We start from the raw sequence: 138,806 nt of genomic DNA, 5'->3' as shown, positions 1-138,806 counted from the left end.
TGGATTTGCTTTCTTCAGCGGTGACCTTACATTATAAATAACATACTTGCAACAGAGTTCACACAGAGGACTGATTTCTACATGGCCCTTATACTCTCGAATTATCAAGCGTTTAATAGCCAGGCAAAGAATTTAATGAGAAACGGGAGCCAGCTTCCCTGAAAGATACTTCTTCCACACCAACTTGAAGTAATTCTTAAAAGAGAAGTATTCCCTTCTAATCAAAGCTGCAGTGCCTTCACATATTCCTTATCAACCCTTCCGCGGCGCAAAACTAATGTTAATCTATCCACACTGTAACCAACTGCATCAATTCACCATATGTTTGCCCTTCAAACACTTTTTCCCCACCAAAAAAAACCCACACTCTAGTTGAGCAGCCACGTGAGATCATAAAAAAAACTATTTATGCAGATTGTCTGAAGCACAGTTAGCCCTCTGTCCACAGCCTCCAGCAAAAACAAATAAAAGCAAAACAAACTGACGCTATGTTAAAATGTAAATGTATGTTGGAAATGTTGGTTAGGAGCTCTCAGAAGGTGGGAGGAACTCCCGTCTGGTGAAAAGATAACTCCCCCACCCCCACATCATGTAGCTGGCTTTGGAAAAGTATCAGAGCCCGCCGTGACTTCACAAAGGGTACATTTCCAGAACTTCATCTCACAGCACAAGTAGAAGCGTAAAGAATGGGCATTGACACGTCATCGCATCCCATTTCTGACCTGCCTGGAGACACTGAAAATATTAGCACAGGGAAAGCTGCATGTAATGTGTGGTGAACAGCAGGGGTGGTTTATTATTAATATCAACATTGGTGAAGACTTGCTGGTGTCTAAGTCATAGATATGGTGATAGCCCTTCATGTATAAGGTCACCCTTAAAATATAATAAATCCAAAAAAACTACAGTCTTGCAGTCATTTCCAGTATCCACTTATTTCCGCCCGTGCGTGAGTCGTGGCCACGCCAGGAGAAACTTTTCTGTCTCCGCAACAGCTCAGTATGTTAAATAGTAGTCTCCCCCCCTCTCCTACGTACATGTTGCTGTTTTGAAGTGAAGCCGAGGCACGGAGGCGCGCTGTCGCTTTAAAAGGCAACACCACCCAGCCAGCAGTGTGTGATCCTGGTCGAGTTTCACTGCAACAGCCTCCGCGGTGCGGTCGGTGCGCACTGGAGAGCAGAGCGGAGCGGAGCGGAGCGCGTACCGGTCCAACCGACCGAGCGACCCACCGCACAGGAAGGAGCGGCCGCCTGAGCTTCTTCCATTCACCGATGTGACAGCCGCGGAGTTGTGCGCGTTAGAAGCGGAACGGCAGGTGAGCTTCTTCTTCTTCCGTTGTAGCCTCGGGGGCGACTGAAAACAAAACAAACAAAAACTAAACACACTAAATACCGAGCGGGCAAATTCCAGCCACTGAACTACTAAACGTGCCAGCTGACGCTTCACCCAGCCGGCGTTTTAAAGCCTTCGAGTCGAAGCGGCTGTAGTTATTTTGGACGCGGATCGAGGCTGTGATCCAACAGGTGTGTCGGGTCGCACCTGTTAGGAACGTCAACTACTGACAGAACAAGGCGTCGCTCGGGATCAGCGCCCCTTCTCTAACACTGCTTTGTGTTTTTGTTGTTGCTCCCCACGCAGGTTGCTCACACCGGGCGAACAATTATTATTATTTTTTTATTTTTTGGGGGAGGATACAAACGCGCCGCTGGGCATGGATTACTGGTGCCCGTCTTCGCCGCTGTGGATTTAGTTGAGACGCCCACAGCTTCTTCCCTCCTCCCGCCAGGAACAGGTGGATCCTGTTCCTGAGCTTTCCAGCTCGCTCCCCCCCCCACAGACGCCCCTCACCTTTATGGGGAACCAGGTGGAGAAACTCACGCATCTGACTTACGCGGAGGTTCCCACTTCGGATCCGAATGGATTCGACCCGGACGACGACGGACCGCGGATCGGCGTCTCGTACATTTTCTCCAACGACGACGGCGACGACGAGGCGGACGATCGCCCGGACCGCTTCCCGTCGGCGGCCAACCACGAGGAGAAGCCTTTCGACCCCGAGGACGAGCTCGAGTGCGCCATCCACTACCGGGACGAGTGCGTGTACGAGCGGAGCCGCGGCGGCGCCACGCACTCGGCGGAGAGTCTCCTCAACAAGTGCGCGCCGGGGGACCTGCTGGAGTTCGTGGCCAGCGGCCAGTACCCGCACTGGGCCGTGTACGTGGGCGACTTTCAGGTGGTGCACCTGCAGCGGGCCGAGATCAAGAACAACTTCCTGACCGACGTCAGCCAGGGCAAGAAGGGCCGCATCGTCAACGGCCTCTACCGGTACCGCGCGCTGCCGCCGGAAGTGATCGTGCGCAACGCGCTGGACCACGTCGGCTCGCGGGACCGCGAGCTCTACTGGAGGAACTCGGAGAGTTTCGCCGCCTGGTGCCGCTTCGGCAAGCGGGAGTTTAAGATCGGCGGCGAGATCCGCATCGGGAAGCAGCCGTACCGGCTGAAGCTCGTCTTCTCCGAGAAGAAGAGCCACGTGTTGGAGTTCCAGAGCCTGGAGGACGTGATCATGGAGAAGAGGAGGAACGACCAGATCGGCCGGGACGCCGTGATGGAGGAGCTGGCCAACCACCTGAACACCACGCAGGAAATCAAACAGGAGCACTGTGTCAAATGATTCATCTGAGCCTGCAGCGTTCCCTGGAGAAAACAAACAAACAAAGAAAAAACACCAATTCGCCCACCTCAGTCTCAGTACTTGGTGTGGAGTGTCTGTGACATGTGATATACAGAAATTTGACACCATCGGGTGCGTGACGTGAGATTTGAGCTCAAATGCTGGCACATCGTGACGTCGTGCATCTCTAAATTGAGAGGAGACGCCTGGTTTTCATCCAAAGCAGAGCAGAGATCAAAGGTCACAAATTGCGCACCCTGGTTTTGTTTCCACAAACTGCCTCAAACCCCGTAAAGAACTATGAGGTATTTCACAGTTGTCGCTGCACCAGCAGTCAAATCGCACGAGGATGGACTGGGATTCAAATTGCCTATAATTATCTTTCTTATCCGACAAATCTTTGCACAGTGGAGCAAAACTCTCTCTGTCTCTGAGTGCTGAAAGCTTTGCTCCTGTGCAACTCAGGTGCCGGAGATCAATAATGGAGTGGAAGACAAAAGACTTGCGATCTTTGTGTTGTTGTGCGTCGACCTTGAGGGACACCCCCCCCACACACACTTCTTCTGCCGCTTCTGCATCCAATGATGGCGAGGCTCTGGCTGCTCTCTGACTCCTCGGCGGATGCTGGCAAACGGCCACAGTGTAATATTAATTCATCCCTTTCAACAGTTTTATTTTTTGAAGATGAGAGAGATGTTTGTATAAAAAAAGAAATATGAGAATTATCAGAATAAATCTATATTTGAACAGTAACGTTTTATTATTCTTTTTAGTTAGGATATGCTTCTGGTATTTTAAATGATTTTGATTTTAAGGCGATCTAATGTTTCCTGAGTTTTCTGCTTTTGTCTGCCGCGTCCATCTGGTCACAGAGCCCACAGAGAACGTTTGTGGAAGTGGGGAAGGTAACTGGCCGAAGGGTAGCGAAAGCCTCCAGCTCCTGCAGAGACCGAGCAGAAATTCTATTGGGAGCTGCCATGTGGTTAATTAAATTCCTGCCCGAGTCAGTGAGAGTTGGGCAAAAACACACTGTTATTCTCAAGAAAACACTTCAGTTGTTGTTTTTGTTGAAAGTAAAATTGCCATGCAGTCCTGACAGCAGCTACGCTAATCAGATTAGTGGCAACCAGGTTTAACACTTGCTTCCCCAATTACCTTGTTGTCTTCAGCTGTGGTCTGGCCGGCGTGCCGGCGTGCAGCAGTGGCTCCCTGATTATTGCCGCAACTGAAAAGCCTTAAAGGCCGATTTGAAACTAATACCGGATGCGCTTAATTGTGGAGGTTGTCGGGTTTCGACATTGCAGGATTAAAATCTTTATGTAAATCTGGATGTACCCGGTGTGGAGTTGATGAGAGGGGGTTCCTGTATCTTCTTGTGTCTCTGACGTGAACAAGTGTGCTGTATTTTTTTTTTTGCAAAACCCTGATATAATAACAGCTGCACCAGCAACGTCATCATGCGATCTGCCGATCTCCACCTGTTTGACTAATAACTAAATCTCTACTCTCAGCGTGTGGTTGTCTGATGAAGCGTCCCTGCAGCTAAAGCTGCTCACGCTGCCAGTCTTGATGTGAATATTTTAAGAGCAAAACATCAGCTCTGTTATCTCAAGTTACTCTCCGGTCGGGCTGGACATTTTTTTTTTTTTTTTTTGCTTTGTTTACACCTCTGTCGACTGGAGATAAGTGACTTTTGAAAGTTGAGCCTCGGGCTAAGAGTGCTCCCCGCTCATATTTGGAATTCATTAAACACTGTGTGCACCCACAAACTTGCCCAAAAGGAATTCTGCTAAAGCGCTTGTTTTGTTATCGTTATTATCATTATTACTATCATCATTATTTTAAGGAAACAAAGTGCAAGAGCATGGTGCACTTATTTCTCGCTCTCTCTCTCTCTTGCTTTGCTCAAAAGTGGGGTTTATTCAATTGAATAACCCCAAAAATGGAAATTGTGACGGGGGGGAAAAAAAACGATGAGGTAAATAACAAATCTGATGAGATGCAAACAGCGAGATACGGGGTGCACCGGCGCCGCCGACTTCAAACAACAAAAGCGGCTGAAGCACTTTACAGTGCGCTCACATCGAGAGGCTGCAGCGGAAATTGCAGCCGACTCTGGTTGTTTTGAACGGCGAGTCATCGTGTGCGTGTGTGTTTTTTTTTCTTCTTCTTCCTCCTCGGTGGAAGCTGATGACTCCCTCGCAGGCAGTCACTCGATGAGTTACTCCTGGCTGTTTGTTTTCCTCTGGTAATATTCACATAAGATAATGCCGTCGTCATTTCACTGCAGGTGAGGTCCCGCCGGAGCCGCAGCCGGATCACCTGTTATCAAATGCCGGGCGCATTAGCATTACTCCAATACTCTGCTGTGTAACACAGCGATGAAATATAAATTGTGTGCACGTGTGAGTGTGTGTGTGAGATGCATATTTATGATAATCAGTCATATTTTTTTCAGCAGCAGCAGATTGTGGCAAACGGCTTTAAAGCAGCCGTCGGTGGAATGCTACGTTTGGGAATATCAACTCGCATCTTTCATCATGTGTGACAAAGCTTAAATCATTTTTGTGATCCAAATATTTCATTTTAATACCCCTCCCCCTGCAGACCTGTGGCTTTCCCTGCGATTTACGCATGTGAATGCCGCGCTCTTTGAAATTGGATCAGGCTGCCAGTTGAATTGATGAGTTTGATCATTTTTGTCTTCGAAACAAAGGGCCTGTTTTCACTTGGCCATTTCATGCGTTTTTTGCTGATCAGATTACGAAAAACGCATGAAATGACCACGTGCAACAGAATGCGAGCTCAGTCCACATTAACGACCGCCTACTCCACTCACCTCTCCCGTGGACGTACTTGGTCGGCGCCCCACCTCCCGGTGTCGTCGTTATAAAGTTACAAACAAGAAGCAAAAACAAATCATTTTTGTTAGACTCGTTTATTAGCATGCTAATAAATTTCATTCCGGATTAGCGTATTTTGTCAGCAGAGCAGCGGTCGCAGTTTCCCCACATATGTGATTAAATGTGCGACAGCCACTGTTGATCTGAAAATAAAGTCGTCACCACTCTGTCCCACCAGTCGTTACTCCTCGTTCGGATCCATATGAGCTGCAGTAGAATTAAAACCAGTGACTTGATATAGTCCGCAAACAGGAAGTTGATTCTTATTCGCTGTCATGTAAAACTCGCCGTGGTTTTGCGCTTTACTGCCCCCAGTCGTTAAAAACGGAAATGACACATGTTGCATTTGCATAGGTTCGGCGGGGTGAGGGGGTGGGGGGTGGGGGGGTGATGCTATCACATATGGCATGCTCGAGACGCATTCGTTAATGCTACGTGCGAACAGATGCTGCGAGATCCGTTCTCGTGATCCAATCACCCAAAACGGTTACAAGTGACCAAGTGAAGACAGGGCCAAAGACGCACTTGTCGCTTGTGTTTTGTAACCATCCCTAAAACATAACAGTGCTTCTGAGTAAAGAGTGGGAGTCCCTGCTGTGAGTCACTCAACGCCAGCGAGCAAAAACGATCGCATAACTTGGAAAAACTAATTGTTACCGACGATATACGTGGAATGAAAATACTTGATTTTGATATCTATCTATCTATCTATCTATCTATCTATCTATCATCCTGACACGACAAAAGTGACTACAACCAGGTTTTATGAAATGCGAGACACGGTGCCGTTTACTTGTAATTGAATTCATCGCGGGGCGAATTGAATAAATTATTCAAACTATGACATGTAATTTAAGATGAGGCCACGTTGTGTCCAAGTGGTGTCACCGCGGCTCGCTGGAACAGACGGCCAACCTTCTGTGCACGTGCTCGCCTCACGCGGTTTACTGCCAGTCTCTGCGATGTCAACAAAACACATTCGATTCATTATTTTCTTTTATTGTCTCGTCATAAAAAGCGCTGCTCCGTAGGTCCTCTGACGGCTATAAACTCAACCTGCCGTCTCGGTCTCGGCCTGGCCGCTCAAACGATCGCTCCGGTCTCTCGCAGCCGAGCCGTTGTGCACCTTTGATGGAGCTCGAGTGGCTTCAGTGAAAGGCCACCGGTGCGATCGGCAACCAAAATAGATGCGGCGAGTAGTACGATTTTTTTTTTGAAGCCACAATAGCAGAAGTGCAAGCCCATGGGGAGGCTTCGGGTTTGACATATTGACTCATTCATGTCGTCCTTTTGGCTGGCGAGTCTGCCGCGCTTCCTACGGGAGAGTTGGCAGAGAGCCCGCAGCCCTCCGGCTAAACTGGCAGCGCTACAGGATTTAGGTTGGCGCCAAAGCATGAATCAAACCCGCAATTTGTCATTATGTTACTAAGTCAGACGCAAAAAAAAAGAGAAAACAAAACCAAAAAAAACATCCAACCTGCCCTCTCACTCACAAACACGTCTGAACTTCTGGGGATTGTGTCGATGAGAAGATTCTATCTGGCAGGCCAGCAGGAAGACGGAGGGGAGGTCTCGGACGTGACCCCCGGCTGCGGACAGATCGTTATCCCCAAGCCACAAAAAGTGGAACAAACACGGTGAAGAGTTAGGACAGAGAGTTTGAGGAGGTTTCATAATTCCAGGGTACTTTGTCATTCACAGCATGACTATTATTTCAGAAGGGGGTTGTTGGATGTGCATTTTTTTTTTTTTATTATTCTGAGGTTTCCAACACCATGAAAGTGACAAGGTTTTAGCAATAATAATAGAAAAATTCTTCAGTTATTGTTAAAACGACATTGTGGAATGGCTTGACTGTCCTTGTGGGATAAGATGTTAAAAGATTACTTTAGCCTTTCATCCGCACTGGTGATCGATTGAAATTTCCTCTGAATGAGTGTTGCTCGCGGTGGTGACAGGAATGCAGGATCCAATAAAACAGGGGCATCTTCACTTTAAAAGAGTGACGTGGATGTTTTGGAAGTGGCGGTCATCGGAAGTCCTTGTCATCTGTAAGTTTATTAGCTCTGGGTTGTATTTGTAACGTCTGACCCTGGATGGAGAAACAGCAGTAGTTTGCATGGTAAAAGGGCACAGTGATGAGCTGTGGAAACTGAGGAAACGTTGTCGACTCCGCCACTGTTTACAAGCTTGCATTCATTTCCTGTTTTTGTCTCAACTAAACCCTGCCTCTCCTGTTTCAACTTGAGGTTCTGGCTTGTCTTGCAATATTGGGTTCAGCTGAAAATTACTAAGATTAGACATTTTTCAAGATGGATTTGGAAGAAGTATGTCCTATCTTACCTGTGGTTGTGGCCAATATAATATCCTTCAGCAAGTACATCATAAAACTGAAAATGATATTTCTAGAATAGTTTTTTGTTTGCTCTTTTTTTGATGCCTTCATCTATCAGACCATCTACTCTGGACCAAGACAGAGACGTCATGAAGTAAGTCCTGGCCTCTGCATGAGTCAACTTGGAAAGGCTGATCAAAAGGTGTGAACCAATAACATGAACTTTAATGCATCCATTAACCCTTTGTAGAACACTTAGTGAAACAATTGGATTTTAAAAATGTAATTTCAAGAGCCACAGTAGGAGACATAAGGAGATATTTTTCATTCACGACTTTGAAAATGTGTTCAGTTCTAGGCTAAATCAGTTAGTTTCTATATACAGTCTCTTGCCCAATCAAGATTTTTCTTTTTGCATGTGTATGTAAAAACAAATTGTACATGAATAATGTCAAAATTGTGTCCTTTTGGACATTGAAATAGCAGTAATGAGGAACTTCACATTAATCATACAGGACATGATACAGTGTAAAACAAGCTTAGCAACTCACTGCATGGAACCAAGAAACAAAAAGTCTTAAAAGCTCCTCATGTAACCTGCAGCAAGAAAACAGTCCTCCATTATATTGTTATTATAATTCCTTGTTATGTAATTGTGAGTAATAATATATGTTTAGAGATGAACGGATATGGTCCCTCTTCCTAAAAATGAATCAATCAAAAGCCACTTGTTTTCCACCATAAATTCAGCTGCCTGCTGCCGGCACAGGGTTAATAATTCATATGGGACCTCCAGCGCTTTTTTTTTTTTTTTTTTTACAGGGATCGTGTTTACTGTTGGTCTCAGACTGGAGCCATGAGTCTTTCCTGTCCCGACGCTGCATGACACTTTGTTTTTTTTAGTCCAACAATGGCCCCGAGTCCCTTCCCACCCGGACTGGCAGAGCTCCTTTATGTGCACAGCAAAATCCCAGAGTCCAGCTTCACTCACTTTGTGCTCCTCTTGCTACTTTCCAGCCTTCCACAACTGAATGTAACCAATGTTCTCTTCTCTTCTATCGCTTCCTGCGACAAAATGCGCTTTGTTGTCGTCGGAACAGGAAGAGCTTGTTACGTCACAAAGCCAGAGGAAGGAATTCGCTGTACCGACGTTCAAGGGAACTATAATAACAAGCAAAACAAGAAAACTCTTGGATGATGGACCCCGATGGGGTGCTGTGTCATGTGTGGTCGGGGAGGATCTGTTTGGTTTGCGTAAGCCGAGTGACACAAAAACTTAAACAAACTGACCCTGACTGGCCTGGGCGGTGATGGAAGAGCGAATGAACGAAAGGATAAAAGTGGAGAAAGAAGAGGGTGGGTGTGGGTGGCGGAGGGGGAGGGGGGGGGGTGACTGGAGCCGCGGCCCTGGCTGACTGCGGTTATTAAATCCTCATACTTGACGAGAGATGTGACCGGGAATTGTTGCCTTCGAGCTCTCCGACCTCTTTGTCGCTTCAATTATTTATGGCGGTGTGATTCTAAAGCGATCAACAATAATCCGAGCTGGAGCCTTCACACTGAAGCCGTGCCCTGCGTCTTCAGCTGACATCGCGACCAGAGGCAGAGGATTGCAAAAAAACAAAATTTGAATCGTCCAGTTATGGCTGTTCCTAGACTTTTAAATCTTTTGCTTTTTTTTTTTATCCGCGTCCTTTACTAAGCAGTATTAAATGTTATCGTCTTTGAAATTGCTCTTTATATATGAGCAGTTTTTACTGCTCCAAAAAAAATGAGAACGAGAGCCCAGAGAGTCTTGGAAGAGAGTGGGTTTTTGAGTTTGGAGTGCGCTTCACCTGCCAGCAAGAGTCATAATCCCCCCAAGAGACTTTTTTTCTGGCCCACTTTGCCAACTGCCTTTTCAAACCTTCCTGAGGAATCGTATTAGCGCTAATCAGCGCCCTTGCGCTTCTTTAATTTTAATTCTGTGTTGCTGCTCCTCTGCCCTGCCTGTCTAATTGTCAGAAAGGGTGGCGGTTCTTTTTACATCCTTTACAGAAAAAAAAGAGGCAACCTAAAATGATGTACCTTTTTGTTTTGAAGAAAAAAAAAAGAATCCCTGCCTGTTTCTTGTTAGCTTTACAGCCTATTCTTGCTTATCTTTGACAGCTCTTATATTCAATAGTCTCAGAAGAGACGCAATTGTGTCCATGATTCCGACTTATTCACATCTGTCTTTTGTTTCCAGGCTGTATTCCTCCTCATGAATTGCAGATTTTCGGATGACTGGAGCTGCTCCTGTGCACAAACAAAATGCTGAGGGGTAAACACTGATACCACCAAGTTTAGCGTCTACGAGGCGGTGATCAAAAGCAAGTTCTCTTTGTGAGAAAAAGTTTGAAATTTTGTGGTGGGATTACAATAACGTAGCCATGCAGGCTAGGAGTCAATTAGCTTTGCATTAGAAAGCTGATCTGCTTAGAAACACGACTCCCGTGTCATCCAGAACTCATTTAGCAGCCACCCAAAACTCACCGTCACCTATCAGCTGTTTAATCTGCTCCAGCACAAGAGTGTGAACTCGTTCTTTTGCTCATTCTTACCTTTGTGCAGACTTCCTGCTGTCAGGTTTTCTGACTTTCACAACACCACAGATGACATGACCCAAATGCTAAGCATGCAGCCACAGCTACAGCTTGCTAGACAGTTGACTGAGTTAAGCATTTAGTCTTCCCAAAACATTTTCAATAGCAAATGTTCTAAATCTTAGTTCACACATTTGCAGATACTTTAAAAAAATGTTTTTTCCCCAAACCCACAATGCAGATTGAGCTAAAAGCAACATCCACGACGGCATGCCAAGGCTCTAGGTGGCGATAGCGTTATTGATCTGTCTCTTCAACCACTACAGAAGAACACTGTGAGTGTGAATATTGAGAGCCTTCTTGTAGAAGTGGCAAAACATGTTAAAAAACAAAAAACTAAAAAAAAACAACTAAAAATCGAAAAAGAGAGGATGGCTGATTCATGTGTTTGGATGGACAGCGGGGTAGAATCACTGGAGCGCCAGCTGAATATCAACTGGGAGTTGCGCCAACAAAAGTACAAAAATAGTTTTTAGGCACTTTATGAGTGAAATCCAGACGCAAAGTCGGAACCTGCCATGTTGCTACGCACAATGATGGACAGGTGAATATTGAGGTAATGACGCTGGCGATACCTAAAATGTCTTTTTTTTTTTTATATAACTTTCCACACTTGTACATGCAAATGCGTACAGTTTCTACACATCTACGTCTTAGAATGTGTTTTCCAAAACACCTATTTTCAGCGGCTGGAAATGTATTCGCTTGCAGATGGGAGGCCAAAAATACAGACAGAAAGAAAAATCAATGTTTTCAAAAAAATACCATGAGAGATGTAGATGTTCTCTCTTTTAGGTTTGTAAAAAAAACAAACAAACCCAAAAGCAAACCAAAAAAACCAAACCAAAACAATATTTAGTTACGTGTCAGGTAGTGGTGTGGTGCAGCGCTGTCGCCGGAGGAAGGTCCTGTGTTCGATTCTGGTCCTGGGGCCTTTCTGTGTGGAGTTTGCATGTTGTGTCTGCGCTGGCTTTCTCCAGATTCTCCAGCTTCCTCCCACAGTCTGTGAGGTGAATTTGGAACTCTAAATTGACCCATAGGTGTGAGTGTGAATGGCTCTATGTCTTTGTTTGTCTTTCCCGTGACAACTGGGATGGGTTCCGGCAGACCCCTGCGACCCTGAGTGGAGGAGGAAGTCTGAAAAGAAAATTGATGGATGGATGGATGGATGGATGGATGGATGGATGGATGGATGGATGGTGTTAATTAGCCAGAACATGTATCTGTTTTACCAATGCGTTTCAGTTGGATAAAAAGGATGCAGGATTGAGACGGACATGAAGAAACATTATTGGCATTGTTTGCGTGATGCTTTCTGACCAGCAGATGCAGCTAAATAGTGTAATCAAAGCTTTATAAAAGTGGTACAAAATACATAAAAAAGGACAGTCAATGTGACTATTTTACGTTTGGTAAATGGTTTTAAAAGTCAGAACGAATAGCCTTGAATCATTGATCTGTTATTTGTCCAAGAAATGACTCACAAGCCCTTCTACCTGCGACCGTCGAGGCTGAATGGAAGCAAAAAGAAAAGGCTCCACTCACAGCGACATTTTTCTGTATGTGTGACATCGAGTGCGCGTCGCTTGAACTGACGTAGCCTTTCACTCGGTGCTCGTGCGTACACAACCAACCAAGCACCTGGAGCGCATGGATGTTCTATACGGGGTCCTTATTGCTCCTCGGCTGCAAGCGTGAAGAGATGCAAATTTGCTCTACATTGAATCACTGTTATTTGCACTGTCATGTTTCCATCTCGGGCGCCAAACAAGCACTCTGCCAGCTGCCTGCCGGCGGGTAGAGCTGGGATTGGGTGGCTGACGGAGCGAGCCATTAGCCTTTGTGGGTGTCCTCTGTACGAAGGCAGGTGCACTCAGTAACAAGCTATCGCGCCCCTTCCGGCTTAATCAAAGATATGGAAATGGAGGCGTTAGAGTGTGCGCGTGGCAGACAGTTGCGAGTGATGGCCAGGTTTTCGCTGCTTTTTACGCGTTTGTGTGTAACAAAGAGGGCCGGCCAATTAGCAAGAGGTTTGCCGCCGATAATGAGGCGCCGCTTGGAGCGAACGCAAGCAGAGCCAGTTCGGAGTCACTCAGCCACCGTGTGATGTCACCTCATCAGACGGATCAAGGGATCAAACAGTTGACCGATCCCAGTCTTGGGATCGGTCAACTGTTCCAGAGGCGGTTGCTTCACTTGAATATTTCTTTCCCTGACGACTTTTTACTTTTACTGTTCTTTCCTTACGTTGGAAAAACACGCCCATTACTTTTGTGTTTGAAAATTGTTTAAAAGATACAAATTCTGTTAAAAGTAATTCCTTTATTATTATTACAGTTGGGATTGCTTGAAGTGGAGCCAATTGAACTGCAGCTGTGTAGTTAAATTTAAAAGTGGATCATATTTTAGCGTACCTCGTACCTTTAGAGTACCTCGGTTTATCAATAAATGTATTTTTTGATTAACTGCAAAAAAATATTTTTTACTTTTTGTTTAAGTACATTTAAGAACCTCTACTTTCTTAATTTTACTTGAGAAAATTAGTTGAATCAGTACTTTTACGTTTACCAGAGAATTATTCTTCTTATTAAGCCTATCTTATTTAATTTTTTCTTCTTCTTCTTCTTCTTTTTTTTTTTTTTTACAAGCATCCATACTTTTACTTAAGTACAGAAGGTTGTAAATATTTTTGCCACCTGTGGTCAGCTCAGGCCGCCTCAAGGCAAAGAAGAAGAAACAAACCGATACGATTTGATTCCCAGAACCTGTTTGACACCGAGCAGCAAGGCGAATAAAAGGCGCGTTGTCTTGGCTGTAGGCTTACTCGGCGTAAGCCTGTGTTCTGCATCTCGTCTAAAGTGGAACGGAGCCTCACTTTGCGGCGAAGGAATTTGTCACAGCAGCACATCTTTGCGGGGGTAATTGCGGCATTCCAGAGACGGATCAGCCTCCCATGTGTGTTGAGTTTATTGCTTTATAATTATAAGACTAATTACGAAGACGTATTACAAACCCCCCCCCCCCCCCAACGTGCGCAAGGGCGTGCGCGGGCGTGCGCACGCAAACTCACACCCATCAATCAGCAATATTGCTGCCGATGATTAAAATCTCAAAGTGAAAATTGGAGGCAGTAATGAGCGCAACGCCGCCTTCGCCGGCTGTTTGCTCCGAAGACGCTCTTGGATCGCCCAGATTTACTGTCAATGGGGCTCATCGTTCCATTTCCAACAGTTTGTTGACTTCCATTTGGCAATTTGTCCGTGCGCCTATTTCAAAACTCGCCAAAAAGCCTCTCCGGCGAGTCATCGCGCCGGCAATGGCACTATTTTAGCGGTGTCGCACCATTTCACATTCTCGATAGTTAATTCGATTTCAGCCAACTTGCTGTCTTTTAGAGTTTTTTTTTGCTCCTGTGCACCTGTCAGTAAGAACTGCAACAGGCATTGCAGCAAAAACCAGACTGCAGAGGCACAATAATTGCAACAGAACTTTCTTGTATAAAATTAAACGGTATACCACCAGCACGGTAAATTAAAACTACCTCAAGCGCTCCTCTGAGAGATATTAAAAAAAAAACAAAAACAAAAAACATCTCTCTATCTCGGGCACGCTATGAAAGGTTATACGCTCATTGTTTGTTCAGTGGCGAGGGGATGAAACGGCAAATAAACACACTGCCTTCCAACACGTCTCAGGGGATTTCTGAGGACAATGGCGGAGGTGTGGCCACCTCTAAGAAAAACAGGTCTCAGTGGTTGGCGGATTTAAGATTCCCAAAAAAACGGGGATGTGAGGGTTCCGGCCAGGAAAAGTGCGTGTGAGGAGGAAAATGAAAATGGAACAGTGCAACGAGTGCTGGGCTTTTATCTTCAGGTCTGGCAGAGCGGTCGACCTTGTGTCTTTAGCTCTGATGTTATGGCACACACACACACACACACACAAACACACACCACTATCTTCCATTTACAAAGCACCCCGTGACACTCCAGACCAGCTATTACAGGCGAAGGCCTCGCCGAGGACTCATTAAACTTTGGCCAAAGTTCATCAAAGAGCTTCGAGGACCTTCAGCAACATCCAGTTCCTCCATTTGATCCGTGGTGGCCAACCACCGATAAGTGGTTAACTCTTTTACGATAAAGGTTCCATTAACGCTGCTGCACGCACGCACATGCACGCACACACACACACACACACAGAACAAATAAACTCCATGTTCCCAAACAACAGGCGGACCCCATCGCTGCACGACTTCCTGTCTGGGATATCACCTGGCGATCCGAGGCGGCGTCGTTATCATGAAAGGGCTGCTTTTTCTCAGATCCTGCCGATATTCTGTGCACGGCTGAAATCACATCGGCTCCCGCGAGGCCGTCTCATCCATTGCCGCTGCTCATGGCTGCATAAACAAAGGTTATCCCGGTGCCAAATCTGCGCCCCGCTCCGTGTAGAGGGAGAGTGGTGGTGGTAGTGGTGGTGGTGGTGTGGAGGGGACCGGGGGGGGGGCTGCCAAGCGAGCGCATCCCGCTTGAGAAGGGAGGGGGGAAGAAAAACCCCTGCGGTTTCCCCATTACGAAAGAAGAAGAAGGAGCAGCAGCAGCCCGGTGGTCTCTCGCTCTCTCTCTCGCTCTCTCTCTCTCTCTCTCTCTCTCCCACTTTCTCAAATAGCCTCTGAATCCTGAATTTGCTACCTCGCGCCTTCATGCCGTTCCAGCGCGCTCGCACAAAAGGCGCGCGGATATTCAAAATACGTGTTTGGCATTTCGGCCGCGGCTCCCGCATGAATAATTCAGCCCTAAATCTTCAGAGGACGCCTTGAATTGAACGAGCGCCCCCCCCTCACCACCACACACCCATTCCCTGTCCAGATCCCTGCGCGTTATTTTGGCCTTTTTTTTTTTCGCCTCTCGTTGACTTTTAGATGCGTGTGCGTGGAATGTGTGATCGGTTAAGTACAGCTGAGCTGAGTGGTGGAGTGGAGGAAGCCGGGGTCGGGGAGGGGGAAGTGACGGGTCAGGGTGAATTAAAGCTGAAAGACGTCGGCCTCAAACCTTCTCCCTGCCTCTCGCTGCCTCCACCGGCCGGTCGTTAATTATATCTGTAGGCCGTTAAGCTCCTCATGAGTGTTGGTGGAGTGCCGCGAAGCCTGTTAATCCCAGTGTTACTCTTTATTCCGCCCGTGACGCCGCCCCCCCCCCCCTCCCTCGGTGTCAGATCGTGAAACCTGGCTGATCTCCCCCGTGGCTCTGCGCACAGCGGCGCCCCCAGTTGTCGGCTCCCCAGCTGCGGCTGCGTCTCGCTGGGCTAATTTGCGGCCCCTGTTTGGGATTCTATTTGCGCTGCCCCCTCTCGCACCAATATTCATCCCCCTCAAACTCTCAAAACAAAACTCTCATCCAGATTATTACATCAACTTCTGTAAACTTTCTCATTTTTGAAAGAAATAATCAATGAAAGTATAGTTTCATTAAAAAAAATAACTTTTACTTAATACTTTTTACACAGTGAGCAGTTGAATCAGTTCTTTTACTTTTATTGGAGTATTTTTTTTCTGTACTTTTACTTAAGTATTGAATGTGAATACTTTTGACGCCTCCATTAGAAATGTGCCAGCCAGTGGCCTGTTTTCCATTTCACCCCAAAGCTGAATGGACACGGCGCTGAAAGAGGAGGAGGAGACAAATACGACACGGAGGGCCGCTCAGACTTAAGCAGCTCAGAGAGCGCGTAGACTAAGCAATTGAATGATTGCACATCAAGAATCCTCAAGTTCAATTAAGAGCACTTAACAATGGATCAGTATGCAGGCTTTGCTTTCTCCAGACTCTTTCCAAGAGGGGAAGGAGGAAGGAGGGCGGGCCGAGGAAGGGGAAGGGCGTTGAGCGAGGCCGCGTGGAGTGATTAGCGCTGTTTCCTCTCTCTCCCCTAAGTCCCTCAGAAAGGCTCTGCGGAGCAGTGCACCACACAAAGATTCTGGGCACCTCAGCGTCGCCCACCCAGGCTACTGCCACCCGCCTGGCATCCCTCACCGAACCAATAAATCATTTGAAAGAAGCAAGTCAGGGGAGTTCTCGAATATTCTCAAATATTCCGGTAGCTGGAATTGCTTTCCTCCTGGTGGTAAGAGGATTAATAAGAAGATATCAACGCCGCAGATCTGAGCTTGTTAACCCAGCGTGTGCAGAAGCATTAACTGCCACGTTGACTAGGCTCAAAGTTCAATAATGTGCCCCGCAAACAACAAGCTAATCCGTCTTGAGCTGCACTCGCGGAACGTTTTGTGCGGGAGGTCATTTTACTCCAGCCGTCGTTTCCATCAGCTGCCCACCAGCACATGAGTTTGTTTTAGTGATTTATTGATGGGATGGATGCATACTCGAGTGTTGAGACAACAGTGAAAGATGAGGGGAAAATTCATCAGCACACTCGTCGCCTCACGGCATGCTCACGTGAAAGCAGCCTCCCGGCTGGAGCCGTCTGAATCAATTATTAAGCCATGACAGAGATGGGTGGTCGCTGGAGGCAGATAAAGCAGCTGCCAAATTAGTTTTTATTGTGCATTGGTGTGTTTCGGAGCCACTCCAAATAGCACTCTGTTGCTCTCCAATGCAATATAAGGCGCTGGAGGGGCCACTTTCTCTTTGGACCCAGTCTGCACACAGGCCTCAGTGCTACCACTCCATCTGTATCCAGGCCTCGGGCAATAACAGAGCTCACATTAGAAAAGGTGTCGGGGGGTGGGGGGGGCGGGGGCGGAGGGGGGGATCCAGATCGTCCAAATCGCTGAACTGATTGTGAATCCTCTGGATCTCACTCACTTAACAGAAAATAGTCAGTTGAGTCACATTGGTCAGTAATAACTGAGCATGAAGGTCCAACCCTGATGGAGGATTTTGAGCCATAAGATTCAACCCAGGTGCATGTGAATGAAGTTCATGGCAAGTACTTGGGCATTTGGTAAGACGGCACACTATCCTTTCCCAACCATATCTCAAACCTTCAATCCATAGTAAAGGCCAGACTGGGGTTCCTCTCTGCCACTCTGCTATCCGGATTGCCCCAAACGCTTCCTTCAGTACACTTCACTGCACTCTGTATTCTCTGGCCCTCACTCCACACATGTCAGAACATGCACTGGTTTGCCTTCATCTACAAAACCCTACATCAGACCTGGGCAAAGTACGACTCATATATAAGTATAAGCTCAGCGCGATACCCCCCCCGGTCAACAAAACTTCCGTGGCCCGCCGACACGATGCAGGTTTGTCATGTGGCCCGTTGCAAAAATAATTGCACGCCCCTGCCCTACATGGTCTTACACCCCACTATCTACATCACCTGTTGCACCCTTTGTCAGTCATACACAATACCTGGTCTTCACTCTACATCCAATAAAAAAAAAATGCAGAAACCTCCACCTACATTGGTCTTGCATCATTTCAGTCTGCTGCTGCCTGTGACTGGAATGCTCTGCAAAAAACTCTCAAACTGGACCAATTCATTCCTATCCCTGCCTTCAGAGCTGCTCTCTCAGACAATTTCACCCACTCCTGCAACTGTTTGTCTTCCATGTACTGCCTGTCCGTGTTGTTGTTGTGCTTTTATGATTTTTTTATTCATTTATTCTTTTTACTGTGTTTTACTCCCTAACCCACCCCCTTCCCTCAAGTGGCCCTTGTCACTTGTAAGACCATCATTGGAAATAAGAATCCGTTCTTAATTGACCTGCCTGATTAAATAAAGATGATGATGATGTTGATGATGACGATGACGATGATGATGATGATGATGATGATGATGATGTTGATGATGACGATGATGATGATGATGACGATGATGATGATGATGACGATGATGATGATGATGATGATGATGATGATGATGATGACGATGAAGTTTACGGTCCAGGTCTGAATCATAGAATTTGGCTTATTACCTAAACAAGTCCCTTGACTATTTTGAGTCTTGGATTAGATTAATAGCTTGTGGTGGCAACTACTGTGTATTTCACTGTCAGGTGTGTTATAATGAGGTCGTAACAGGTCTTGGTGATTGACATAATTGTTGCTCGATTTGGGATTTACCGGTCCAGAGTGGTCGCAGAGAGTCTGAGAGTAATGAGCAGTGCTTGCCACTGCGCAGGAGGCTGTTTGGTGCGACACCAGGGCCGTGAAAAGGCGTGTGTCTAAGAAAGTGACACTTCGATTTGTGCAGCTTGGATACATTTAAAAGGGGCCTGACTTAATTCCCTTTACTATGGAAAAGAAAATTGGGATTCGCAAGATATCCGAGTTGGAAAAAGTGAGCCGAGATGGTGCACTTGGACAGGTGTGACAGACGAGTATTGTCCCTTTGTCTGAGTGGCAGAGAGGAAGAGGGCTGAATATGACATACAGTATATATATAATATTAATACCGAAGAAGATTAGAGGACAAAAAGAGATGAATACAGCAGAATAAAAAGCAGATAAAATGTGAGTTAGCTCCTCCCAAGCAGAGATAGTGGGAGACGGGATGCGGAGCCGAGGCCGTCGGAGTCTTCTCCCGCCGTGGCCTCATCGATGTGACACGCATTACCATCGCAGCTCCCGTGTCTGGTCCTTCATGTCCCTTCCCTTCACCGTCATCTCTCCGCTGCCAGTCATGATCACAGCCTCCCTCTTACACGCTGCGCCAACACAGCTCAACACTGCTCCCCTCCTGCTCCCCCCTCCCTCCACCCCTGTCATCCTCGTCTCCGAGCGCTCTGTCACAAAGATAAATAAGAGGAAGGAGTCAGAGGGAATTTTCAAACAGCCACTCTTTCGGAGAGATGATTTTCATGCACTTTCTTTGCCCCTTCTGCGAGGCGGCGGGATTAACTCGGACGTCTGGTGGGCTATTCAAGGTTAGGGTGAGCAATTCCATTTCTGGTTCATGCGGTGACTCAGGAGTGGTGGATGGCACTATTGAAAAAGTGGCAGGAATCAAATGAGTGCTGTGAAGGGTGTACGCTGTGCCATTCCAGATTCTTTTGAGGAAAGAGCTCTAATAAGCTTGAGAACAATTCATTTTTGAAAAACGCAAAATGAGTCGCAGCCTGCGATGTCCCTGAGTCCACGCCACTGCACACACACAACATTTCCTCAAAGCCAATTCTTTCTAGGCTGCTTTGTTAACTTTGTTAGATGGCTGTCCTAAATTGTTGAGATTTTAGAATGTTTGTCCTGTGTTTGTTGATTTTTTTTTTTTGTCTCAGGTTTCAGAAATCCAGGTCCACATACCGTGACGGTCATCTCTGAAGCTCTCACAGCCTAACTAGCAGAGGTGGCAAAAAGTATTTGAATTCTGTGCTTAGGAAAAAGTACAGGGACCTGTGCAAAACAAATACGCAGGTAAAAAATAAGGAAGTACAGGTTCTAAAAAAAAACAAACTCAAGTAAAGCACAAATACCTGAAAAATCCACTCAATTAGAGTAACAAAGTATTTGTACTTGGTTACTTCTCACCTCTGCTGACTTGGAACCCAAACCAAAGATATCACAATATTTAGTCATCTTTGGTGCCCAGAATTAGGGTTGCCAACCGTCCCGTTTTGGCCGGGACGCCCCGTATTTGAGCCAAAAGAGGCGCGTCCCGTACGGGACGTTTTTTGTCCCGGCCTCCCGGGTAAAGGGAACATGCATATATTTTTTTGTTTGCAGACACACACCATGCAGTGTGTGTCTGTCTGCTTGCCTTGGTGTTTGTGTGCTGTATGCGAAGGACATTAGGACCGCGCAGTTGACAGGGAAGGCACAGCAGTACTAGCGTCCCGGTGCTGTGTGTGTTGCAAGGCTGTGGGCGGCGGCACGCATGTCGGTCTGTTTACTTTGTTTCCTCGTGTGGAAAAATGAGCGCTGCTGCTGGAAGTCACGAAAATGAAAGAGAAGATGATGAGGATGTGGTAATAATAATAAATAATAATAACAATAATAATAATGATAGCTCAGATTTATATTGCGCTTTTCTAAGTACCCAGTTGCTTTACAACTGGGTAGAACTGCTTTACAATTTGATAGGTATAACTGTGCCAAAATGCAGTTTTCCATGTGGTTTTGACCCAATTTTTTTCGATTTCTGGGAGTTGGCAACCCTACCCAGAATCCTAGAATGTAAACTCAATGACACAGAGATTGTTAACCCTGAAACTTGCTGTACTTTGGCAAAGTAAAGTAAATCCTTTTTAATATGTGGGAAGGCACAGAGGGCCTGGGTGGGCTTCGAACCCCAGACTCTCGGGTAATAGCAATGCGCGCTTAACCATTCGGCCAAAGGGATACCCCCTTGGCCAAGTGGCCACGGCGCATGATCAATTGGAGGCATAGTGACAGGACCGCCACTGTCACAAATATATTTAAAAAAAGATACACTGGCATTGCCAAATACAGGAATTAAACTGGCACATTTGAGGAGAACAGCCAAATCCCTGTGCAAACTACACAAGGGCGTATCTACAACAGTAAGGAGAGGAGGCTGTAAACAGCCTGGTTATTTTGTGTACAAGCGCGACAGAAGCGCTCATCTCTTTTTTTTTGTTTGTTTTTAATGATATTTAAGTGCGCTGCTGTTCTCTGTTGTAAACTGAGATGAAAACCACTCACGGTGCTCGACTGTAAAAAACTGACGGCTCCACCTTTCATCATGCTGCAGCGCTGTGATTCCAGCCGTCCGCCTGTGAAAGAAATGTTTGTTTCCTTCCACAGCCACACTGTCAGACACGGATAGATTCTAAACAGCCTTGAGTGGAAAATTGCACATAGTTTGCTTGTTTCTTGTCAAAGGCAAGTAATTTCTGACATGGGGTTTGTCTGAGTCTTCAGACAACCCAGTAGTCTGATATCGACACAATTGTTAGATATACGAATAGTGAGGTGGCCGTTAGACACTAATGACAAAAATGAGTAGAAAGACACAAGAAAGTGACAATCTTGTCACATCTAAAAATAGTCAAAAAACAAAAACGGGATTTAAACCGGCTTTAACTATATGTAAATGTCAGCAGAAAAGTCTCTGCATCTCACTGAGTGATCATATCTACTCTCTTTTTAGCCCAAAGCTGCAGTTACCTTTCACAGCAGTTGAATGACCGGACTTTCGCTTATCCTTCCTGCTAACTTCCAGTAGATTGAGCTTTCAGTTGCTTTTAGTCACTCATTACCAAGCAGTTCCCTTCAATTTATCTAATTTCATCATTTTTCATTTCATCAGGAAGCAATTACTGTTCGCTGTAATTCAGCAGCATGAACAAACAAATAAGGAGAAACAGGAAGAAACAAACTAGCCTCGATGCTGCACTCATGGCTGCTTGTAGAGTTCCAACAGGAACAAAAAACAGGCAATTTTTTCTCACTTTACTCTCTCCCTCTTTGGTAAAAAGTCAAACACAGAAGTACAGTGCAGTTCAACGTGAAGTCGTTGTCCCCTAGTGCTCCAACAGGAAGTAGCTAACTGGCTACACTCTGTCTGGTTTGCAAGAGATGAGATTTGTCCAATCACTGTCCGAGTATTGCCACCCATTTGAAGACCCTTTCTATGGGCTGTTTACCAGGTGGATAAATGAGATGAATCCAGGATGATGAGAGCTTTCATCAGGTGGCAAAGATAAGACTGGGAAAGACGTTTTACTCTTGTTTTTTCAGCGTGACTCAAAACCTACATTTTCAATATATTCTTCCTTGTGCCTGAATAAATGTAGTCCCAAGTTTTTTTTTCATGTATTTAATTTTTTTTCCATATTGTGTACTTTGCACACTCAAACATTAAAGCCCACACCCAGTCAATGCCAGTGTAAAGAAATTGGACATTAAATCCAAAGGTTTATTTACTGCTTTCTGTTCCAAAAAACATTTCAGAAACCCTGCTCAGCGCTATTGTTCCGCATGTGGTCCACTCCTGAATGAAGGTATTATGTGCTTCAGAGTTCATGGAAAGTTTGCAGTGGAGATTATGAAGGAGCCATGGAGCTGTGGCCGTGCACAAAGTTATAAACTAAATTCTTCAACATGGGCCAGGAAGATCAGCATTGTTAATGCCAAGAGGCAGCAGACGTCCAACGCGGACAGAGTCGAAAAGACACCGTGCGTCTGTCTGACGGTGGAGTGTGTGTTGTTTGTTGCCTACTGCTCACTCAGAGTCCCTCTTGTTTACCATTTCAGCAGCTGATACATGCCCCCATCCTGCAAGTCTAGATCAAACCGGCTTCCCAATGGTGACTGCCTGCAATCAAACCCCTGAAAACACAAAAGAAAAAAGATACTCACACCAGGGAGGGTGATAAACTAATGATTAGTTTGCCTGGGAACACAAAACCAAGATGTGTTTTACAAAACTTCTTCTTTCTTTTTTTTTTTTTCCTCCATCACTTGATTGACAGCAATTTTTCACGGTAACAACACACGGAGGTGTTGCACCATGACTGGGAGAAATGAACCTGAGGGCAGGCTTATGCCCTGGATTCCTACGTGGCTCTCCGTTGGGGCGCGGCGGGTGATTTGCATCAACCCCTCGAGGCACTCTCATCCTGACCCGGCAGCACTGTGCACGTGGCGGAACGGTAGCCAGCGCTGTTGCCCGGACAACTGAGCGCTGGATTACAGGTTGTGGGAATATGGAGAGGGTGAGAAAACAAAGAGAAAGGGAGTCATTGTTTGGACGCGCGGCCGTCTCATATCACAGATTTGTTTGAATTTTGGCCGGCTTAAAAAAAAAAATTGCTCAGATTACCCACCTGTCCAGGTGTCCTTGTGCAAGGCACTGCACCAGTGATCGCTCCCATGTAAACCTGGCAATGCCTTGCATGGCAACAGCCACCCAATGGTGTGTGAGTGGCTGAATAAGAGGCTTTGAAAAGCGCTTTTGCCACTGTTAAGGTGGAGAACTACACCTTGTAATGCCAGTCTGTTTACCATTTACCATTGTAGATACTTCAAAACTTTTCATCAAAACTTAGATTTGATGAATAGTAATATTTTTTGCAATGAATTAGCTGTAATTTGGTAAAGATGTGGTTAAAACACACACACACACACACACACACACACACACACATACAAATTAAAAAAAGAAAAAAAAATGATTTCCCCTCCAAATTGTTACTTCAACATTTGTGCTTTTGCCAACTATGTGATTTAAATTTATTGGATTCCTTTTTTGCAGCTTGTTCAATATTGGGAAAGGGTTTTTCTTTTAAAGCCTGGCATGGACACAACAGGCAGAGCAGATTTTCAACAATAAAAATCACAAAAGGGATTGGATGCTGAAGGAGCTGAGGGTCAAAACCAATGTATTAATTTGAAGATAAAATAACTCATAATTTAAATAAAAAATTATATTTATGTTTGTGATATTCAGGTCTACAGCAAAGGCCGAAGCGATAGCAAAACAAGTAAACGAGCACATAAATGAATTTGTGTTTTGATGAATAGAGAACAACAAAGCATACAAAGTAGCATGCACAAACATACAGCTAGTAGGTGTAAAGAACACATGAGCTTCAATAGACAAGTCAGGGCAGTGTTAGGGCTAGGGTTAAGGAAATCCTTTCAAAGTAGAACAGGAAACAGCAGACCTGGAGCCCGCAGCCACGTCACAAGAAGTTTATACAGCAAAAGTCATCTGAGGATAAGAAAAAAAAAACCATGACAACAACAATCACATCCGGACTGCGCCGGTTTGGTTCGGCTAAAAATAACAATGGCAATCGAGATGATTAATCTGAAGACCACCGTCATCATTTCAAATCAACCCAGTTTCCCTCAGTCTAGACCTGTGGCAATGCAGGTGAGTGGTGGCGTCCAATCTCCATAATTTTACACGACTTGAGTAGATAAGATGCTAATCACACGTGTGTCTAAAGTCAAGAGTTGCACTCACCGTGCATGCGTGACAATGACACTACAACTCTAGGAGAAAATAATAAAATACACTTGAATGGGCCACAATGATAAGTTGGCCCATTTCATGTGTGATAAGGTCCAAAATTGATGCTACATTCAATTGATTTCAGACACAAGTCGATGCCATGTGAATAAAACCACCTTTATTAGCAAGTAGGAAATGGTAAAAACATCTGGAATATCTCCCCCGAGAATCCAATGTGGGCGAGTTCAGTCTTTTCATTTTCATACAACCAACCAAAATCAGCTCTGCTGAAAATCTGTCCCGGTGGGATGCTCAAAGAGTGGGCCGGGCCATTACCAGGAGCGCTGACTGTTCAGTGGAAACCGTTTCATAAGATGTGATTCTCCCCTCAAATGTGTGTATGAGGGTGTATCAGTATCTATATATCTAGACATATTTTTTTGTTTATACAGTTGATAATGTTTCAAATGGCCCGATAAGCCCCAATTATTTACATCAAAGCTGTGATCATTTAAAATGAGACACAGATTTGAGTATTGTCAGATATGTGCCTACATGATGGGGCAGTCACGTCTCATATTTCAGATACTAATCGTTTTACACAGTCACTGTGACAGACTGTGAAATGATTTGTTTCGCCACCAGTATTTCCCCTGCTTGGAAACTGCAACAATGAACGACCGTAGATTTTGCCCTTTCATTTAATTCTTCTGGCTGATGATATATTTTCCTGTAGCTTGTGAAATGAGAAACTCCGCCTGGAACACTGAAAGCTACAGACTTGTACGTGTTGGTCGGGGTCCTAAAAAAATAACCTCTGTTTTATGTACACGCGCTAGTAATTTGATAACGCTGGATTCACTTAGTGAGCAGACAACCTGACTGCCTCACGTGATTCATGATGTCAGGTTAAGATGCTGGTCTACTGGAACATGTTCATTCGGAGTTGAAAAATGCAGCCAACTGAAAGCTCTCCGCGGACGAACTGGATAAATCGGAGGGTAAATTTCCAAATAAAGTTTTTGTTTGAGTTCAGATTTTGTAAAATGCTGTGAAGTGAACTGTAAACTCTGTCAGTCTTGTGTGTATGAATGACACTTTACAAGTGCACGTTACACAAGGTTCAAGATAAAACTTCATGATGATGATTATGATGATTGTCTTGTTTTGTTGTTCTACAAGATGATTTGTCCGCCATCTTGATCTATAGCACACTGACTTTACGCTTGTCATTTGAAATGTGCTATGATATATAAACGTGAACTGACTTGACGCGACAGGGGACTGGTTGCCAAGTAGGAGCCGGCGGTGAAAAAGCACCCGTGGTCAGCTTACATCTCTACCACAGATCTCTTATCGTGCCTGTTTACATGCAGACCAGGCTGCTGAACTGCGGGACGCACAAATAAGACGCTGCGAGAGGATGGAGAGCCTTGTTCGGCGGCCGCATATTACGGCGTTGGCTGCGAGGGAGGCGCGTCTTTATTCAACATTAGGAGCCCCACTGAATCAGGCTGAGCTTCGGGCTGCCACCAATCTGACTGACGGATAGTTTTTAATAACACTCACCCCCGCGCATGCTCACATTTGCTCGTATTTAATGGGTGGTGGTGGTAGAGATGAGAGATGCGGCTCCGTTCATCTGTTAACCTGAAATGAGGGTGCAGATCTCTATTTGTGGCATAGAGACAGCGGAGGGGAGGTGGAACCACATGGTGTGGACATGCCGAGAACCAAATGTGTTGCATTTACACCTGATATAGACCATATGAACCCACATCACTCTCACAATGTGACGTATATGCATCAAACCAGCATACAAAACTATACAAGCTCTGAATTGCTCAGAAAAACTTAGTGTGCCCATTACATTTCAGTATTTTAAAAGTGGCAAGGACCAAATTGTTGCAGTCGTAACCATAAATAGAGACCCTTTATGTTGCACATTTACTGGAAAACAACTGTCATAAAAGATTCATGGCTCTCTTTTAAATTTGGTCGGTCACTTTGTGCCTAAAGAGAAGTTAACCAACAAGTTTTTCATTTCAGTTTTATGAATTGAAGAAATCCGGACATTGCAAGGAGTCGCCAGAATCAAACTCTCAAAGGTCACGACGCCACACTCACAGATTTCTGATAGTGTCGCTCACTTCAGTGCAGAATGTGGGTGAAAGGTCTTTATTCAGTTGAAGAGCCTATGGCAACGTGGCTGTTAACCACACTCTCGTCAACAAATGGCCTTTTTCCCACAGGGCACCAAGGACGCTGTGCGGATGGAGCAGGTGACAGTTATAGTGTTGTGTAGTGCTGAGTGCAAAAGGAAGAGAAAGAAGAAAAACTCATTTGGCCTTTTCGCTGCAATGAAGTGAGAAAAATAAGGTCTAGGTATCGTGATTATGTGAGCTGCTCTTTTCCCCTGAAATCCATTTTGTAATTATACACTTCAGTGTCAGTCCCAGCGGCGCAGTTCACACCAGTTGCACTCAATAAAACAAACCATCGCACGGCTCCTGCACTCAACATGGCAGACGCTATAACATGGGGAGATCTATAGGTGGGCCTGGACAGGCACGGCTGGAAAAAAAATATTGCATATGAATGAAGGAGCAAGTTTGAAATCAATGATAAATAAAGGGTTCAATCCAGACGGCGCTCTGTGGTATCCAAAGGTTTAAAGCAGCCGCGGATTAAACAACAACAACAACAACAACAACAACAACTCCAGAAAAAAAAAGATTGTTGATGTTGAGAATCTACAGCCAACACTCCCCACTGTTACTTCAAAAGACGCCCACATTTTTTAAAAGCACAGCCAAAACACACCACTACCCTCCCTCCGACACTCACAACTGGGCTGACCAGGGGAGAAAGATGGTAGAATGTAGAGCGTCTGCTGCCCGAGGGTGCGATAGCCTCAGCAAAGAAAACCAGAACCATCCAAAGACGTGCGAGTCCAAGAGAGAGAGAGGATGTGGGCGTCGCCGATGGAATGAAATTCCTCAGAATGCTCCATTAGGAAATGTCGTGTTTTACTCTGTATTGTCTCTGTATTGTGCAACCAAAAATCCAGAGGTGGTAACTAATTAAGTACAAATACTTTGTTACTGTACTTAAGTAGAGTATTTCTTTTTCTGGCGACTTTTTACTTTTACTCCCTACATTTGTCTACAAATATCTGTACTTTCTACTTCTTACATTGGAAAAACATGCGCGTTACTTTCGTGTTTGAATGTCTTTAAAATATTCACTTATTTTTTTTCTTTATTATTGGTGTTGCTGGAATATTTGAACTCGGCTGTTGTGTCGTTAAACATAGAAGTGGATATTTTAGAGGGAGTGCATTTGGCTTTGAGGTCACTGTTCAGCATGTTTTCAGTACTGAGAAAAACATCTAGCAAATAATATGATTTTATTGTCATTAAAAGTGTAAAAAAACATGTATTTTCTGTACTTTTATTTCAGTACAGAATGTGAGTGTACTTTTGCCTCCTCAGTTCAGATCTCAGACGTCAACCTGATTGGTCTGCCTTAAATGTGACAAAAAGGTACATCTAATCACCGTATAAGATAAGTTTTTAAAGCAGCCTTTCAGAATGTTCTCTCTGTACTCGTCCCCAGATAGCGACAAGAATTGACAGACTTGTATTCCGGAAAACAGTCCATTGACTTTTAAACTCCTTTGGTGTCGGGACTGCAAACAAATATAAAGAATGAGTCACCAAGAAACAAAGATGAAGCTGCGTGTAGATTAGATTCAGGTCCAAAGTGTTCTTTCACCAGAGGAGAGGAGCCGATGCCTTCTCCATCAGAATGACAGTTTTGTATCTGCGTTTGGGAGATCAGTACCCGATGTTCCTCTCAGGATTTTCAACACGAGCACAAGTGTGGTCTGACAAAACGTGGCAGCGTGGGACGAGGTCACATCCCCGGCCCCGCGTTATCTGCCGCTAGATTACATCCTGCCAAAGTGGACGCCAGGGAAGACGATGAGGGGGAGGAGAGAGCGCGGAATGTCAGACGAGGGAGGCTCGGGGCGGTGCTGCAACAGGTTTCCAGGAGGAGACGGGACGGGGAGGAGGCCGGGGATGGAGAGGAGGCTGCGAAAAAGGGCGGTAAGAGTGAGATGGATGGAGGGGGAGGCCAGATGAAAGTGAGATGGCAAAAAAAAGTGTGAGTCATCTCACACGGACGCCAGTGAAAAGTTTTCTTTCAGCTCTAAACAAAAGTTCTCTACCACCGAGATATCAATATTTCTCATTATTACCGAGACGAACCCTTAATCCCCACCTCTGCTCAGAGGACCGCAGATTAGATTGGTTTCAAACCTGGTGGCCCTTCTGGTGTCAATATCAGCGACCACAACAGAGAAAATAGCTCTCGGTGGTGGTAGGACAGCATAAAAAAAGATGTTTCGGACCTGGTGGCCAACCACAGGAACCGGTGTATTCATGCATTTAGCAGCTATGTTGTTGCTCACTGAGTCACAGTTGTTCAACATGTGAAGGAACTGGAAGCTGTGGCAAAAAGAAATACAACAGAAAAATATATACACTTCATTGTGTTTACATTACATATAATCAGAACACAATGCTGTTGTTGTTTTAGCAACAGGTGGAAAGTTTCCATTTAGAATCAGCATGAAGTAGCAAGTGGCCAGCTGCCACCTATGGAGTTTCGAGTGGTTACAGAATTAATGGTGTTACACACGTCACTGTTATTACAAGCTGTAACATTTGCCTCCAATTTTGGCCTGAAGGTCCAAATTCAAGCAAAATTCACTGCGTTGCCTCAGGTTTGTCTCGTCATGTTCAGGTTGTCAAGTTTTGTGTGTTAGTTTACTTTCTGTTTCTTGTCTTGTGACTTCCTGTTTTATTTTGAAACCCTATTTCCTCATGTGTCAGTCAGCTTGTCCTTCCCCTGGGTGTTTCCAGTCTTGACTGATTAGTGGATTACCTTGTGTAAATAGTCTGCGTCTCCCTTTGCCTTGTGCCTTTTCATATTGTTGATTGCACCAGAGAGCCAGTCACTCCAGTCTGGTTTATTTGCTACTTTGAGCTTGTTTGCATTTTTCCTCTTTAGGGTGAGTTAGTGTAAAGTACTTTTACAATGTTTATCCTCATTGGAGCTATCTTGTGTTTTGTTTGAACTTTATACACTTTTTTTGTATTATTCCTCGCAAGAGTGATTTAAATTTTTTGGGTTTTTTTTTTTGAAAATTTAGACTGCTTAATTTGATATTCTTGTTTGATTTGTGCATGTGGGTTCCGTTCCTTAAATCCAGTCCTGACAAGGTCAATGAACTCCCAAGACATAGACATAGATTTGCTTCTTTTGCTTGCTCCACTGTTTAGAAAGCTAAAAAATAAAATTAAAAACCCATCGCTTTATGCTGTCACAAGGACATATACCTCTCCAAAGTTAACTGCATCTCCCTCATTTTGCCTGCCCTCTGAGACTGTCTCACACCCACCTTGTTTTTGTCCCCTGTCAAAATTGCCCAACAAAGTCAGAAATAAAGGCGCCGTTTGAAACCTTGTGAAACATTTGGCTGAACAGGATATAATGTGGGACTTTAAATGGCCACCTGAGTGTTCTTTCTTCTCGGCAAACGCTTCTTTTTTGCACCAGGAGTGGCCCTCATTGAAACGTTGACATTTCCACTGCTTTGTCTGCTTTGGTCTGTCTGTCTGTCTTTCTGTCTGTCCGCCAAATAAAAAGGGGCCAAAGGTGCAAACGACCTTCATTTCCCCCTCCCTTCTCTACCTGCTATTTTGTCCTCTCTTCCTCTTTCTGACTGCAGAGCGTTCCCATCTCTATCTCCTCTACCTTTTTTATTTTCATCGTTTTCATGGCATGTTTTTTTTTTTTTTTTCTTACCTCTCCTCCTCCTCCCTGCTTTGTTCCCGTGCTCCTCTTTCCCTCATTCGCCCTCTGTGTCCTGCACCCCAGGTACACCTGGATGGCTGCTGAGGGCCCGACACTTTAAAGACATTGGCTTCAGCAGGTGCTGCGCCCGGAATGTCAATACCTGCTGCACGTACACGCAGACGCGCACACTCACACACACACACACACACACACACACACACACACACACACACACACACACACACACACACTACCCTTATCCCATCCTCCCACACAACGTGAAGCAACAGAAGACCCAACGTGAAGATGCACACGGATCTCCTCCTCCATCCACTCTCTAACCTACTCACTCCCCTTATTAAAGCAGTATGGGCTGGTGTGTGTGTGTGTGCGCGTGCGTGGCAGAGGCGTCTGTGCCTGCTGCCATGTTGCAATGACCGAATGACCGCTACTCTAACAGCAAAACCTCCAGAGTCCCACAGCAGAGGGCACAGTGAGCACGCACGCGCCTCTCCTCCGTCTCGACACTCTTTCTTTCTCTGCTACAACTACCTCCCCCTCCCCCCACCCACCTCTCCAACCTCCCCACAATAACATGGCCTGCATGTGTTGGATGCCGGCGGAGAATTTTAAGCAGCTGACTGTAAGCCCTTTAAGACCTGGCCGCTGCCCGAGTACGGCTGCATGTATAAAGACACACAAAAAGCCGGCCCCCTTTCTCCACGTTTTTTCTCCATCGTACCCGGCAACCCCTCCCGGCCTCCCCCCCGTGTCTCTGCAGGCTACCACTCAAACCCCTCTCGATCCCTCTCACTCTCCGTCGATTTACACACCGACGTCTCCGCCATCAAAGCTAGATTACTGCTCTCAAGAGTTGTCTCCCGTGGATCTTACTCTCTCTTCCTCCGCAACTTTTTTTTCCTTGCGTCTGGAAGTGCTATTCCGCAGTGGTTTGGCTCAAGGGGGCCGCCACAAGATTCTCACCGTCTGCTTCATGTGTTCCCCCCCACACCCCACCCTCCCCTTTGTCTTGACACTTTCTGTGCATGTTTGCAAGCAGCGTAAAATAGCTTCCCGCCCTCGCTTTTTGTAAAAGATGTTCTTGATTAAAAGAAGCTGGAGCAACAGGCTAATTCATGAAATCTCATGCGATCGCACAATACAGATTGTGTTTGAGTCTAAATAGAGTCTGGAGAGTCACAGGGGAGGAAGCGAGCTTTTCATCAGCTTGAAATTTGCCATTGGCCTGACACCTAGTGGATACAACAATGTCAGTGTACACGGGGGCACGCAGAAAATTATTTTCTCATCTCCATCTGTTTTATTAAAACTAACAGTCTCCAAACTTTATTCACTGTTGTTTTTGAAAATGGGAAATTACTTTGTAAAGAGCCATCTGTGTGAGCCACGACGTTGTCTGCAAATGATGCACTCCCACTGATGAATGATTCAGCCGAATAATTATTTGTGGTTGAATTTATTTCAATTTGTTTGGTTGTTCTTGCTCTGGGATGTTGAACATCTGGTGTATAAAAATGCAGGTCAGCAAAAACAAGCAAACAAAGACACAGCAGAGAGACAGCAGTTCAAAGACTTACACTTGAGGCGTATTGGGGACTCTACATTACATATGAGGTCTTTTTGAGTGTGAGTGTGAATGGTTGTTATCTTTTGTCTTTTTTATGATGTCCTGAAATAAAATGGTCACTTGACCAGGGTGTAACCCCGCCTTCGGCCAAAGACACTTCCAATGGACCCCAGCTCGCCTGCAACCTTCAGGAGAAGGAGTTGTGGAAAATGAAACGAAATCACAGGGACAAAGGCAAATTTACTCAGAGAGAATGAGAAAAAAAACAACAACAAAGCTGTGGAAGAGAAATCAAAGCAAATATCTGATCTTCATATATACAACACACGTTTTCACTGACATATTATTTGTTCTTTAAACAGACGGAAGAAAACTCTTGAAATGATATGATTTGTGTAGCTCTGCTATCTGAAATAGAACAGAACATTCTAGTGATTCTTAAAAGTGTTTGCTTTCTGTTCCCTTTTTATATGAGATCCCCATGAAGTTGTTTGGGTATCAATTCCCTTTTTTGAACTGAAGTCTTCACCTTAACCATTCAATATTAAACCTGTTGAATTCCCAAAGATCTCCTTGCCTGCGGTTTGCTAGAACTCGGCCTTTTGAGACCATCTCACTCCAAAGGATAATGCAGCATCGTTCTTCTTTTTTTTCTTTCTTTCTAAAAGTCAGTGGCACAAATTACAAGCCCTGCCCAGTCATCTGTGACTCTGCTGTGAAAGCAGGCCTCGTTTTGGCTGCAGGCTCACCGAAGCGTGAAATCAGTGCCCCGGCATCGGGGCGAGCTTTCTAAACGGACTTGAAACAATAAGTGGCAGACCACTGTCCTGCTGAATGAATCCTAGATTTATAATCGCCCCACAAAACCTACCAATATCTAAATGTGTGGCTCACGCAAACAGCTCTGAAAAGATAGCTGAGAGGGTTTTTTTTTCAATCATAGTTAGTTCCGGTGGTCACGCTATTTAAACAAAAACCTGCCCATCTGCTCAATAGTCCTAAACTCTTCCCCAATGGGCCTTAAGGCAGCACTGACCAGCTCATGGCCTCATTTCCTTTCACCATAATTTCATACAAAATAGCCTTAATCGAGCAAACAAAGATGAAAGGGTGTCATTATCTGTGTTTGTGCTGAGATGAGAGCTCCCCTTTGTTTGCTTTGGCCCGTGTACATCTGAACCTTTGAGATAATTTTAATAGGACTTGTATTTTAAGGTCAGACACTTCTTTAAAAAAGGGGGATGTTGCACTTCAAGTAGCAATCAGATGTCCATATTAAGGTGAAATTGGAAGACACACAAACACACTCTCACACAAACACACAGACACACACATGAACGCACGAGGGCTGCATTAATCAGTGCGATCTCAATCCCCTGGGTATAGAGTCTATTAGGCCATATGTTTATGAGAAGATAATCATTTGGTGATATGAAGATGCAGTAGCAGGCGGTGGGCGGTGACAGTGACACTTGCGGCTGCATTAAAATGCCAAAATCTCAACTTTTAATATGAGCTGTTGCCCGAAGGCAGACGAAAAATGAGTCCTCTTTTGTCAAGGTGACGGAGCAGAGAAAGCAGACAATGGGCCTAACGTTAAAGGATGCAATCACGCCTGTGAATATATTGAGGTTTAATAAATAACGACGCAGTCGTCTGGGCTAAAGAGCGTTTGCCCTTGACTAACACAGGACAGTTTTCAATGTGCCACAAAAAAAGAAATGTTGTCAACTTCAAAGTGAAGAAACCTGCGACTAGAATAAAATGATATTATTGTAATTTGTTTGTCATCGTGGCCTTATATAAAGCATTTACTCCAATTGGTGTCATTTTTTTTTTTAAGATCCAGTAGGGGCAGGTACATGCTGCACAGACCAGCACGTACCTGCCAGCATTGGTTTGTTATTATTTTATGGAAAATAAGCAAAAGCAATTCTACGCTCATTAGAAAAAAGACAACAAGCAAATACAAATTTGCTCAATTTGATTAAATAGTGCTGCAGCAGCACTAAATGAGTAAATTCTAACTGACATAATGTCAAACTCTAGGTGCACCTACTGTCACCTTGCAACGAGAAAGTTGTGAGTTTCATTTCTAGAACCTGGAGCCTCAGTCCTGTTCTGTCTGTGGGTTCTGGGTTCTCTAGGTTCTCCTGAATCCTCCCACAGTCCAAAGACATGGACAGGAGTAGCAGCACGTTGGTTCTTCATCTCTCTACATGACAAACCACAGGGAAATTGGTGTTGCAGGGTGAAGAACCCGCCTTCACCCCAAAACACGTGGAAAATGGCTCCTGAACCGCAGCAACCGTGAACGCAGCAGCGATAGAATACAAATATGAAATATGAAAAAATGTACAATGACTCAGTCTTTCAAAAGAAAGTGTTCAGCAAATATTTAGTATAACTGCTCATTATAAACAGCTTATTTGGGGGATAATTATATATCTTTTAATCTGTTTCAAAATGTTGCTAAATCCACTATTAAAGTGTTGCACATGCAGATAATGTAAAACGTGTCCTAAATAAGTAAATCTGCTAATATAATAATAATAATAATAATAATAATAATAATAATAATAATAATAATAATAAATTGCTTTTTAAACAAACGTGCATATGAAAAAAAAACAAAAAAAAAAAACAGGGATTAATACAAATCAGGGGTAACGACTCCTTGTAGACACCAACGCTAGATGGTGCTGTTTAGTTTGCGTCGTGTGTCAAAGTTTTTAAACTCAAACTTCAAATTTGTTTCTCGCCTGCTTTTCCCCTTCGAAACGGAAGCTGCACATGCGTGCCTTTTATTTTTCATTGCAGTCGAATCCCAGATGGCTGAGGGCACAAACGCTCTGCTCTTGTGATCTCGGCGAGCCCGCCTGTACCAGTTCACAGGGAACACTTGCTCCCGTGAATCTTATTCACCCGTGCAGCTCTTTGTGTCTGATGTGCAACGAGAACAAGCGGAAAGCCTGTCACGTCTCAATCCGTGACAAATGAAAATACATTCTATTTGCCGTCGCCTTCGTACACCCACGCTTCTTTTTTTTTTTTCCTTCCTTTTTTTGTTTGTTGCATCAACAGCCTCTCGGAGCTGCGATCCTTTGATTTCGCTCCAGCTTGAAGGAGCGGACTAAACAATCACGCTGACACCTTATGGGACGCACTCCACGGGAAGCTGGTGCTACAGTGAATAAGCTTAATCTTCCTTGGCTAGCGGGAAACAAATGAGATGGAAATGAGCTCAAAAAGAAGGAAAACAAACAAACACCGACATGTGGTAAACACACGGGCATCTGCTGCTAATTTGCTGTTAAGGTAGCGTGCGCGCGCGCGCCCAGGGGATGAATCTGGCAATCAACAACTGCCCCCAGTAGAGCGTCTCGACTACCGATGTGCCGATCGATACTAAAATATCGACACTTCTGATACTGTGTCTTTATGCTCTAAACTCGACAAAGTAGACAAACTAGATGGAAATAATTTAACATTCAAAATGGATTACATACAATGTGTCATTAAGTTATACAGAGTTACTGCAATAAAACAGCAATGGGGAAATTTGAATATTATTGAGTATAATATATAAAATATTCATATATATTATATATTGCTTATGATAAATTATATATCATAATATATTGTGTTTGCATTCCTTTAGTGACGGCTATATGGAGAGACTATACATAGTTGAATCTATGCACTGCACTATGCCGTGCAGCGTAGCCCCATCATTTGTTTGTCCCTGTGGTTTTATTCACATTAGCTGTCAGGCACAAAGAATCGGTATCAGATCGGTATGGCCAATACTAGCCTAAATTTTACTCAATATCGGATCTGAAAGAAAATCGGCGGTATCAAACGTCACTGCACATCACGTCTTTTTTGTTATGCTCTGCAATAAACTTATTAAAGGGGCAGACAGTTTGTTTGGCCTTTTTGCACATGTGCCTGCTGCATCTCATCATGCCTCCATGTGCCTCCAGAGTAACCTAATCCTGCTGTATCTCTGTTTTCAACCAGCCAGCCAGCCACTGATTAGAGGGAGCAGCCAACGAAATGAATGTTATCACGTATCGCTGCTGTTTTTTTTCACTGCAGCATTCATTCAAGCCATCATAAAGAAATAAGAGATCACAAAAACAAAGTGGGAGGCCCCAAAAGTGAGAATGTGATCGCACACCGAGAGTGACAGAAGGCGGGCGGAGGAGACGGAGGGAAAGAAGATTAGGTGAGGGAGTCACACGCTCGCTGCGAAATCGCTCTGGTGTGTCACATGCACGTCTGCGGCGGTGTTGCCAAAGAGAGTCTCTATTTTTAGGGGGGCGGGAGGAATGTACACAAAGGCCTTGTGGAGAGTGGGGGGTATCACAACAACAAACCGTGCGCAACACGCTCCTACAAAGAGGCGGCCCTCCTCCTCCGGAGCACACACAGTCACACGCCACCGACACGAGCGAAAAGAGGAACAGAGTACAGGAACATGTGGAGGCATCACATTTTCTGCTGAGATCTTGCTTTCTTCCAACACAGAGCGGGACCCCCCCAAGACATCATATAAGACGGGGAGAGAAGAAGAGGACCACACAAAGAAAAGTAAGCTTCCACGAGGTGCCAAGTGTTCCCTTTAGGCGGCTGCCGTGGCTTTGGATGCAGTTCCATGTGCATAATATTCAAATGCAGCTTTGTTTATGTTAATCAGAGGGATGGATCATTTTAAAGTTAAATCACGTTGCTTTACATATAGACCGGCATGCTTATTTGTGCTAGTTTGCCCGCCGTGCCTCAGAACCCCATGCAACAGCAGCAGCAGCAGTCACTGTAATTCAATTTATAAGCCTGATAAAACAACAAACATTTGGCACCGTGAGAACACAAAAGCGCCGCATGCCACGGCAGTGAACCCTAATCTGCAGGAGAAACAATTGCGCAGGTGTTTCTCTCTGGCAGCCAATTAAAACGGTCCGTATTTACCTTAAATGGCTGTTCAACAATACTGAATCAGGCCGATGTGCTCACAGGCAATCAGCTGAATCCCTGTAATGGAGTTGAATAGCAATGTTTGCATGTACAGATGTAAATAAGACTTTTTACTTGTGTGCTTTGCAAAGCTAGATGTGCTGTTTATTTGTTCCCCCGTTTTTATTCAAGATGGGATTCAGTGGAATCCTAAATGATTTTAGTTGTAAGAATAATTCTTGAATTTCCCAGAAACTTTCAATTGTTGAATTAAAGTCTGAATCCATTGTTAGTAAAGAAGATACCATCCTTTCCCTCTAACCTTTTGGAAATTTGCGGCAAGGGATCTCTAGTGGGCGCTATGGGATCAACTATTAAGCTTTCACAGTATCACAGATTCAGATACAATGTTTAATCCTGAGCATTAACAAAACAAAATTGTGAAACAATAAAATAAATACTGACAAAAAATATACCATGTCAAAGTCAATAATAGTAATGTCTTTCTTTCAAGCATGGACTGCCCTGCAGTTACAGTCCTTCACTACCAAGATAAGGAGCTATTCTCCGATCTGCTCCTGCAGCTGAATGCACTGAGGCAGGAGAAGATTTTGACAGATGTGATGCTGTGTTCGGGCAGCACTGAGATCTCCTGCCATCGGAACGTCCTGGTCTCCAGCAGCCCTTACTTCAGAGCCATGTTTTGCAACAACTTCCTGGAAAGCCAGCAGACCAAGATCCACTTGAGGGACCTCACGTCAGCCACACTGAGCGCCATTGTCGACTATGTTTACACAGGACTCGTCAGCATTACCATGGACAATGTGCTGCCTCTGATGCAGGCAGCATCCATGTTGCAGTATGGCCGCCTGTTTGAGGCCTGCTCCACCTTCCTGCAGGAGCAGCTGTGCCCTGACAACTGTCTAAGTATGATAAGACTCTCCGAGATCATGAACTGCAACAGCCTAAGAGACAAAGCCAAGGAGATGGCCATGAAGAGCTTCTCCGATGTGTCCGTGTCTGAAGACCTGTGCGAGCTCTCCTTGCGGGAGCTCATGGGATACCTGGAGGATGATGACCTCTGTGCCGAAGAAGAGCAGGTCTTTGAGACTCTCGTGGCTTGGATCCACCATGATCCTTTGTCCAGACGGGGCGCCATCAGTGACCTTTTCAAGAAGGTGCGCCTGCGCTACATCCACCCCACCTACCTCTTTCAGTTCATTGCCAACGACCCTCTGATCCAGTCCTCCACCCTGTGCACTGAGCTCATAGAGTCCATTAGGCGTCTGATGTTTGCAGTCAACGCAAACTGTGCCGATGACGCCACTGTGGAGTTGAAACCTCTCTGGGTGGCGCCAAGGCGCTACTCCTGCCGTGAAATGCTGGTGGTGGTGGGCGGGAGGAAGAACAATGAACAAAGTTCACGCGAGGCCCTTGTCTTTGACGAGAAGACCAGGGATTGGCAGCGGCTTGCCAAGCTGCCTGTTCGCCTCTACAAACCCTCATATGTTGCACTCCACAGCGTCCTGTATGTCATTGGTGGACTGACCACAAATACAAAGTACAGCCACGTCAGCACAACTGTCTACACCCTCTCGCTCAAGACCAACCAATGGCGCGTGACAGAGCCCATGTTGGAACCCCGCTTTGCCCATCAGAGCGTCTCCCACCTGCACTATATCTTTGTCCTTGGTGGCCTGGGGCCTGACAGACAGCTTATGGATAGCGTCGAGAGGTAAGACGTACCCAGAGTTGATTCAAAATATAATGTGTTACTCACCCAGAGGGTAAACAGTGAACATGACTCATCCCATCCCAATGTAACCAGGTACAACAGCATGTTCAATCAGTGGGAGTTGATGTCGCCCATGCCAGAGGCTGTGTTGCACCCTGCAGTGGCTGCCACCAACCAAAGAATCTATGTGTTCGGAGGAGAGAATGCAATGCAGAATCCTGTCAGAATAATACAGGTACAACATGCCCTGTTTTTGATCATCTCTCTGCGGTATGGTCGTGTGGTAGTGTCACCTCAGAGCAAGAGAGTTGTGGGTTCCATTTCAACTTGGAATCTCGCCCTTTCTGTCTGGAGTTTGCATGTTCACAATGTCTCTGCGTTGGTGCTGCCTGGAAACTCCATCAACCCTCCTACCAAGCTAAAGACAAGCATATTAGGCTGTTTGGCAATTGTGTATATGGTTGTTTGTCTCTCTGAGAAACTCTGCAAAAAACTGGCAACTTGTCCTGGATCGACTCCTCCTTCTCCTCACGATAGCTTGATGATGGATGCATGGATGTTCTTTTTGGGTAATTCACCTGCTGTTTTCAATCTTCTGCCTGCAGGTGTATCACATCGCCAGGAACATGTGGTCCAAGATGGAGAACAGAACAGTCAAGAATGTGTCTGCACCAGCTGCTGTCATAGATGAAAAAATCTACATCATTGGAGGTATGTTAGCAAAGGTTAAAGATCACCACCTCCATGGAGTTTGATCTTGACATAACATATCCCCACTTGACAGGGTACACCAGGAGAGTGATCGCGTATGACACCAAGGGCAACGGGTTTGTCAAGTGTGCCAACCTGAAGGAGAGGAGGATGCACCACTCTGCCACAGTCGTGAACAACAAACTCTACATCATCGGTGGTCGTTCAATCAACGGTCACAACGTTGTTGAAGATCTGAACAACTTTGAGTGCTATGACCCAAAGACTGACACGTGGACGTCGAAGGGGAATCTGCCGTATAAAGTGTTTGACCATGGCTCCCTTACTCTGACACATGTCTCACAGACATGGGCGAAATCATAGCTCTGGAGTCAGTGCTACTCACTGAAAGACTGTTAAACACAATGCAGACATGCTTATAGCTTAAGAAGCAAAGTTTTCAATTTCTCATTTGTATTGGTGTGCCTCCCACACATTCTCATCACTTCCTGTCCTCCTGTCTGACTTCACAAATGAAACAAAGTTCTTTTCTTGGCCTACTCTCTATCATGAGATTGCACTGGTCATAATTTAAAAATGCTTACATGTGTAATTAAAAGTTAGGCATGCTGTGTTTGAATAGAATTACCTATTTTATTTACTATTTTCCAAGACCTAGGCTTTGGGAGCCGATTGGAATGCTATGCTGTTTTGCAGAATGCCAGATTTGTTTCCTAATTAAAACAATAGTTGTTTTTTTTAATAGTGACAAAAAGACTAAGCTCTTTTTTCAAGTGTCAGTGGATTTTAATAATGTGTTCTCAAGTGTTTTGTACTTCTGTATATACTGTTCAACTTTTTTTTGATGATAAGCTTTTTGATAATAAAATTCAGATCCTTTCTTAGCATCACTCTTAATTCTCTACAATGCAGTTTGAGAATCACGTGTCTTGAACGTATCTTCATGAATCTGTTTGACCCTCTTCACACCCCTGTCAACACAGAACAACAAGCATAGACAGGGTGCAGCTCACACACACACACACACACACACACACACACACACACACACAAACTTAAATGCAGCGGACAAGGTCACCCAGTGGAAACATCCAGAAATGATCCCGCTCCACCTGTTACAGGTGAAACTCGCTTAAGGACTCCACAAAGGCTCAGCTGGTCTGACTTTCAAACGCTGGTGGTGTTTGGGTCTTTTCCTGTCAAGCAGTCCCAGTCATCAACGATTTCCTTTCCTTTGTTATTATACAACACTCATATCAGCACTGAGACATTTTACAGCAAGCATCTCTCCCCTTCATACGTATAACGATCACTCATCAAACCAACTGTTAGTCACATATTATGACAAACTATAACCGTCAAGGCCTAAACTATTTACTAAACTATTTATGGCTGAGCCAAATTAATTTACCTCAAAACAAAAACCTTGTCTTTCGTTGTGTCATTTCTGCTGTACAATGACAAGACATTCTAGTCTGTTCAATTCAACACTATGGTAAAACACTGCTTGACAGGCTTACACAATAACACAGCATTGCTCCCTCTCGTGTGATGTTGCTTAATGAGTTTCAGAGACCAGTCATTTAATCTGGAACATAACATGACCAGGAGCGGTCTCACGTGAGTCCACGCATTTTTCCGACGTATTAAAAATCATTGAGCCAAATGTTTTACCCTCTACCTTTCAGCGAATAGAGTCTTAGAGAGAGTGGGCGGAGGGTTTCAGGGAAAGAAAAACTTGAGTAGGGGACTGGGAGGAAAAAAAAACTACAGGTGATCTGGTGTTATTTTGAGAAACAAACAAGAGAGCAAATGTTTCACCACGTGAGGCATGGGGACCTTTGGGTTGCCACGCAAGCCGGCAGATGTGACAAACTGATGAGCTGGGTTTCACAACCGAGCGGGCGAGTGATGAAACTCCAGCTGGGGGAGGAGCAGCGACAGGTGTGCATGTGTGTGAGTGTCGCCGTGTGCATGTGCGACAGTGTTTGTGTGTTAGTGTCTGAGATTAAGTTCTTCAGAGGGTGGGGACGGGCCGAGCAGCTGTCCCCTCTGGTCATAACATCACAACAAAAACAGGAATGACTACAGGGAGGGGGAGAGGTGATTCTCAGACGACCTTTTGGTCTCTTTAATTTGGTCCATCAAGTCTGAACAACTCTGCAAAGTCTGTAAATGTGGCTGGAGTTTAGCTCTATACCTGAACTTGATCGGATGATGTGTCAAATACAATGGAAATAGAATCTGCTGTCGCTCATTTCCGAGCAACAGTGGGGAATGTTTGCAGGGGCATCAACAGTCAATGTTATTAGGTTTGTCAAAGAAAGGCGTGATAAATCACGGGGCCCTGAGTCAAAAGGCTTCACTGCTCCTCGGTTTATTATTCCTCACCTGCCCCCATCACTTCTCTCTGTAGGTCTGCGCAGAGCATATCAAAGAACAGCCGAAATGATTCCTGGAAACTACATTATTGAGATGGATATTTTAAACTTTTAAACTTCATATTTAAGAATTCAGAAGTCTACCAGGCCTGACCTCTTGAGGTGCCCCTCCATCCACACAACTCGATTAGGATTCTATTTGTTAACTCGGGGGCTCTTCTGCGGTCCACTTTTATTTCCCCTACAAGCTGCACAAAAACTAAACCCAGTTCATCTCAGATTAATCATTGTTGAGCATGAGGACATAGCTCTCCCTCTGAGTCAGTCACCAACTGACCCGAGCACTTGCTGGGACTTTCCCTGTCATCCTGTCCACGTAGTGTGGCCCACTCTGGAAATAGAAATGAACTCTCCTATGACTCTGTGCAATTAAATATACTGTGTAACTACCACTGTTTTGGTCCTTAACACACTTCTAATTGTCCAATAAAATCAGCATATCTTATCAGACTATATTAATTCAGAGTATTTAACTTTGTTTCAAATACATATGCAGCTCTGTGACCTTTGACCTGAATATGTATTGTCAGCATAACTGGGATGGTAATTTTCAACTTAATTTGATTTAGGTTTTAACAAAAATGAGTGTGGAAAGCCCTCTTATGAGTGTAATTAAAATAAGCCTGCCCTGGTTCTTTTAAAATTTGACCAAAATAATTGGCTACAAGTGCCAGAGGTTGGTTTGCTATGTCTGAAGTGCAAACCACACCAGCCAAACAGGATGTGTGCCTGGACGTAAGGCGTGGTATCTCAAATCTGCCGCCGTTTCTAGGAAAACGGCTGCGCTCATTGCGCACCATGTGCCATCGCTGCCGCTGACATGTTTTGCAGCTTCTATAGCATGGCATGAATTATGAGCCCCCGCCACTCAGTCACTCACTCAAGACTTGGTGCCCTCAAAGACCTCTTCAGTCACATGAGCACAGGGGTACCAACCGTGGTAAAATGAAGGCTTTGGCCGCCCCTAAATATACGTGAAAGGAACAGCTGTGGACTCGCACACTGACACACGCACGTGTGCAGCCAAACTCCTTTTGTCTTCTTTGTCGTGTCTTCCTTTGAACGGTTGCGTCTCAGAACTGAGGGGGTGACCTTTGATAATCACATGAGCCGTCACATGACGAACAGGTCTTCAAGGTGATACACCATCAACACCTACCTCTGACTGATGTTCAATCATTCTCACGTTCCACAATTGATAATAGATCCAGTAGGCTGACACTTCCTGGTTGTTTCCCATCATTGACACTGAGAGATTCCATAAGACAATAAATCACAGGTAAACAAGCACAATGTAAACTATGAGCAAATGTTGGTTCCCAATCGCTCACGGATGAGTATGTAAATATGTCATTTGTTGTGTGAAGCTGATAAGAGCCTGACCCAGTGGCCTGGACAGACTTAGTTACACATTATGTCTGATGGCATGGGCCAAAATAAACAAAGTGCCCCCAGTCTGTTAGAGCTCTTTTAGTAGATTTTAAATACAATTGTAACTCCCCCCACCCAGCACCACACACACACACACACACACACACACACACACACACACACACACACAAATACTCCCATGCAATCAACAATGCAACCCAATACTTTGAAGGAATTTAGAGGGCAACATGATCTATTTATAATACTGAGAGTGACTGGGAATCAGGGGACTTTGCTTCCACAATATTGTGTTGCTTTTCTAGACATAGGAAAACAGATATTGCAGTGCCATGAGACTTCTGACAGCCAGTGGAAAGCACAAGCAAAACAACTAAACTGAAGAAAAGCAGCAACAGGCCATGAAAATGCCTCCAAGAAATACAATGAGACGAAGAGTCTCGTGACGATATGCTTCAGGCTGTTTTTATACCTACTTAAATGCACATTTGGTGATATTTAACATGGTGATACAGGCGTATGTACACGTGGGTTTTGTTAAGGTAAAGTCACTAAAAATTAAGAACCGTTCTCCTTTCATACATCAGCCAACTTTGATCTGCTCAAGTATTTCTAATTTTACGGTGAAATCACAGCTTATGGAAGAGAAATTGTGAAATCAGGTGGAGCATGAGAAAACAGGGATTAACATGACCCTGGGTGTACGTTCCGGACATCTTGAGGCCCTGCAGGGTTGTTTCCTCCTCATCAGAACTATTAGCTCCAATGCTCTGAGGTCTGTGATGTTTCTTTTATGGTCTGGCTCAAAACTTGAACTTCCCCTCCCTTTACTCTCTCTCTGCCAGCACCACAGCTAGGCTCGGAGCCATGTCTCAACCGGATTTGTCCCTAATGTTAGTTGTTGTTTGGGACTTAATGACTGCTGGCACACAAAAGTATTTATTTTCCTCCTTTTTCAGTGCAACAGCTATTACCCTCTTTCTTTCTTCTCTTGAACTTCACATGTCCAACTGCCTTCTTCTCTCTTCTCTTGCCTTTAACTTCGTATTTTCTCTTATCAGTTTCTCTTTTTTCCTCTTCTTCTGGTCCTCACCATTCTTCTCTCCTCTGCTAGAGCCAGGACCCGAAAGTCCCCTGTGCCTTAAAGTATAATGAGTTCTCCTTTAATGTAGATCCTTTAATCTATTCCTAGAAAAAGAAACACATCTCTGAACATGTAATTCTTTTTCTGCCCAGACAGAAAATAAACCATGACAACAGCTAGAAGAGACCCAGGACCCTAACATCTGGAAAGTGGCAACTTTTTCAGTTGGCTCAGAAAACTTTTCCTGAGCAAACTGAGGAGGCAATGGATAGCCACAATGTCACATGACTAACCAGGAGCTAGTAAGCTTCAGCAGTGAGTCTGACATTGGCTGAAAGAGACAGGAGAAGGTAGATGTCCTTAAATATGTTCTGAGTGTTGTTAAGGGAAAGTTAATTTATGGTTTAAGTTTATGGAGGAACAGTGTCTTGAATCTGACGGTATCTTTCTGCATTTAGAATAGGAGAAACTGACCAAATTACTTTGGTTGTCAAATGAAAGTTTGATCATGAGTGATTATTAGTGGGGCGACACAGTGCCGTAGTGGTTAGCGCTGCCGCCTCACAGCAAGAAGGCCGTGGGTTCGATTCCGGGCCTGGGCTCTTTTTGTGTGGAGTTTGCATGTTCTCCCCGTGTCTGCTTGGGTTCTCTCTGGGTTGGTTCTATGTGGCCCTGCGATGAACTGGCGACAGGGTACACCCTGGACATAGTGATGTGTGACACTGAATGTGCTCTTTCTGCAGGAATGTGGGACTGACAGCCTGGAAGTGATCGCTGACAGATCATAACAATACTACTTGTGTGTGTTCAACGTCCCTGCGGTGACATCACAAAGCGTACAGGACATGGTTCTGGTACATCTGGTCACAACTAGTCGATTATATAACAGTGAAGACTGTTTAAACATTTTCGAAAAGCCTCCCCGAGACGGACTCCTCCGGTCGGTCTGTCCAACCAACCCAGAATGTCTCCTGTTGATTCACCGCCTCTCTGAGCACCATCGTCGCCTCTCGCTCTCTCCCCCTCTCTCTCTTTCTCCGAGACATTTTGCAACCACCACAGTAAACAAAGCCACGTGTTGCAGGGAAGTTTCCAAAGTGGGCGGGGCCTCGCCGTTTCCGGGTTCGGAGCAGGAGGATATAAAAGAAGCTGCGCGATGGCAACAGTAGAGCCGTGACACAAGACAAAGAGAAAGCTTTTGAGAAGACGCATAGCTTGACTTAAAGCGGGGGGAATACTCGCTTCTGTGTCCATTTTTAAGTTTAATTCGAAGCGAGTCGTCGAAGCGGAATGCCTTTCCTCGGCCAGGACTGGAGGTCACCGGGTCAGAGTTGGGTTAAAACGGAGGAAGGATGGAAAAAGACGACGGCGGACGACAAAAACAACAACGTCTCCTTGCAAAGGTTGGTCATTTTAAAAGTCACTTCCGGGACGTGACACTTCCTCTAGACGAGGTTTGTGACTGTAATCTTCCGCTTTGAAAAGTTGCCTTCGCTTAGAAAGACAAAGGGAGTCTGAAGTAGCTTGAGAAAGAACGACGCGGACGTTGCACGTTGTAGGATGTTTTGCGGTGCCATGTTCCTTGTCGAGGTTAATCACCCGGAGGTGGGAGGGGGCTATTAATAACATCACAACAAGTGAGCGGATTAACCCAACGTGCGATGCCATCTTTGCCAACACGAACATTCTGACTTCTAGCGGTTCGGAGGCAAAAAAAAACAAAACAAAAAAAACAAAAAAAACACATGGCCACGATTGGGCTTTACACGTGCGGTGTTGTTTTTGTTTTGCTGCCCAGAGTGAGTGCTCGCCCTGAAGGAGGGGGAGGGGCGTGGAAAGAATCACGCTCGCAAAAGCACTTAAAAACAAGCACTGCCGTGTGCTTGGATGTGATGAAGTGCGATGAAATATAGCTCTCTTTATCTCTCGCTGTCTGTGTGTTTTTTGCTCCAGCTTCTGCAAGGCCGAGAAGGAAGAGTGCTTCATCAAGGAGAACCTGCTGTTCTCCCTCAGCTATGACATGGCTGCCAAGAAGAGGAAGAAGGACCTGATGAACAACAACACCAAGGTTCCATGTGAGTCACCGGCAGAGAGCTGCACAGTCAGGTGTCAGGTTTTGTTGAGCACGGAAATGTCACTGTGTGATTAGTACTAAAAGAAAACACACACACACACACACACACACACACACACACACACACACACACACACACACACACCAGAGTTTGGTTTACATCAAAAGTCACTCGCTGAGGTAAACACAAGGATGTTATGTAACTGATCTTTGAAAATATCACTTCTCTAACTATTTTTATTGCTCCCTCTACTTGGAGGTCCTGTTACATTTGTGCCCGTGTCTCCACCACAATGCTTATTATGAGCTGCAAAATGAGGCCAAGCCACTAATTGTAAACACAGTTCCCCCTTCCCACCCCCACAGATTTCCACAGGGAAAAGTGGATTTATGTTCACAAAGGGAGCACCAAAGAGGTAACCGTCCCACTCGCTCACTTCCTCACCGCCTTCCAATATCATCATTGCAAATGTAAACACGCACTGGCCGTGCTCCCGCCATGGGTCGCCATCTAATACCCCCGTAATTAAATTCTCACAGCGCCACGGATATTGCACGCTGGGAGAGGCCTTCAACCGCCTGGACTTCTGCAGCGCCATCAAGGACATGAGGAGGTTCAACTACATCGTCCGAGTGAGTGCACGTTCCCCCCTGTCTTTGTTTTCTTCTTCCCTTTTTGTCTGTCTGCTTCTTCGGTGGATGTCTGAGCTGCAGCAGGGCAGGGGTTAAAAGACGGAGAGGGTGTGAGAGGCTCCTGCCAGCCTCTTATCAATGCTCTGCAGACAAGGGCCTGTCCGTGGAGGAGTGATATCATGGGATGTTCTGCTGTTAAGTGATTGCTTTGTTGATGGCACGTCCACTTCATTTTTGATGTCAGTCATATTGCAAGAGCGGAACCGACAGTACCTGTAAATGGTTTTACAGCCAAAAAAAACTCTAAAAGTGTGCGCGTGTGTGTTATCGCAGAGGTTCTGACTTCATTTGGATTTTTTTTGTTCCCTCTGCCTCCACAAAGCATCTCAAAAAGCAGCTCCACCACGTGTGCTACCACGTGAGCCCAGGGCTACATGTGGCCGTGTTCTGGGGAGAGCTGGGGGGGGGCAGGGAAGGGGGGAGGAGGAGGAAGACAGCTGTGCAGTGAGGCGCAACCGCTGACTGGTTTTTATGAAACCAGACCCGGTGGTTGTCAGGTGATCCAGACGTCGGATCCGATTCATCCTGCGCCACAGTTCGCCCCTGAACTCCTCTTTCTCCCGCCCGTCGCACTGCTGCTCTTAAATCCTAATGATTGTGATGGGATTTAGCGAGTCATCTGCCAATTTCCTGCTGCGATGGTGAAGGGAGATTACCGGCTGCGATGGCGTTTTATGGGTATTTCCCCCACATGGTAATAAAAAAAAATATTGGTTTTCCTGAGATACGGAGCGCAAAATAACTTTGCCTTCTTCAAGCAGTTGTTTTTAATTTTCTAACACCTCTCCTGAATGCGTGAGCAAAGAAAAAAAAAACTTTCTCCTCAAAAGTTTGGTGTGACCTTTTAACGGAGGCCTCAGGTAACAAGTGCGGTGTAGTGTGGTAACCCTCGCTGGACAATACAGTTGTGTAACCGGAGCGCACGTCTGGACAAACTGTCCCAGGTCACCGCTCTTCGCCACTTGTGTCTGGTGGCATTTGTGGGTTCGCTTGACTGTCTCAGTTTCACGGATCAGGTTAATCCACAGAGAGACGTCGAAAGGAGGTTTCTTCAGCGACACGGGAAGCCTAAAAATAACGGTCCGGTTAGTCGTCAGAGTCGTGGCTAGAGTTTGGAAACTGTTGGGACTCTTTGCGTGTGGAAAGGAACAGCAAAAAAACAATAACCGACTGCAACCCCGAGCTGCACGCAAAGGTATGAAGTGCAGTTTAGCGAAGAGCATAGGGCTAAAAGTAGATCCGGAAACGCACATTGTTCTGCTCGGCCGCTCTGCAAGGAGAGGAACACATGATAAGCTGCTAAAAGAAGGAGGGCATGGGATAAGGTTTTCGTGCTGTCAGTGGAAACAGCTAGGAAGGAGGGAGAAAGCGAAAAAAGTGAAGAAAAAGGGTGAGGGGAGGAAAGCTATTCAGTTCTATGAAGGTTACTGATAAGATTCTGCACTGAAACCTGTCTTGCTCATAAATGATCTGAGAACTTTTGATCAGTTTGTTTTCCTTTTTTTGACTGAATTTTCCCAAAAGTTACCCATCAGCATGCTGTTGTCCCCCCTCAACCCCACCCTCACTCCGGGTTTACCAGAAAGTTCCCCTCAATATGTTGATACGATGACCAAGGTCTCATGCCTGTGGCAGGATTAAGCAATGGAGGTGGTGGGAGGGGAGGCGATTTAAGTTTCTCCATGATGTCACAGTGTCGGTCAGATGCCAAACATGCCACACTGGGAGCCGCCGCCTGTCCGCTCGCCAAGGGCAACAACCTCATGCACGCACGTAAACCCGCTTGGGCGCCTGAAGCGCGCGTGCACGCACGCACGCACGCACACTGTCAAATGATTCAGCTAATTCAAGATCGGGAGCGGACAGATTAAAGGCTCGCTGGCGGAGGTCAGAGGCGTTGACACCCTGGGCCGACGTCCAGCACCCTTTTTGAGATCTGATTGGCTATATTACCTGACTGTGGTGCGTTCACTTAAAGCAGACGGGGGCCTGCAGCGTTGATTCTGAAAGCCTCAGGCAGATTTCAAACAACCTGACAACGCAAGCTAGCTGAATTAGGATTGGATGAAAACTGTACCGTAATATACAACAATGGACGCATCACAACCAAGTGGATAATGGGAAGAAAACAGACTATTGAGAGTAACTTGATGGGTAAAAAGTAATTTTTTGAGTGTGTCTAGGCCAGCAAAGAAGGCCTTGCTGGCCCTGCGTGCGATAAACGTGAAGCATGTGAGAGTGATGAGTTGTGTGTCTCTCTAACCGACTCTTTCTTTTTGCTTCAGCTCCTGGAGCTCATCGCCAAGTCGCAGCTCCCGGCACTCAGCGGAGTGGCGCAGAAAAACTACATGAATATCCTGGAGAGAGTGGTACAGAAAGGTGAGCGCGCCTTGTTTATCTCTCTGTTGTGTCCAATAGGTGTCATCAGCCCGCTGCGACCTGCTCTTACTCACGCTGTACTTCTTTAAAGTAGCATATAACACCCGTAAGGTCGACAAGATGATTAAATTGAACCATAGCCGAGGCCTTTCTGCTCTCCTGTTTGCGCCTGTAGGTGTGGAAATGATCCCTTATCGCTCCCATAGCGGGGAAGTTAAAGTCAGGGGCTGTAATCACTGCTGGAAAACACTGACAGTCACCAGACTCCTCTGCGGGCCACAGTGTAAACTGAATGTTCCCGCTGCTAAACAAAGATTCACGGTGTTTTGGCCGCGTTATGAAACTCGCCTGCCCTTTATTACGAGCGCTGCGGCGGGAGAACGCGGCCACTTCAAAACATTTGCGCGCTCGGATGATTCACAGGTTGTTCGACACGAAACCCGGGCGGCTACTGAACTCTCTCAAAACAACCGCGGCGAGTAAATACACTTTAATAGGTTTTTGTCTCTTTCATGTGTTTGCGCCACGCTTCAGTCCTGGACGATCAACAGAACGTCCGCCCCATCAAGGAGCTGCTCCAGATGCTCTACATCTCCCTGTGCGCGCTGGTCCAGGACATGGGCAAGTCGGTGCTGGTGGGGAACATCAACGTCTGGGTGCACCGCATGGAGAACATCATGCAGTGGCAGCAGCAGCTGGACAACATCCAGATCAACAGGGTGAGCACCCCGACAAAAACAGTCAGCACAATATCAAAACAGTTGGGACAAAAAGTCAAATAACCTAGATATTCTTGATTTTATTCTTAATTTATTTGTTGGTATATTTTTAGGTATTTCAACTGCAAAATTTATTCTGATGTGTTTTAACCTTTTCTTTTTTGTAAGTATTGTAAGTCTTTGAGGACTTCGAAGCGAAAATAAATTGTATTATTTTTTTGGGGGGGAAAAAAAATCTATAATTCTTTCTTTCTTTCTTTCTTTCTTTCTTTCAGCCTTCAGCTACTGGCATGATGCTGACCGACTTGCCGGCCAGCCTGCAGCTCAACATCATGCAGCACCTGTCGGACGGCAGGGACCTGGTCAGCCTGGGCCAAGTGTCCCCCGAGCTGGGGCTTCTCACCGAGGACCGGCTGCTCTGGAAAAAGCTCTGCCAGTACCACTTCACAGACAGACAGGCATGGAGAAACTGTTTATTCCTGCTTGCTTTTTAAGAAGCGCCCGCTCGCTTCTCGTCGTCCCGGTTGTTGTTGCCGTGCTGTAATACGTGCACCCGCTGACCGGCAGTTTGTATACCTGAGTCAGATAGCAGAGCTGTAATCACGACGTACATGTCATCAAGGCGAACGTAAAGGAGGTCAAGTGTGTCTGATAAACAGGGCCCTGCTGCACAGTGAACATACAGTACCAGTCAAACATTTGGGCACACCCTCTGAATTTAAAGTCTTTATCATTCTCATGACTATTGACATTGCAGTTGGTCACTGAAGGCATCAAAACTACGTATGAACACACATGGAATTATGTAGGAAACAATAAAAGTATAAAATAACTCAAACACTTTTTATATGAAATAGCCACCTTTCATAAAAAGCATATTATTTGAACGTGTTTTCCTTTGCTGCATAAGTACATATATCTTTGTATCTCATATAATTGATGTCTTCAGTATCTGTCTGCAGTGTAGAAAGTTGTAAAGATAAAAAAGAAAATTCATGAGAAGGTGTGTCCACTTTTGACTGGTAGTGTAACAAAATACTGTAGCACTGTGTGAGAGTGAGGCAGCCTTTCAGCTTTGGGTTAAAAGTAGGTTACAGTACTGCTTTTCCACAGGTAAGAGTGGCTTAGATTCCGTTTATGTCTGGGAGGGAGGACGCAAGCCTCTAATGCTAGTAAAACCTCCCACACTCTCGCTCACTGCCCTCTTTGAATTAAGAGCGGAGGACATCTTTCGCCGGCAAAGTTGGGCGGAATTACCGCAGGAGCCGTTTCAAGGTGTTTTTTATTTTTTTTATCTTTTCCTGTTCCCTGGGTCGAGTCTTAAACTGTGCATTTCCTGCTCTGCAGATCCGAAAGCGCCTGATGGTGTCGGATAAAGGTCACCTGGAGTGGAAGAAGATGTACTTCAAGCTGAGCCGGTGTTACCCGCACAGGGAGCAATACAGCGACACCCTGCACTTCTGCACACACTGCCACATCTTGTTCTGGAAGGTAGTGTTTCATTTTCTCTTTTTTCTCTTCACACTGGCTTGAAGCGAGTGTGAAACTAGCAATTTAAAGCTGCATTTCATAGTCCAACGTGTGAGCTTCAAATCTTCTGTTTTCAATTGTGACTCCAAAACTCTACAGAATAGATCTTGGTCAGAAAACAGCCTGGTTTGCCCCCTGTTTAGTCTTCCACAAAATGCTCGCTTTTTACCTTCCTGCTAAAGCTGACGCTTTGTTGTGCTATTTCCACGTGGGAACAAACCAAATCGGAAGGTGGAGCAAACATCCAGCTGTGGAGGAGGTCTTGATTCCCCTTGTGACATCACAAAGGGTGGATAACTGCCTCCTTTAGCACATTGGCTAAAGTGGAGCAAGTAACAGAATTAAAGGATGGAATTCTCATCGTTAGACAACATTGATGCAGTGTTTTTTGCCACACCAGAGGCCTCTAATGTCACAACCAAGTATTATGTTTTTTTAACCCTTGTGTTTGTTTCTTCTTTGCAGGACACAAACCATCCGTGCACAGCCAACAACACCGACAGCTGCACCGTGCCGCTCTACCCTCAAGACTTTATCAACCTTTTCAACTTCTGACACTGTTGACTCTCAACAAAAAAAAAAAAAGTCTGAACTGATTCCATTGTGTACATACTGTACATATAAATGTACAATAGTCTTTTTTTGTTTTGTTGTTGTTGTAAATAGCACAAACAATTCCTGGATATCTATCTAGTTGAGGAGGTATGACTGGAGGGTGCTCAGGCAGCGGGACAATTATGCAATCGTGTGTCTTTTTTTTTTTTTTTTTTTTAGTCCAGAGGCTCAGAAAAAGTTCAAACCGAAGTTGATCGAATGTGGCCGACAATAGTCGGGGACAAAAGAAGAAGAGGGATGTTGTACAAGGTGGCCTGCGTGCGGGTGGAGTAGCAGCGGATGAAAGAACCACAGAATTTATTCTGAATTTAGTTGTTGTTTTATGCATTTTGTGAATGTACACCTCCAAAGAGAACTTAAGATTTGTTCACATTTTTTGGGATGAGTTTGAATGGTTTCTTTTCAAGAAAATAGATTTTCCCAATGCTGTCTGCTAATGTTAAACCTGTGATTTGTTATGCTGCAATATAAATACAAGTCTTTGCTTATGTGGGATGATGCGTCGAGTCAGGAAGTTTGCAGAAGTCTTTTTTTTTTTTTTCTCGGTACTGAGACTGGTCGAGGAAAATCTTTCCCCAGTCCATGAGGGGTAATGAGGGGTAATGCATGTCAGAAAGGGAGTCAGTGATTGTTTACCAGACTGGGTAGTTTGTCTTGAATGCGTTGACGCTCCGCAGTTTGTTTCCTTTACATCTTTTTTTCCACTTTTGTAAAGATTTGATATGACTTTTTCCTTTTTTTAATGTTTATGTTGTAACAGCACCCGAGTGCAGTATTAACCAAATATCTTAGAATCAGTGTAGTATTGGTGTGTGCCTTATCATAAACCCTGACCCAGGTGTAGTTTGATTCAACATGAGATCTCCGGTAAGAAAGTTGATTTAAAAATGTCTCCTATGAAGCTTCTCAAGTGTGTTTTTATAAGCGCCCGTCTAGAGGGACCTATTTATTGATATTTTTAGCAAGTGGCTAACTTGCGCTGCTTGCACGGAAATGAGTCATGAGTCGAGGTTCAATTCAACTTGGGACTGCTCGGCGCCACTGCTCAGACAAGACAGTGGGGATTGATGTACATGCTATGCAATGCATTCTGTGCTGTTGAATAAATGAGAGAACAACCTCCTGCGTCCTAGCTGCCGTTTGCTATTCCGTCCTCACACTTGATGCACAGGGGGCCCCCCCCCCCCCACCTTTCCTTTGCTGGACTAACTCAGAGCTCTTGCCTGAGGGGAAACACATCTATTGGTCTGCGCAGCCAACTTGCGCTCCCATGTGGGCAACTACATGAAGTGCAAGGGAGAAGTTAAAAACGTGAAGACTTGTTCAGACGCTCCATTTTGCCAATAATGGAGTGGCGATGAGACGTTCTGATAAAATGTGACAAAGCACTGACACAAGACTTGCATTAAAAAAAAAAAAAAGCCGCATAAGACGAGGTGGTGGAGGTACTACACAAAGTAGCAATTCTAATGACGTATCTGATACGTAACAGAAACAAATGAGACAGTGCTAACAATATCATTGTTCAGTCAGTTTAATAATTTTTGCAGTTAAATAGCAAACAGTACCGCTTATCAAGACTGACCATCAAAACAAAGGTTATTTAACTGCTTGTTACATAATGGCTTAAATCAATAAATTATGAACAAAATGATGTCAATACTATCTACTCACTCCACTAGGATTAGTTACTCAGCATTGATTGCTGTCATTGTTTGTCCCTTCCACCCCCTCTTTGCGGCATTGCATGCTCCACGCTGCCCTGCTGCCCGGCTTCCATTAGTAGCTGGCAAAGCGGAGATATGCAGACGCCAACCTGGGTTGGAGGAAGTGGGTGGTTGGTGGAACTGCTCCAAACTGGAGTGAATCCGCTTTTTGTTTTCAGACACTTATCACTGTCCTCTCAGTTGGTTTCCTTGTTTATGTCAAATGCAAAGTGCTGGTTTTCAGGCATGAAAAAATGTGCCTGTTAATGCTGCGACAGCAGCAAAAAAAAAAAACAACAACCAGGGGGTGAGGGAGGGTGTCAGTATATTCTAGTACATTCCTATGAATATTATTTAAGAAACCTTTGTATCTACTTTGGGATGCATTTTTGTCATGTTCCAGCTAGCCGTAGCACAACCCCCTTTTTTTCCTTCCTTCCTCTCGAGCTACAGTCGCTGACTCTTGAGCACCATGGACTCCTGCAAGAGGAGCTGTCGCAAAAAAAAAACAAACCCAAAAAACATCCAACAGGTTGAAGAAATGTCATGAAGTCTGTTGCATACAGTCACGGTGCATCCTTGTGTCTCTTCAGTTAAGATGCAACAAGGGAAAAGGGGACGTAAAAACAAAAAAATGAAATGTAATGCACAGCGTGGTCTAGCGATGTTCTCCTCCAACTTGTACCAGTATGTACCAGCCGCGGACCTACATCAGCGTCGGCAGTGTTTCCCTGCCCATCTTGAGCACATGTCGTACAGAGGTAAGGGCGGTGGTGTGCAGGGAGACCTCGACAGGACCTCCCAGAAGTGTTAAGGAGTCCCAAGATGCAAGGAGACCCTTTGGGGTTTATGAGGTGTAGCCTTGATAGGAGGTCGCCACTGTGGGACTGCAGTCCTGTGCACACAAGCGAGTAAACGGAGGGCATTTGACACAAGCGTGGCACATCATACGGTACAAAATGTGCAGATCTGAGAAGGAGAAGGGAAAAGAGCGGGTCGCTTTTACATTTATGAACAGAGAGTGAAAATTGCAAAAGGGGGTAGAATAGAGAGGAGGAGTTACCAGAGTTAGTAATTGTCAAAGATGTACGTTTTCACTTTCAGAGTTCTGAATAATCCACTCAATAGCATCCCAGCCCTACAGGTTCACACAGAGACAGAGAGAAGAGTTCAAAGGCCATTCAGGCAAAAAGGGCAGGCGGCTGAACGCCGTCTGGTCATGCTCGTCACATTGTCTTCCCACCGAAAACAGTGAGGAAAACAAACAGAGTCACGCTGAGAGGACATGCACGGATATGTTCTCAGAGACGATAAGCATTGCCTCTTTTCTTTTACCTTCCTGGCATTGGCTGACATCCTCCTGGCCATCATCCCCTCCAGGTAGCTGCTCAAGCTCACGCCCTTGACTCTGATGATGGCCTCCTGGGTGAGGATGGTGCTGAGGAGGAGTGAGGGGTGATTACTGACAGCAGTAAACACAGTGTGTCTGCAGAGGGAACACCGCATTCCGCTCCTTAGCTCACACTACCTCCCAGGAACGATCAGTTCGGCTGAATGATAGATGACAGACTGTAAATGATCTATATGTCTATAATGACACCATAACATTTAGTTGGTCTCTTCTTCTTATTTGCAGTGACGACTTTGTCTTTCTTGTTCATCTTTCAAGTCAACATTTGTGTAGGCCAAGAGCCTGAAAATAGTCGTCTGTGGCTTCACATGCAACTCGTACTGTAACACACCAGGAAGTGTGAGCACAACACACCAATCTCTTCTTTTTTGCGTGTTAATTTTAAAATTGATTCTAAAATTTTGCACATGACCTTTTCAAGACACAAACAGTCTGGCTACTTGGTGTATTTTAGTTATTTTAACCCTTTCTGTACTACCGCGCTGTTATTCATTTTCTCCTAAAAACACGCTTGGCCATCATGCCTTCCTCTTCCTTCCTTATTTTCACTTCCTTGAAATACATCTTACTGCTACTGTACTACCTTTACTACAAACTTGTTGTAGGTACCTCAGTATGTGTTCTTTGCCCAATCCTCCTTCTGATTGAAGTCTTTATAATTTAGGGTTTGAAATGAGGTAGGGGATTGCAAATTATCTGTACACACAGTTATAGGGAGACTAACCCAGATACAATTTGTGCACATTGCCATCTCTGTCCTCTGTGTAGCATGAAAGCATCTATGTAACCTTATTTGTGCATGATATGATCTGAACGATACTCTGAGTGACATTCTGTCAAGAGGGATGTGTTCCTTTTTTGTTTCTGATACACTCAATCTGCACTCTATATATATAAAAAATGATTTACTCAATAAATAAAAGACGTCTTGAATGTACTTACGCCCCGGCGTTGTCTGGATGTGGTGTGTAAACAAGCCTCTCATCGACTGAGATCAGGTTAGTCAGAGTGATCTGAAAAGTTGAAATATGTATTTATTTTCTATAATTTCATTTTGTAGCGTCGCTCTCTTCCTCATTATCTTTTGTGCATAATATTTTATTGCAGGCTACATGAAAACTACAAAATTTCACAATTGCTGATCATCAGATTTTAAATTAATTACCCAAATTGTTTGTTAACACGTTTGTGAGTCACACAGCTTAAAAGATTAATGCTAATGACTAAAGTGACAGCATATATTCAGAAAGAAGAAGCTGATGATCTGTTTGAGGAATCTAAAACTGTGCGCGTGAGGCACGTATGGCAAATGTGCTTTGTGGCTTCCTGGTTTACTTCCGGTTAACAAGCCTTTAGATGGTCAAACTGGAGATACGACACATTGTATTGCCGCTTTTACACTCCAGCCCAGTATGTTTTCTTTTACAAAGCACATTTAAAGGAGAGTAGTTGGTGGATGTAGCTCAACAAAATAATTCCAGTGTGGCTCAAATGTGGAGAACAGATTTCACATGCTCAGGAGTTTTTGTCAGTCTATCTTGTCTTTTATGTCATGTCCTGTGTTATTTCTATAGTTCTGTCTGTTAGGTTTTGTTGGTCAAATTTACATTTTCAAATAAAACGTTTTTTTCTTTGAGTGCAGAATGAGATTTTGTCAGCAGTAGCACTGAAAATAATGTGCTCTCCTCCTCTTGTGTATCAAGGTTCTGCATAAGAGAACCACCAGTCAGGACTGACAGCATTAGCTTACATTTGTCGAGCACAGCTCCATCTTCTTTTCATCCGGGTTGACTATAGAATGTTCTTTCACGTACGTGTGCGTCTGGCTGGTTCCGAGTATCTGTGAAGACAGTGATGACAGGGTCAATATAAAAACATCCCTGGATACGCGCGTGCGTGCGAACTTTTCCAACAGGGATGGATGTATAAAATTGTGTTGGTGACTGACCGCTCGCACAATGCTGGGGAGGCCCCACTCTGTGCTGAGGAGTCTGTGACTGTGCAGGCGTCCCTCATCGTCCAAGTTGCGCTCCAGTACGTCCACTCCAATGACGTTAGGGTTCATGGGATTGGGATACTTCCTCATGGCAGCCTTAACCACTGACTCCCATGGGTAACTGCATGCATGCAAAGACAGACAGAGAGGAATGAAGAAGAACAGCAAGTGCGTTATCTTAAGTTATTGCAACCGTTGAAATGAAGCACTTCAGGAATATCTTCATGATGAGGGTCATGGATGTAACTACGGCTCTATGAATATGGTGCAATCACTCTAGAATAGAAGGGAAGAGAAACGGAATAGAACTTGAGAGAAAACAGACAAGGTTAAATTAGAGGAGAAAGTGTATCTTCTTTGTTATGGATGAAATGATTATTGGTCACCTTGTAGAATTTAGAAACCCCATTTTTGACAGAAACAAAGGACATTTACACACATTTATAGTTGTCAGGGAAACGCTGCAGTGATTCCTGAAGCTCATGTCCGATTCCTTTATTTTTCATTTTCAGTGAATTATATCACTTCTACATATCAATGAATTAACCATTACTGTTAAGGCTCTGGAATAAACAAGAAAGCCCGAGGTTACATTCTGATCATTACTAGTTCAGGTACAACAAAATATTGTTAAAAGTCCACATTTAAGCCCAGAAATAAATTCTCTTTATTGATTTGTTTTTTGAGACCGAGGAGAGAAAAAACAAAACAAACAAAAAAAAAACAGTAGGAAGTTGTCCTACGGTGCCAGAGTTATTAATATTCAGATCCACGGACGGGAGCTCAGTAAATGAAGCTGAAGGCTCCTCTTTATGAGTCCCAGTCTAAAAGGGTCCAGTCTGACCAACCTGAAAACATGCTCTGTGCTCCAGATCTTCATTTTCCCCACAAAGAGTCAGCCTCGATGTTGACAGCGAAAAGCTCTCCGTGCCTCGGAAACTATTATTCAGCGGACCATCTTCACATGACAGAAGAGCTCCAGTGAACAGAGAACTAGGGCCTCTCCTGATGGAAGATCACGACCGCCGGTGAGACGACTCCTCCTCGGAGCGCATCTCCGCCGTTTCCCCCCCGCAAAGACGCCTTGGGCAAAGACTGCGTACCGGTCCGATGTGCGTCGCGGGACGAGGGGAAAAATACACAGAGGACACAAACAAATAAATCGTAAAGTGGCCTGAAGGACGAGAGAGAAAGCCGGTGCTACAGAGAAGCCGCCGCTGTACTGTACATCGTCCAGCTCCGCAGAACAACGTCGTACCGTGTGCCTGAAAGGATTTTCAAAATAAAGCGGCTTTGAAGACAGAATGCGGTTCACCCTAACGGCCGTAAAAGGATCTTCGTTGTCGTAATGTGTAGCACTTATGCCATTCTACGTCACATCTGCAAGAAAAATACGAACAAATCCCAGCGTGGCTTAATTAACAAGACTACTTTACTTTTCTTTCAATACTCTAGGCATGACGTTGATGTATGCCTTCATCTTTCCTCCACACACCACTACATCACCTCTATGTTTACTGAACAAAGCACGATCCAGTACGACTGTAAAATATGCCTGTTTAAAAATAGCACCTACCCACGTTGATTGGAAAAAATAAAAATAAAACAGTGTATAACGCACGAAGAGGCAACAGAATAGTCTTTTATTTTGAAGGTGTGAGAAGCCTTCAGTTTGCCATTCTTCGGTTGCGTCTCGCCAGCTTGACCGAATCTGCAGCAGCTTTACCGTGCGAGCCGCCTCCATTTGCGCGCACGCGCACAGCATCTCTCTATCATCCCCCGTCAAGTGTCACCACAACTGCAAAGATGCGTCAGGCTGCATGTGTGTCCAGAGGCGAACCGGAAGTGAGGCGTAGTCTGGTTGAATAAAGCTCTTGCAACGCACAAACCGATGATGAGATTGCCCAATAATAATAATAATAATGATAATGATAATAATGATTATATATATATATATATATATATATATATATATATATATATATATATATATATATATATATATACATATATATATATATACATATATATACATATACATATATATACATATATATATATATATATATATATATATATATATATATATATATATATATATATGTATAAATAAATAAAAATAATTATTATTATTATTTATTTTTTAAATTATTATTATTATTATTATTATTATTATTATTATTATTACAACGAAAAGGTGACAGTTTAAAAAATTCCTTTAAAATCCAGAACATGTTTCTTTAACAATGTGGGGAAGTGCTTATTTTTTGTTTTTGCGTCTAATTTATTAAGTGACTTTCTAATTGGATTGGACTAAATCAAAGCTAAGCTAGTTTGCTAAGCATTCCAATTAACTGAGATTTTTTTTTCACTGCACTGTAATGCAAAAAAGGTTGCATTTAATCTGAAAAGTCCAACCGGATGTGTGGGCGATTTTGTGCCGGGGTTGCAGCTGGTGATGTGCGGCTCTTTCATTGAAGCGGACGCTCGGAGGAGGCCAGTGTGCTCTTACGGCGAGGAATTCATGCCATCGCCGTTGATGCAGCGGCCCGTTTCTATCTCCTCGGACTCGGAACCATCCATCAGCTCCTAGACAACAAGCCCAGAGGGTCGCAGCCGGAACGACACTCGCCGTGCGACCTTGCTCTGAATGTCATTATAAACAGATTTCCCACCCCCCCAACCTTAATCGCACCGACACGGTAAGAGTACGAGCATCCTCATCCCGTACGGTGTAGGTGGAGAGAGACCAGTGTCGAATTGTTCCAGGCCAAAGATTTATTGTCGATGCGTTCTCTACCACCGGCGATAACATGATTATTTTAATCGCCATTTCGCCTATTTAATCCGAAAAACATAATTGGGTTCATTTTCCGTCATATTGATGACAGGTCATGTCGTGCAGCCTGGCTGAAGGCCGTTTTCTGTGCCGCAGAATGCAAATTCATCCACAGTGAAACCGCACTGATAATAGATCAGACGCATCTCCCTCTCTCTTTATAGGAGCGACATTATTTGCGCCTCTTTTTTGTAACAGACATTAGGGTTCATTCTCGATGCCTCTTTCCCCCTGCGATGAGCCCCGTGCAGAACGGACCTTGCAGCAGCGCTCCGGGCTGGATAGAGAGAGGAATTGGGTGGTGGTGGTGGTGGTGGTGGAGGATGAAGGCGGTTAGTGGGAAGGATAGTCGGGGTGGATGGTGGGAGGGTGGGGGGCGTCATCCATACACGGTGATTAGAACACGCCATGTGTCCGTGCGCGCGCTCCGCTACTGATATGAGCATCTGTACCGGTCCGTCACCAGATAAACAATGACCCACTTCCATGCAGGAAGTGGGACACAAGGTATCGCCCCTATACCGTCAAGCCCACCGCTGGTGGTGGTGGTCGTGATGGAAGCCCACCCATCCCTAAAATCCGCTGACACATGCGCTCTTCTCCTCCATCCGGTGCATGCTTCCACTCTTTGTGCGCCATGACGCCTATATGGCCTCATGGGGCCACAATCTCATACTGCCCATACTCTGTTGATCTGGTCTGTTTTGTTTGAGAGCTTAGGTGTCCATAATGTGTAGAGCTAAATTTTATTTTTAGTTTTAGTTTCAAATCCTCCATGTAGTACACATTTTTTTTTTTTAGATCTTCATTTAAAAAAATAAAATAAAAAAATTAAAAAAATCCTAGATTCCTGTTTAGCAGTTTTCACAATCCATTATCCCCCCAAAAAAAGAGCTGCAGAAAACTCTATATTTAGCCCTCTGTTTGCAGCCTGGCGGGACAATGCCTTGTTTTTAGCTCCCTCCTTAAACTGATACTTTGCTTGAACTTTCCACAGGTTTGTAAGCAGGTAAAAACCTGCTTGCCAGGAAAGGCACCTGAATTGTCCTGTTGTTGTTGTTGTTGCTGTTGTTAACCTGGGAGACATATTAGTAAAGTATTATCACCCTTTGTGACATCACAAAGTCCTAAAATCCAGCATTCAGCTAGGCAAAAGAAGTGAAAGATGGCCCTTTCACATCTTGAGGGGTTTACTGCCACAATTGACACACTCAAAAGCATTGGCATTGCCACTTTTGCTCAATATGGAACTTTTGCAGAGGCGTTCTGACATCTATATTTTTTTTTAATTTCAGGACATCGGCCACAGCCATGGAGATTGTCACACATTTCATTAACGACACTATAGAGTTCTACAAATGGACACTGACTATTGCAGGTAAAAAAGTCTTGTAATTTCTCTTGTGTACATTATCTTGTAAAACACTGAACCACTGCTCATTAGAGGAGAGTCTGTCTGTTGTCTGTCAATGTCACTGAAAGCCAATTGGCTGTTTTCCCTTTATCCCCCCCACCACACAGCTACAGTTCAGGTTCTTTTTGTTGGTGCATGGGAAACACTCGATATGCACCAGTGCCCTGTCGCAATTCACATGGTGCTGCAGTGTTTAACTTTTAGCAAATGTAAAGAGAAAAATCTGTTGTCCAGGTTATTCTTTTAATGTGATGATGCAACATGCTCCTGATAACTAAATTGCACCTTCTTTTATGGCAGTCGCTAGGCTGGCTGAGCTTCCACTTCCTGTTTTTTTTCCTCGTTCAAATTAAAATTGCTTAAAATTGGACCTTGCCGAAATGGACCTGTGAGATTACAACTGAAATCAAGAGCAACCGAAAGCTTAAACTTGAAAGGTTTTCTGCATTATGTAATTCTGAATCCTCAAATAAATCTGCTGTCTTCCAATTCGTGAGGGAGTTAAAATCCACACCCACACGCGGATATATTCTTAGTTTGACCATTGTCGGTGTCTACAGCTTGCTGACCTCCAGACAGGTTGTCATGATGCAAAATCATGTATATGTCACTTGTTCTTGACTGAACCCTCCTTCAGATAACTATGACACTTGACAGTGTGAGACAATCGTGAAGAATGGTTATGTAACACTGAGTGAACATCTGTCGTGCAGACAAGCGAGTGGAGAAATGGCCCCTGATGGACAACCCTCTGCCCACTCTGGCCATCAGCACCTCCTACCTGCTGTTCCTTTGGCTGGGACCCAAATACATGAAGAACAGGGAGCCCTTCCAGCTCCGCAAAACCCTCATCGTTTACAACTTCAGCATGGTCTTCCTCAACTTCTTTATCTTTAAGGAGGTAGATACCTACGGTTTGACTGATGTTTTTTTTTTTACCTGCTTGTGTTAAAAAACAAATACACAACCGTCTACTCTTGTTTTGTTTGTTTTTTTTTAGCTCTTTATGGCAGCGCGGTCGGCGAGCTACAGTTACATTTGTCAACCAGTGGACTACTCAGACGACCCCAATGAAGTCAGGGTGAGTGTTTCGCCACATAGACAGACAGACACACACCCGCACACACTCATGATGGGCTCCGTTTGTCTCGATGAAGCTGGAATAATCCATAACTAGGACTGATGTCTATCAGCCCTAATTATGGATGTTGTAGTTAGTGTATGTTTTATTTTATTCATTCACCTGTAACTGTTATTGTATTTAGTAGTGCAGGTATCAGCAGACAAATCCTTAAAAAGTAGCATTAGCCCAGTTAATGCTATCAGCGTACATTATGCTGGATTCTGTTTCTATTATCAAGAGACAAACAGAGTGCTGCAGCCAAGTCAGGCAAGGTGTTCGGTTTCGCCTTTCTTCCTTCCTCCATGACGCAGCGCACGGTCACATACGCGGCCGAGCCGGGTCAGTGTCAGATGTCCGCTGGAAATAAGACGTCGAGCTTCAGAACCCTCCTCTGTTATCTTCTCTAGTTATTGTATTCTGGGAGCCTGGCTTTCTCCAAGCCCCCCGACTCATTTCTCACGTTCATGTGTGTGACAGGTGGCCGGCGCTCTCTGGTGGTATTTCGTCTCAAAGGGCATCGAGTATCTGGACACGGTGTTTTTCATCCTGAGGAAAAAGTTCAACCAGGTCACTTTCCTGCATGTCTACCACCACTGCACCATGTTCACGCTGTGGTGGATCGGCATCAAATGGGTGGCAGGAGGACAGTGTGAGTAGGATGTGCAAAACCAGTTGGAGATAACTTCATCTCAAGGGCATCTTCAATGGATTCTGGGGGTAACAATGACAGAAACTATGTATTATACGGGACCTTTAACACCTACAGTGTATTATTTAATAATGTTAATATTTAATGTGTTAATATCTAACACCTACAGTGTTAAATATTTGTCGCTTCAGTGGTTTTAAGGCATAAATATGTGTAACAGGACCAAAAATGTAAATACAGGCGCTGATCTTGTTGTGTTATGTTTGTCGTTGCAGCATTCTTCGGCGCCCACATGAATGCTGCCATCCATGTCTTGATGTACCTGTATTATGGCCTGGCGTCGTGCGGGCCGAAGATCCAGAAGTACCTGTGGTGGAAGAAGTACCTGACCATCATCCAGATGGTAAGATGCCGTCACGGCACGTCGCTGCCGTCAGCTGCAGGCCTGAGAGGGATTGTGCATTTGCTCATCTGTTTGGTGAACATGATGTTGAGAAGATTGAACACTTGGCTGTTTGTCTTGTCACTGACCTGAGAGTTATGTAAGTATGGTTGTTGTTGTTGTTTTTATTTTTTCTTAAGGTCACAACAGCGGATGTCCAGAGTGTTTTAACACACATTTTCTGAAAAATTAAACAAGCGAAAGACATAAAAGATGATCTTTCCCTGTCACCCTGTGACAATATTAAACCTTCTGTCGGAACACCAGCAAAGTGACTTTTATTCAAGAGAAAAACTGATCTAATTTGGTGTGGGTCGGAACCTTTCGCCTTATTAAAAGCATCGCTCATCTTCTACAGTTTTATTGGGAAGATAAATTAGCATTAGCATCTCAAAAGCCTTATTATTATTATATTGTCTCATGATGAACATTATTATCTGCTTTCCAGGGGTCTGTTAGAGTTCAGTTTGTCCCATGTTTGCCCTAATTGCTCTGTTCTATGCACTGCTGTTCTTTCTCAGGTCATTTAATTGATCTTTTATCTCTTGTCGATTATTTCAGTCCGAATACGTGTGACTTTTATCCTTACTCACGTCTTCTCTGATGCCCTCACGTCTTCTGCAAATACTCACAGTTCAACCATAGAGGTCATCTTTTGCATGTCAGAAAAACGGTGATTTCACATCTCTCTTTGCCTTCCAGATCCAATTCCACGTCACCATAGGCCACACGGCCCTGTCCCTGTACGTCAACTGCGACTTCCCCCACTGGATGCACTACTCCCTCATCTGCTACGCCATCACCTTCATCGTCCTCTTCGGCAACTTCTACTACCAGACCTACCGCCGCCAGCAGCCCAGGCGCGATGCCGCCGCCTCCTCCTCCTCCAAGGCGGGCAAGGCCATCTCCAACGGGACCTTCAACGGACTGAGCAAGGCAGCCAACGGAGCTGTGGTGATGGGGAGCAAAGAGGAGAAGCCCCAGGAGAACTCCGGCAGGAGGAAGAGGAAAGGAAGAGCCAAACGGGATTAGAGGATCAGGAGGATCCGGGAAGGTCCAGGCAAACGCCGGAGGAACTGGGTTGGTTCAATCTTGATTGTGCTGAGACACGATAGACTTTATTTAAGGGAGAGGTGGGATGGAGATGATCCGAAGCGTGACGTGTGTTTTATTCAAGCCATGATTTGAGTTGAGTCGTAGGTCGGTGCGAGAGGCTTGTGTGGAGAAGATCTTCCTGTCACTTAGACGTGTCAAAGGGATCGCAAACGAACCCAAAACCATGGCAGCGCATTGCTACTCCTTCTCTTTAAGGTGGTGCCATGAGTCGCAGAGCTTGATCTTTAAAACAAGCTAAAACATTTTCAGCCTTAGAGGGAGAATTTCTTTGAGCAATCACTGCTGTGTCGAGACGGGAACCAACATCGCAACCAACATATCCATTTATTATTTTGCAGTTATAATAAAAAGATAATGTAAAGTACAGTGTGATTTTCTTCCCCATCCTACATAAGTTATTAAATTACATTAAATAGGGAAGTCTTAGTTTTTTGGTTTTTATTGCTGATACTGAACCTCTGCAGTTATCCACTTTTTTTTTTTTTTCGTTTGTGCAGAGTTTTGTTGTTTACTCTTGCTTAGTTGAAAACGTGGACTCACTTTTGAGGGCCATCCTCGCCGCTCCAGAGAGAGAAATCAATATCCAGTGGAAAGATGTAAATAAAAAGTACAGAAGAACAAAATAGAGTTTTGGAGCCTTTGAGACCTGGATGGGATGGTTCGCTGGTTTATGATGGAACGATCACTGGCAGTAGCTCAGAGATGATTAAAAAAATATATCTATTTCTGTATATGACCATAACAAGTTTTATATGTTCCCCCAACTTGTAACTACTGAAATGAAATGTCAAGATTATTATCAAGCAAAGTGATGGATTAGATGATTATCTCAGTGTAACCTGATTTATGTCGGAGCCGCTGGTGGAATTTTGTCTTCTCTAATGTTTACCTGTCTTTTTGCATTATTTCAACCTCCATCATGATGCTGTTTGTCTCACACGCTGATGGAAACGCTGCGCTCCGAACGATGCGGCGGCGCCATTCGAGGCCCAAGTTGCATTCACAGACAGTGCAGGAACAGCTGGCGGCCGGTTCAATCAAATTAACTAACATACCTTAAAGCAGCCTCCTGTTTTTGTTGTAATAATCCGTCAAGTATGTTTTTGTGTCAAAAGAAAAGTTTAGTCTGCGTCCTGAGCTGGCTTGAATGTAAATCTATTTTAATTTTGTGTGCGTGTAGGGGTTGGGTTTACATACACAAAGAGTTGGTGAGCCTGAACATGTAATAGCACTATGAAGAATATCTCTGCTCTGCCTGTAGTCCATTGTAAAAAAAAAAGAAAAGAAAGAAAAAAAAAGAAATCAGCTCCAGCTTTATATCACCCATCAATCAACACATTTTCGATGTTATTCAATGGTTATTTATATTTATTTCCATGTAAATATCAATTTATTTCTCGTCGCGCGTGGTCGTTTGTGTGTGTTTGTGTTCTTTTTGTGTTGTACATATTACATTGTGATATTTTGTACACGCCGCATTTGGGAGCGTTCCCAGCTTGTTGACTTGGACAGTCGTACGTCCGCGTTGCTTCTCTGTGTTTTTTATTTCAAGTATCATAACTCTGAGCTCTCTTCAAAATTAAATTAAACTGAATGCCTCTACTCATGCCTTGTCGACGTTTTGTTTGATGAAGATTTTGATATGAGGCTACAAATGCGGTGTGTCGCATCTCCAACACTAGAGGGCGTCACAGAAGCGCTCCAGCACTTGTAATTGCGCAACAATATACATATATATATATATATATATATATATATATATATATATATATATATATATATGTATGTATATTTAAAAGAAAATCCTTAAAAAAAAACAAATACTTAATACTATCATTTTACACGTATTTATTTCTATTCTCCAAACTAAAACACCTTAATTTCTTTTTCTTTTCTTTTTTTTTTTTTAAATCGTTCATGATCGCTTGAACCTACAGCCCACAAAAGAAGTTCAGATAAATAACACCCATGTATACTTTGACGGTCTCATATCCAACAATATAACTGCGTTGGGTTATTTAAAAAAAACAAACAAAAAAAACAAACAATAATGCACCAACTGTTTTAAGCATGTTATTTTTTTTTTTCAATGAAATAAACTAAAGGTGTGGCTCTAACATTGGGTGTGGCCGTATCTGCCATGCCTTGTTTGCTCTTTTAATCTACACAAAACAATGAATGACAAAAACTATTGCAGAAAATCACATCTTCGGCATGTTACTTTAACCAAAAGGAGGGGAAATCCCTTAAAATGTAATTTATTACGCTCCCAAAGGTATACCCGAGCTGCACAAAGGTTTCCATGGTAACTATATACAGCAGCTGTCTCACAACCCCCACTCCTCCAACTGCTCCTCTCTCAGTCAGACCGGTGTATGTGGGCAATAGCATGTGTGTAATAAACTATTAAACAGGAGAGAGAGAAAGAGAGAGAGAGAGAGAGAGAGGGAGGGAGGAGGGTGAATGTGTGTGTGACCTCCCACTCGCCACAGTTTCTGAGTGGGAGGCCTCTGCTGGCTCAGGGGTATCACTCGGGATGAGGCTTGTGTAATTCTTTTCAAAACTCATTTCACAACACATCACAGAAAAGCAGCAACCTCTCTCCTGGAGGAGGACCATGTGTTTTTCCATCTGTTTCAACTACATACGAACTGAAGCCAAAATGCCCCACTTCATGCCTCCTAAATGTGGTTTGAAAAATCTTTGCTGAGCATATTATGGTGAGCATATATGTAAAACATACCTGTTGATTTGTGTTTGGTTGGCGTAAGTGTATTATTTTCATCAAATTTAATTTTTTTGTTTTGTTGTACCTTATCAAGTCAGATGATAAGCAGTCCTACATATCACATCACATGTATCCATAAAAAAACTGCTCATGGGAAACCTTCTACGAACCTTCTTCTACGAACCTTCTATCTATCACATTCCAAGTGGACCAATCAGATGTATTTTTACTGAGGCATAGCAACAATTTGAGGCTTCTCACTGGTGCAAAGAGGAACCGGTGAAATACATGTGACTGCCCAGCCAGCCAATAGCAGCAGCTGTCCTCACATTTGCTTCCTGTATGACTTCTTTGCCATTTTCAATTAGTTATTGCTGCAACTTTCCTTCTACTGCAACAACAAAAAGAACCCAAACCAAGTGACCAAAAAAACGCTTCTCAATAGAGCTATTCAAAATGGATGTGTACGATTTTAGATGTGATATCTCTGTGATCCAGCTGCCTTGCAAGGAGGACTCAACAGCAAAACTTCACTTTGAAAAGAGGAGGAACCAGATATAAACAGTGGATAGATTTCCTGTAAGATCTACAGCTCACCGTAGGCAGCTCAAAGACTTTTACACCAACATTTGTGCGGCTGGTATAAATGAGTGTCTGCGCAGAGCTTTCTCTTTCAGGTAAACCCCATGTGGCTTTCACAGCAATGGAAGAATCTTTCAGCCAGTCAAAAGCTCAGTTGATGCCCATGTTGGTGTTGTGAAATTAACAACTGTCTTTTTTTGTTGTTGTTTTTTTTAAGACAGTCTTCTATTTCGCGCAACATAAAGCTACACTTGCTTTCCGAGTCCTTCATCCAGCAAGATGAAAGACTCGGATCATATGAAGACAGTCCTTATTTTGAGAGTTTTTTTTTTTTTTTTTTTTTTGCCAAGACACAGACATATGATAAAAGATGCAACAATAGTGAAGGAGAAAAATAGTTGAGTTGGCTGTCTATCCCTGAAGAAAATGAGTCATCTTCTCACTGCTCTCCATATTTCCCACACAGGGTGACTAAATATAAGTTCTTCTTTTCAAGGCTAGTACTGGAATACTGGAGTGTGTTGATGTAACAATTCATGCAGAAATAACAAATAGGGATGGATGATGCCCAATATGTTAGTCTGATACAATTTGTGCCATAAAGGTAAGATTTATCAAAGGCATTTCTGTAAAAAACAAAAAACAAAATAACAACCTTCTCTCTCTTTCTTTGATGTTTTTTTTTAGACAAAGCCGAATCAATCTCCCCATCTGACACACGGGAGACTCTTTGACGCTGACATCTGCCACTTTAATACAAACAAATGACTGAGTTGTCTTGGGGACTCCGTATGTGTGTGTGTGTGTGTGAGTGATGGTGGGGGTGGTTGTGGGAGACTGTCAGGACCCCCCAAACATCTGTTTTCCTAATTATTTTTGAAATCTTGCCCATGCTCTGGCTGCTTGGCCCCCTAAAACATCATCATGTCAGGCAATTCGACTGTGATTACAATAGAGAGTAGCCCTGCTTTTGCACCCATCAAGACATAAAGAGGTCTACAGTGACAGGAGCACATGGATTCTTGCAGAAAGAGAGAGAGAGAGAGAGAGAGAGAGAGAGAGAGAGAGAGAGAGAAAGAGAGAGAGAGAGAGAGAGAGAGAGAGAGAGAGAGAGAGAGAGAGAAAGAGAGAGAAAGAGAGAGAGAGAGAGAGAGAGAGAGAGAGAGAGAGAGAGCACCCTGGAGGGTCGTGGCAGAGCTTTGCGAAGCGCTTGAAATCTCTCCCAAAAAACATTCAGTGCAGAAAGAAACTGAGCCCTTCCAGGTCCAACACAGTACTAAAGACTTTCACTTTCATTCCAATACTGTTAAATAATGGTATTACGTGTGCTGTTGTTATGGGACACACAAGAGACCCATTCGTTTCTGATTGGAATGAGGGGCAGTGGTGCCAAACCTAGCAAATAAAGGACAAATGCATGACACTGATATGCACCAGTATATTTTTTGGCTTTACTGTAATATTCTAAGCTTACGTCCAAGCGTTTGACGCTCCTAAAATGATCAGTAATGCAATGCACTCCCTAAGATCTGGAATGTTGAGACTGTTTCCAAACCCTCAGCAACTACTTCCTGTGAAAATATATGCAAATCAAACCTGTTCAAACTACAATGGCCCCATATCAAGATTCCATTTTATTACATTAAAAATTGAACAAGTATGAGCCCTTTAGTTTCGCCAAACTCCTAATAAAATTGAGAATAAGTTATATCTTTAGATTACACCCATTAAAGTCTTTGTTATTGTAATGATAAACATTTGGGAGCATCATGTAAAAATATATAAGCAATCTACCAAACCAAGGTCAATTCAAAAGTCTGATTAAAAAGTAGACGCTCCGCTGCCCAAGTGGCCTCATCCAATCACTGTTGAGAGAGCGAGCGTGCCATGCTCCAATGAGAGGAGACCGCTGTGTGCAGCCTCATCTCCGTGCACTCCCTGCCCTCCTAGCGATGATGTAATGTCATGAATATTGAAACAGGTGCTCGCTGTTCGGGGAGGCGCTCGACTCAGCATCCGCTCATCATCACCAAGCCTCAGCCTCCGACGGAAAAAAAAAAAACAGCCAGAAAGGTAAGAACTACGCTTTCAGCGTTCTTATTTCTTCTGTTCTCTCACTGTCTTTGAACGCACCGGCGTGTTTTGCGGAAATTTGAACAACCTGCATGCGCGAAGGGCAAATGTCTGAGAGCGGTCCACATTGTGCCAGGCCTCCACGGTGGGATGATTTACTCTTCCTGCTGCCATATGTTTATATGTCGACAGAGCTCGGAGCTATTAATACCTTCCCACTTTTTTGTTGCTGTTTTTTTTTTCTTCTTCTAAACACTGATCTACATCCTGTTTAACAGGGAAGAGGGACAGACAGACGATGCTCAGCTTTTACATGGGAGACAAAAGAAAAGAAATGAGAAACCAAAGTGGTTCAACTATGGCTGAAAAGAGGCGGTGTGTCCGCTGCCGGTGACTTTTTATGGCTCGTCCTTCATGAGTCATCGCCGTAATGTTGGCTTATGGGAAGTTAGACCGTCGTGCTGACAGGAAATGGCTGTTAGACTTTTGAGCTCATCATGTGGCTCGAATCAAACGGCAGGATCCCCCTTTGTCTCTTGGTTGCCAGATCGTGGTTCAGATTCAAGACTCTTGAATAGCTGAAAAGTGTTTATTATTATTATTATTATTATTATTATTATTATTATTATTATTTAAAAGAAATTGAATCGGTCGTCCTCTCTCCTTGTCCTCTTGTCCACCGTCGCCCTTTAAGGCTGAGCACATGACGCAAATAATTGCCCAATTATCTAATGTGCAGCTGATCTCCTCTCGTGAAAAAGGGTGGCCTGGGGGAGAGGTGTGAGGGGCTGGGCGAGAACTAATGGCCATGTCTGTCTCTCCCAAACCTAATTAGCCTCGTCTGTTTAAAAATAAACCTCATCTAAATTACAAGACACGTCCCTGCCTCCCCATCTGTTTCATTTTTCATAACCATACTACTCCCATTCACTTTTTTCTACCATCGACGCTACTCGACCTGTAGAGGGCTTGAATTTGAACATTTCTCCTCTGAAGAAGTCGATTGTTCCTCAGATGCAGGATTACCGCTGAAGAGAGGGGGGCGGAGGGGGTTGGATGGATGTTGCTGAGGCAGAGCTGAGCCCCTGACACCATGATGAACCCGTCTTCCGCCGACTCGTCTCGGCAGCCAGACAATAGCGGCCGGAAGCAGCAGCGGTCCTCCTCCCCGGCCGGCGTCAAAGAGAGCGGATCCAAAGCGGCGCAGAAGGGCAGCAACGCGTCAAAGCCCGTCGCGTCAAAGCAGGGAGCCGGCGGAGGCAGAAACAGCCGAGGTCATTCCCCCGTCTCCACCGGCAGGGAGCGGCAGGCCGGAGGCGCTCCCGCCGGTAGAGGCGCGGCCGCTGTCCAGGCTGCCGGTGCTGAAAGCCCGACGCTCGGCAGGGCGGCGGATCGAGGCGGCGTCCAGACGCCGGAAGACTCGCCCCGCGTCGTCTCCGATCAGCCGTGCGCCTCGAAATCCCCCAAACTGAAGAGCAAGAACCAGAGAGGCGGGGAGACATCGGGCAAGAAGAGCTCCAAGAGCGCGGTGGGATGCGGACCCGGCTTCTGGAAGGAAGGATGCCTGCAGTCCGAGCTGATACAGTTCCATCTGAATAAGAGCCTCGGCAAGAAGGGAGCCAAGATGCAGGTGAAGTCGGCATCCCCCTCGGCCTCGGAGCCGGAGCTCTCCCCCGAACGTGACAGTCCACAGTCGCAGGCTCCCGAGCCTGACCACTTTCTGCAGGAGGAGATAGAAAAGCTGGAGGACGAAAACGATTTTCTGAAGGTAAGCCGGTGACATTTTCACGACTATCAGCGGTTGTCAACGTGCAACTGTGCGCACCTGTTGTAGCCTAGCCAACACTGCCGCCTGTGCGGAAGCTATGTTTCCATTTGTTTATTAAAAATAACTGAAAACTGTTTTTATGGTTTTATTCATTGTTGCTCTAAAAGTGAGCTTCTCCTGACGCTTGCTCCTCTCCTTGCTTGCAGACCGAAATCGACGAGATGCGGGCAGAGATGGATGAGATGCGGGACACCTTCTATGAGGAAGACACTTGCCAGCTGCAGGACATGCGCAGAGAGCTTGAGAGAGCAAACAAGAACTGCCGGATCCTCCAGTACCGCCTGAAGAAGGCAGAAAGGAAGAAACTCCGGTTCGCCGAGAGCGGACAGGTGGACGGAGAGCTTCTCCGAAGCCTGGAGCAGGACCTCAAGGTGGGCAGGTTATGCGTCATTTCAATCATTAAATGTGCCATCAGAAATCCACTGCTTTAACTGTATTCCATGTCTCTAGCCTCAGTGAAGTCCCCACTAACTTCACTTTTCAGAAAGTATGACATAAGAGTTCTGGGATGATGTCACAAAGGGCGCTATTGAATAAAGTCCCATGTTAGCAGCAACACTCCCAGCCAGCTTTCACTCACTGAAACTAACAGCTAAATCAGCATTTCTTCCTGTCTGTGAAGTCTGTTCAGTGGTGTCCAACATTAATAAGGACAACATCTACTCAATTACATCATCTGATGTATAAATAAGTCTCCTCTTCTTTACCTCCTCCTCCTTTGGCCCATCTCCCAGGTGGCCAAAGACGTGTCCGTGCGCTTGCACCATGAGCTGGAGAGCGTGGAGGAGAAGAGGTTGAGGACAGAGGAGGAGAATGAGAAGCTGAGGCAGCAGCTGATCGAGGTGGAGGTGACTAAGCAGGCCCTGCAGAATGAACTGGAGAAGGCCAAAGAGGTGAGCAGCTCCTGGGGTCGTGACTAATGACTGTTACCATTTTACGCAACAGCAAGCTTGAATGTGTGTTGAAAATTAACTATCCCAATGTATTGGGAAGGTCGGAAAGGCAAATACAGTATGTTATGAATCACCTTTTTAGGAGTTAAAGACTGAGAATTTAAACTGAGGATGTGACGATCAGTGCTACAGCAATTCATTATTCATGCTTCATTTGGATGTTAATCCCTGACACATGCACACTTTATAATTTGTCTTCTGAAATTCTATGAAAGTACAGGTAATATATTCATTATTGAATTGCAGTAGGCTTAATAAAAAGGTGGTTTGGTTTTAGCTCTTATACTGGTATAAAACTTGTGTTTCAATAAATCATAATAGTGGACCTATTAGAAATTTAATGAGAAAATATTCTCTGAGGTTGTTTGTTAGAACTACTGAATGACAGTTCCGATACAAGCTGTGATTAGATTTAAGAAGTACAGCCTGCATCCTGCATTTTTCCTGAGCCTCTAGTGTTCTATAAATCTGGATAATATCACAGTCATCTGTAAGACAACACTGTGCTGCTGCTGCTGCTGCTGCTGCTGCTGCTGCTGCAGTTGATGAGGTAACTCCCTCTTCCCTCCTGCAGCTCTCACTGAAACGAAAAGGAAGTAAGGAAGGTCACAAGGCAGAGAAGAAAGCTCCACAGACTCCAGTCGAGGTGAGTGGACATCCATGCAATTACATTACAAAGAGTTGTTTATTAGTCATGTTGCTTTGTGTCACGCTGTCTTAAAAAAATGCCATGTAATGTAAGATTGGAAAGTATGGAGTTATGGTTTGTTGTGGGCAACAGGACCATTAAGTAGAAACATGACAAAATATGCAGAGGCAGAGGAATTGTTCCTAGAAATATCCATATTCAAACATGCAAAATCCAATAAGGGTTTAGAGAGAGTGCATTTACGATGTGCTTAAGTTTACGTCGATTTTGTTATAAACATAGTTTATTGCCTGGGAGACTGTAAGTGATGTGAGGTCGAAAAACACAATCACTGTTTACAGGAAGAGAACGACGACCTGAAATGCCAGCTGGCCTTCATCAAGGAGGAGGCCATTCTGATGAGGAAGAAGATGGCCAAAATTGACAAGGAGAAGGACAGACTGGAGCAGGAGCTGCAGAAGTACCGCTCCTTCTATGGCGACGTGGACAGCCCCCTGCCCAAAGGCGAGGCTGGGGGGCCTCCCACCACCCGAGAGTCCGAGCTGAAGCTCCGCCTGCGATTGGTGGAGGAGGAGGCCAACATACTGGGGAGGAAGATTGTGGAGCTGGAGGTGGAGAACAGGGGCCTGAAGGCTGAACTGGACGATATGAGGGAGGACAGGTAGGTTCCCTTTGTTGATCAGATTGAAATGTCACATTATGGTAATGAAGAGTTGAGGGTCCAGTGTTCTGCAAAATTAACTTCATCAGTGTTTTCTTAATATAATGTTTCTGTATCCTGCAAAAAAATCCCCCAACCCTCCCTTGAATAAAATATTTACCTTACATATTTTGCTTTTGAGAAAGTGCTAAGGCATGCAGTTTGGAGTAAGCTACTTGTGATGTCACAAAGGGCTTTAATACCTCAACAATACATTTTTTAGACACATTGTACATTTTTGTCCATCCAATCAAGAGCAAGCCAGCAAAGTATTTTTGTTTTAGCAGGAAGCTAAAACTAAGAGTTTTCGAGCAGTTTTATTTTTAACCGTCAGTCCATGACATACAGAGAAGGTAAAGGTTTAAAGATATGTGACCATTCCAACCTTTTTTTCCACTTCTAGTCTGATGGCCGCAGGCGTGGATCGCTCTGGAGCTGGAGGCCAGCAGTGTAGAGAGCAGAGCGAAGCCCTGTCAGAGCTGAGGCAGCAGCTCCAGCTCGTAGAAGATGAGGCTGAACTCCTCCGGAGGAATTTAGCAGATGTGGAAGAGGAGAACAAAAAGGTAGAAGCGCCAGTTTCCCCCAACAGATTTACTGGAATGTTACTGGAGAATTTAAGGGGAGGAAAATGACTGTCAATGCACTTATGATCCTTTTTTCCTCTCCACATTTCAAACACATTTCTCTGTGTTTGGATTTGCCTTTTTTATGTTTAATCTCTGTTTCAGTCTTGTTTAATAACACAAAATCTCAGAAGTGACTCTCAAATATGTGTGTCTACACACACGCACACACACACATGCCATACATATATATCAGAACATCTCACAAAAAGTAACTAATGATTGACAGATCCTTTGGATACACAATATTACTTTTGCACATATTACACTACATTCTTATGGCTGATGATGTTTTTCTTAATCATTATTTGGACCAATAACATTTGCATATTGGGTTGGAATAACACTGGTGCGTCATCCTAGGTCACAAACGAGCTGAATAAACTGAAATACAAAGCTGGATCCCATGAAGCTGGATCAAGACATGGAGGTTAGTATGTTATTCCTATTCCTGTTTTTTCCTCTAGACTTGCAGCGACACAACGCGTTGCTCCATTCTTCAAAGGTGTCTGCTCCGCAACAGTTAAATCAATCCCGGCCGGATGAAGAATGTATTCTGTACGGCCTTCCGGGAGCTGCGTATTAAAGTCTCATTTGCGACGGCTGTTCCACTTCTCACGCCCTGCTGTCTTGTTGGAACCCCTCAGGGGGAGCCGACCCCGCTAAGGTGGACGCCCTCCAGGAGGAGCTGAAAGCGGCCCGTCTGCAGATCAACGAGCTGAGCGGCAAAGTCATGCAGCTCCAGTACGAGAACCGCGTGCTGCTCTCCAACATGCAGCGCTACGACCTGGCGTCGCACCTCGGCATCCGCGGCAGCCCGCGGGACAGTGACGCCGACAGCGACGCCGGGCGGGACGACGACACCCCCTCGGCCTCGGCCTCCACCCCGCGCCTCCTGCCACCGCACCGCAAGCGTGAGGGCCCCATCGGAGGGGAGAGCGACCCGGACGAAGTGAGGAGCATCCGCTGCCTCACACCAACGCGTTCCCTCTACTCACCCGTGGACAATCGTTTTTTATCCCGAAGCCTGAAGGACCGGCAGCAGATGATAGACATCCGCATCGAGGCGGAGAGGCTGGGCCGGACCATCGATAGGCTCATCACAGACACCAGCACTATCATCGCCGAGGCCCGGGTCTACGTTACCAACGGGGAGCTGTTCAGGTTGGACGAGGATGAGGAGGGTGGCAGGTAATCTGACTCCCCCATCTGGCGCAATCCCCATTCTTTTTTCAAAGGCTTGACCTCCAAAATCTTCTTTTGCCCTCTCTCAGGATCAGAGAGCATGAGTTGCTCTATCGTATCAACGCCCAGATGAAAGCCTTCCGGAAGGAGCTGCAGAGCTTCATCGACCGGCTGGACGTCCCGAAGCAGGATGACAAACAGGAGGAGGAGCCTCTCTCTGTAAGCACAGGCTCACATACGTGTCACATCAGAGATTCTGCTCTGCATAATTGCTCTGTTTCGTATTAACAACTTTTCTCACTGCTCTTCGTCCTTCCCGTCCACCCGTCCAGATGTTTCAGCCCATTATTTTGCTGATCCTCATCCTTGTTCTGTTCTCCTCACTCTCTTACGACACCATTTTTAAATTGGTATTCCTTTTCACCCTGTTCTTTGTTCTGTAATGCACACATTTACGTCATATCTATTTTTTTTGCCCATTTTTGTTTATTTATTTTTGTTCTTCCTCGTTCATTTCACTTTTTTTCCATTGTACGTCTCATGTAAGGTCACTCAAGGTACAGGACATTATCATTATCCGTGTAGTATCCAAGTCATCCATCTACCCAGACGCTTTTGGCATTATATTGGACATCAATTCAGCTGGAACGACGGTGGAGTTTTAGGTAAGTACATCTTTCAAACGCTATGACTGTAATACAAATGGCTAGACACAGTTTGAGAATGCTGGACACTCAACGGCCCTGTTGTACAGCAGCAAGTCACATGCCTAAATTTTGCATGCATGCAGCGTGTGATACATTGACTCTGTTAGTTTACGGTCTTCTGACTAGCACATTAAAATGGCAAAATTCTGCAAAGCGAGATGACACTGGTTTTCATACTGTCAAAGTTTTGCCACTGGTGTTCGCAGGGACTGGTGCTGACGGGGAATGAATGGCCCATGCGAAAGGCCACCCCCGTCGAGAACACGTCTGGACATGCCTGTGGTTTGAAAGGCACAATGTCTAACTTAAAAAAAAGTATCTACTGGCATGGAATGGAATCAAATTACATATGTTAGTATTTAGCTCGATGAAGCATTTCTGTTTACATAAACAGCAAGTGTTGTTTTTGACAAAACATAATGTCTGCTTCTAGTTTTAAGGGAAATGAACATTGATTTTCGGGGGCAGTTCATCGAAGAAGTTCACATGACTTCCTCCACAACAGAATCTTTGTTTGAGCAGTGCACTTTAGCCTAATCTAAAGTGTGTCATAGCTGGACACAAAGGCTGCACACACTTTTAGTGATGACACTGACACGACTAACTGTGCCAGGAAAAGATGTCAACATAATTGGTCGCCAAAAGTGGGGATTTGTTCCGTCGAAAGATGTTCAAATCTCTTTGAAAACAATCCTCATGTGTACAACTACAATCAAACATGTCCCTGTCAATGTTTAACAGACGGAAATAGAAGCGTCAGAACAGAGGTAGAACCGGTCCACTGCTGCTTTCATCCCACTTCTGGGATGATTTACGTCATGTGATACGGCCAGCTGTGGTAGGAGAGAGAGGGGCGGGGGTACTCTCGTTAATGAAAAGCATAGTTTTAGCTGCGCTCCAGTTGTTTCCCCACCTTCGCCGCTGTACCTCAGCGAAAACTTCATTCCAGCAGCTGTCTGCTCTATTAACTCTGGAGGATTTTTAAGGAGCGTGTAAGAGGGGGGAAAGACGAGGTAAGGGTCCTTTAAATACTCCTGCTTCACACTTAACTGGTTACGTTATGGGACTTGATCCTGCCTACGGCAACACACAAGTTCACGGTGGCTGTGTGGAATCTCATAAATCATGAAAAAACAAATTCCAAACAGCCGGTAGCTCTCCCCGTGATAGTCACCCCTCTCTCACTCTTAGCAGAGGAGTGAGAGATGGGTGGAGATGAAAAGTAGCCGACACTTTTTTATTTATTTTATTTTATTTTTTAATGAACGTGCAAAGTACTATTATAAGTCGCCGCCACTGGCCCCAAGTGCCTCGTTAAGCGGCCAGAAATGAATTACGCTCAGCGTATAAGACGCAGCGCAAGGTCGTATCCCGCCGCGTAATTAGAGCCGCTGAATGTGTGCTGATGAACGGATGTTGTTTCCTCCTCCAGACGCCTTTCAGCTATTTGGCTGCAGTGGGGGGGAACATACTCATGGTTACAAGGAGTAAAAATACTCGCGCTCGCTCTTACATCAGAGCGCCGGGTGATATTTTGGGAACGTCTCCCCTACTTCGCCCCGGCGCTGGAGCTGCTGGAGCTGCTGGAGCGAGTGTCGCTGCCAGCGAGGACGGTCGCCTCGGAGGGAGACCAAACAGCGGCGGCGGCGGCGTCTCCAAGGTTGACTTTTAAATATGTGAAAGGGAAAACAGTTCGCTGGGCTCAGATAGGCGATACAAAGTTAGAGACGGACTGCCCCCCCCTCTTTTTTTGCGGATATGGAAGAAGGAGAGGCGTCCGGTTCTGTGGCGAGTGTGAGCGCAGCAGCTGTGGCCGCTGCCCTGAATGGAGATTCGGCAGGGTTCGGATAGTTGGCGCGCTGATCATGACGCTGTCTCACTTGCGTAGACTGGATTCAAACAACACAAGTTGTGTTCGACACAGCACAGACGCACGTGTTCTTGAATAATACGCCTGCCAACAGAAGCTACAGTAGCTTCAGTAGTTCTTCTTCTTCTTCTTCTTCTTCTTCTTCTTCTTCTTCTTCTTCTTCTTCTTCTTCTTCTTCTTCTTCTTCTTCTTCAATATGTTCGTTTTACTTTGATGCGCGGGCCGGAGAAATGTGGAGTGCGTTTATGAACGGTTCGGGGCAGCACGGTGTTGGCAGTGGCGCGGGCGGGGGCTACGTGCCGTCCCAGGGATGGGAGTTCGTGCCGTGCACCAGGATGGACAGGGCGGACAGGGGCAGGGGCAGGAGCCCTCTGAGGAGGATCTCCTCCCCGCCCACCGTCTTCAGCCAGCTCTACGAGCCTCACTTCGATGCCGCGCTCCCTCTAGGAGAAGGTGGATCTGGGACGCAGTTTGAGGTCGTCAGGGGACAAATGTGGCCCGGTCCGGAGACCCAGCAGCAGCAGCAGCAGCAGCAGCAGCAGCAGCCGCAAACGCAACGCATGCGGCTCAAAAAGAAAATAGAGGATTTGAAAAAGCAGCACGTAGAGGACAAGGAAGGATGGATGCGCGAGAAGGAGTCACTCCTGAGAGAAGTGGCTGATATACAAGTAATTGGAGACAATTAAGTGCACTTGTCATCAGATGTGTCCCACTTTATCTTTCTGGCAGATGTATTGGCTGCTTGATTCGGTTCCTGATTTGTTTGCAAGAAGTTCTGTTCACCGCTCTTTTTCGTAGTTATTTCTCGCGACTGGCGTTCACCTGCTGCTTTCCGTGCAGGGAGGGGAGAACAGGAGGATTCTGCTGGACCTGAAGACAGTTTTGGAGGAAGTGCAGTTGGAAGTGAAGAAAGAGGAGGAGAAGAGGAGCGAGCTCCAGCTGCTGTACACCAGAGACAGATGTTCCTGGGAGCTGGAGAGAGCCGAGCTCAAATGCAGGATTGCTCAGGTAACTCAATGATGAAATCATGCGTGGAACATTTTACTCAAAAAAAAAAAAAAAAAAAAAAAAAGCTCCCTTATTTACTGGGTGTTTTCTCATGTTCCTCTGAGTGTACGTGCTTGCTCTCCAGTTTGGTGTAAATTGGGATTACCACTATGCCACCCACATGACAGAGTGACTTATCACCCTGGCATCCATCCAGCTCGGCTCAGACACAACATTTGCGCTCTTGGAGACGAGCTTTGTTCCCTCAGCTTGACACAGACTCACTGCCCGCTTTTAAGCAGATATAATATTAATCTACTGTTGCCATGAGGCCGCCACAGTCATTCAGTAGTTTAAATGAGCAGGAAATGCTTAAGATCGTTTTTGCATTCCTTGTGCCCTGTCGTATCAGCTAACCTAACAGGCTAATCATAGCTTCTTCAAAGCATTGTTGCCTTTGGGGATTTAACATTTTCTCTGGGTTGATCACAGGGGGGATTTATTTGGTTGGTTTAAAAGAATAATAATCCTGACCTGACTTGCTTGGAAAAGGCCCATTCTGGAAAAACCCAGTAGCATATAATGGTATGTAACATTTTACAATGTCAGTTCCTGCTTTCTGTTGTCTCACTTGATCTCTCATCTTTCTTATGCCGGTTGTCAGGGCAGTTTGTGCTTTGTCCTGTGATTGTGTTGTTGTGCGATATGGCCGGCTCCTCCACAAGTGGATCTGTGTTCCGCGTCAATATATGTACAATTGAAAACACAACTGGTATTTATCTTCAGGGAAAAAAACTAGATATATACCTTCAATTGTCGTCCTTTAAATTTTCTTTTTAAACTTTCAGAAAGGTTCTCAAGGTTTGCTGCATGTCATTTTTTTTTTTTTGTTGTTATATGTCTTTCTAATTCCCAGGCGTAAACTCGATCTCAGCCCTCGTCTTTGGTTTGCACTCAAAAGTGTACAGGAAGTGAAACGATGCTGCCTGGAAATTCTATAATGTGCTGTGGTAACTCGTCAAGGTGCAGCGAGTGATACTGCGGAGCAGCTGGGACAGATCACCGGCGGCGCTGCGGAGCGACGTAGTAACGTGGCTTTAGCAGATCGCAAATCACGCACACAAAGATGGTTTAGTGGCCGTAATGTCATCCCATGTGTGTGGGTAGGTGGAACAATGCTGCTGTTCAGCTCCTTCTCTTTGTCTCGCTGGCTCGGAGCCTTCTCGCACTGTGCTTGACGGAGAGCCTTATAAAAACACAGACATTTACTGTTCGGTATTGTGTTTGTAAATCCCAGCGTCGCAGTGGGAGGAGGCTTTGTGTATCACACATACACACACACAGGGCCGGTGTGTGCACTGTGATACGGTGGTGCATGAGAAATATCTGTGGAGAACCAGGGAGATGAGCTCTTTTGGCTGGGAACAGGAACGGTGCCACACTATTGCTGTGTAATGTTGGACAAAACTGGATCAATCTGTTTGACCAAGATTATTATTCGTGTCACTACTTGGGCCATTATTTACATAATACATATACAGATAATAATGATGATAGTGATAAAGTATTTTTTTTCAGCAGTACGATTAACATCAGTTATCCATCCATTTTTCTCATGATTTTTATACATACAAGTTCAGGATTGAAACAAGAATAAGATCATTTCCTGCATTTACTTTATTCCAGTTTCCGTTTTGTTCCCGATGAGCTGCTCAAAGCACCCAATGTACCAGAAGGTTTCCGTCTGCCTTTAGGTCAGTGTCTGAGTTTGAAATTGGATTTGGCTTTGGCCTATTTCCTCGGTAAATCCCTTTCATAATGGCATAACCTGTTAGAACACAAAATATGCATTGGGGTTTGTTTTTTTTTGTGCAGAGGAAATTGGCTAAAGGCATGTGGACACGCTGGTGTAGCTTCACTTCACTTCAGACTCACACGTGAAGAGGTTTTTGGTGTGGGGTGGGTGACAAAGTCCTCTGTTATTTCCCACATGCGCCTTTGGAGCTCCCAATTTTAGCCTGGGAAAAAACAGCTAGTTGCGGAGGCAGAAGGTAGTTGTTAAGGCAGTTAAAACACTGCAGAATTTATTTGAAAAGCCATTATGTGCAGCATAATGAGTCTCAGTGGAGCAGCTTGTTGCCGTCGACGGAATGATTTTTACGGCCACAAGGGCACGAGTCCGCGGTGTCTCTCCAAATTTGGCTGTTTGAACTCATCAGCGTTGCTCTGATACAAACCCGCACACATGATCGAGGTTCTTCTGAGAGTTGAGGTTATTTGACGCGACCCCTTTTATCTGAAAGGTCCATACTAACCTACTGTACCACCTTCTTGAGATCTCGTTGAAATACCTTTCTTTCCCAATCACTTTTGCATCTTAAACCACACACCGTGTGTGGCTTCAGACCTTTTCATGCACCTTTGACCACCAGATACCCGAGCGAGCGTTCGGGGTCCCGCTCACAGGTCTTTGGCTGCATATTTCACGGCATATTTCTCTTCATGCCGCTGATTTATGACGGCCCGCTGGCAACGAGGAGACGTCTCACTCTGACTTAGCGGCCAAGTCCCCCCCTCCTCCCTTTACCTCGTCCCCCCCGCCTCCCCTGGGAATGTGACACAGTACAAGGCTCTGTGTCCACTATTTATAGTGGGTCACTGCTGTGACACAGTTACCTTCATGTACCCTGTGCCATATAATGAGATAAAGGGTGGTCATAGCTAGTAGAAGACGGCCGGCAGAGATGGATTTTAATTTATTTTTGTGTGTGTGTGTGTGTGCGTGTGTGTGTGTGTGTGAGTTGACATGGCCTTTGAGAGCGAAACTTTTCGCAGTTTCCCCCCTAAAGAAGCAAGAAAGGGTCCACGGCTCCTTTATCTCAGCCCCCGACCCTCTTGCTTACGACCCTTTCACATTTTGTTTATACTCGGATGTGAAAATAGAAGGCGGACGGCGCCCGTCGTTTGCCGCCTGTAATTGTGGAGAACCTCGAGGAAGGCAGAAAAGGCTCCACTTGTTTTTTTGCTGCACCGTAATTTCGTGACCCCAGGCCACAGGCCAAAATAGCTCCACGACCGAGGCCCGTACGAGGCCTTTGGTCGTTGTCTGCGACTCAACACTAAAATAACACACGCAGGCATGCGTGTATGCATTCTCTCCGTCTTTCAAACACGCACGAGTACACGCGTACGTGCACGGCAAACGTCGTGAACCTTTTTCCAGCTTTGAAACCAACACTTTCAGCACGTTTTATCACGAGAAACAAAAAGAAGCGTATTTATCACTACATTATACCTCGATACACAACACAATACACACCCCTGTATTGCACTGGATGAGGTCTCCTCAGATTTGATTCAACTTTGTTATTTCATTTAGGTGCATAAATCCTCCCCTTATCCTACTAAGAGGAACATTCAATAAAGTCAAAAAAATATTTCTGGCTCATGATTTCTTCTGGCCTCCACAAAGTAAAGCCCTCAAAGGCAAATACCAAAAGATTTTTTTTTGTTTGAGGAGGACATTTTACGGTGATTCACTTAAGTATTGCCCTTAAAAAACAGACAGTTTGACCTGAAAAGTCGGCATTTCGGTCATGAGAGTCCTGAGCACAAACACCAAGTTGTTTGTGTCGATTGTTCGTTTTAATTCTGCGCACTCCTGGCGAGGCTGCGTGCGTGACATCCTGCTCTGCATCCTGTGTTGGAGACGATCATAAAAAAAAAAAAAGAAAAGACCTGAACCCGAAACCCTCTGGCACTGTGTGTGTGTGTGTGTGTGTGTATTTGTGTGTGTGTGTGTGTGTGTGTGTGTGTGAACTGCTACAGGATACATCCATCTATCCACCTTCTGTTTTCTCCCGCTGAACCCACTCACACTGGTCCCTGCGCTCTTCTTCCCCCACTTCCTCCACCTTCTCACCCTGCCACTCCTTCATTCCCCTAATTCCATCTCTCGCAACGTTTCCCTCACATCTGCCGTGATCGACTCTTTGACTCTCCTCCCATTCATCACGAAGCTCCACTGACTCCTTTTCCCTAATGTCTCTCCCACACTTTCCCCCTTTCAACTCCCCTCTCTCTCCTCCTCTGTGCCCTCTGCTCTCCCCGTCTTTCCTCTCTCTTGTCAGTTGGAGGTTAGAGAGAGCGCTGGGCTGATCCAGTCAGCGCAGGGCGGCCAGCAGCAGCTGCAGCAGCAGCAGCGTGGTGAGACGTCGACGCTCCGGCGGGAGAGAGAAGAGCAGCGGCGGCTCCTGGAGGACACGCACTCGACGGCGATGGACCTGCGCTTTCGTCTGGAGCACAGTGAGAGGGACTGGTCGCGGGAAAGAGCCGAACTGCTGGAGAGGTTCGACGTCGAGAGGAGGGAGTGGGAGAGCCAGCTGAAGGACATGCAGAAGAAAATAGAGGAGGTGAGGCTCCGGGTCTTTGCGCTTATTTTCCTTCAGCCACGGTGAAATGGTTTGGTTTGAGGTTGAGTTTGGAATGTGGCAAAAGAAAAAAAGAAAAGACGATGAGTTTTGAGATAGACCTCAAAGTTCAAGTTCAGGATTTTTTTTTTCACGCGGGCATCCTCACAAACAGCGGTGAGTTCCTCCCTCCTCCACATCCTGTTCACCGTCAACACTGTCAAAACAATATCCACATATCAGTGCAGCTGCAGTGTATAAAGAGAGGAAGGAGTGGAAGGAATGGGCCAAAGGTTTCCGCTATTCCTCTCATCTCTGTGTCCTGGGACATCGATTGGGACTGCGGTGAAGTACAGGGAAGCTGGGATGAGACACAGAGACATTTATGAAAGTGGAATAGGAAAAAAACATGCTTCCGACTGTGTCTTTAATAGGATTTATGGAATTGCTTGAGCAATTCAATAAGAAAAACTTAAGCCGAACCCTAAGGCGTTTATGTTGAAATAAAATACCTGATCACATCCGTGACTGTGAAAGGAGAGTTTGATGGATAGATGGATAGACAGATAGGTTGATAGATGGAGAGATAGACACTTTATTCATCTCCCAAGAGAAAATGACATTTCTAGCAAAAGATGGAAATAGAGGGGCATGCATAAGTAATAGTGCTAAAATAACATAATAAGATTAAGAATATACTAAAATAGAAAAATAGAATTAAGAGGTTGTGATGTAGAAATTACTTAGAAATGTAAGCCAAAGCCAAAAGTAAGAACAAACTTTTGTAATCGCACAGAGAATGAAAGTACCAATGGACAAAATGCCTCAAATAGGCAGACGCTGCTTGATCTTTCAGAATGGAATTATTCTAAATGCAAATCTTCACCAATGTCAAGATCTTTTTAAATCCCACTTCCGACCATTTCCTGTCATCGTTTTCCCAGGTCAAAGAATCAACCTATCAGCTGTTAAAGTACTTTAGAGTCCCAGTAAGAAAATCCATCCTGCTTTGGAGCTTACTGAAAAAATAGAACAAGTGGAGATGTGTAGAGGTTCACACGGGTCAAAGACAGTGGCAACAGCACGGGTTTTTAAACTGGACTAAGGGCAAAGAAAATAGAGTTCAGGGTGGCTGGCAATGAACACTGGAGTCGAAAGCTCACATGCCTGAAGAAGCAGATCAGAAGGTTTTTTTTTTAATGAGGGAACAAAAGTGGTTGGCCAGAGTTTAAAGGCCCCTGGAACAATTGGCTATGAAAAGCACATGTGGCTCTCATTTGCCCCCCTTAGACCAGAAAATAAGGGAGAAAAACAAGGGAGCGAAGCAGGCGAACAGGCAGTTGTCCCATCTAGAAATTGCGTGATGGGAAAGGAGCCCAGTCAACATGAAATAGTTGCTATTTTGGGTTTCCACTGTCGGAGGCCAGAGATTATCTCAATTGCGTTTCAGAGAATTCTTTGAATTAGTTTTTTTTTAGTCCTCTGCAGTCTAAATATGTCTCCAGAATGTGTTGTCCTCTTGTTTTGCTCTCGTCCCAGATTTGTTTGTGATTACATGTGTTTGGTGGGCACAAACACACAAACACAGGTCGACTGCAGCTGCTTGTGACCGCCTGCTGTTGTGTTCTTAGTCAAAGTTAAACAGCATGCTTCCGCCATTTGTTTCACCGTCGGACTTTTAGATTCTGTTCCGATATACCTCTTATTTAAATTGCAGGGATTAAATAAGGTGACAATGTCACTGTTGAACTGTTACGTGTGTTTGAACTTCACTCTGGGTTATTAGTGTGTGCTGAGATAAGGCTAATAAAATAATAACACACATCTGACCTAAACTGATATCTTCTCGGTTGACTTAAAGGTCCAGAGTGTAAAATTTGACTTGTGATTTTTGTATTGGTAAAAGCTTAATATACTGCCTATAAATACATTAAGAAAAGTGTATAATCTCAGTACACTAAAAGAAATTTGGTTGTCCTACCCTTACCTATTTATAAGAATATACATATAGCGAGGGTCTTGGTCATAGTTAGCTGCCATCTCACTGCCATATTTCTAAGGAAGCCTGGTGTGGACAATCCAACCTGTCTGACAGTGAGTTTCATAATTAGGGTGCTCTCGTCTTCATTTAAACCAATGAAGAAGAAGGTGGACGAGGTACCCAGGTTTGGGTGAGCAGGCCACCGTAGTTCACTGGCAAGCTCAGGAGGGGGAGGTAGAGTGAAAGACGCTGCAATCTAAAATGTAACCACTTGATGTCGCTGTTTCTTCTTCGAAATCTCCAAATATTACGCACTTCACCTTTAATGTTAAAAGTATTGTATTCGGCCTGAATGGTAAAGCTGACAATGTGTGCTTTCTGTTCCCCAGCTGTACTGTGAAGTGAGGGCCAAGCGAGAGGGGACCAGGTCGAACTTCCGCAGGCACGACGAATATGAAAACGAGCTGGCGCAGAGGCTCAGCGTGCACTCCTGCAGCACCAGCTCCAGCCTGCTCAGCGAGGCCTCGCGCTCCGAGCAGCTCAGCAGCGGCAGCGGCAGCAGCAGCAGCAGGTCGGAGGCTCTCAGACCTTCGCCGTTACCTTGCTTTGGACGCCGGGGGAGCACCGACAGTCCCGGCGATTACGCCGGTGGTCAGCGCTTTCAGCACGAGCCGGCGGATGAGGCGAAATCCAGAGGGTCGTTCGATGGTGACAAGCGAGCTGTGGACACGTCGGAGCTGGATGCTTTTTGTCCCGAGGCTCCTGCACGCGGCGCGACGCCGACCACTGTTTCCAGAGATGGTGAGAGAAACGTGCACACGGGGCCTCGGGAGAGTCCCGCCTGGTCCGAGCTGAGTTACGGAAGCCACAAGAAGAAGAACGCCACCGCCCTCAACGCCGTGAGTTGCCTTGGATTGTATTTCACTGAGTGAAAGTGTAGGAGGGGGGGATGCAGAGTTGCAGAACAAGTGCATTTAATCCCCTTCATCCTCCCTGCCTTAAGTTTTATTTGCTCAGTACTTAAGCTGCATTGTGCGTGTCCAGCATGTCCCACTGTGCCTCTGTCTTTCCCTCCGCACGTCAGGCTCTGAAGGAGATTGCCCGCGTCAGCGAGGAGCTTTGCAGCTATCAGGACGAGATCAGGAAGAAAAGCGGGGACAGGAGGTGAATAGATCCCCTTCGCTACGTGAACAGAACCTTGAGATTATCACTTTACCTGTTGCGTCTTGACTCGGACTTAGTTTTTTGCAGCAACATCTCAGGCTTGTGTTTAGTGGAAAATGTTTCTGCTGTTCACAGGAACAAAATACTGACAAAGGAGACGTCAAGTTCATTAATTGATTACTTTTCCTCTCAGGACGCAGCCTGATTCTTTGCGCTCGCCCGACGAGAGTCAGACGGCGTTCTGCCCCGACGACATCCGACTGGAGGTGGACGACGCCCCCTACGACCTCGCCCAGATTTGCAATGACCTGTGGGCCTTGGGGGGGGAGAAGTGTATCACGCCGTCTCCAGTCGACACCCTGCTGCAGCTCGACGGAGGGTCCATCACGCCCCGGCCCGCCGATGTGCCAGCAGGCCCTGGCAGTCTCTGCGAGCAGGACCCACCGGCTCCGCCCGTCCCGCCCCGCGTCTCGTCCCGGAGTCTGAGCGCCGAGCTCCACATCCCCGATTCCCCCGCGTCCACCCTGATGACGTGCCACAGCCCCTGCGGCCTCATCGACAGGAAGTGCAGCAGCCCATCCATCGTGCGCAAGTTTGGCGCCATGCTGCAGGAGAACGAGGGCAAGGTTCTGGTGGACGGCACCGTGACGCCGTGCTCTGCTCCTCCCAGCACCAAGTGCAACGTTGGCTGCTGCCACAGCCGCTGGTCCTGCGACTCCAGCAACTTCGTCAGCGGCAAGTCGCCCGCTCACGGTTCCGCGCTGAAGAGCTTCTCCGAGGTCAACATCCTGAGCGCCGGACGGGACTCGAAGAACCTCCTGGTGCCACCGATGGTCAAAGACCTGCCGGTGGACCTGCTCCTGTCCTCTCTTGAAATATCGCCCTCGGGCCGTGGGGGTCTCGGCTCGACGAGAAACATCATGCTGGAGCAGAAAACGGCCGAGTTCAACAGGACTCTGTTCCAGGCGGAGATGGGCCGCAGCGTGGAGGAGGAGGAGGAGGAGCGGGACGCTTCGCACGCAGAGATCTCTTCATCGGCTGAGTCTCTAAGTCCCGCTGGGGCGGGTTTTCAGCCCCGGCGTGCCGACATCTCTGAATCCACCTTGAAAGAAGTGGAACTGAAGCATGGCAGATGCGGCCCAGAGGGTCAGGAGGCCAAACTGAACTTCAAGTCGGAACCGCAGCTCAGGCTTTCAGATGCCGAGGTCAAGCTCACAGCTCAGACGGCAGGCAGCCCTTCCAGGAAATCGCAAGGCAGAGCAGCCTCGGAGGACGTCTTCCCTAGAGCCGCCTCGCCAGCGAACGCTCAGCCAGGTCAGAGCTTCGACGGCTCCAAGACTAAGAATCCCGGCCAAGCGAAGCCCGGGCCTGCCAAGGCCAGCGTCTCCCTCCAGCAGCCCTCCGCCGAGAGCAAACAAAGGCCGGCCACGCAGCCAAGGCTCGCGTCCGCCCAGCCGGATCCCTCCAGAACGGCCCCCCGGGTGATGAACGACCACCCCTGGAAGCCGCTCACGCTGGCGGCCTACCCACGGCCCGAGGGCTCCAGGTCCAACTACGGCGCGCTGGAGAGGATTCTGAAAAACTACGAGAGCGCCGGCCAGGCTCGGCGCGAGCTGAAAGAGCAGGCCGAGGTGTTTTCCAGCTCCAGCATCAGCCAGACCGTCGTCACGGAGCTGGACCTGCTGGACGCGGACCCCCTGACCCCGCCGCCCACTCTGAGACACGCTCAGACGCAAGCAAAGTTCAAAAGCCACAGCTCGGTGTGCGTCAAGGAGATCCATCGAACGGTGCAGGTGGGTAGTCAGCTGACCGAGTCCGTTAAGAAAATAAACTGAATCCAATTCCCGTCTCTGAAGTCGCCGAAACCTATTCTTGGTCTCCTCCCAACATGGAACTGAAGCGCGTGTAGCTCTTGACTGAGGACGCCTCCGACGGGACTGTTGTTTATTTTTGGTCTGCGCTAAGAGACAGAAGCGGGCCAAAGCCTCCATTAGAATAGTCGAGGCATCTGGGCCAGTCCATCGCTTCAAGCCTCCCAAGCAAAGAGCTGCTGGTGCGACACATTAAGTGCTTCCGCCCGCCTCGTCCCACCACGTCACGGAGGCTTTTCTCTGTTGTCGGTCAGCAAGCATCGATAAGGTGTCAGCCTTTGATAGGAAAGAAAGAACTCGATCACATTTACAGAAAGTCGCACTCATGCAACATAAACCAAGGGTAATGTGACCTTTTGCAAAGTTGCAGCTTCTCAGTGTTTCAGTGTAGTCTGAAAATGAAAAGCAGACAGTGGTGAAGTATCAGTTGACTAGGTGTCAACAGTGTAACACCAGTTTTTGTTAACATGGCAACAACATTGTTAACTGTTTTATTTATTTATTTATTTACTTATTTATTTTTGAGTCATAACTTACACTCAAGCTTATCGGTCGAGAAAACCAGACCTCACAACTTCGGTTTACAGTCACGTTCCTGCAGTCATGCCAACTCACAGTTACTCATGTGAACAAAAAAACTGAGCAGGATCAACAGCATCTGCTGACTCACTGTCCTGGCTTTTGAAGCATCCGTGGCAGCCATTTTCCATGTTATCGAGGTAAAATGGGGGAGCAGTAAAACATTTGGACATGAAAAGTGTTTAACCAATTTATTAGAGCAGCTGCCATAACAGCAAGCTGTCATGAATGTTTTAGAAACTGGTTTATAACAAAAAAAAAGTGAAAAAAAAGAAAAAGTATGGCAAATTTAACTTGAACAAAAATGATGATATTTGACCAACTAATATTTTAATATGCAGCTGTGATGCTCTAATAAATTTGTTAAGCACTTTAGATGCTAGGGCTTGCAAGTTGATGATGACGCAACAACCATCATCCCTCATGCGTTTGCGTTGACAAACGAAAAAAAGGGGGATGTTCAACTTTCACAAGCATGCCGACTGAATGTGTGTCCCTGTTTGAATTGTGCCTGTTGTTCCCCCCCCCCTAGGCTCAAGACCACTTCGGATGGGACACGTGACACAATGTAAAGTATCTGAGCGTGTGAGCCCGATCGCCAGCAGAGCAGTCGTGATCTCAAACGGTAATCCATTTTGTTTCTCTCCAGGTGAGCGACAAGTCCTCCTCCTCCTCCTCGTCCTCCTCATCCCGGAAGAGCTTCTCCAGACCGGCGCGGCCGACCAACCGACGCCTCCCCTCGCGCTGGGCCAGCCGCTCCCCCACCTCCTCCTCCGCCTCGGCCTCCCCCTCCCCCTGCACCACGCCTGTCGTGCCTCCGTTCTTCCCGCTCCGCGAACACGCTTCCTCCCTCGCCTATGCGCACGCCTTCCACCTCGAGACCGCCCTCATGTGACCTCGCCAACCAAACGAGGTCGTGGACCTGCAACCTCGCTCAGACTGCTCCCCTTCCAGACTCTAGAAGTGAGTGCTTTAGTCGTGAGGACACTGATGTTTAGAATGTACGTGGCTTTTACCGACTCGCAGCAGCTTCGTGCCTCCAGCAGGCCGGCGTCTCGTGCATTCGTTCATGCCAACCAGTCGAACGGACTGACCAACTTTGCTCAGGTCTTCAGGCGTTCCAGCCTTGACAACTGTAGCCCTGCAGATGCACAAAACACAGTCGACTCGTCGCGACTTCCTCTGGTTCTGTAGCTCGATGTGCACATCTTGAAAGTGGTACTGTAGTGCATGTAAATGCGGGAGAAACTTACTGCCAGTCGCTATTCCCATTCAGCATGCCCTGTGTTTTGACTGCAACACACAATGCATACGTTGCATTTACAAGATACACGCCCACTTTAAGGCAGTGGAACAGAGGTGAAGAAACTGCAGCAGTGACGGTGTTCGGCCCTTTTGACTGTACAATAAAACTGTACCTTGCCTGTGACTAAGGTATATTGTGTTACAATGACTGGCTTTACATTTTTTCCTGATTATATTAACATAAAAATGTGAATGTGAGTTCATTTTTTTTATAACTTTCTACCAAAGGCTGTTTTGTGCATTTTTTTTTCTGAATTTCAAAATGAAAATGAGTTGTTTATAATGACGTTCATTTTTGCTGTCCACCCGGTTGTGATGATTTTTCTTCTTTTTTTTCAGAATGAAAGTGTGCGTCAACCATTATTCACATGAGCCTGCTTCTGTGTACAGCATAAGAATGCTTATGAGTTAAAAAAAAAATGTAAAGCCTTTTTTCTACCTTTACTAATTATGAATGGTCACATATCAGGACATTGCTCAGTTTTTTTTGGGGTTAAAGTGGTGAATCATAGGATGAAGGTGATGCCTTTGCTGTTCTCTTTTGTGCAATAAACAGAAGGACTCAAAGATTATTATGGCCTTGTTGTATCACACAGTAAAGTGTCTGGCTTTATCTGCGTTCACCCCATGCGGCTTCAATTCAATTCAAATCAATTCAAACAACTTTATTAGTCCCCATGGGACAATTTAGTTTGGTCATTTTGCCAGCAAAACAATAAGTAAAACGTCATCAGTAAAGTGCGACTGGAATAACAAGAGTGCAACTTATATTTAATCAGCCTGTCTTGAACTTCTATCCTCAGCTGTATTTTGTCATCTCTGGTCTGTGGTGGAATGAGCGATTTAAAGTGACAGTATGACATTTTCAAAGTCATTTTCTGACATGTCACAGCGACAAGGGAACGTCTGACATTGAGACACTTTTTGTTGCTGGCTTGTTTAAGATTATGGCCTGGACAAGTATAGCCCTGCGGGACAATACAAACAATCCATTTGTACCAGGAATGTGACAAGAGGGTGCCAAACAAAGTTCTTTACCAATGCCAATGGTAGCGATACTATTTCCCCAAATGACTGAATCATTTTTAAGCTAGAATAACTGCAGAGTGTTGCCATAATACACTCAGGAAATTAAACATTAGGTTAATTTCTGCAGGTTGTTTTCTGTCACTTGATCTTGGGCAGTCCCCTTCCTCCCCTGTGAATTCACTCAGACGATCACGGTCGCTGCCTCCTCAGGCCGAGCCTGATGCTTTAACCCATGCTTATTTCGTCCATGAAAAGAAGACTGCAGTGGTATTTGTGTTATTCAGCCGTGCAAGGCTCATGAATGCATGAAAGTGTCACGCAGATCCGATGGAGTGGCTATTTCATACTTAAACTGTGCTCAACCTTAAGTGATCAGTTTTCACACATACTTGCATGCGAGCCCATTAACTTGCACAAACACTGTCATGAATGCACAAGCAACCCGTACGCACCGCTGGCCCTGGAGGGGGAGGTGAGGGGACACTTGACCCTCTCACCCTGAAACCTTGCACCTTGGGCTGACTGAAGTAACAGGTGTGTCGATGTCACGGTGCCAGAAATCCTAGCCAGCCACTGATATAAATACAAATATTGTCATCCTGTCCTCGGTGGTCAGTGTCGCCATTCCTGCGTTGGCCGTCTCACCCGGATTTTATGCGTCAGCATTAGGACAGGATTACAGGTTCCCAGTACTGGCCCAAGCTCAAGACTGGAGATTTCCAGATGTTGGAATCACACAATCAGTACAAGGTCTTCAGATTCCAGCAGCTGCTGGACTGAGAGTTATGGAACGATTTGCTTTTTATCGTGCAAACAAACGATTGTCATCAAGTGCAGCAACATCTTCCTCAGTCTGTTGCTTCTGTTTCCAGCTGCTTTTTACTTTTACTGGGGATCACTGACATTCTCGATTATTGTTCTGTAAAATCTTTTGTTTTCTTTGTCGGTTAATCAGGTTTTCGGGTTGTTTGTGCAGGCGGGAGATGGCACGGCGTCTCTGACAGATGTGCATGTGTTTCTAATCTTGCTAAATGTTACTGATTAAGGGCCAACTTCTGCTGAAGTCAAGGGTTTATTCAGGCTTCCAAATACAGCTTCTTTCCATTGATGCAAGAAACTTCCACATTCACAGAGACACCCAACACTCAGCGGCCATGCAGACTGTTAATCAGGTTTGATTTGATCCGTCTGGACTAATACCGGTACTTTCCGGTGCTGTTATCCTTGTACCACCTTGAATAAAAGGACTCTGGTGAACTTCATGCTCTCTGTATGAATTTAAATTAGCTGCTATGGTAATTTTGCTGTTTAAGGGCTTCGGCCTTTCATGCCTCCACGGCCTTGTTCATTATTACAACTGAGTCCTCTTGCACTCTGTGAAAATTGGTTTATTTGAAAAAGGCCACTGGGCCATATGGTTCCCTCCATCATTAATGTGTTCACCCCGAGATATGTTGCACTTTTTGGTCATAATGACACACCCTTGGTCTGTTTTTGCAGAAAGTGTGGACTGATTGTCCGTTGCCTCCTGACTTTTCACATGAATCCTCCTGGCCTGCGAGTCTCTGCCACCTGCCAGCCCGCCATTCTTCCACCCTTGAAATAGACCCTTAATGCCGGCACTTGTTTGATCTCTGGCTCTGTGTGTGAGTGTGTGTGTCCCCGCGCGTGTGTGTTTTCTTATCGCGGTGGGTTGATATAGAGCCGCGCTGACTACAGCGCATTCCCCAGCTTCCTGTGGAGCAGACAGCTGCGTATCGATCGGCGGTGCGACCCATCTCTTTCAGATGGCACCCATCACACACACACACACACAGAACTTTGAGAAACGTGAACCCGTTTCCCCTTTTCCCCTCCCCATTAGTCTGCCTGTGATTTCAGAGTGGGCTCCTACTATCAACTGGGAGCAGTTCACCGCTCTCAATACAGATTGTAAACCATCAGAGCAGATCCAAACAGAGGTTGAAAGGAAGTGAAATGACGACTGCTGATAAAACAGAGGAAACACTCCTGGCAGGCTGACAGCCCACATTAAAACAGACAGATACTGCAGCGTATGCAAATTCCACAGAGCCCCCCCGTCCTCCAGGTGCTGCACTTCACAGGGTGATATTTTGAGACAGGTTGCAGGCTGGCCGACCCTGCTGAATGTACTGTACACAGCAAGGCAGCGAGTCAGAGTGTCTGGAATGCCTGCTTGGGAAGAGTCCCGCCGACCTTTTTGGATTCTTTCCCCACTTTTAAATAGACCAGAGAGGTGCAGACCTAAAACTTGGTTGAGTCTGTTGCAGTCTTGGAGGTGGCGCGTGGTATCCTGGCTGATGACCTTCTCTGTTAGCTTTCCATCCATGTAGGGAGAGAATTAGCCCCTCTCTAAAAGCCGACTCAAGTACACTCTTGTGCTCTCTAAAGGCTCCATGCTAGAAACTCAATGAGGGATTTTTAGACATTCAAAAGTTCCCAAAGCAGATTTTAACCACGTGATTTTATATCTGTGTGAAAACAACAATTAAGCAGCACTACTCTAACAGAAAACACTGCTGAAAGTGGCTGTTGAAGGCTGTGAATAACAGGAGAGGATGTCAGGTTAAAGAAGGATTTATGCTCGCAGTAGCCATAGATCACGCCACGAGGCAGGAAGTGTCTCCCTCTGCTTTGGCACAGTGTCTCTCACTTCCTGCTCATGTCTGGGTTGTTCCATCGTCCTGCCAGAGTCACTCATCAACTGTGTTCATATCATTTGGCCTTGAACCTGTGACTGTTAAACATTTACACACCCTTGGAGCCTTAATTTGACAAATTGCTTACTGGTCTGTGGCCCCTATGTTTGTTTGTGTTTGTGTTGAACTATGATCCAACAGCATTTCACACTTTTCACAGCCCCTCAGAAAGGTGATAATCCATCCTGGTGTGATGTTTCACGTTTCTTCGAGTATCTGAAAAGGCCATTTGCGAGAGGAGAACGCTGTTTTCTAAGGGCTCTCAGTTTTTGAGTCTCCATTGCTAATAATTTAACATCTTTTAAAACATTCAAAATCAGTGCTGTTGATGATAGCACGGGAGACACGGTGGTCCAAAAAAAAAGAAAGAAAAGAAAGCTGACCCTGTGTTTGAATCAGTATGCCAAAACAAGATTATTACTGATATGCAGTACACTTAAGAAAAAGAGTTTCACGCAGAAACTGCTGTTTGCTGCAATCTTGAAAACTTGCAGTGCCAAGATAGCAATAAAAGTGGTGTTATGAGAAGCACTCTTTTATACTACTCAAAAAGGAAATGGACTCTGAAGAGCCATCAGTGTTTACAGAGTGGTGACAAAGAGCAGAGCTCTCTGTGCCTGTGGCAAATGAACCTGAGGCTCAACTTGACATTTGAGCCACAAAGGGAGTGGAAGTATATCTATGTATATACATAGAAAATATGAAACTAAATTTATGCTTACTACTTGATATAAATTAGGGAAAGACCGGCCCTTTGTTTTAAAATGAGGACATCATGGCATTTTGGGAAATTGTATCTCACCATGGATTTCATAAACAGTACATAGATTATAGATTATATAAAACGCAGATTATCATCGTAACCATGAATTAGTAAAAGACTATGTAAGGAACTCTGGTAGGATTTTAGTTTGACCAAAACAATAAACAAAACATACGGCGTTTGAGGAAACCACCATTTAACCACCATTGTTCTTTAAAAAAAAATAAATAAATAATAATAATAATAATAATCTGATCAGGTAAAATATAGTCTACGTATCTGAATAACACACATGAAAAACATACTATCTTTGGAGAGGTGAATGAAATTCTGCTTAAAACCTGTTTATGAGTTGGTGGTATCCTTCTGCCCTCCAGTGGAAAGTCTTTGAACTGCCTTGTGATTTAATGTGGTGCTTCCGGTTAACGCTTTGCAGGGGGAAATATTTTAGTGTAACACCACTCAGGCTTCAAGGTTGGTCGCTGCTTTATTTTTTGCCAAACATCTTGCACGTACTTTGACTTTTAACATTTTTTTTTGTATTAGTTATTTATTCTTTTATGCAAAAATTACCGGGAAGGCAACGCAGCATTAATCTGCCCTTAAGGAGACAGCAGTTTGTCGGACGACCCAAAGTTTACCCTAAGTCAGTCAAAAACAAATACAAACAGAATTGGAAACAAGCCGGTGTAACTGTTTTTGGAATAAACCGAAAGCTTGCAGTGCCGCTGCAGGATGGCGCTGTGTGCAGCGAGGGTGCAGCTCATGAGAAGCAGCAGTAGCAGCTGTGGAGCCTGGACCAGGTGAGGAGAACAACCATGATAGATGGCCACCTGTGCTTGGACACAAAAGTGTCTGTTAATTAACCCTTTGTTGTGTCACAAAGGGTTGAGGAACTTGTACTGTTACCTCTCCCAGTTTAGTAACACAATCTGATTATTTTTTTGAGATTGAGATTGGTCAATTTGTTTTTGTTCTCCTCCAAGCATGGAATGGGTCTGCCAATCTGTATCAGGAGGGGGCTAAGATTTTTAATGGAATGCTGTAAACCGCAGGCTAGATACTTGTTTGTCTTATTTTTTTTTTGGAGGACTTTGGATAATTTGTGCGAGGCTGCTTCACTTGAGTCCAGCATAAATCAAATCAAATCTGAACAAAGGTATAATATGGGGCCTATCAAGTGCACTTCTTCCTGAATCGTTACTGATTTCAACAAAAATACTTTTAGTGCCCCCAGAAGATTCTACATCCTCAATGCGTTCATCTTTCTGTAGTTTTCCACTTGTCACTTAAAACTAAACAGCAACAAAGCAACAGCTAACAGATCATCACTGATCAATCATGGAATCAAAATATGAGGATTCCTCTTTCATCTGAGCTCACAGGCCTTGTAGGATTGAAATCATTATTTAAATGAATGTTCCACCGGAGCTTCAGCAGCATTAATTCAATTTTAATAAAAGGAAGTGTGTAATCTGTCTCCAAGGCTGCTGCAGAGATGGAGCAGCAGCTCCAGCATCCACAGCTTCAATGAGAAGGAGATCAGAGAGAAGCTGCAGGCCTTCCCGGGAGGCTCCATTGATCTCCTCAAACAGGAGTCAGGCATCGCTGTGCTGACCATCAACAACCCCTCCCGCATGAATGCCTTCTCTGGTATGATTTTTCACAGTGAAAAAAAAAACCCATTAATTTCCTTAATGACATCCCAGTTCATTTCTTTGCGCGTCGTCCCTCAGGCAGCATGATGGTGGAGCTGGAGGACAGAGTCAGCCAGCTGGAGAGCTGGACAGATGGCAAAGGCGTCATCGTTGTGGGTGCTGCCGGAACGTTCTGCTCTGGATCCGACCTCAATGCTGTCAGGGCCATATCAAACCCACAGGTAGAGCAGCACATTTGTTTTTAATCACTCTGCTGCACTCATTTATATTGTGCTTTCTCTTGAGAGGTCACTCACTAATGCTCCTGTTGCTTTGCAGGATGGGATGAAGATGTGTATGTTAATGCAGAATACTCTCACAAGATTACTTCGGTAAAGGCCCCTCCACGTGCTGTGCCACTGTTTATATTACTAATGCCTACAATAACTTGTGTCTTGAGCCTAATGTTGTAGTCCAAACCACACCAACCGAGACCAAGACATGATCAAGACTAGAGAATATCGACATCGAAACAAGACCAAGACTTTATATATCAAAGAAAATTACAAACAAAACAGAAGAAAATGACCAGTATCTTTTTTTTTTTTTTTTTTTAGCAAGAAGCTAAAACAAAAGCTAAAGCATTTTGACAGAAGATAGTAAACAGTGGGCTAAATATACATTTTTTTGGACACCTGAAGAGGTTCCTGGGATTTGTAATTGTGTGAGATGGTTTCTCTGTGGGAGAACAGCATACAAAAACAAACAAAAAATTGAAAATGGAGTATATACTGTATCATCATGGGACCCGTTCATATTTTACAATCCTCACCCCAGTTTGCTGACTGAGTGGTTTCATTCAGTGCAGGCTGCCTCTGATCTCTGTCGCCATGGTGGAGGGTAAAGCACTGGGAGGCGGCGCCGAGCTCACCACCGCCTGTGATTTCAGGTAAAGTTCCAACACCAGCAAATTAAGAGATAACGCCATTTCCTTTCGACTAACAACCGTACGTGTCTGTTCAAGGTTAATGGCTCCTGGCGGCGTCATCCAGTTCGTCCACAAGCACATGGGCCTGGTTCCAGGCTGGGGTGGTGCGGCCCGACTCGTTCGCATCGTCGGAAGCCAGGGCGCCATCAAGCTGCTCGCCGGTGCCCGTAAAGTGGACCCAGAACTGGGCCTGCAGATTGGACTGGTGAATGGGGTCCTGGACGGCAGCGGAGGGAGCGCGCTGCAGGGGGCGGAGGACTGGCTGGGTCACTACACCAAGGGAGCCGCACCGGTGATCCAGGCCGTGAAGAAGGTGGTGGTTTCGGGCCGGGAGCTGCCCCTCGCGGAGGCTCTGAGGGCCGAGAAGGAGGTGTTCGGCACGGTGTGGGGAGCGCCGGCAAACCTGCAGGCTCTGGCCAGCAAACACAAACACAGATGATTTTCCTGCAAGCAATGTTGCAGGAAAACGATAAACTCCCTCATGGGCTGTTTTACGGTAACCATGAAAGATCACTTGAATTGTTTTAATGTGTGCCAGAATATAATTCTCCCGCATTAAGAAACCTTTTACCTCAAGTTGAATCTAAACTACAAGAAGTCATGCTGAGTTTGTGCTTTTCTGTTACCATAACATAATATATGAGGTAAGTGTTTTGGGAATGACACATTAAAATTTTTTTTTTTTTTTATTGCAAACTTGATGTTTTATGTTTTTATTCAAAACAAGTGATTTTGACTTGTGGTGCTTCTAATGCCAAACTCAGAGACTGAGTACGACCCTGTGAGCAAGTGAACAGCATCTTTCCTTCCAGTGAATTATTAAAATAAAGTGTTAATTAGACACAGTGGCACGCAAACACCATCTGGATCACATCCTGTCAGCTGCAGCAATCAGTGATCCTGTACTTTGATTTTTTTTAATAGGATATTGAAGGTGATCCCATTTTCTCCGATCTTGATAAATGTATACTTTATCTAGTATTGGATAGTGAAAATATTGGTAGAAGGATGCTCAGGTTGAAACTGCCAGGCAGGATGACGAGATTTCAAGATGAAAGAGGACGTGAAGTTTGTCGGTGAGGGACGATGAGAAGAAGATGAAGACGGGGGATGCTCAACTGTTTCCTAGCACCAAGTGATGGAGGCTGATTGGTTAGTTGAGTGTTGTCTGACTTCTGTTGCGAGCCCCTCGACAGTCTGAGGTTAATCGTTACAGCGCACGTTCACAATCAATCTGTGTTGAAGAAATGTGTGCAGAAAGGAGGTTCTCCTCGTCTCAGAGGTCGCGTTGCTCGGCTGCAGCGCTGTCGACTGCAAGGTGAGCGAGGCCCCATCTGATGCACAGTCCACATCTTTGTTTTAATGAGCTTCAGTAATAGAGAGTTCACTGTATTGCAAACAAAGAATGCTCATGTTTTCCTCTTTCTATTCCTGTGTAAGAGGAACCATGTACAGTGGAAATACTGCCTCAAGTTTTTGTCTGCCTCCCTTGACAATTTATACTCCCTCCCCTCCCCTCCCCCCCAAGTCCCATAGGCACCTGGTACAAATGCGATATAATGAATGACTTCCTTATGCAAAGAGGATAATGTGGTTTTTTTTAACCCCTAAATATTGCTATGATTTGCAGTGGGGGTTGGTGAAATCTGAATACAATGGACCTATTGAGACGGGTGTGTTGCATAACACTGGAGATGCATTCCAGAGGGATAACAGACTCACGTGGACCCCACAAGAAACACTGCTGGAGGAATCAAGAGCAAAAGGTAGTCCATTCAGGTCGATGAAATGACAATTTATTCTTAAATTACATGAAACAAACAAACAAAAAGTCGCAGAGCAAAATACTGTTACACAAACATAATTCTTCCTAATGGAAAGCCCAAGACTGAACTGATGATGGAGGCATGGAAAGAATTATATATAAAAAACAAACTTGAACTGGAAATCTCTGCAGGATGGCCAACGCCAGTGGCATGTTCTTTTCTTCCTGCATTTTTTTCTTTTTTAAAAATAAAAACATACACACAAGAAATCACAGCCATTAGAAACACAAAATAAAAACATGAATTCAAACTCAAACCAGAAAAAAATATCAATTCTTCACGTCCTGCCAGTAGTGTTTTAAAGTGTTTTAAATAACTCTCTTGTCAAACATGCACGAATCACAAAACTTCTTTTTTTTTCTCAAAAGACACCAATGAGAAAATCTCAGTTGGGAAGAAAAGACAGCGACGAGGTCTGAACATTGACAGTAAAAAAAACAAAACACTGATACTTCATTTTAAGACGTCAATCATTTAAAGGGATGGTTCAACATTTTGGTAAATTTACCTATTGCCGTACATTCACTTCAATTATCAGTGGCTGTTGTTTTGAGATCTGGAGGGCAGAGGGGGAAAGTTTGCAGTGTGCAGTGCAGTGTTCATCCTCCTGTTAATCCTGGTTTACACACACGTGTTGTAAAGAGCTGTCGTAAAACAAGCCGAACAAATGGAGCAGAGTTCACTTTCAGTTTGCTCTGTGTATTCTGGCTCACATAAATAGGATTCTGGATCTCGGTTAATAAAGAAATCCTCATTGCTATCCACCATGAAGTCAGAGCTTTTTCTATCTACACCAACCACACACTTTTGAAATCACTCCGCCCAGCACATAGTTCCGGCCACGCAACTGCCGTAAAAACAACTGTCTTGTCGCGTTACATTGTTATTTCATAATGTGGTGACTGAAGATCACAGCTTTCCTGTGCGTCTTCCCCCCCGATCGCAAAGCAACAGGCACTGTTATTTAAATGTACCTCCTTCTATGATGATCGGGATTATGGCAATAGATGAATCTTCCCAAAATGCTGAAATCTCCCTTTAAGGCTGGGAAAACTTTCAAAGAAACTTGATATGCACTTCAGTTCCACACATTCATTTAAAACAGTAGCTTTTATTTCCACAGAATTTGATCTTTTAAAGAATGTGGGGCGTAAGATCAATTTTAAAAACAAACCCTTTAGCACATGGTTGAAAGATCATGTGGGCTCTCCAGCTGCAACACTGTGCAGGGTGAATCGTACATAACCATGTGACTTAGGCAAGTCAACCAGAGCATACTCTTTGTTTGACTACACTGGAAGATTTTTTTCTTTTTTTGTCAAAACACAATAAGCTGCGGAGGCAAACTGAGAAAATTTGCAGTTGCACGTTACAATTTTTTGCAGAGAGGCTCGATCATTCGTTAAATCGGATGTAACAAGGTCAGACCGAGTTAATTGTCATGGTTTGCAGGACGAGTCAGGTGACCTGGGCTGTAGTTACCCAATTTTGCATGCCATTTTAGCTGAGAGAGTTCATAATGTGGATGAATACAACACGGTCGTTCATGGCTATGATAAAGACGCAGTTCCGTTTTGTTTAGCGGCCTCATCTCAACCGCCTCTCATAAACCCAGTGCAGATTAGTCGGCCTTTACACCGAGACTAAAGCTCTCACTTTTCTGGCATTGGCAGGAAACAGACTTTGATGGGCCCTGCGCCCTAACAGGCAGACTTGTAGCGCACCTCGGTCTTCTGCACCCACATCACATGATGAGCAAGCGCTGCGATCCAGAGATCTCATGGCTCACGAGAACGTGATGCATCCATCTGGCTGTTTACAAAGATAAAGCGCCTGTCTCAAGGCTCCAAACGCTCAGTGCTGGAAAAAAAAAATCAGAGTTAGCGAACATGAGGTGGAAAAACAAATGGCTGGAATACACGCAGGTTATTGTGAGCCCTGAAACTGGCACCAGAACTGATCTCTGAAACTGCAAGAAATGTGCGCTACGCTCGTTTTCTCTCGTGAGAGATCGGCGTTACAGTGAGTGAATAAATTAATGAAATGAAACACAGCCGTTTTGTCGGTGATGGTAGTTTTGACGATGACTTCACACTTCGGTCACCGTGCACTGACCGTCGGGCATTCTGGACCTTCCGCTGCTACTGGAGGAGGTGGGGGAGATGGACTCTGCGCCAGGAGGAGCCCTGTCCTCTGGATTCAGTCTCTGCCGTCGCTGCCGGCCCTCTGAGGGCTCCACGCGCTCCCCGTCTCCCCCCTCCCCCTCCTCGTCGTCGTCCTCGCCTTCGTCGTCGCTCCAGTCCCCGGAGCCCGACTCGTCCACGGAGGTGTGTGGGTCGGAGGACCTGGAGGGGGAGGCCTCCTCGTCCACCTCCTCTCCCTCCCCGGCCTCGGCGCGCTCTCGGGGAGGCGCGGGCCTGAGGCTGATCTGCAGCTGGGAGAGAGCGTCCTCCAGGGCGGGGCTACTGCCGTTGCTGCTGCTGCCACCAGGCTGGCCATCGAGCGAGGTGGGAGGCCTGGTGGGAGGGGCTGCGGCAGCGGCAGGCGCCCCGGTTGCCTGCTGCTGCTGCTGCTGCTGCTGCACACCTGCCGCCGAGGTGTCGGCCCCGTCCGCAGAGTTTTCCCGGCCTGCCGCCCCGACGGCGACGCTCTCAGCGTCCAGACGCAGTCCTGCCACTCCCTTCTTGGGGATGTCCAGAATGTCTCTCTTCATTTTGCGTCTGCGCCCGTGCTCGTTGCGCCTGTACTGCACCATGTTCTCCAGGTCGGCCACGTACAGGAAACCGGCGATCAGCATCTCGGCCGTTTTCTTGCCCTTGGAGAAAGCGTCCTCCAGCTCGCGGCTGGTCCGCTCGTCGTACTGCCACCAGCCGTTGCGACCTTCGTAATACCAAGCGTGGTCGCCCGCCGCTCCGCCCCGGCCTCCCGCCGACGCCTTCAGCTCCTCCGGGGAAAGCAGCGTAGGCCTCTCCAGGAAGTCGTCGGGTACTTCCTGTCTGCAGAGGGCGCAGCGTTTGCTCTGCCAGGAGGCTCCCTTCACGCACAGGAAGCAGAAGACGTGATTGCACGGCAGCTGGACCGGGTGGACGCAGCTCTGCAGACAGATGGCACATTCCGGTACGGAGAGGGCCGGGGAGGAGTTGCTGGAGCCGGAACACGACGAATCTGCGCTATTTCCGCTCCCACCGCCGCCGTTACTGCCTTTCTTACTGGATGGAAGTGAGCTGACGGAGTGGTCGACCTCCCCACAACTAGCCATCCTTAGAAAGTACTGAGGAGAGGGAGCATTGTACAAAAAAAAAAAGGTTACAGTAAACATGTCAGGATTATCACTTGTGCTTTTAAAATACATGCAAATGCATTGTAAGAAAAAAAAAGGGAATATCACAACTGTCATTCATTAAAACATTTTAAATGATCAACTTTTTAGTTTCTCATCACAGTAAAACTGAGTGAAGCATGATTACCCTTAAAATAAAGCCGCGTTCAGAATTGTGACAATTTACTGTGCCTATAATCTGAATTCTACGATTTCCTTTGAAAAGAGCTGAGAGGCGTGGAAATAGACACTCACTGGAAGTACGCTTACTGCTGGTGTATCATTAGGAGAGTTGATGGATCTTCAAACGACACTGACACTGCAAATGGCAAAATAAATGAGATGTTGAGTTAACATTCTTGCCGACGAACAGTAAGTACAAACAAACTGACCTTATCTTATGCAAGGAAATAAGTTGCGCTTCAAACAAGATATTTGGACAGATTAGCAACGACAAAGCGTTAATTCACTGAACTATGTCAGCCAGAGGTTTTAGCCGTGCTTTGGGACAAAAACGCTGTTTTTGTTTACGGTCCTACGTTAGTAAGTGTGCCAGGTAGCTATGACAGGTTTGTGTTCACCAAGCGGGCCCTGTCACAGGGCTACTGAGCTCAGCTAGCGATACTAGAGTCGAACCCCGATCAGCTAACGAGCTTCTATTTACCCAAACTGGTGACACTTTGTCCGCAAAATAGTTTAGCTTGCGTTAGCCAGACGCGGACCAGCTGCCAGCGGACCGAGGCGTTCTGTGTCACATTTCTGCGGCACACAGACGGCAAGGTAGAAAGGGACAAAGGGATTTCTGCAGTCGAATGGCAAAGAGCGATCATAACAATAAGACCTGTTGTAGCGAATGGTGGCTATGTCAGCGCCCCGTCTCCAGCAAATAGTCGGAGTTCATGCGACGGCGTTGGCTAATGCGAGCAACGCGACACAAAGCTTAAAAAAATGAGACGGCTGCATTACGTACCGTTGTATTCCTCCGCGCGCGTTTGTTAGACAAACGCAACGTGTGTGACACCGCTGATATTTAACGCTGCCGTTGACGACTTGCAATTTTAGCAGGCTTTGTTTTCTTCTTTCTGATATAAAGACGACGCAAGAGGGTTACGTGATGACGTAGGCCCCCCAACGTAACATCGCACGACTCATATCCTACTACGCATGACAGTCGACGGTCTTCCTGTTCGCTCGTGGCTGCCTAGAGGACGTTAGTGTCACGGAGGAGAGAGGGGCTCTTCAGGTAATACAACCTTCACTTTGACTAAGAAACGAAAAAGAACTCACCGAAACGAAAAATGTTCTCCCGCGCCGTGAGACCGACCGCTCGCCTTGTGCGGAACCTGAGCACCTCGTCGCAGAACAACGCCAAGGTGGCCGTGCTCGGAGCGTCAGGCGGCATAGGCCAGCCGCTGTCGCTGCTAATCAAGAACAGCCCCCTGGTGAGCCACCTCTCCCTCTACGATATCGCCCACACACCCGGGGTGGCCGCTGACCTTAGCCACATCGAGACCAGGGCCCAGGTGACCGGCTACATGGGCCCCGACCAGCTCGACGCCGCTCTGCAGGGCTGCGACGTGGTGGTGATTCCCGCCGGTGTGCCGAGGAAGCCCGGCATGACTCGCGATGACCTCTTCAACACCAACGCCACCATCGTTGCCACCCTGGCCGACGCCTGCGCCCGCGTCTGCCCCGAGGCCATGATCTGCATCATCGCCAACCCCGTCAACTCCACCATCCCCATTACGTCAGAGGTGATGAAGAAACACGGTGTCTACAACCCCAACAAAGTGTTTGGTGTCACCACCCTGGACATTGTCAGAGCTAACACCTTCGTGGCTGAGCTCAAAGGCCTTGACCCGGCCCGCGTCAACGTGCCGGTCATCGGGGGTCACGCAGGGAAGACCATCATCCCCCTCATTTCCCAGTGCACACCCAAGGTCGAGTTCCCCGCTGACCAGCTGGCTACCCTGACAGGCAGGATCCAGGAGGCCGGCACGGAGGTGGTGAAGGCCAAGGCCGGAGCCGGGTCCGCCACCCTCTCCATGGCGTACGCCGGGGCCCGGTTCACCTTCTCTGTCCTGGATGCCATGAATGGCAAGGAGGGCGTGGTGGAGTGCGCATTCGTCAGGTCCGAGGAGACCGAGTGCAAGTACTTCTCCACACCCCTGCTGCTGGGCAAGAACGGCATTGAGAAGAACCTCGGCCTGGGCAAGCTGTCCGCCTTCGAGGAGAAGCTGGTGGCCGACGCCATGGGTGAGCTGAAGGGCTCCATCAAGAAGGGCGAAGAGTTTGTGGCTAAGATGAAGTGAGCGGGAAGCGTGGCTAGGGTTGAAACCAACAGCTGATGTAACTGATTATGTGTTTCGTCTTAAGTTAAAGGCATCTGGGTAAATCACACCATCCGTTGCAGTGTTCCCTCTTTAGTTTCTGTCCGCAGTAGGATCACCTTGGAGGTGATACAATGTCCCAACTATCACGTTCCCTGCTATTTTGAACCCTTATTTTGCACTTGATGATGTTAATGTGTACATACTGCACTGTGACCTGATCTGTCGATATTTTGCAAATGTCCAATTTAAAAAGAAATTCATATATTTTTCATGTACACTCTGCAGTAGTGGTCATTTCAACTGGATGAGTGAGGGGGAAAACGCTGTCGTCTTACCTGTTGATGCAAGTAGATGTTACTGATGAGAAAACTACAACCAATAAAGAAAAAATACGCTTTAAAATATAAATTGCTTTCTTGGTTTTGTCACGAGTGAATGTGTCCACATCTTAATCTGATCAAATGTTGAGCGTGAATGAAAAATGAACTTTTATTATAATATTTCATTGTCATTTTCACAATGGCGCAAATAATCAGTTTTAAAAATGCTGAAATTGTGGATCTGTGTTGTACACAATATAATCATTCTATTTCCACACTCTTGAGGTGTCTTGGCAGACTGCTTAAAATGGTTTGATGCAGAACACAGTAGAGTTTCATTTAATGTTTAGTGTCAAAACCTTATTTTAACAGTCAGTATACATCTTGTGACTTTGACGCTAAATGTTGCTCTACTTGTGTTGGTGTTGTGTAACACCGAGCTGCCTCTTCACCCAAATCAGTTCATGACAACCTTTGCCTCATGCCATGATAGCAGGGACAGTGTATCGAATGTCACTTGGCCTCAACTCGGGGGTTTATGGCGTCTGATTTGCACAGTGCAGAGGTGACATACAAGATAACAGACACGGGCACGAACCAATTATAGTTTTATTTGACATACAGGTGCATTTGGATCCTAGGAAGGGGGCTTTAATGAGCACAGATTTCATTTACACAGAAAGAAAACCCAATAGATTAGATTCATCACATATTTGGTTGAAACCAGCCGTTGTCTAAAATGTACGGTACACACCAGGATTTTGACCGTGCTCCTTTTAATTTGACAGCGTGCAGCTTTTCACACTTCCGCCATTTTTAGTCATTGCAAAGACGTCACAAGAAAGCAATAGCAAACTCACTTTTATTTTTTTCCTTTACAAATGATGCACCAAATAAAGAGATCTAAAGAACGAGAACAACAATAATAAACAACTGTTCTACATATTGTTGCAAAATCTACATTCAAAAAACCAAGATGCGCAAATGTTGTACCGGAGCCCCTTTAAATAACTATATCCACAAGCAGGTAGTGTGACACCGCTGTCCTCGTGTCCATTTCAGTTCTTTTACACAGTCCACATAGACAACGTCTCTCTTTGTTTTCAGTCCTGGGGGGAGAAGTCTCAGCCACGTCTCCTGCACTTTACAATGGAGACACAGGTTAGAATAAAAAAAAAAAAGAAAAAAGACTTTTATAAAGTCAACAGTGGCCCAAGCCTGGTGGCTGAATGTGCCCAGTCCCGCTTATGCAATGAACGTCACGGTCAAATCATACAGGTAGCAGCAACACCCCTGCAGAGAGGGGACGAGGAGGATGAACAGTGTGTCAGGTTTAGAGGAAGAGGGTTGGAGGAGGAAGACCTGGAAATCAGGATGACAATGAGGGTGGGGTCGGGGTGCTGGATATTGTCTGGAGCACTACTGCAGGAGGCTGTCTGCAGGTGGGAGCAGGTCCGTGTCGTGGCCTCTGCGATGCCTGTGCTCTGTTTTGTTCCTGTTGTTCGAGTCATCGCGTTCGCCCGGCTCCCTCTCCCTCTCCCTCTTCCGCTCCCTTCGGCCGTCTTGATTCTCCTTATCTTTGCGGTTGCGATTCCTTCGTTCCCTCCGCTCGTTCTTCTTGCGCCCTGGGAATTAAAGGAAATGAGAAGATGATGGTCAGAAAAGTGTGAGTGCGAATGAAGAATCACCGTTTCCAGTGAGGACAGTGGTGTTTGTCGTTGCATAGATATTGGTAACTTTACAAACTGCTGCACAAGTCCAACAAGTGTATGCTTAACAATTAATAATAAATAATAAACATAAATAATGCCTTTGTCACATTTTTATCTCATCACGTTATTTTTATTATTATTGTTCAATTGAAATTGTGAAGAGACGAGTTAGAGTAGAGTGAGTAGAAAAAGCTGCTGACTTGACAGCTGCCCAGAAGACGCTCATAGACACTTTGAGGATAAGACACTGAACGTTTCCGAAACGGCCACACTGTTCTCTGACTATTGAAACATGTTTCTGAGATAGCTGGAATGGGCTCCAGCACGCCTGTGATAGAGAATGAATGGGAGGTCACCTGAGCTGAACTCTACAGAGAATCCGTGACTTCAGACCCAACAATACAAGTAAGATGAAAAATGCTGTAATAGCAGCCTGGACACGCATGATACTTGACTCTAACAAGTCACACTGCCTGAAGATAAGACTGAGGCCATCTTAATCTCTAGCCATGCCACTTAAATAGTTGATCATTGAATAAAATGATGTTGTCACGAAATGATTGAACTGCAGATTGAGGCCAAGTTCATAAATTGAGAAAGTGAAAAACTAAAGCAGATTTAACATTAATATGAAGTGTAATGAAATATGGCTTCTACAGTGTATTCTCTCAAATAAGGCCATAATGCAACAACACCTCTGTGCTTGCATTGTCCCTGTTGTTCCCGTTCAAAGGTATTTTATTGATATGTCTCTTATCTGTCAGCTTTTGGCTACATAATTGAATCTCTGTCTCCTACCATGATTGCAAAACATACCAGATGCCAACACCCAGGTCATTCTCAAGAAAGATACTGCTTTTAGTTTGAGTAATGTGCTTTTGCAATATTTGCCAGTGCAAAATTAATTTTGCTTTCTCACCGTTTGTTTAACATTTTTGACAATATACACGATAGGAAAAGGAATAGTCACAATGATATTATTATGTGAGAAGCTGCGAAAAACTATTTCCAAATTTACCCTTTGATCTTTGTAGTTCAAATAGATATATATTTGCAATTAAACTGCATTAGTGCAGTACTCGTGAAAAACAACAACATCTTATTTACTTAAAAGTTTTGAGGCACTGAAATACGTTATTAATCAATATGAAAACTTTTCTATGTGTTCTATTTTTAGTCGGGGCCGGGGGAAAAAAGAAAAATCCCCTCTGAGGCTACGTTAGCCCTATTGTCCACGAGGTGGCAGCCTTTCACCGTGGCCAGCGATCCTCTCCGCGTGACTAGCAGGGCGCATTGTCCAAAATAGAAACCCTTTAAATAAACCCCCAATTTATCAGTTCTTGCAACACCATCTCATAAACAAAACCGAGAGTTTTGGAATGCTCAAGGTTTATCTCTGCTCGAGCTGCGGTTATTAATGATGATAACAAGATCCACCCCCAGGGAGGTTGGAGACAGGACCTGCAAGGGAAAGCAGAGGAGGCCCTTTCCTGTTGTTGCGCCGCGGCCGCTCGTGTGTGTGTGTGTGTGTGTGTGTGTGTGTGTGTGTGTGTGTGTGTGTGTGTGTGTGTGTGTGGAACTGAGCAGCGCAGCCTGCTTGGCTGGTTGGCCAGTAAGTCAGGGATTGTGAAACTGCTGAAGTAGGCAGCAGGCACAGACATAGGGAGCGAGAGAAAGAGAGATAAAGGGAGAGAGCGAGAGAGATCTCTCGCTCTCTCCCTCCTGTCCGCTCCATGTTTGGCCCCCTGTGCTCGTCCTATCATAAATAACACCACGGCTCTGGTCTGGGGCCACAGGGGCCACATTTTAAAAAACACAGTGTGTACCAGAGGTACCACGATTTACCTGTTGAGCGATTATTTTTTTATTCTCTTTTTGATAGCAGAGAGACACAAGCGGCAAATACGCACGTGGACAAACGGGCGAGGGCGCAGCAGCGTCAAGAGTCAGAGATGGTGAGGAGAGATGGGTGCATGGATGGATGGATGGGTGAACAGATGGAGTAATCTGGTGCACTGACTCATTCAGGGTCTGCCCCTGTCCTCTATAAACACAGGAAGTCCCCTTTACTCCCATTGTTTTCACTGCCTGACAACATTTACAGCTATTTACAAGTTCAATGGATTAGTCATACTGTAGTCCCCTCCTGCTTTTGTCAAGCGGGAGGAGAACCTAATCCATGTCACTGCGGAGATGATTAGGGCAGTGGTCATTAGTGCTCTGTGCTTTCTTAGTCGGATCAACATCGATGAGCTTCCTGTAATATTTTGGTTGAAATGTCTATTGGGGTCCCCCAAAAGTCACCACTTTAGGTTCTGAATTCATTTTTGATTCCTATTAATATTTACCAAAAGCCAAAAGTCTGATGAAGACACATTGTCAAGAACTTCAGATTGACTGAGTCCCTTTAGCTTTGCGGTTCTTACATAAGACAAAGAAATAAAAGGAAACCCTCCAGTCATTAAGTAAAATTTGGAGCAAAATGTTATTTCTTTGGCACAGAAATATGTGATGTGAACAGTCTACAAGAGTTTATTTAAGTAAGTTCCTGCTGTCGTGTAACCCTACGAGGCAATTTCGTTGTTGACATTTTGAATCAGAATTCTCGTAGGTCCATCTTGAAAGGGCACCATATACTGTATACACCCATTTTCAGATCTTTATCAATTATCCTGTACAATGGTGGAGTAGCAGTTCATGATTAATTACCCATAAAACTCCATATCCAAAAACTGGGATAAAGCCTTGAGAAATTTAACAGAGGTGACAATTTGTCAGCCTACAGACAGTTAACAAAGTAACTATTCATCGGAAATCAACGGCATGTTTATGACTGTCCGGAATAGCCCCGGCACCTGACATCCCATAAAGACGTGTTCTGTATTTAACCTAGAACAACTCAGACAATGTGTTTATATGCTTTTAGTGCTAAGTTTAATTGTTTGAAGTCCCAAGAACCGAGGTCAGATTCAGGTTACAGCTGTAGCAAAAGTTGACCAGAGGGGATCAGCCTTTTTTTTTATTTTATCTCTTTCGTGGAAAAAATAGCACATAAACATGTCTTCTGAAATGTCAAACTATTTCAACTGATGGAGCTGTGACAACTGTGAAACAGCTGAAACATTTATTTAACGCCGGGCCCCTGAGCGCTGTCTATTTTGTTTTCTCGTGATAGCTCATAAAAGTAAGTCAAAGCAAAACAAAGACACTAAATCTGGCGTTATGTAAGAGAGCCGTCGTAAATCTCTGCGGCCATCCTTTGACCTGCCACTCATGTATTTATGTGCTCTATGCTGTGTGCTCGCCTTTAATTTCTCTCACTTGCACTCAGATTGGATACGATCTAAAAGATGTATCGTGACTCATATAAGCGCGACTGTTAACATTTCCTTAAAATTGTGGCCAATCTGGATCCAATTAAAGCCAAGTCATGTGGGCTTGTACTGGTTCCACGTATGGTCAATTATCGTCACGTATAGAACATAAAACACAACCAAGCACAGCCGAATATTTTTTGAAAAACAAAAAAAACAAGAAAAAACAAAAAACAAAATATTTTCATCATTTTTTTTTTTTACACAATTTAAAAAAAACAAAGAAATTGTAGTATGTTTGTCTAAACTTTCTGCTTGGAGCTTTTAGCGTGCATGCCTTTTACATTGTAGTTTTCTAGACATTTGTTGCAGATGTGTGTGTCTGTGTATGTGCAGCGAGAGACGGAATACTGTGCGTATGGTGACACATCCTCCGTGGCAGGCGTTCCGTCGTCCGGGGGTCTTTCGGTGGGAGCCAGGCTGGGATTAAAGGCTATATGGGCTGTCCCACAAGTGGAATGCCTGCTGCATGGCCGCCTGGATGTCATAAAGGGGGCTCCGAGTGTGTGTGTGTGTGTGTGTGTGTGTGTGTGTGTGTGTGTGTGTGTAAATCCCGCCCTCATGACCGATCTTTGGATGTTAGCTTTCTCGCTTAACAGTGCAACTTGATGTGTAATAGATCTGCATGCGTGTGTAGGAGTTAAAGGGATTGCAGAGGGCACACGGCCTATCCGGATACAGAGATAGAGAGGTGAACAGCAGGTCCATCGTAGGACAAATTAGCCCGCATTAACATGAGAGAGACAGCAGCGGATGAGGATGTGCATGTAAACATTTGCAATCTCCAGCCGTGGATAACGGAGGCGCGGAGCCAAGTTCTTCTGTGTTCACTCTGGGTCTGAATATGCCAGCATGTATCCTAAAGTTGCGTAAAGTTTTTTCTGGCAGGACGTCTGTAATCTAAAATATTGTTCATGCTCGGCTTTTAACAATGAAACGTGTTCATTTTGCAATTTAATGTAGGGGTAGAAGGGGACAAAACCTAAATTCCATTGGGTTGAGTACAGCGCCTGGGGGGAACTCATTTAATTAATCATACTACAACGCAACAAACAGGATATGTTGTTGAGACATTAAGAATGCAGGTGGATTTTAATCACTACATGAATGTTTGTTGACTCATTGTTGAGTCATTGATGGAATATTTGATGGGTTCAGTAGCTTTCTTTAGCTCTTATCTCTTAACAGCCGATAATTAAAATGTTGTATAAAAACAGTGTGCTGAAACGTAATATGTAGAACAATGATATTATTACTATGTTGCTGTTTGAGAGCATTACTGACCTTATGAGTGAGTTGTATATATGTTCTCTGTGGTGCTTGGAAATGTTAAGGCAACAGTATTCAACAGGTGGATGAGGGAAATGTGGCAGAAATTTAAGGGTATTTTGCCCGCAAGTAGTCATGATATGTTGCAAATACTTCGAGCATGTTGTAATATACAATCCAGGAAGAATAAGATGGAAAAGAGTAACCATAAAGAGTCACATGGGGGAGGATAACTATGCCAGAGGATGGGGTGGAGGAGACAACGAGAGTAGGGAGCTAAAAAAAAAAAAAAAAAGGAGGAAGAAGAGAGCGGGAGGATGTATCAGTGTCTGAGGGCTGCGGGGGGAATTACCGGGGGGGCTCTCAAGGGTTGGACCACTGACCTCCTAGCGTGTGCAAGAACGTAAACAGCGCCGAGAGAACACGCCATGGTAGATAATTAGCACTCATTCACCGCAGCGGTGCGGTCAGAACTGGGGCAAACTCTCTAATCACAAGCAAACGCTGATAAACAGGGTCTCTGGCGAGGAAGGCAGACCTTTTTTTTGTTGAAGCCGTTGCTGTTTTTGTCTTTCTTTATCCGCTTTCTGCTCATGTCTTTCCCTTCTGCGGCTCACCTCCTTTTGTCCGGAAAAACCGCCACCGCCCTACTGCCACCGCCACCCCCAATCCCACCCCCGCTCCCATGCCACACCCCACCACCACCACCACCACCACCACCACCAGGCTCAGGCTAGATCAACATAGCCGTCGACTCCGCGCTGGAGTCTCGGCCCCGACCCGGCTGACCGGGAGTGCCGGCGGGGAGCTTATATGGGGGTCTATGTTTTCTTTGGTGTGGTATGGAGTGTGTGCGGGTGAGGAGGATGGGAGGGATTGGACGCGGAGAGCGATACAGATAGAAGTGAGAGTGAGAAAGGTGGGGGGAGGGGCGGCGACAGAGGGGGCACAGCCGCTCGACTCTTTCGCAAATTAGCACTGAGAACGAGAGCCGGACAGTGGCGGCATGAAGTGCCGGTGTAAATGCGTAAAAAAGTGTGCACTTGTCTGTTGCACTTGAAATCGAGAAGGTCTGTCTCTGTGTGTGTGTGTGTGTGTGTGTGTGTGTGTTGGCAGCTGCGGGGATAAACCAATACTGATCCCCTGGTGGCCGCGTGCCTCCCCGGGGGAGGATGTTGATGTTGGGGTGGCTGTTTCTGCTCCGCAGCAGTCAACTGCTTTTCTGCAGTATCACACACATACATGCTCACAGACACACACGCGTGCGCAAACTCGCACACTTGCGCGCACGCAAACGCTGTTTGTTCTGTAAGTGTGAGGCCCCGAGGGGCTGGATCTCAGCCTCCTACCCCGTCTGCGATTTGTCATTGAACACTGCAGTGAGTCCAGGCTCGAAAACAACCAGCCGCCAACCAACCCCCGAACCACACACACGCACGCACACGCACGCACGCACGCACACATGCAGCACACACAACACAGATCGTAAACTGTTGGATTTTTCAGAAACGGAACTACCCCGCCTCAGGGCCAGTTTTGCGCTCTCCCCTCTTTCCCGTGACTGATCGCGCCACTCGGTGTTTACCAGGAGCAGGGAAAAGCTGTTTTTGTGCTTTAAAAAATAGAAATCCCCAAAAGGCTTGTGGGAACGCCGTTGCAACACCACACATGTGCGTTCCACCCACTGTCCTCACTCTGACCACAATGACAATCCTCTGAGTAAACAGTCGTAGTCCCGGGCGGAAGAGCGATGAGCTCTGATTGAACAAGCTCGAAGCGCCGGGGTCTGGAATTCATAGAGTGTGGAACTCGTGCCATGTGTCACAAAGTCTGCTGTTGGCACAGGTCATCGCGGGTCAGCGGCTACCGCTAAGAGGTAGCGCCTCGGAAAAAAACAATGTTTTCCCTTTTCGCAACGACAAACACGCCACAAGTTTGTGTCTTTACCTTGACATTTCCTCCTCTTGACTGGGCACTCTCTGACCTCTGAGACCTCCGGGCAGGGATTCCCAAGGAGTGACGGGTACTGAAGGATCTGCCGTGTGCGGGTCTGATTCCGCTTGATCCAACAGGGTCTACCAGCCCTGGCGCAAGGGCTCCACTCGCTCCACTCGCCCACCTGGCAGTGCACTGGGAGCGGGAAGCAGAGGGTGAGGGATCTTTCAGCGCGTGCCTAAGATCGTTGGATCCGACCGGACTGACTGATCCTGGCCGTTTGTTCCTTTCTGTAGGACGTACCTTTAGCTGTGCACTCCATGAGTTTGTCGTTGGGCTCAAACTCCTCTGGACAGACATGGTGGCACCTCCCACTGAGCAGGTACAGGCCTGGTCGGCACCTCGTACATGTCTCGCTGTTCACGCACGAGTCGCAGTCTGCAGGGCACCCTGTAATGGCAAGACGGTGTTTTTTAGTCTTCGTTCGGTCTCTCATTTTACCTTTACCTCCGTCCTTTCCATTTGCCTCCATCAAACGAACATAAAAGGCCTTGCAGCTAAACATACAAAACTGGACGCTGTGTTGTCAAGATAAATCAATAGCGGTAACCTGTTTAGAATGCACTGAAATGTGTTCAGATGTCGGAATCTTTTGTGCAGTTAATTGATAAAAAAAAAAAAAACCCACAGGGTCTGCTCGATAAATTGAAATTTAATTTACATTTTGTCTACGATAGAAAAAAAATTAACTTGAAGAAATATGGCAGATGGAGGACAGAACTTTTGGTAGCCTGTGGAGGGCAGCAATAGAAGAAGAAGAAGCCACAATGTTTGATGAGCAAAGGTTGAAGAGTCAAGGTGTGTTCCTCAGTAATGATGATGTGCTTGTGTTGCTGAATCTGATGAGGAACACAAGCACTTTATCTGCAAGCTCTGCTTATCTATTTATTTAATATATTATATTATATTATATTATATGCCTTTTGTTTGTCATTGGAGCAGTGATTGCTTGTTAACCCTCTTTGCCTTTGCCGATGACAACAATGTGTTTTTCATTAAAAAAAACAAACAAAAAAAAACAGCATCCTAAATAATAATTCGGCAGAATAATCAAGATTTTAATGTAGGCCAAAAGACTGCCCTAGATTTTAGATTTTGCTTTCCCTGTTTACAAATATTGTGGTATGACACTGCTAGCTGACTGATTACGTTGCCCTGCCACCTGAATCTGTCCATTTTCCCCAACAAATGTATGCCGTGCATGCAGAATGGACAGCTGAGCCTGAGCTGTAGGGACAATCACACTGAGCGCTGGTGATGACGCGACAGTTTTACTCTTAAGATGGAACAGCTTGAGTTTTTACGTCTAGTGTGAACCTCTTCATACGTACTGGAAACACACTCCCTTTGTGTGTCACTGCCGACCAGGCCTTCGGGGCAGATCTCCTGGCATTTGCCCAGGTGAAGGTAGAATCCTGCTCGGCAGCGTGTGCAGAAGTTCTTGTTGAAGCAGGAGTCGCACTCCAACCTGCACTCTTGACAGAAAAACACAGACCCACCGCCAGAGTTTATTTTAAAGGCACAAGTTATCGAGTGTGTCGTGCGTGTTACTTATACAGGTTGTCAGTGTGTGTGTGTGTGTGTGTGTGTGTGTGTGTGTGTGTGTGTATGCGTCCCTGGGAATACAGTCAGGAATACAGGCGCACAGCTGGCGGATTGATGCCCTACTGGGCGACTTGTGATGTGGGACTTCAAGTAAAGCAGCACTAGAATTGAATTATGGACCGGACGTGACGGCTATCAAAGGTTTTAAGTTATTTAAGGACGCGCTGTGTGTGTACATGATGCTACTATTCCCAAGCAAGTCTCGAGGCAGTGGCTCGTAAAGATGTGTATATGTAGTGGCGACATATATTTTGACTATGCCGTGGAGCCGACTATAGACTACTGGTGCTTGTGCTTGTCACGTCTCAGTAAAACACACAGTAAGGAGGCCACATTTAACTCAAGACAAGGCTGAGAATTTTTTTTGTTGTTGGTATCTTTATTATTCTTTTTTTAGGTGAGAAGCTCCAACTGCACTGGAAAACAAACAATTACTGAAGTTTCTTCTCTCGTACCTTCCGAAATTCAGCAAGTTATTCAAAGTGGCTTTGTGTCGTGTCTTACTTGTGCATGTGTTTCTCTCTGGGGAGCGTGTGCCGTAAAAGCCCAGGGGGCAGGAAGTCATGCACACGCCGATTTGCTTCATCCCGATTCTCTCCAAATGCATGAAGAATCGCGGCTTGCAGGACAGGCAGCCATTGTAGTCGGAGCAGGTCAGACAGCCACCCTGCTGGCACCCTGAGCTCACACCAGATATCTCTGTTGACAGGAGGGAAGGATGTTTCAGAATTCATTTGGGTGCGGTGAAATTGACAGTTCGAACAAAACACACTCGCGAGCAGAACCAGCGAGTGTGTTTTCAAGGCTAGATTCAATATTATTGTTGGTCCCATATGGATCTCATGAAGGCCAAAGAGTGAAAGTAATAAAGAGAGGAGTTGATGTTGCACAGTGTTTTCCAACAGTAACAAGACAGTTGTGTATATCTTTTTGAAATTTTCTTTGGACGGCAGTGGGATATGATTTTCTCTTTTCTTTCTTTTTTTTTTTTTTTTTTTTTACACTTTTCTGCAAAATAGGTTGAAAGTTGGAACACATTCTCTCCATTAAGGTTTAAAACATCTCAAATAGTTCAGTTTGAGTTCAAATCAATAATGCAGACTGCCCCAGTTCATATGTTGTGTGTTTAATAACCATCTTCTGATCACACCAGTGCCCCACGGTGGACAAACTGTTCTTTGATATATGTGGTTGTTTCACCTAGTGGTGGTTTTGATGCCCACCTGTTTTACAGACTCTGGATGAACACAATATGTTTCCATTAACAATTTAATGGAAAGAGGCAGATGCTGATAAAGCGAACTCACACTCTTGAAATCACACTATTTATAGACTCTTGATCAGCATCCCACCGCTCTCTGAGATCCACAAGAAACATTTTCTTTCATGTGTTTGTATTGTTGTTTCGTCATAGGCGGCATGCAGGGTGTGACTTGATTGGGCTACCAAAAATTGTTGTGATGTTTCGCGGTTTCACACTTTAGACTGATCTGATTTCAATGGTAAATCTTCGCATTTCTGCTGTTTGGTCTAATTGATGTAAGTTAAGAAGATAAGTTGTAGTGGCTGGACAAGTCATGTAACTTTCTTTAGGAATCGGTCAATATTTGATTTTATGCGAGACCTTGCTTTGGATTCAAGCAACTAGAAAACAGTCTGCTGCTGCCGGTGTGTGTGGCCCGCGTGGTTTTCAACAGTGAGGATGGTGCAGCACAAAGTGGCATGAACTTAGAGTTGGTTTTCTTGGTTTTCTCTGAGTCTGCCAGTTAATAAAGAGCCAGTTACTGGTTTCAAGTTCGAGGCCAGGTGAAAAAGTCAGGACTTCATTACTACTTAAAAATTCTGTCATCTAAGAGAGATTTATTATCCTATTTACAAATTAAATTAATTGTTTTTTGTCTGTCGTACAATTGGTAATTAAATGTACATTTCACAAATAGAAATCGTAGGAATTGGATAGAATTCCACGCCCACTAGAAATTCCAACATTCCACTGCTGACATGAATGGGTGTTTTTTTGTTAAATTATATGTTTGTTTGTTTTTTCAAACACGTTTATGCAGTTTGGAAAGAACTACTTAAACTGATGAATGTCAAACAACTTTGGCACCTTTCTATCAATGGAAAAAAAACAAAACTTGGAAGATATATCCAAACCCAAATATAATCTGGTGGAAGAGAAAATAAACCCAGTGTCGAGTATGTTGCAGCCTCCTTACACATTCACACTCTGCATGCTTTACGTGTATTCCAAGAAGCTGTTTGGGTGCCGGTGGTAGGAAAATTAAAAGCAACCCCTGAACGTCCTCTCCAGCCCTGGCATCTTGTGCCAAATAATTCATCTGGTCCTATTCTGTCTCCTCTTGTTTCTGAGTGTAGCTGCCAGCTTACGATAGATCACGAGCACTTTGTTTGAAATATCTCAGCAATCTTTATAACTGCTGTCCATTTGCCCGCATGTGCTCTTGCCAAGGCGCCCTGATTCACAGAAGTCTTAAGATGTAGGAATTTGGCCTTGCACTCGCAATCGCAAAAAACCTCAGTTGGACGCGGCTATCTTGCGTAACATACCACAAAAGTTACATATGCATAAACATAATTCACATGCCTGCACGCACCGGGGCACCACACATGAGGTAGCGGTCCACTCACATTGGGACACTTGATCCGGCGGTTTGGCGGAAATCAAAACAGAACTCTTCCTAATCTCCCTCTGTCATATGTAATTAGCACCTATATGGCACCCACGCGCTTTCATTCTTGGATGCAGCATCGCAGACAGGAAGCGCGGAACTCGGGTTCTGTCTCTGCACGGTAATTCTGGCCACTTGACTCGATGGTCATTAACCTCCCGTCTCACTGCGCTACCCCCTTCTCTCCCTCTGTACTCATTCACCCCTTCGCCAACTAATCACTCCATCCTCCCTGATATCTCTGGAAGTGTTAGATAGCTACATCCTCAGAGGAAGTTTGGATTCCTCGAGGCACAACTCAATTACTGTACCGTGAGTCAGTCCAGAGAGGCAGGGAATGCTGTGGAACACCCACGTGGTTGATTAGTAACAAATTAGATTGACTGTAAGATAACATGTTTTTAAATCTGTTTTAGTGTAATCTTTTTTAGAGTCCATATATTTTTAAAATAAATAAACTGGTTTTAAATGACCAATTTGTGCCCATTTTCCCTTTTACATTGCAGCCTGTCACAATTAAATAAACAAAATAAAAACATAGTTAGCCCGCTGTTTAAAGCCTCCTGCCTCCTCCCTTTTACCTTCCTGTTAAAAACTGGTGCTTGTGACCTTCAATTCAAACCAATGCAGTTTTCTTTTTTCACCTTTTTCTGTGTAGAATCAACGCTCTGAACCCTTTTTGCTGCCCCTCTCTCACACTGCGCCGAGAGGCTCTTTATTACTGTTTAGTGCAATATAAACATTAAAGGGAAGAATCCATGTCTCTTGATGCAGGGTGTATAAATCTGACACTGCAGAATCTACAGATAACCCACATTAGAAGAGAGCAACCCAGCAGCTCTGAGAATAATCAGTCTACTGCATGCAGAACAAATCATGCCCTCAATCATTAGACTTTTGGCAAAATCAGTGCACAACAATCTCCACCAGATTCTCCAGTCTGACCTAAACTACACTGAACAGAGCTGCTGCCAAAAGCAAAGGTAACCCCAGGACCCCTCTTAAAACGTCATAATAAACACACTCTTAATTCCAGATGCTCCATCTCTGCCTTTTTTTTTTTTTTTAGAGGGAGTCCACTTTGGTGGTCATGAGGGAGAAAGGAAGACGAACAACAAAATAAAATCGGTGCTGTCTCTGCGGTCAGACTGCAGATCTGATAAAGAGAAGGGAGAGTGTACGGGGAGATTCAGCCACAGGTGGCAGGGATAAAAACATCACTTCGGGAGTCTATTATTGTAAATCACCCACTGTTTTCACCCATGCTGGCAAGTGATACATGGAATATTCCAGTTGTCCTGCTCCCCTCTAATGAAATTAGTCACAGAGAACATCTGGAGAAGATACCGCGTGTGTGGAGATACTAGAAAAACCATTAACTCAGGAATTGGTGATGCAACCAGAAGGAGGTGAAACCGGATTTCTCATCCTGAAAGACTGCTTGTGATTCTCTGACTGCCGTGGATGTCCTGCTACTCCCTGTGTGCGATCAGGATCATAATCAGAGAGAACTGTCCACCATAAACTTCAACAAGGGGCGGCGTGGAGAGCATGAGCGCGGGTGATATAGTTCACTATAGGGGAAGAGAGCGGCGCGCTGGATGCCTGAAGTCCGCCGCTCTGGCCGCTAGAGAGCGACTGGAAGCAGGCAGCCCCACGCACCCAGCCGCCGCAATTAAGATGCGCAATTATGACTTAAATAACTACTGTAGGCCGTGAAGGGGCAAGAGGCACGTCGCCGAGCTGTAAAACCGCACTCGATTTTGCCGCTATTCGATTTAAGAATATCGGCTGCCTTACATGTGTGTGGAGCTGAAAAGATGAGAGAAATCCTGTGGTGATATCGGATAGGTCTTATAACAGGTGACCCGTGACTTTCATAATCCCCAATAGTCAGTTAGCGGAATTATTGCCATCTTAAGTTTTGCGCGTTTCGGAAAACTAAAAACTAAGAGTTATAATAATAATAAAAAAAAAGTGATGGAGCTAAATTAACGTGTTTTTTTTTTTTTTTTCAAGCAAGGTAAAATAAGGAAAACGGATAGAGGGAGAAAATAAAGACCACACTTTAAGAGATGCTCCTGCTACTCACGCTTGTGCTGCCGGTGCCTGGAGCTGCTGTGCTGCTGACCACCAGTGTATTCCATGCAGTGCGAAATGATCAAAACAAAGGAGATCAGTTGTAATTGCATAGTAGCCCAGAGGTGAGACTCTCAGAGCCAACTGTCAATGTTCACCGAGTCACTTTTGCTGTGGTAAGATTCCTTGTCCTACCCTCCCAGACGGAGGCAGAGCGCGGAGGGCACAACTCCCCTAGGCACAGCGGGACCTATGTGGCGATATGTTGTGCTGCTGGTGGTGATGGTGTTGGTGGTGGTGCGCGATGGCCCAAAAATGCCAGGGCCATTTAGATTGTAACATCCTGGATGGGGTCTTCATACGTGCCAAGAACGCCAGGCTGAGTCAGACATCAGTTATCCTTGCTGTGATAAAGAGCATTCCCCTTGGAAAAAGAAAAAGGAAAAAGAAAAAAAAAAGGAAAAGCTCGCCAAATAAAATCTCGACTTTCATCCGGTAGTGGGGGGAAAAAAAGCAACCATGTGTCCACAAACGACAAGGAAAATAATAGGAAAATAATAATCAACTTTTGTGATTATTATTACTTTTAAATAAAATAAAACAAAAACAAAAAACTTTAGATATTATCATCCATGCGTGGAACTCCAGTGTGACCTCTCTCTGCCCCTCACTCACTGAGCCTTCCGCTCAGTGGAGATGCGCTGCGTGCCCCGATGTGTGTGTGCGCGCCAGGCGCGCGGTGGCTCCCGGTGCCATTTCAGCATCAGTCAAGAGAAAACGCAGAAGTAGAGCGAGGTGCGCAATAAAACCCAAAAAACAATCAAACACCAGTGATCGCATCAGAGAGGAACAACGAAGAAGAAGATGAAGAAAAATAAAGATGCGATATTTAGTTTGTCTGTCCAGCGCTCATCTCCTCTCGCCCGCTGACGGCAGCTGAACCTCAGTGGATCTCCGCAGTTTCACCTCTTTTCTGCTGGTCGTGCAGGACCATTCACTCCCTCCCGCCGGCCGGCTGATGACTTCAGCCCTCTGCTGCCTCTCTCTCTCTCTCTCTCTCTCTCTCTCTCTCTCTCTCCCTCTCTCTCTCTCTCTCTCTCTCTCTCTGTCGCTCGCTCCCCCTATGAGCTACAAAGTTTATTTAGGGGGCAAGCCCTCGCAACCCCCCCTCCGGGGTGGGTTGGGGGGGGGGGGGGGGGGGGTAGCTTGCAGTGGGAGGAGAAGGAGGGGGAGCTGGTGGTGTTGGTGTTGGTGTCGGGGTGGGGATGGTTGGCTGAGGGGGAGGGGGAGGGGCGACATACTGAAGTTATTTCAGCGGGGCTTTACAAATGTGTACGGTAGCTCCTCTGATGCTGTCAATGTGCATCCAGCTCTCGTTTTTCTCGAGAAAACACAACACTCGGCTTGTTGTGGTGTGTGTCTGTGTGTTTGTGTATCTGTGTGTGTGTGAGATGCAAAGTTGACTCACCTGCAAACCGGCTCCTCTCTTCAGACACAATCAATGGAGAGTTCCCCGCTTTTGGCACAAGAGTTGTTGGATTGACACGTAGCCCCATGTTTACAGCCCCCTGCTAAAAACTGATCTCCTGTTTTCCAGTCACGAAGCAGCAGTGAGATTTTCTCCGAAGGCAGAATTCAAACCCGCCGGTGGTGCTGTAACTAACCTGGGAGAGGTACTAACAAGATATCTGGACCCTCCGTGGCATCACAAAGGGCCGAAGTATGTGTTTCTGTCAGTCCCACTCAGCACCCACTCTGTGAAAGGTTGGGCAAGCAGAAGGAGTAAAGGGTCGTTCACTAACAACTACAAACACATATTATTGTATGAAAGATAATTCTCTGGTAAAGTCAAATTTGTATTATCTGCCCTTTAAATCAACAAAAGCCAAATATAAATCTATAGGATTGATTCCTTTCCAGTATTCTCCTCCATAGAATTGCACAAGTTTCTGGGTTTATCCTGGTATTTGTAACCTGGTATTTCTGTTTTTAACAGAAAGAGAACCAGATAAATACACAGCCTTATCAATGCCACTGTAGATTTTTTTTTTTTCAAAAATCACAACTAAGATTGAAAAATCTTGGCAACGTATCTCTTTCTGATGGCTTGAGCACATGACACTGGAGACGATACAAAAAGTGATTTTACCTTTTAAAAGAGAAAACTCAGAATCTGCAGCCCCTCCTTTTTATCGCCTCTAGAGGGAGTTAGTTACATAAAAGCTTGAGGCTCATCGCCATGGCAAGCATGTGTAACCAGTGAGTTATGGCAAACTGTAGCACTTGACCTTTCTTTCGGCCAGACCCACACACTCCATGGTCTTTCTGATTGGATTGTCACAATATGGTGAAACAATCAGGAGTGATAATCAAAGAAGCCACAGCAAATGTAAATTGTGGCTCCTAAAAGTCTCCTGACAGGAGCTTTCAGGACTTGTTTTCCATATAATAATACTTCAATATCAATAATTGTCCTGAACCATTCATCAGATTACCCCTGTTGGACAGGCTTTCTGATTTCAGAAGTTAGTTGGTTTTAAATGCACAAGTCTTTTACCTCTTGGCTAGAGAAGAGGGTCTCTGGAGCAGAGTTCAATGAGTGCTGAAGCCTCATTTGTCTAACTGTGTGTGTTGATGTTTAGAGGGGAACAGTATGCGCTTACAGCGTGGCGCTGCTTGGCGCTGTGGCTTCTGGACTTTCATCAGTCACCGTGCCGAGGAAAGCAAATGCAAACACAATGTGGGCTCCTTCTTTATGGGAATACTTCCTTGTTTGCCCTGCACTAACTCAGGAGCGGGACAGGGAATCATAACAGAGATGGATGCTCTGATTTTGAACCCTGTTACCTCACGCCGAGCCAAATGTTAGGCAGTGCTTTTTCCGATCATATTAGAAATAAGATGGGGAAATGTGAGGTTTTCTTATTCTTAACGCCACTTTTTAAACGCAGCGTTGGGCTGTGAAACAAACGTGAAAGAGGAGAGGAGCATTTGGAGATTCTGTGTCTCTGTGCAGAAATGTTGTTAAATTTCCTTCTTCCTTGTAGAGGCTCAATTCCACAACAGTTTGGCATCGGATGGGGGGTGGGCGGGGGGGGAGGAGGGGACCTGCTGCGTGCGTCCATCTATGGTGGGAAGGGTTTGTGCACCTGCCCGGCTTCATTTACAGGTGTCGACTGATTCTCTCACTAGACGGTCACAGGGAGTGACCAAGTGACCTTAACCTTCCGCACCCCAATGCCATGTACACACACACACACACACACACACACACACACACACACACACACACACACACACACACCGCTCATACCCAGACATGCAGACAAGCTCCTGCCCCCAGGGGACGGCGGGAGCTGCCTCAGACTGCGACACAAAGATGAGCATTATTCATTGACATCCCACTCCGCAGCGTTCAGTCCTCTTTTAGCCTTGCCTCGTCCCAGGCCTCAAGCTGAAGGTTAGCGAGTGTACGGCTTCATCCTCGCCCTGACAAAACATGCCGTCCGGTCTGCCGTTTCACATGTTCTCTGCTTGAATATTTGGCAGCAAAAGTGCTGCTGCAAGAAAACTAATGTTATAGCTGAGTGACAGGAAATGTCAGTATGAACACTTATAATAGGGCTTTCAGCCAGTATTTTATTAATTAAGACTTCAATTAAGTTGTTTTTCATTTTACATTTAATTGTCTTTTGTTACACTTTTCATTTAAATTTGATTATTTTTTGGTGTGACAAGGTCACCCTTGTAAAAAAGATCTTCATGGGTTTTATGTGGTTAATTAAAGGCTAGTGGACAAAGAAGTGCAGCCTAAGCTGATATTTCTTTATGTGATAGTTGATGCAGATTCTTCTGCATTATCGCTTAAGTTACCATGAAAATTGCTCAGCCAAACAACAGCAAATGAAATGTGACATAACATCCAACTATGTTTTTTAAATGAATTCCCTCTGCTGATAGCACTGATCTGATCACTTTTGGAGCATTTACTTTGGTGAGTGCATGTGCAGGTAAGGCAATGCTAGAGGTGGCGCAAGCCTGGGGTTCACTGTGTATCAGAGGATAATTACCTCTATCCTCCCTCACTTGAAGCGCGACATATCCAGCTCATATGACATTGCATGAATCCATTTACCTCGACCTTATCAAGGAAACCACGCTCTTAATCCTCTACCGCATTGGAGTTGCACACACACCGCCACGCCGCAAAGCTCACGCCTGTGATCTCCAAACTGTCCACTCCCTGGCCTATGACTCATAAAATTCCCCCAGGACAGCCACAATGTTGATCCACCGTCCTGTCATCAGCTAATGAATTAGGCCGGGCTCAGTGTGGACAGCAATTGATAGCGCGTGCCTCGCTGGGGTCTGTAAAAACACGGTGGCTCTGTCCGTGGCCTCATATGCATTTTTTCTGACGCTGCATCTGTTAAGGCTGCAGATATCCCAGTGGCAATCCTGCGCATTCCCATAGCGTGAGGTAAACCACGACACGGGGGCTGCACGCCCTGATGAAAATAGACTGGTGTGACCACATGCACATAAATAAAGGATGGAGCCAAGTTCTGACCAATAATTGTTGATTCTTGAAATTGCTGTCGGACACACAGACATGAGGGATTAGGTGGCTATAACCCAGGATGAGACAGGTGTGTGTCAGTGGGCAGCAGGTGGGGCGACCTTATTTTAAACAAGTGTGTGTGTGCGTGTGTGTGTGTGTGTGTGTGTGTGTATAACTGGGATGATTGCGAGGATCATTTCATAGTAAGAGGGATTGAGGAGGTAGGCAAGGACAGATAATCACAGCGAGCGAAGGCTGTCAGCTGTACACACAGACGAAAGCAGGTCAGTTTTGAGAAGGTCAAACGAGAAGGGTAGTGTGTGTGTGTGTGTGCGTGTGTGCGTGTGCGTGTGCGTGTGCGTGTGCCTGTGTGTGTATTTGAGTTAACAAGGAGTGGAGATTGAAGAGAAAACAGGACAGCATTAAAGAAAAAGGTGTGTGTGGTGAATGTGGGCGTAGCGGATGCGGGGTACACAGGGGGTTCCCGTATCTGTGTCCTCCGTCCTCTGCACTTTTTAACTTTTTACAGCTGCGACAGTGGCGGTCCTGTTACCATGCCTCCAATTGATCATGTGCCCTGGCTACTTGGCCAAAGGGCCTTTGGCTGAATGGTTAAGCGTGTATGTCATAAAAGAAATCAACAACAACAACAACAACTTTTCATAATCCAAAGTTTAAAGTTCATGGTGGATGCCATGCACTGTATGAATGCACTGTATGAATGCACTGTATGAATCCATTGTCTTATTTTAACATGTTCAGGGGCCCTTAAGGTCTGTCGTGTGAACATGTGAAATGGGTTAGTTCTGTTATGAGCATTATGTCCATGGTGGTCCTCCAATCCTTGTTGGATAAATATTCAATATCTGCCTGCAAGTATGAATGTCGGTAAGATTTCTGCCCCGTGCGGAGGTGTGTTTGTTGTGCGAAGTGTGTTTGTTGTGCTTTACAGTGGAAGCGACCCCAGGAGGAATCCCCCTCTGTAGGCCCTGACTAATTTGGCCATGAGTGTGGCATTAACTACACATTCCTTCTGGAGCACCGACTGCCAAGCCTCCCCCCCTCGCCACACTTTAAGTAAACCGGGCACAGGGGCCGCTCAAAAAAAGAGACGCTTTTCATGTCTGACCTCTGCAGTGACCTTAAATTGATGTATTTCCTCTTCCTTTTAGACCTTTTTCCACAAAGAAACAAGACTGACCAGTGAATTGTCAAAGTGGCTGGAATGACAGCGGGGTGGAAAAAAAAAAACACTCCTGAGTCCCCGTGAGCTGGGCCAGACGGGGGCTTCTTTATCCTCCAAGAAAAAAAAAATCTGAGAAAAAGTCATTGAGCAAAGCCAGCCACCTCTTGACAAGAGTGAGAAAGTTTATATATTCGCTTGTCTCTCTTGTTACCCCAGCGTTGGGGTTTCTTATGAAGCTGTGGGGAAACAATGACAGCATACTGGGGATCAAGAACCGCTACCCAGGAAATTTTAATCAACGAAGCCCCCCGCCCCCACCACCACCCCAATGCATTGTTGCTAGGCAACAGGTGTGGCAGACCCCAGACATTCTGCATGTATGTGTGTGTGTGTGAGAGAGAGAGAGCGTATGTGTGCGTGTGGTATTTCTGGTGGGGCAACAGGCAGGGGTGCAGATCAGGGTGTGCACAGAAAAACCTCGGGGTTATTTTATTAATCTGGACATGGGGAGTCTTTTCTTTCCTTTTCCTGATAAAATCCTCTCCCCTCTTTCTTTCGAGCAAGCAGCCGCTCTGCCCTCCACTTTTGTCCTGTGATCATTCAGCTCTGCAGGGACCTGTGTCAGGCATCCCCCTACAAAGACAGCCTTTGTGAGGTTAGGTGTGGGGATACGTGAGACAGGGAACACTGTAATCATTATGAAAGTAAAAAAAAAAAAAAAGTATGGTTTATCGTGTAAATCCTGTTAATCATTTTTGTTGACTTTCAACAGAACATGTGGCCCAGAAACAGCCCTTGAGAAACTATGGGGCTGCTTGCTGCGAAAAGTTGAAAGAAGGCAGATGGCCCAAGCTTTATTTTTCTAGCCAACAATTTCCTCCCGATCGAAGGGGTACTAATGGAAAGACTCTGAATTAAAACATGTGTGCACGGACGATTTACCACTTCACTTCTTCTCACCCAGGCAGAAAAACCAAGAGAGCAATGATTCAAAAGAGAAATTTGTCTTTTTATGAAGCACAACGTCAGTCTTGACATTGGACAACAGAGGTGTATCACTACCTCAATCATGTGTAGATTAGGCACAAAATAGTTGGTAAACTACATAGGGACCATAGGGTCCCGAAGTGTCAATTTCTTTGTCAATCTCCAAAATCTCCTAGAAAGAGGTGAAATGCTGAGACAACCCTGACTTCAACTAGAAGATCACAGGATCAAATCTCAATGGGGACTACAAGTGCAATCCTTTAGTTCCTTCAATTGGGAGCAGCAGGATCAGCAGCTAACAGATAAGAAGAGCTGGTGCCATCTAGCTCCCTCTTCCTTCTTTTAAAAAATTTATTTGAAATAAATAAAAATGAAAAGCGACAGAAAGAAAAAATATTGTGACTGTTGGACTTCTTCTGACATGTCCCAAATTGAAAAAAAAAAAAAAAAAAAGGTAATAACATACGCTGGAGTTTTTTTCAGGGTCCAAAAAGTGAAAAGTCAGAAACCAGCAGGGAAGACTGTTCTATGATAGTTTAGCATGAAAAAGCAAGAAAGAGAACAAAATTCAAACATGTCAATGTTTGACATGTCATTCACAATATTCCTGTAATAATATATTATTTTAAGAACAAAACTCTTTTTCATTCAATTCAAATAAAATTTGACAAGAAGGAAGGTCCACTTTCCTGTTTGTTGCTGATCCTGCTGCTCCCGGTTGAAGTAAATTCAAAATGCTTGGAAATTTGAAATGCTCAGAAATTCGACAAACGCAACGCAACGCAAGTTTTTGTGTTGGTTTGTTTTGAGTTTTGGCTTTGGTTGAGACATTCACACAAACACACGTGACATACCACTGGCCCGCACTGAAATTTGATCCTGTGATCTCCAAGTTGGGAGTCAGTGTTATTCACCACCAGGCCATCTTCAGCGCTGAGAGGTGCAGAAGTGTGACGGCCTCTTCTATTGCAATTCCTGTTTGTGGCAACTGGAACTTACCACCAAAGATTATGAGCCTATTCTACACATGACTGATATACCTCTGCAGTCGTCAATCAAGAGGAGTGAATAACTCAGAGGGCTAAACCGTTGTTTGTGTTGTGGGTGACCCAGACTTGATTCTTGCTCCAGGCAAAAGGACCTTGCTTGTGTACTTCTATTCTAGCTATTTTGCAGCGGGCAGGATAGCTTGTTGGGTTAACTTGTGATTTGGGGTGAAGGAGACCTGTGTTCAATTCCTGGTTGAGGCAGCTGAATGATTTTTTTTTTTCTTCTCTGATCTACGCATGATTGAGGTACTGATATAGCTCTGCAATCCAATGTCATGCTTTTTTTTTTTTTTCTTTTTCACATTAAGTTGTTGATTTCAGCTGAGCAGATGGTTTTGCAGTCATTGCATGTCCTGTCCACTTTTCCAAACAATAGTCACAATTGTCCACCTTCGCACATCAGAAAATACTTCTTATGTGGATGTGCCAAACATGTCCCGTAAACATTGATTTAATATGATTTGATCCACCCAATAATATATGTTCCTAAAAATAAAATGTAACTTTGTCAATTTAATGTACAACAATGGGAAGGAGTATTTCCAAAAATAGGCATAGCAAGAGTCGGACTCTCACATACATGCAGGCTTTAGGTTTTATGAAGAAAATAACTAATTAGCGACAGCTCTCATTTGGTTTCAATTTATTCACATGCTTATGTAGTAACCAACAAAGGAAAAAAAAGTATCTGCTTCCCCAGTCTGGAGGATTTAAATAAAAAAAAGTGTTGACAAGCAATTCATTTCATCTTGGAGAACCAGTCGTATAAAAAATGGCCAGGATCCATAAAACAGCAGGCTCGAAGGACTGGTGTTTTTATAATTAAAGCCAAAGATTATTCCTGCTAATGACCAGAGTCAGACTGTTTCGTTGGAGTGGGGCATGTGTGCTTGGCAAATGCAACTGATCGTCAGTAGTTGTAGGAAATCACATGTGATCAGAAAAACAACTTGGGCATTAAACTTGGATATTAAAATAAGATCATAGGGAGAATCTCATGTCTCTGAAAAAAAATAATTTATGTGTTAAGTAGCAGAGACATGGAAATGTTTATTAGAATTTTGTTTTGAACCCCATTCAATTTGTGAAATGAAAAAAAAAAAAGGAAAAGACAAACAGAAATCAAGTTTTGAAAACACTTTTTAAAAGGACTTGTCAACGTCAACCACCAGAACAACAATGAAGTAAATGCCAGCTGTAATGTTTTCCAGAATCCCACTGACCACGCCTGGCAATGGCATTTCTTCATACCCTGGAATTTGAACTCTGCAAAACATATGAAATATACCTGCAGAAGCACTAGACAGGGATCTCGATTAAAGCTGGATAGCACACATGTTTGACGCATGCGAAGCACGTGAGGCCAGTAAAGCGAAAGCACCTGACCTAAAAACAGACGGCCGACTGAATGTCATGGCTGTTTATTGCCAGTGATAATGGCCTGCCTATAAAAGCACTGGCAGGCTAATTATGCCAGTGAATTTGTTGCATTCGGCTCCTGTTTTTGTTACTTTAATTTTTTCAATTACCTGTTTGATGTTACGAAAGATTGTCAAGGCCAAAGGCAAGAACCTTAATCAATGGATATGCCATGAGCTAGCAGATAACTGTCGACTGATAAAGAAACTATACACAAATCTAAAGGGAGTGGAGACTAATAACGTCTCTAGTACATTAAAGTTTTATGGGCACCAAAATCATCTCAGCTATTATTTGGTCATTTTTTTTGACTGGCCAACATAATCCCTGTGTTCCAAATGTATGATTTTATTTGGCTGATAAAAAAACAAAAACTGAAAAAATATTATCAGACTTAGTGCTTGATGATTGTTAATAAAAAAAAAAAAACTGGATGAACATCCGTCACTTTAATGTTTGCTCATGCTTAGTGTCGCCACATAAAAGGAGTTAAAAAAAGAAACAACAACAAGATTTACAAGAAGCTTTTAAAAATCTTGCTGTCTATCTTTCTTCAAAACTGTAGGACCTTTGTGTCCTCAGAGGAACTCAGACGCAGAGTTCACAACGTCTCCGGACATGGGCACGCATGTCCTTTTGAAGAGGAGCTTATGCAGCACAACTTTTGAAAATGTTGCGGTTCTGTGCTGGGATTCTAGTGAATCTCGTGGGCAGATTTATTATACTTGGAAATGGTTTTCCACATTGGGTACTTTTTGCCTTTGATCTTGACTGAAATGACTTGGCTCACACTGGGAAATACCCCTAACCTCACATCATGTAAAACATAGTGTATGCCATGTATTATGCCTCACCTATTGGCAACCCTATAGAATGACTGGCTCAATCAATCAATCAATCAATCACTTCATTGTCATTGTCATAAATATCAGCCAAATTCTATTGAAGCATCACAAACGTACATGGAAAGTGTAAAAGTGCATCATCAGTGGTGCAAAATCCCCTAATATTCCCTGCGATAAATATAGAGTCCAGTGCAAGCATTAAAGTCATGTTCTTAATAGCAAGAGGTATGTCAGGTTGGATACCCTGTAACCCAAAGTGAGAAAACAGAGAAAAAGCACAGGAGGGACATAAAGACCAGCAGCACCAGAAGCATACATTGATCTAAAGGCCGATATCAAAAGCTTTAAAAGAGGAAACATTGGAACGAGGATCGCAGTCACATACCGGGCTTCTTCTTCAGTCAATCCTTGATTTGACTGAAATCTGGCTGCTCGGTAACTTTGCAGAACAGCTGGGTCGCTCTCTGTTTTCACCTCTGAAGTCTAAAATATCCATCCATCTTGCCAACCTACATGGATCTTGATCAACAGCTTTCTTGGTCGAATAGAAGAGGGAGGAAGAAGAGAGACACTAGACCAATGCTCTGGTATGGCTTTAGGCTTGGATTTGACAACATGGGCAGGACTTTCCAAATATATGTATTAGGGATGCAACAATTTTCACTATTTCACCGTACCTTTCGGCAAGCCCTGTTTGGCTCAATAACACAACAGCAAACAACGATATTTTGGTACGTTTCGGCCAGTCACAACATTTGATCGCAACTTGGTACAGCTACGGATGTTGTGAGAGTAGATCCACTCAGGAGGAGAGACTAATGGTGCGACGCTTTTTAACGATCCACCGGTCGTGCAAATTATCAATAGTTTGACTCGTCTCACCCCACATTGCACAACGGCATCAATTATCGCAACCCACCTCACTCCACAACCCGCTCTCATTAAATAGACCAATGTCTCTTTGAACACAGCTTTTTTATTCCATCAAAAAGGTGGTTGTAAAACGCCTTAATAGGATAATGTCGCTTCCAAGTGCCAAGTGCATGGAGCAACAACGAACATAACACATTAACCACATTAACCGTAGCGTCTCTTCTTGGCCAAACAAAGCAGAATATAGCAGCCTAAGATAATGAAACCATTAACAAACCCTTCCAACTACAGTCCTAACACTCACTTCTTTCTTCTCCTGTTTGTTGTTGTGGCGCCGCTCATCGCTTTCGTGATGTCTGTGTCAGGGCGCATGCAGGTTACGTATCGCTTAGCTTATTATCTAATATTAATGACTTTAATAATATATCCATATAAACAGATTTTTTTTTAATAGTCTATTAAAAAAAAAATAATAATAATTCCTTTACACATTATTTTGGTTTATTTTTATTGGATGGTCGTAAACTGCTCATTAAATTTGTGCTTTTAAGCTTGTATGATTTGCTTTTTTTTTTTTTACAATACAGTATTGCTTTTGCTAGTCAGTGAAGTTTTGTATTAAGATATTGAAACTGTACCATTACTGTGGCCCCAAAACAGTGAAGCATACCGAACCGTGGGAAAACTGTACTGTTGTATCCCTAGTACGTATGCCCATAAATCTTGGGAGTGCCTATAAACCTCTAGCTGAATAACTACACGGTTGGCTTACACCACTTCAAGAGTTACCTAATGCAGGCCTGGTCTCTTTACAAAGCTTGTAGTGTTGATGTGTTCAGACCCATTTGGCTTACCAACCAAACTGGCCCTGTAGTGTTTATACTTTCAACCCATAAACCCTGGAGAAAAGCATGTTACTTGTTTCTTGCCACCTAATACCCTTGGCTTGCTGATAGTTTCCAATGTAACAAGATCATCTGTTATCACTTCTCATGTCAGCGGCTTTAATGCTATGGCCAACGTATCGACGTATGTAAACAGCCCACAGGAGGTGGCGACCATTACCCATCTTCATTCCAGATGAGTCATTGCCACTGCAGTAAAAGAAGAAAAAAACTTACTGGAAATCAACATGTCGGAAACACACAGACACTCAGACAAAAGTGAGTGTGCATCTGTTACATTGTGGGAACATAAATCATTTTCAACAGTATGTGGAAACTGCTCCCTCCCTTATTGTGTTTGAGATAGCTTGAACAAAATGTAAAAATAAGTGATCTTAAACAAGACTAATAAACAAGTTACACTTGCCCACCTGCACGAGCTGCACTATATATGCATTTATGTACTGTATATGTTGCTGCTCTCTTTGGAATGATGAGTATGAGCTGTGTGGTGTGCCGACAATATTTCCATTCTCTCTATTTAGGCGAAAAAGACAAATTGCAAGAGAAAAGCTATCAGCAGCTTGGGGCCGTGCCTCCCAGTGTTGATGGATGTGTTTGTTATGAGGCTGTAAATCAAAGTTATTAGGCTCTGATCATTTTTGCAAGGAAATGCTAACAGCTTAATCCCTAGCTGCTGTCATGAAATGTTTGTTTTTTTATTGTTGTGCGAGACAAAAAAAAAGTTTTCACAATCTGTAAATTTATGCTATCTGTTTACACTCCCCTTTCACCAAGGTCTCAGAAGAGCTTTACAGTCAGGCTTGTGGAAGAACTTAAAGCTACATGAAGACTAGATGGTTGACAGCACAGGGTTGGCGGGCAGGCGTATCTGCCTCATCTGAGTAAAAAAAGTAATACTGGAAAATGATTGAACATAAAGTGTTTTGTTGTTGTTGCTGTTATTGTCGTGACAAACCAGGCATTCGTCTGCTAAGATTTCCAGTAACTGAACCATTTGGAACATTAATACAACATAAGAAAGTAGTTTGCAAAAGCTGTTTTATAACACTGCACAACACCAAATCTCAATATTTAATCATATACACAAGCGCGTTGGAAGGGGAGGCGGGTTGCAGAGAGCTGAGGGAGACGAGAGGAATGCAAGATGAGACAAAGAGGGCGGGCGGGAAAAGATGAAATAGCATTTGTTCGCAGATAAATCAAACAGCCGCAGCATTTGTCTGTGACCGAAGTGAGTGATGACAAGAAGTCTAAGCCACACAACAACTGACTGGCGCTTCAGACGTGTTTTTTTCCTCTTGGTGGAGAAATAAACAGCAACTGCGGGAATCCCGCCAAGCTCGACGCTGCTGGATGAAAATCAAACGTGTGACGGTGGCACGAAGATGGATGCCCAGGGTCGGGCTGCTGCGTGAGGAGTTGTCTCCCGGCTATTTCATCAGAGACATTTTAGTGCTGGTAGTTAAGCGGCGGAGAGTTATGGGCGTGTAGAGAGGTTTTTTCTGTTCGAGAACGGAAAAACACAGCCTCGCTGAACCCAGCGCAGATCCGAGGAGTGTTAATGACGCTGACAGGAGCTCGACCTCACTCTGCATAAGCTCCCCTTAATATTTTCAGTGTTTGCTGCAACTCACTTCCAGTTCCTTGGGACCGCAAAAAACAAGCATCGTTTTTTTTTTTCCCCCCCATGCTTGAAAATGTAAATGGATTCACACAAACATACACAAAAGCTCCATTGCCAAAGGCAGACCCAGTGCTGAAAATTGGTCCGAATTTTTTAAACGAAGCGTTGGCAACACATGGTTTCATCAGCGACTATTCAAATAAATGCAGAAACCAGTGTAGTCAGTGTATAGCAGGTGCCGGAGTGCCTTGGCAAAACATTGCAGCACTGTTATTGAAGGGGTGATGTCTGAGGTTTGGTTAACATAAGCAGCAGACCCTGATTAAGGTTCATCCTCCGGTCAAGACAGTATTCCATACAAGGTGTTTCTATACATGGCAGCTGTTCCTGTTTGCATGTTAACCAATAAAACCCCTCAGCATCATCTCGTCATCCTAACCCCAAAACACGACAAAGACTCATTTCTTTCACTTTCATGCAAATAGAGAAACTCGAGCAAGTGTCCCCAAAGGGTTGGTTGGAAGTTTGCAAAAAACTCTATTGGGAAAATTTATTGTGATTAAGGTGTTAACGTGTCTAAACAACCCAAGTAATAAAAGTTGCATCATGTCAAAATAGTTTGGATGAGAATAAGCTGTTCTGCATATGATTTTTAACTGAGACAATTCAAGTGATACATGCACAATCTTATATATTTAAGAAACACAAAGTCAATGAGACTAATTTTATTATCATTATTGTTTATTGTTTATCGTGTTGAAATTAGTTTTTTAACCAGTGGTAATGAGGTAAGTGCCTTGTAATAGTGGCCAAAACGACCTGGGGGATCCAACGGCTCAGAAAAGCCAAGAGGAGGAACATCTCACAAGTGGGTCAACTGGGTTTCACTCTTTCAGCATAACAAAACAGACCATTTCTTGTTTGGGTGGGACAACTTTCAGGACCAGCTTCAAGGTGTTGCCAACAAGGGTTAAATGCCTGGAACTCCCGAAACCACTTCTAGAACTAAAGAAGCCATTTGGTTGAAAGGTGAAACGTCTTCAAATAATCAAGAATGAAGTCTGGTCTCCTACAGCAGCACTTAAAGAATATGATGACTTGGACAACCTACAGAGACGTACACCAACCGTCAAGAGTGTGTCATAGCTTTAAGCCAGTGTGTGTGTGTGTGTGTGTAGGTTAATGCAATTGGTTTGCACTGAGATTGCCCTCTGGTTACAAATATAATCTGCACTCTCAGGAGATATAAATGCCTCAGCATGAGTCGATGAGTGTGTTTGCAGGCGTGTGTGTGTGTGTGTGTGTGTGTGTGTGTGTGTGTGTAAGAGAGACGAGCCTCACTTCCACTGCCCTGCACAAGTCCCGAGAGAACCGTGCACGCCACCGCAGACACACACGCACCTCGCATGAGCCATCTACTAAAACAAAACAAACAATGTGCACGGTCCTGCCGAGCGATGACACACACTCACTCACGCACACACACACTTTAACAAAAGGCATGCACTTTCTCTCCAGCTCTGCATGTACCCTGCATGCATCCACAGATGCCTATCGCTCATTAACGCTGCACCGCACAGAGACGTGCAATTGAAGGAGAGGGGAGAGGCTCTAACAACAGTGTGAAGCGTTATTGCATAATATATTCACATTCGGTATAAATGTATGGGGATACCTTGCCCCCCCCCCCCGCCCCTCCACACACACACACACACACACACACTGTGGAAGATGCTGAGACACTCGGCTAATCTCCCTCCCTTCATCTCTTGTCACCCTGTTCTCCTCTCACGTCCAACTCTCCCCTCCTCTTTCTCTCAGAGTCACGGCTCATTGGAAGACAAACATCCTGACCCACCGCACCCCTCCAACCCCCACCCCCCACCTTCCCCAGGCCCATCTATAAACTATGCCTCCCTCTATCACCCCTCTCCCCCCCGCAACCTCCCCGTCCTCCCTCCCCTCCCCAGCTTGAGATTGTAACCATATCCTACCTGCAGCGTATTCTTTACGTGCATTCATCAACGTCAGCCGTTTAGACGAGCTCTCAGCGGGCAAGAAAAACAAAACAAAACAAACAAAACACTAAATTAGCGGCAAAGAGGGAGAGCAGCGGGGGGGGGGGGTTGCAGTGCCGCTGCTGCATGCAATGTGAAGAGGAGGCATCCTGAAGAGAAGGTATGCCTGGAATCAATAGTATGGACCCCTTGCTGAGCTCGAGAACTACCGATTCAGGACATCCCAGTGTCCGGAAGGACTTTCTTCACTGACCAAGTGACCAGAGCTCAGATCAGAGCTTGGAGCTCAGTGGGAATTTTCCAAGTAGTTTTTGACCCAAGATGAATTAATACAATTCAAATACAATACAATGTAGTCTTTTATTTCATTATTCATTGTGTGAGCAAAGGTTTTGATCCATCCAATTTTCAGTCTTCATAACCAATCAGCTTCCTGATTGTGACAACGCCAGGAAGCAACTGCTACTGGCCTCTCCTTTAAAAGCCCCACAAGTAGAAAAAGAATAAAATGAACAGGAAGTAACCTCTCCCCAAGCTGCTGCAATACTTGAGCTGTAGCACAGTAGCAAATGATTACTAGCTGTTCCGTCTGAATGTGAGTTTTTCCACTTATATACACTCTACTGGTGTTTTCTACAAAGTCTTTACCGGAGGGACATGTGAGATAAAGCCATGCTCATTTGGAAATGTTCCATCTTGCGAGCCAAGCTACAGGGAGAGGAAGGTTAAGAAGTTCATGTCCCATTTTAATATTGCGGAAGACGTTTTGTTTGTTTATCCATTTCTCAAAATGTTGCGTTAGTTTGGGTTTAAAATGTTGTGGTTGATTTAGATTACTTTTGGCAGACATAAGACCCAGAGGCAATATCAGGAGTGTGACGCCACCACCAGCCAACCACCATGTCCCTCTGCTTCCTGAATCAGCAGCACATTTAGGAAGCAGGCCACATCACTCCATGCTGGCTGATGGGCTGATCCTCGGCTCATAGACAACTGACAATCAAACCAAGGGGAGATAACGGCGAGGAAATGCTCACCTGCGCCTCAGGTGCAAACTCAGACATTTTCCAGGTTCAAGTGTGGGTGGGTGGAGTGTCAAAATTAATTGTGACGGTGGAAAACACGAGAATGTATATAAGTAGAAAATCCTTGTAAGACTCAGACAGAAGTTTGGAAGAAGTTGGCAGAAAGCAGACAGTCTAAATGCTCCTGTCTGCAGGGAGGGAAAATAATCCAGTCTGAAATTTTCCCTCCTTCCTCTGTGATTAAAAGCAGCCATTTCCTTCCCAAATGAGGCAGATATTTAGGAATGAAATCAAACGTAATCTTCACTCATTCATTTTGGATTTTGTTTAAGGGCATGCTTAGTATTACATTGTGGCCCTGCAAAAAAAGACACAGAACTTTACCAATGTCAAAATCTGATAATGAAAAGATGCCCCCCGCCCCGAATGTATAACCTACATTTGCAGGTATATTTATTTTTTGGCCACTGAACTTTGATACCCTTTGACGAAGGAATGCAGCTTCTTTTTTTGAAGCTATTGTTGGGTGAACTGGACAGATTTTGACAGGTTCAGACGTCCCCGAGTGCTGCCTTGTTTTCCTGTGTGTCATCCTCTCTCCAAATTGAGAAGTGTTTGAAGTTAAAGCTCTCCACTGAAGAGCAAAGAGAGGCTCTCTGGAGTGCCGTGTTGGGCTGTTATCTCCCCACCCCTCTTTCTATTGTACAAATGACAGGACAACTTGCAGCTCAGTCAGGGTGAGAATGAGTCACATGACTGAAGTTTTTGAAGAAGACACGGGAATGTCTGCGAGGTCATGGGGAGCAATGTGAGGGTGAGGGGTGGAATGAGAAGACGTGGGTGTGTTTGTTTGAAACTGTTTAGTATGATAGAAAAGACATTCTGTAATACTTTTTCTTGCCAATAGAGGATACTAAACTTTACACACTGGGCCTTTAAAGCGCTAATAAGTGTTTTTTTTTTTTTTTTTTAAGTTTATTTAAATGCATTATTTTGGTTCGAAAAAAATATTCAGTTTAGATTTTCCGATTATATGGGAATTTATAAAATTGTTTTGCAGCAATTCTCACGGTGATGTTTTGACTGATTTGAAGTGATTATCGCACTTTAGTGAAGACCTGATTCTGCTGATGGCGAGCAGGTGTTGCTGGAGAGCATTAGACAGCCAAAACATCAGTCAACTGTAAACTTCACACATGTTCACCTGAGTGAAAGTTCAAAGCAGCGATGAGCCTCGGCACGTAGCGCTGAAACAATATCACACGAGAGGCAGCGTTGAGTGTTATTTCTGGTGGTGGTACGCCAGGTAATGGACTGAATATGTAATTGATTTTCCATCTATATTTTTTTCAGGAATACAGTGGAAAAAAAATGGAGATGGAACATAATCCACCGCTAAAGTCAGGAAATGTTGGATGTTTAGGTAACTTAAGATGATTGAAGGCCCCAAGCACCTCCAGAGTAACAGCTAACATCTTGCATCAACCTGGTGCACGCTTGACTGGTGATCTGGAGGACTCCCCTATGGCCGATGGGGAGAGAGAATGCAGGAGAGGAGGG

The 138,806-nt window shown here is 45.1% G+C and overlaps 11 protein-coding genes across 17 annotated transcripts; 8 read left to right on the top strand and 3 right to left on the bottom strand.

Moving 5' to 3' along the window:
• Positions 1–1,814: 1,814 nt before the first annotated feature.
• LOC142879439 (protein LRATD2-like) lies at positions 1,815–3,424 on the top strand. The gene has a single exon (XM_076012754.1). The coding sequence runs from the start codon at positions 1,853–1,855 to the stop codon at positions 2,669–2,671; it is 819 nt and encodes a 272-aa protein (XP_075868869.1). The 5' UTR covers positions 1,815–1,852; the 3' UTR covers positions 2,672–3,424.
• Positions 3,425–36,318: 32,894 nt separating this feature from the next.
• On the top strand, positions 36,319–40,160 carry LOC142879314 (kelch-like protein 38). Its single transcript, XM_076012497.1, has 5 exons — positions 36,319–36,466; positions 37,344–38,564; positions 38,658–38,799; positions 39,170–39,275; positions 39,349–40,160. Exons 2-5 carry the CDS (start codon positions 37,345–37,347, stop codon positions 39,636–39,638), a joined length of 1,758 nt encoding a protein of 585 aa, XP_075868612.1. The 5' UTR covers positions 36,319–36,466; position 37,344; the 3' UTR covers positions 39,639–40,160.
• A 4,968-nt stretch (positions 40,161–45,128) lies between these two features.
• On the top strand, positions 45,129–53,319 carry fbxo32 (F-box protein 32). The gene is made up of 9 exons (XM_076012492.1): positions 45,129–45,592; positions 46,143–46,264; positions 46,630–46,679; positions 46,804–46,896; positions 49,242–49,335; positions 49,870–50,054; positions 50,330–50,512; positions 51,402–51,545; positions 52,050–53,319. Exons 1-9 carry the CDS (start codon positions 45,480–45,482, stop codon positions 52,137–52,139), a joined length of 1,074 nt encoding a protein of 357 aa, XP_075868607.1. The 5' UTR covers positions 45,129–45,479; the 3' UTR covers positions 52,140–53,319.
• A 291-nt stretch (positions 53,320–53,610) lies between these two features.
• Positions 53,611–58,578, bottom strand: prelid3a (PRELI domain containing 3A). Of its 3 annotated transcripts, none has more exons than XM_076012495.1 (7): positions 58,161–58,578; positions 57,265–57,433; positions 57,067–57,156; positions 56,259–56,329; positions 55,241–55,343; positions 54,969–55,043; positions 53,611–54,874 (listed from the first exon to the last, which is right to left on the bottom strand). In XM_076012495.1, the coding sequence occupies exons 1-6, from the start codon at positions 58,190–58,192 to the stop codon at positions 54,984–54,986; spliced, it is 525 nt and encodes a 174-aa protein (XP_075868610.1). In that variant the 5' UTR covers positions 58,193–58,578; the 3' UTR covers positions 53,611–54,874; positions 54,969–54,983. The 3 variants fall into 3 exon arrangements, with proteins under 3 accessions (XP_075868610.1, XP_075868609.1, XP_075868611.1); XM_076012494.1 differs by having other exon boundaries at positions 53,611–54,800; XM_076012496.1 differs by lacking the exon at positions 54,969–55,043 and having other exon boundaries at positions 53,611–54,800.
• Positions 58,579–59,995: 1,417 nt separating this feature from the next.
• elovl4a (ELOVL fatty acid elongase 4a) lies at positions 59,996–66,497 on the top strand. Its single transcript, XM_076012600.1, has 7 exons — positions 59,996–60,014; positions 61,447–61,529; positions 62,279–62,466; positions 62,566–62,646; positions 63,166–63,337; positions 63,613–63,740; positions 64,482–66,497. Exons 2-7 carry the CDS (start codon positions 61,463–61,465, stop codon positions 64,809–64,811), a joined length of 966 nt encoding a protein of 321 aa, XP_075868715.1. The 5' UTR covers positions 59,996–60,014; positions 61,447–61,462; the 3' UTR covers positions 64,812–66,497.
• A 4,437-nt stretch (positions 66,498–70,934) lies between these two features.
• Positions 70,935–77,205, top strand: mtcl3 (MTCL family member 3). 2 transcript variants are annotated; one of them, XM_076012598.1, is made up of 10 exons: positions 70,935–72,046; positions 72,253–72,477; positions 72,841–72,999; positions 73,634–73,705; positions 74,050–74,369; positions 74,812–74,971; positions 75,395–75,461; positions 75,679–76,222; positions 76,306–76,435; positions 76,764–77,205. In XM_076012598.1, the coding sequence occupies exons 1-10, from the start codon at positions 71,372–71,374 to the stop codon at positions 76,905–76,907; spliced, it is 2,496 nt and encodes an 831-aa protein (XP_075868713.1). In that variant the 5' UTR covers positions 70,935–71,371; the 3' UTR covers positions 76,908–77,205. The 2 variants fall into 2 exon arrangements, with proteins under 2 accessions (XP_075868713.1, XP_075868714.1); XM_076012599.1 differs by having other exon boundaries at positions 76,549–76,882.
• A 1,781-nt stretch (positions 77,206–78,986) lies between these two features.
• Positions 78,987–91,659, top strand: mtcl3a (MTCL family member 3a). Of its 2 annotated transcripts, XM_076012596.1 has the most exons (8): positions 78,987–79,461; positions 79,634–79,801; positions 83,911–84,192; positions 86,560–87,069; positions 87,255–87,334; positions 87,528–89,127; positions 90,317–90,352; positions 90,434–90,571. In XM_076012596.1, the coding sequence occupies exons 1-7, from the start codon at positions 79,024–79,026 to the stop codon at positions 90,344–90,346; spliced, it is 3,108 nt and encodes a 1,035-aa protein (XP_075868711.1). In that variant the 5' UTR covers positions 78,987–79,023; the 3' UTR covers positions 90,347–90,352; positions 90,434–90,571. The 2 variants fall into 2 exon arrangements, with proteins under 2 accessions (XP_075868711.1, XP_075868710.1); XM_076012595.1 differs by lacking the exon at positions 90,317–90,352 and having other exon boundaries at positions 90,434–91,659.
• A 4,387-nt stretch (positions 91,660–96,046) lies between these two features.
• Positions 96,047–98,899, top strand: echdc1 (enoyl CoA hydratase domain containing 1). Of its 3 annotated transcripts, XM_076012961.1 has the most exons (7): positions 96,047–96,247; positions 96,336–96,404; positions 97,088–97,254; positions 97,338–97,480; positions 97,578–97,630; positions 98,107–98,187; positions 98,263–98,899. In XM_076012961.1, the coding sequence occupies exons 1-7, from the start codon at positions 96,162–96,164 to the stop codon at positions 98,663–98,665; spliced, it is 1,002 nt and encodes a 333-aa protein (XP_075869076.1). In that variant the 5' UTR covers positions 96,047–96,161; the 3' UTR covers positions 98,666–98,899. The 3 variants fall into 3 exon arrangements, with proteins under 3 accessions (XP_075869076.1, XP_075869077.1, XP_075869078.1); XM_076012962.1 differs by lacking the exon at positions 97,578–97,630 and having other exon boundaries at positions 98,102–98,187; XM_076012963.1 differs by having other exon boundaries at positions 96,047–96,404.
• Positions 98,900–100,000: 1,101 nt separating this feature from the next.
• LOC142879579 (E3 ubiquitin-protein ligase rnf146-like) lies at positions 100,001–104,491 on the bottom strand. The gene is made up of 3 exons (XM_076012959.1): positions 104,342–104,491; positions 103,627–103,690; positions 100,001–103,323 (listed from the first exon to the last, which is right to left on the bottom strand). Exon 3 carries the CDS (start codon positions 103,309–103,311, stop codon positions 102,142–102,144), a length of 1,170 nt encoding a protein of 389 aa, XP_075869074.1. The 5' UTR covers positions 103,312–103,323; positions 103,627–103,690; positions 104,342–104,491; the 3' UTR covers positions 100,001–102,141.
• A 34-nt stretch (positions 104,492–104,525) lies between these two features.
• Positions 104,526–106,112, top strand: mdh2 (malate dehydrogenase 2, NAD (mitochondrial)). The gene has a single exon (XM_076012960.1). It carries the CDS (start codon positions 104,670–104,672, stop codon positions 105,681–105,683), a length of 1,014 nt encoding a protein of 337 aa, XP_075869075.1. The 5' UTR covers positions 104,526–104,669; the 3' UTR covers positions 105,684–106,112.
• A 503-nt stretch (positions 106,113–106,615) lies between these two features.
• On the bottom strand, positions 106,616–121,791 carry rspo3 (R-spondin 3). The gene is made up of 6 exons (XM_076012793.1): positions 120,765–121,791; positions 116,484–116,678; positions 115,706–115,849; positions 114,618–114,764; positions 114,327–114,509; positions 106,616–107,649 (listed from the first exon to the last, which is right to left on the bottom strand). Exons 1-6 carry the CDS (start codon positions 120,862–120,864, stop codon positions 107,444–107,446), a joined length of 975 nt encoding a protein of 324 aa, XP_075868908.1. The 5' UTR covers positions 120,865–121,791; the 3' UTR covers positions 106,616–107,443.
• Positions 121,792–138,806: the final 17,015 nt, after the last annotated feature.

This window comes from Nelusetta ayraudi, unplaced genomic scaffold (assembly GCF_046127955.1).
Source record: "Nelusetta ayraudi isolate G7.1 ecotype Tasmania unplaced genomic scaffold, CSIRO-AGI_Nayr_v1 ptg000136l, whole genome shotgun sequence".
Lineage (NCBI taxonomy): Eukaryota > Metazoa > Chordata > Actinopteri > Tetraodontiformes > Monacanthidae > Nelusetta > Nelusetta ayraudi.
The sequence above is the reverse complement of the archived record's forward strand: the minus strand, read 5'-3'. Positions and strand labels throughout refer to the sequence as shown.

What these genes read in the sequence shown, in the direction of transcription:
- rspo3 (XM_076012793.1), bottom strand. Translation starts at nt 120,864, where the DNA reads ATGCAATTACAACTGATCTCCTTTGTTTTGATCATTTCGCACTGCATG. An exon ending in CAGGCACCGGCAGCACAAGC is followed by an intron (nt 116,679 to 120,764) that starts GTGAGTAGCAGG and finishes TCCTGTCAACAG; the next exon opens with AGATATCTGGTGTGAGCTCA. An exon ending in AGAGAGAAACACATGCACAA is followed by an intron (nt 115,850 to 116,483) that starts GTAAGACACGAC and finishes TTTTCTGTCAAG; the next exon opens with AGTGCAGGTTGGAGTGCGAC.
- LOC142879579 (XM_076012959.1), bottom strand. Translation starts at nt 103,311, where the DNA reads ATGGCTAGTTGTGGGGAGGTCGACCACTCCGTCAGCTCACTTCCATCC.
- mtcl3 (XM_076012598.1), top strand. Translation starts at nt 71,372, where the DNA reads ATGATGAACCCGTCTTCCGCCGACTCGTCTCGGCAGCCAGACAATAGC. An exon ending in AACTGGAGAAGGCCAAAGAG is followed by an intron (nt 73,000 to 73,633) that starts GTGAGCAGCTCC and finishes TCCCTCCTGCAG; the next exon opens with CTCTCACTGAAACGAAAAGG. An exon ending in AGGAGGAGGAGCCTCTCTCT is followed by an intron (nt 76,436 to 76,763) that starts GTAAGCACAGGC and finishes GTCTCATGTAAG; the next exon opens with GTCACTCAAGGTACAGGACA.
- echdc1 (XM_076012961.1), top strand. Translation starts at nt 96,162, where the DNA reads ATGCAAAAATTACCGGGAAGGCAACGCAGCATTAATCTGCCCTTAAGG. An exon ending in CCGCATGAATGCCTTCTCTG is followed by an intron (nt 97,255 to 97,337) that starts GTATGATTTTTC and finishes GTCGTCCCTCAG; the next exon opens with GCAGCATGATGGTGGAGCTG. An exon ending in ACCACCGCCTGTGATTTCAG is followed by an intron (nt 98,188 to 98,262) that starts GTAAAGTTCCAA and finishes TGTCTGTTCAAG; the next exon opens with GTTAATGGCTCCTGGCGGCG.
- mdh2 (XM_076012960.1), top strand. Translation starts at nt 104,670, where the DNA reads ATGTTCTCCCGCGCCGTGAGACCGACCGCTCGCCTTGTGCGGAACCTG.
- LOC142879314 (XM_076012497.1), top strand. Translation starts at nt 37,345, where the DNA reads ATGGACTGCCCTGCAGTTACAGTCCTTCACTACCAAGATAAGGAGCTA. An exon ending in CTTATGGATAGCGTCGAGAG is followed by an intron (nt 38,565 to 38,657) that starts GTAAGACGTACC and finishes CAATGTAACCAG; the next exon opens with GTACAACAGCATGTTCAATC. An exon ending in ATCCTGTCAGAATAATACAG is followed by an intron (nt 38,800 to 39,169) that starts GTACAACATGCC and finishes TTCTGCCTGCAG; the next exon opens with GTGTATCACATCGCCAGGAA.
- fbxo32 (XM_076012492.1), top strand. Translation starts at nt 45,480, where the DNA reads ATGCCTTTCCTCGGCCAGGACTGGAGGTCACCGGGTCAGAGTTGGGTT. An exon ending in GGAGAGAGTGGTACAGAAAG is followed by an intron (nt 49,336 to 49,869) that starts GTGAGCGCGCCT and finishes GCCACGCTTCAG; the next exon opens with TCCTGGACGATCAACAGAAC. An exon ending in ACAACATCCAGATCAACAGG is followed by an intron (nt 50,055 to 50,329) that starts GTGAGCACCCCG and finishes TCTTTCTTTCAG; the next exon opens with CCTTCAGCTACTGGCATGAT.
- LOC142879439 (XM_076012754.1), top strand. Translation starts at nt 1,853, where the DNA reads ATGGGGAACCAGGTGGAGAAACTCACGCATCTGACTTACGCGGAGGTT.
- elovl4a (XM_076012600.1), top strand. Translation starts at nt 61,463, where the DNA reads ATGGAGATTGTCACACATTTCATTAACGACACTATAGAGTTCTACAAA. An exon ending in ATGGACACTGACTATTGCAG is followed by an intron (nt 61,530 to 62,278) that starts GTAAAAAAGTCT and finishes TCTGTCGTGCAG; the next exon opens with ACAAGCGAGTGGAGAAATGG. An exon ending in ACCTGACCATCATCCAGATG is followed by an intron (nt 63,741 to 64,481) that starts GTAAGATGCCGT and finishes TTTGCCTTCCAG; the next exon opens with ATCCAATTCCACGTCACCAT.
- mtcl3a (XM_076012595.1), top strand. Translation starts at nt 79,024, where the DNA reads ATGTGGAGTGCGTTTATGAACGGTTCGGGGCAGCACGGTGTTGGCAGT. An exon ending in TGCAGAAGAAAATAGAGGAG is followed by an intron (nt 84,193 to 86,559) that starts GTGAGGCTCCGG and finishes TCTGTTCCCCAG; the next exon opens with CTGTACTGTGAAGTGAGGGC. An exon ending in ACGCCACCGCCCTCAACGCC is followed by an intron (nt 87,070 to 87,254) that starts GTGAGTTGCCTT and finishes TCCGCACGTCAG; the next exon opens with GCTCTGAAGGAGATTGCCCG.
- prelid3a (XM_076012495.1), bottom strand. Translation starts at nt 58,192, where the DNA reads ATGAAGATCTGGAGCACAGAGCATGTTTTCAG. An exon ending in TCCCCAGCATTGTGCGAGCG is followed by an intron (nt 57,157 to 57,264) that starts GTCAGTCACCAA and finishes CTGTCTTCACAG; the next exon opens with ATACTCGGAACCAGCCAGAC. An exon ending in TGGAGCTGTGCTCGACAAAT is followed by an intron (nt 56,330 to 57,066) that starts GTAAGCTAATGC and finishes TCAACTTTTCAG; the next exon opens with ATCACTCTGACTAACCTGAT.